Source organism: Hippocampus guttulatus, chromosome 20, assembly GCF_054856545.1.
Source record: "Hippocampus guttulatus isolate MCC_2025c chromosome 20, RoL_Hgut_1.0, whole genome shotgun sequence".
Taxonomy (NCBI): Eukaryota; Metazoa; Chordata; class Actinopteri; order Syngnathiformes; family Syngnathidae; genus Hippocampus; species Hippocampus guttulatus.
Window position 1 is genome coordinate 5,085,975 of NC_141280.1, and position 129,928 is coordinate 5,215,902.

General features: G+C 44.4%; 5 protein-coding genes across 14 annotated transcripts in view; 3 read left to right on the forward strand and 2 right to left on the reverse strand.

The window, feature by feature from the left end:
• Window positions 1-52,040: 52,040 nt before the first annotated feature.
• On the forward strand, window positions 52,041-90,729 carry LOC147187677 (runt-related transcription factor 2-like). Its single transcript, XM_086100687.1, has 8 exons — window positions 52,041-52,554; window positions 52,746-52,853; window positions 72,155-72,489; window positions 74,018-74,174; window positions 77,146-77,250; window positions 85,631-85,798; window positions 86,363-86,524; window positions 88,834-90,729. The coding sequence occupies exons 2-8, from the start codon at window positions 52,796-52,798 to the stop codon at window positions 89,322-89,324; spliced, it is 1,476 nt and encodes a 491-aa protein (XP_085956813.1). The 5' UTR covers window positions 52,041-52,554; window positions 52,746-52,795; the 3' UTR covers window positions 89,325-90,729.
• A 6,916-nt stretch (window positions 90,730-97,645) lies between these two features.
• Window positions 97,646-103,361, reverse strand: LOC147187678 (chloride intracellular channel protein 5-like). 2 transcript variants are annotated; one of them, XM_086100546.1, is made up of 6 exons: window positions 102,804-103,361; window positions 99,842-99,951; window positions 99,584-99,709; window positions 99,239-99,345; window positions 98,687-98,868; window positions 97,646-98,158 (listed from the first exon to the last, which is right to left on the reverse strand). In XM_086100546.1, the coding sequence occupies exons 1-6, from the start codon at window positions 103,260-103,262 to the stop codon at window positions 97,994-97,996; spliced, it is 1,149 nt and encodes a 382-aa protein (XP_085956672.1). In that variant the 5' UTR covers window positions 103,263-103,361; the 3' UTR covers window positions 97,646-97,993. The 2 variants fall into 2 exon arrangements, with proteins under 2 accessions (XP_085956672.1, XP_085956673.1); XM_086100547.1 differs by lacking the exon at window positions 102,804-103,361 and adding an exon at window positions 101,199-101,434.
• Window positions 103,362-103,837: 476 nt separating this feature from the next.
• Window positions 103,838-109,172, reverse strand: LOC147187679 (ectonucleotide pyrophosphatase/phosphodiesterase family member 5-like). Its single transcript, XM_086100545.1, has 4 exons — window positions 108,926-109,172; window positions 106,974-107,836; window positions 106,635-106,811; window positions 103,838-106,183 (listed from the first exon to the last, which is right to left on the reverse strand). Exons 2-4 carry the CDS (start codon window positions 107,824-107,826, stop codon window positions 105,777-105,779), a joined length of 1,437 nt encoding a protein of 478 aa, XP_085956671.1. The 5' UTR covers window positions 107,827-107,836; window positions 108,926-109,172; the 3' UTR covers window positions 103,838-105,776.
• A 1,973-nt stretch (window positions 109,173-111,145) lies between these two features.
• LOC147187680 (high mobility group nucleosome-binding domain-containing protein 3-like) lies at window positions 111,146-115,797 on the forward strand. Of its 7 annotated transcripts, XM_086100872.1 has the most exons (7): window positions 111,161-111,406; window positions 112,460-112,513; window positions 112,713-112,742; window positions 113,664-113,714; window positions 113,871-113,972; window positions 114,077-114,176; window positions 115,192-115,797. In XM_086100872.1, exons 1-7 carry the CDS (start codon window positions 111,392-111,394, stop codon window positions 115,197-115,199), a joined length of 360 nt encoding a protein of 119 aa, XP_085956998.1. In that variant the 5' UTR covers window positions 111,161-111,391; the 3' UTR covers window positions 115,200-115,797. The 7 variants fall into 7 exon arrangements, with proteins under 7 accessions (XP_085956996.1, XP_085956995.1, XP_085956994.1 ...); XM_086100868.1 differs by having other exon boundaries at window positions 111,151-111,406; window positions 113,874-113,972; window positions 114,077-115,797; XM_086100874.1 differs by lacking the exon at window positions 114,077-114,176 and having other exon boundaries at window positions 111,160-111,406; window positions 113,874-113,972.
• Window positions 115,798-118,986: 3,189 nt separating this feature from the next.
• The window catches only part of LOC147187681 (PH-interacting protein-like), a 20,690-nt gene continuing 9,748 nt past the window's right edge, over window positions 118,987-129,928 (forward strand). For 2 of the 3 annotated variants that reach the window (XM_086100306.1, XM_086100307.1), the window contains exons 1-18: window positions 118,987-119,187; window positions 119,319-119,377; window positions 119,465-119,494; window positions 119,627-119,686; window positions 122,313-122,463; window positions 123,278-123,376; window positions 123,899-124,059; window positions 125,285-125,506; window positions 125,753-125,853; window positions 126,366-126,436; window positions 126,556-126,656; window positions 126,877-126,917; window positions 127,086-127,184; window positions 127,452-127,608; window positions 128,043-128,177; window positions 128,934-129,062; window positions 129,135-129,360; window positions 129,826-129,928. The exon at window positions 129,826-129,928 is cut by the window's right edge and continues 68 nt beyond it. In XM_086100306.1, coding sequence (XP_085956432.1) covers window positions 119,148-119,187; window positions 119,319-119,377; window positions 119,465-119,494; window positions 119,627-119,686; window positions 122,313-122,463; window positions 123,278-123,376; window positions 123,899-124,059; window positions 125,285-125,506; window positions 125,753-125,853; window positions 126,366-126,436; window positions 126,556-126,656; window positions 126,877-126,917; window positions 127,086-127,184; window positions 127,452-127,608; window positions 128,043-128,177; window positions 128,934-129,062; window positions 129,135-129,360; window positions 129,826-129,928 — 1,985 coding nt within the window. In that variant the 5' untranslated portion in view covers window positions 118,987-119,147. The remainder of the gene's footprint in view (window positions 119,188-119,318; window positions 119,378-119,464; window positions 119,495-119,626; window positions 119,687-122,312; window positions 122,464-123,277; window positions 123,377-123,898; window positions 124,060-125,284; window positions 125,507-125,752; window positions 125,854-126,365; window positions 126,437-126,555; window positions 126,657-126,876; window positions 126,918-127,085; window positions 127,185-127,451; window positions 127,609-128,042; window positions 128,178-128,933; window positions 129,063-129,134; window positions 129,361-129,825) is intronic. The other variant, XM_086100310.1, reaches the window with a different exon arrangement.

Here is a 129,928-nt window from a genome sequence, read left to right on the forward strand (position 1 = left end):
ACACACGGCGGACATGACGGGTCGAATCTTGCCAGTATGATGTCGCCCCGTTTGAAATCATTGACATTCATTTGTGACCTGAAGCAAAAGATTAGCGCGAGAAAGAAAGGGGGGAAAAAAACCAATTTTCTTGGTATTGTGTATGGCCGACTGACATGCTATTACATTTAAAAGCCCCATCGCAGTTGATGAATGGAACAGCTTGGTTGAGTGTTCTCCTGAAAGTCAGACAAATCAAATGTCTCTTTGTAATTGCTGCGTGTTGCCTCTCGCCGAAAAGAAAGAAAGAAAAAGAGATGCCTTTTATTCAATCGCGTCTTTTACTTATGTCATGCCTGAAGACAAGCACTGTTACTTAGCCACCTCGTGATGCATCTTGGATGGTTTGCAGGTAACCACTTAAGCATGAGCAAGACTTGACTGGTGATGAACACATTTTGTGCAAAAACATGCCTGTGTCTGCATAACCGCAGAGGGACGCCAAAGTGGATGTGACGGGCGTTAGAGAGAGCGGCAGAAGTGCGAGTAGTAACGATTCAAGGGCCGCTCCGCGTGAAAGTGGAACAATTCGATTCAACTCGGCTCAAGTGGACACGAGTTGCTATGTTGAACACATAGTTGCCGCTCTGGCTGGAATAACACATAGTTGCAATGTAAATAAGGGATGCACCTATGCGGATGTTTATCTTATTGCTCAGAGTCAGTGTTTGGTGTTCTGAAGGAGTTTCTTGAGCGTTCTGCAGCGAAATGAAAAAATTGATGACCCGAAGTGGTGCATAAGTGTATAATCTCCGAGAAGCTGAATCGATGTAATAACTTGTAATCGATAATGAAAAAAGCCTTAAAATACACATTCTTTTACCTTTACAATATAAAACATTTTCATCCAAGATTTAAATTTTTTTAAATTTTTTTAAATCTTCCAGCTCTGTCCAACACCACAATGGATTTAAAATGAAACGCTCAACATATGCTTTAACTGCAGACTCTGGATTTTAATTTAACCGTATTAAGATTCCAAATCAAGTGAAGAGTGTGGAAATTCTAACACATGTTTATACTTTTATCGAGTGGCAAGCGCGATTGTGATTGTTGCGCCTCTTCTTGTGTTAAAGCAAAGCCCGAATGCATTTGGCTGCATGCACCGAGTCACCGCCACAACATGGCTGCCAATCAAGTGTACCTGACTGCATAGAGAAAAGGTAATAGAAATTTATTGCAGCATCCGCACAACTTTTAAAAGAGTATTGTCTTACAAGGATGCCGTGTTTGTGTCTCTCGGCAGGTTGAACAATGGCGTGCGTTTCAAGTGGCTTGACAGAAGTACCCGTGAGTCTTGTTTTTTATTGTTTATTCAGACGTCCATGAGTCATGCTGGTGAAAAAAAAAAGACTGTGTGTGGTTCGAATACAATCTTGTGAATTTGGCATCCTTGTCAATGTGGGAAATTGCAGAGCGCATTTGAATCCATATTTAGGCAAAAGGCACAGCACATTTCACTCACAAGGTAAGTCAATGTATTTGACTTTTTATTTACATTTAGAAGAGGTGCATTTCTCGTGGCAAGATGAATGAAATAAGCAAAATTATATAAAATTGGTCGGTCAAACGGTGCTTGTCAGAATGTCACCGCTAGAGGGCAATGTTGCTCATCTCTTGTTCTTTACTTGCCGTCAAACCAGTTGCGTCATTATTGATTTCTCCGGGAAAATATCCACTTCTGATTTAATATTAAACCAGTCGTGTAAGTGTTTGATTCTTTTGTGGTTAAAGAGGTAACGTAATTAAAACTTAGTTTTTTTTTTCCAAAAATCTTTCTGCAAAAAAAGCCCATTTCATGACACGTGAACCTCCCTGGAGGTGAAACGTATTGGAGTCAGCATTCTGCGACCATTCGCGCAGATAAGGTTTCAGTATTTATTTTTCACATAAATAATCACACTCGTTCCCCCCCAGGAGAGGCGGGGTGTATTTATTTTCCATGTGTGAGGTCAAAAAACAACTTTTAGGCCTCTTTTTCCTTTTTGTCTGTTCCGCATGCATTTCAATGCCGCAGAGCACAAAAGGCCTGTTTGTGTGATCCCTCGACACACTTGTCCCCATGCGGTTCCACCGAGTTATAATAATTATATAACTCGATAATTTGGCCGATGATGGCTATGTTTTAAGTTTTCTGTTCTTGTCAATGCATGTCACGCGCTCATGCTCTATATCGAAATGACTCGCGCCACACTGTTAGACTTGACCTTTATGGATTTGATGAGATGTGAGGTTAAAGTGATGGAGAATGGACGGCACAGAGTGGCGCATGAATTGGAGAGCAGACTGGATGGGTAGGGTGAATTTTAATGAACGCTCTGAAGAGTTTGTGACAACACAAAAAAATCTCATTTTGGGATGTGAACAAAAACTTTAGACGCAAGCGCTTGTGCGGTGGCAGTGAATGCAACACACCTTACTTCACAACAAGCCGCAGTTTAGCCGATAAAGCTCTTTTATGCCACCAGTTAGTGTCCTGTCAAACTCAACAGAAAACAAAGATCACAATGCACTGTGTATTTAAAACAACCTCATAAGTTTGCCTTTAAGTCTGCTAGTTTAATGTTAACTCAAAATGAGTGGATTGGTTCACATGTAGCCACCATGTCGCGATGCACCAACGGTGCAGCAGCTCAAGTAGAGAGACAATATGACATTCAACTAATTAAAAAAGTTTTTTGTTTGTTTTAGTTTTTGTCTGCATGACTGTATTATACTACTGCTCGATGGCCAAACCAGACACTCCAGAACAAGTCACAATGATTTCATATTGATGCACAAACGGTTTATTCCTTTTCATTCAGTTTGATTACGTTATCACAATACAAACAATTAAACTCTTATCTCAAGGCACCCCTTTATTACCTAAAAAAAAAAAAAAAGGCCAAAACACAATTTTCAAACTATTTTGTCAGGTTTACAAAGTATGAGAGAAAAAACACGAACATTTGAAAAGCACCAAAATTCTTCATGCAAATGTTGTCATCGAATGCATGCGGGATTGTCAAATTTGTGCTTGCTCCCTACTGCTCCACTTACTGCTGTCTCCGCTGGCAGCATAATAGCAGCTCATGTAAATGATTACAAAAAGTGTTGGGATGACAATTTTCCTGCTGGATGATTTTGGTGGGGGTGGTGGTGGTGGTGGCGGCGGGGGGTGTTGAAACTGTCAGGGGATAAAACCGCAAAGGAGCATTGGGCACTGTGTGAAAACATGAAGGCGCTCATTATGATAACTTAGCAGCCACCGACCTGCAAAAATTGCTGCCAAATTGGCGGCTCCCCCCATTGAGAAATGGAGCAAATAGGACTGTAATTGCATTGAACTGTTAATATCGCCTTCTCTCGTCTGTCCGCTTCAGCTGTCCCCCGCTAATAAAAGCCCATCCAGCGCCGGTGCTATAGGTTGCATGTCCGAAGCTACTATATATAGAGCTCTCCCTCTCACCGGCTTCTTCTTGTGCGTCCGCTTTGATTAGGAAAACGTGCAGATCGGATGCATGTCATCGCAAAGGAGTTGGCAGCACGCGATGACGCTGAGGTTTGAAAGCCCATTAAAAATTGTCACTTTATTTAAAGCAGCTGCCTCGCCAGCGACTACCACATCCTTCTGGAAAAGCAATCAAGCTCAGAAGCTTGATGATCGTGGGGGTGGGGGGTGGGGGGTGAGGCGGGGGGGGGGGGGTGGATTAGGACCGGGCCAAATGGCATTCAAGCTGAAATTGTCCCAGTTGTTCGTTTGCTTCCCCCAATGTGACGTGAGGGCAGTGAAAGCTTTTCATTTTCTTGTCATCTGAATTACAAGCGTCTGTCGTGCGTCTCCGGGAATATTATTGGTGAAGATGTAAAAGCTGACGAAACCATCATGTGCTCGTGTGTGGGCCTCGACCCTTCAAGCCAACCAAACCCAATTGGCAAAAATCGGAAACGGCCACAGACGCCAAAGCCTCTGCTGCGCTTCGACGCTCTGTGATGTCGTTTTGTGTCCCAGTGTCACCTTGTCCCGACGCTGTGTGCAATTTTAATCCAAACGACATTGCCTTATAGGTCACCATCATGCTAAAACAGAATCAATAGAATAAGCCTTAGGCCCTCTAATTTCTGTAGAAATTAGCTGGACAGAAATCTAGCGATGCTATTTTATTTGACAGAAGTGGCTACGAACAGCAACAAGAATAGTCAGCAGAGTTCTAAGTCAAGACAAAATACACGATTCAAGGATCTTAAACTGCACGATATGGACACGTAAATGATGAGCCGAAAGCGCCGATACTAGACTAGGCATGTATAACTTACTTTAAATTATTATTATTTTTTTGTCTGATTCGTTCAATGTCACCTTGTCGATGGAGTCCTTATAGCATGCAGATGGTTGGTGCCCTTCCAAGGTAAACCTCCCCTCCTCGGTGCCAGACGCAGAGTCCGGCATCGTGGTCTGCTTGCGTTCACCAACACCGCGACGCTCGGCGGTGGCGCGTCGCGTTTCCGTACGCATGCACCGTCCACTTCCTGTTGTGCTTCTTCTCCGCCAATGTCTAGAGATGAGTATAAACAAGCTCAGAAACACAGCGGTTTATTGTTCCAGGTAGATGCAGTCAAGAGCAGCGGCGAGGGGGAGGTGGGGAGGGGTTGTTTATTTTATTTTGGGCTCTGAAGTGTGCCCGAAGACTTGCTGAACAGGATGAATAACACATTTAGGAGGAAAGAAAAGGCAAAAAGTAAAATAATCAGCACACGAGCAGAAAGACGGGGACTTATGGGAGTGGATTTTTTTTTTTTTTTTGCTGAATTTTTGCAAGAGCAGCACAAAAGGGCGAGCCCCCCCCCCCCAAAAAAACATTGGATGTCGTCACGATGCTTGATTTCGGGTGAAAAAATATTTAGGAACTAGGCGAAATGAGGGAGAGGAAAGGCGAAAGCGTTTTGTTTTCGTCGATGAAAGTTAAAATGTTTGGCTTGGCCCGATGACGGCTTTGCACTGTGCACTTCTGGCGGGCCCGAGGCTGGGGTCAGCTAGCATCGCCGTCGTTACAGAAATGTCTGCCGCCGCAACTGTGAGTGAGTGCCCCCAAAGGTCCTGACGAGGTGATGTTATGTGAGCCAGCATTGATTCAGCAAAACCCCCTTTCACGCAGTTTTCGGAAAATCGGTGCGTCACAGCTCAAACAATGGACCGTGATTTCTTTGCATGTGCCTTCCTTGGAAAAGTGAGCAAGTCATGCTAAGTGAGCAAGACGGGAAGTTGAACACCCTTTTGGGTGTTCAACTTCCCGTCATGCTTCTCGCGAGTCCAAAAATTAGCAATGTAAAAATGAAAAATTCAATCCCTTGTCTATCAGGTAGACCAAAAAAAAAAAAAAACTATGACAGTTTTGGTAGAATATTTTCCCACAATATTCAGGTTCACAAATTCTTTTCATAAATGACCATTACTTGCAACACAATGACGGGAAATTTTAGTATTGGGTGCAAAAATTCACACGTTGGTCCTAGTTTCCTGCCGTTCCGCTACCGCCACACCACCAAATTCACCGGTCAACGTAAAGTTGGAAAAAACAACCAGTGACAGCACGAAAAGGGTTGGTGTGAAACCTTGTTGATGAAAATGATCATGAAGGAACGCAAAATAATATTCATTTTCGATATCCAACTCGAAAGCTAGCAAATTCGGGAGTCGCCTTCAACCCTCGATTCCCTAGCGGTACCTTTCACACGTTTAGGAAAAGCCGACATTGACATGCAGTGTGAAAGGGGGCCGAGGACTCTCTCTGGAGAAGGTGGACTCGCGAAGTCTGTCTGGAACAGAAGCCAGGTGCCTTATCCCATTGCCCTGCGTTCGCAAAAAGATCCGAACTAGCACAACCTTGGCGAGCGTCCTCAGTCTGGCGTTCCGAATGAGATCTTATATCATTTTACATGTTTGAAACCCTTCTGACGTCTCTGTCAAAATTTCGTCTGTTGCCATCAGACCTGATGACTAAAACAGATCAACTCGCACCGGTGTCTCGCCAGTAAAATTTCATTGTTCCAATATTGTGTAGAAAGAGCGACTCCGTACTTTCTGTCAACGTTGAAACCAAATATCCGATTTTGCTCAGATTCATAATTGGGTCACCTGACCCATGTAAGTGTATATCCATCCGAATGGACGCATTTTTTTCATCATGGAGTCCAAAAGTGCTCAATTGGGTTAAAAAAAAAAAAAATCCGTTCCGGCAGCTCCCGCATAATCAGCACAAGCCGCAGTTTTCAGATGCTATTTAGATATGCGATGCTAACAAATGAGGCTTTACCCCTTTATAGCAACAGACTCCGTAATGGTGTTTCGGCGGCCCAAGTGTGTTTCTTTTCTAGTGGTTAGAGGAGCTTAGGCCGTTTCCTGAGGCGCGTTCCGTAATGCACATTCTCCCCCTCGGCGTGTAATTGCGGTATTATTGCCGTGAAATACTGCAGTACACAGTCCGTGATTTCAGCGCCGGGCATGGCACCAGCTTGCGCCTTCAGTACATTTAAGGGCTGTTTCGTTTGGTCGGGAATCGGAGTCACATTTGGCTGGCGCGTCTGGATCCTCTTAAATAATACAAACACTGCTCCAGCGCCATATTGGACAAACATAGAAGGAACCTATTATGCTCATTGCTTTTTTTTTTTAAATGCGGAATTGAGCGTTGCATGATTTGTAGTGGAGGAAAAATCCATTTGATCTTTTTGTGCAAAAAATACTTTTTAGTTTGTCTCCTTAACCTCCCCACACCCCTCCCCCCATTCGCCATAAGAGCTAATTCGGTAAAGTTTATGCCACCCCACTATCCACTGAAGTGGAAGAAAAAGTGTGCCATCGTGTTTTGAATGTATTTATTCATTTTTAAGGGCTACAAAGCAAATTAATAATCCAGAGGTTCACACACACATATTGACAAAAGAAAAAAAATTGACTGTACACACAGCCGGAAACAGCGGAAGCCAGTGGGAGAACTTGGTAATCGTCAAGGGAAGCTAACGTGAAGCTAGCGTGACGTAACGCACGATAATGTCTGCTGTATGGAAAGGTTTTTAACCCATGTGTGTGCAAATTAAGCAGAGATCGGCGGTTTTTGGGAGAGGCACACCTCCATCTTGTATTTTCACTCTTTCTCGACCCTGTCTGTCCATCTCAGACAAATCAGCCTTCCGGGTCTTGAGGGAGTTTGGTTCTTAACCTTAATGTGTACAGGGCCTGGAGATAACATTTACTTTTGATAAAGAATACATTTATAATTGCCCCACAAGAGCTAGGAAACTGCCCCCCCCCCCTTTCTCTCCCCTTTTTTTTTTTTTTTTGTAAACCTCAAATTTTCTGCTAGGTAACTCGACCGCTTGGCCACTTCCTGTGAGATCAGGCTGTCAGGCAGGGGTTCGAAGTGAGGCAGCTTCGCTGGCGGCTCTGGCTCGCAAAGCAGCTGGCAACAATGTCGAAATTGCTGGAGGAATCAATCGGTCGGAGCTTCACCTTAAGGAGATGAACTTCCCACTTGAACTCCTGAATCAGTTCAGAAGGAGTTGTTAACGGTGATGTCCTGCAGATGGCGATGTTGCCCTTGTTAGAGATGATGCTGGCGCTCCAGTAGACTGCGTGAGGCCTGAGTGCCCATTGATGACTTTTCTGGCTCCTTCTCCCATTTCCATTGGTCTGACATCAAAGGCTGGATTTGCACTGATGGTATAAAAGCCTTTCCAGTTAGAGCCGACCTGTCCATTTACGGTTCTGTATCTACTTTTTTTTGCCAGTTAAGTGATGCATCTTGAACATTGCATACGTTTGCAAGCACCAAAAACAAAAACCCCGACATCCAAAACGTGAGTACAAATTAAAATTACAAATAGTTTGATTCAACAGGTGAGAGAAATGTAACAATCTATTTGTCACACTATTGCACTGTTTTTAAATGCAGTTAATTGCGTTGTGAGTCCTTCACAAAGTTCAGTAAAATGCTTTAGTTTCACATAAAGAATCACCCGTGAGTATTGTCATATTGTCTGTCGACCTGTGTTGCTTCACTGTTTGTATTCAGATGTCAAAATAGCACACAAAGGTTTTTCTTGCCAATTTTGCATCTCTGTCACCCTGCTGGACATTTAAAGATGCTTCAGGATGACTTTCTGCAGCTCTCGTGCGATTGTCGTCATATCAGTGCTACAGCAGTAGTGGACGGTAAACCGTATGGCTTAAGCGTGCGCGAAATGGAACTTTGCCTCTGTGACGGGCACGTCGATGACTTTTTAGGGCTGCCGCGGCGCACGCTGTCTCCGCCGGGCAATGATTTTTATTTTTATTATTTTTTAAAAATTCCTAAAACGGGACAAGAACGTCGCGGGCCAGATAGACGTACATAAAACGAGCGCAGGGAGAAAGGGATCCTCCTGAGGGCAGTGAAACTTTCCACAGGTTCTCCGTGTTTATGTGAGGTTGGCAGCTCCATCGAAGAAGTCTGACTCGAGCTTCCCTTCTGCTCTCGCTATCTCCCCCCCTGCCCCCAACTTTTCCTTGATTTTGCACTTTTTACCGACCCAAGAAAAGAAGGCCGAGGCGTTAAAAGGGCTCAAAGTGGGGTCTGGGAAGGAGCCATGTTCCCACTTTATAGGCCCTAGTCACCGTTGCTCTGTTAGCTTAGCCGTGACACCGCTCTTTTTTTTTTCCTCCCAATCGCCAGCCCAGATCAACAAAGCTTGAGTAATAAATCAAACATTCAACGTGTCCAAATACGGTACGGTCTGAATTGACGGATCTAATTTGATGCAATAAAAGTCATATTAAAGCATTTGTACAATGACACAAGGCAAACAAATACTGTTTGACATTAAAAAAAAAAAAAGAAAATCTTTTTTGGTGTTTTAGCACTTAAAAAAAAAAAGAAAAATAAATCTGGCCGAATCATGATTTATGCTTGATTTTTATATTTACATGGGATATTTGGTGGTTGTCCAGAAAAAAAGGATTCATCTCAAATCTATTTGTTTGCATTTAAAAAAAAAAAAAAAAAAAAAGGACACCAAATGGCTTTTTGATGGACAATATCTTACAACTCCGTCTATTGTCGGGAGCGCATGATCAAATGAACGTTTGCGGATCATTTCACAGATTCGTTGTGAAAACGTTGGTGCAGCTTTAATTAACACGATCATCTATATTTTTACATTTGAGTAGGATGACAATTTTTTTAAATTTAATTGGGCAACCACCCCTCGCCCCAATAACACAATGGCTGTAGTGTCACCACCATCTCCACCACCTCATCTCGATTTGCACACATATTTATGCTTCAGCTCTGAGCTGAGCCCCGTTTCTCGGGAAGGGCCACACTTGGGATGTTTTGTATCTGATAAACCAAGCGATATCTCACCCCGCCCGCCAACTTTGTATTCCTGGGCTCTTGGCTGGCTGCATGTAACTGAGGGTGTGAATAGCCCCCGTGGGGGGTGGCGAGCATGACGGGGGGGGGGGGGCTTGTTGATGCTGGTCAGAGTCTGAATGAAGAGTAACCGCAGCGTGTGTGCATTTTTTTTCTGTCGGAATGAACTCTCAGCCCGTAGGTCAACATGATGTCCAGTAGTTGTCAGATGAACAGATGCTAATACACACACGCACGCACATACTTCTGTTTTAAGCATTAAAGGGCCCATGCTGTCTTTAGACTGAGTTGTTAGTCATCGAGATTTCCCTCATCTGATAATAGGCTCGTCTAAATCAGTCATTTGCGGTTAAGTTTGAACCCTAAACTGACAGTCCGATGCGAGCGCAAATGTTTTCTTTTTCCTGCTGACCACTCCCAGAGAGAGTGGACGGCATATCGGACCTACTAAAATCCGTCGCTCAATTCAACTCAGTGACCACCAAATCCTGACCCGTATGAGAATTTTGATACCTTTCACTGATACCGTAAGGTAAATATTCTCCAGATTTCCCGATAATAACGTATGATCCAGTTCCTGTTTCTAGTGGGATTGTGCAATATTACGATAAGCGCAAGTAAGGCCAGTGCCGCCAAGGACAGGCGTGGCGCTGTAATGCAAACGGGACAGAGGTTGTTTTTTGACTTTCCACTGTGTCTCCCGTTTGCGACGCCGCGGCGTAGACGGCGCTGAGAGTGTCAACAGTGGAGTCGGAGGATACGATAACATCACGTCTCAAGTCTGCTTTTTATGCTCCGTGATTGTCATATCAAAAAACTCCACACCGGCGTGCCAAAATCAACCAATAATATGAGGCAGCAGATGTACGATGTGTCACTCTTGGCTCGGCTCTATTCAGCTGAGAGGATCAGTCAGCCATTTTCTGTCCAACGCTCCACAATGAAAGAGCATTTCCTCGCATATTTCCCGATCCGTATTCATCTTTTGCCATGATATATATCCGCCTGTAGGCCTACTGCAGTGTCCTCGAGTGTAGGTTATGAATATTTCCAAGACAATTTAAGGTCTTGGTCGACCTCAAGTATACATTTTCACTTAAGACAATTACCGTATTTTCCGCACGATAAGGTGCTTCGGAGTATAAGGCGCACCTTGAATGGGTGGCCTATTTTAATACTGGTTTCATATGTAGGGTGCACCGCATTATAAGGCGCTTAGAATAGAAGCTACAATAGTGGCTGCGGTTGCGTTATGCAGCCACTAGATGGGGTTACGCTAAAAGCAATACAATACAATACAGCTTTATTTAGCTCATGCTTTCGCAACCGCTGCAGCTGTAACAAAGCGCTTTACAGAGGATTTGAAATAAATCTGAATATTGATCCATATATAAAGCGCAACGGATTATAAGGCGAAACTGTCGGCTTTTGAGAACATGGAGTGCTTTCAGGTGCGCCTTACAGTGTGGGAAATACAGTAAGTCTTGAATAAACTATATCTGTTTTTGGAAAACATTTCACACGAATCCTTTACGTCGACTAACTTCACGTATGTGTTTTTGGAGACGTCACGGATCATCAAAGGCGATTTACAGTCTTCAACACGGCTAAAATACAAATTGACATGGACGTCAACCAAGCTCGTAGCGTTATTATTTGAGGCACGGCCAGGCCAGCGTTTAAAGGAATTACAGTATACAGTCACTTAATTTTATTCAGACATTCAATTAAGAAACTCCGACATGGATTGATGTGATTCATGATCGTGTTTCCCCACTGGGACCCACAAATAGGTCACCAAATATCAAAGGAGGGGGGACGCAAATTGAGACGCGCACTCCAAAGAGAACGTATGAACACAATAGTCGGTATAAATCTGGTTTATACCGCTGCCTCTCAGTTCTCTCTTCAAAATCAACGGCCGATGTGCGAATGTTGTCGATTATTGTTGGACACACAATGAGCAACATCTATCATGGAGAGGAGGCAGCGTCATATACCGCTGAGAAATGTATAATGGCTTTTCAACACTCGGCTGCCACTGACGCATTTTAGAGCGCCGTTGTTTTTATGCGTCGAAATCGAAACCATACGATCGCTCATATATCAACTCGGTAGCAGCTTGGCTTTACCTGCAACTTTTAAACCCAGCCGTCTTTCCTGTTCGCTTTTTGCAATGAGGGTAAGTTTGGGACATTTGCTTTGCTGTGATGGTTTTTTTTTTTTTTCCCTTCCATGTAGGAAAAGTGAGACACGGGTAGTGCCATATTTTTACATTTCATCTTGATTGATAGGCTATAGAGTTGCAGAGTAAGAATATTGCAATTTCACAGTTTAATCTCATTGAATATATTTGACTGTAAATCAGTTTCATGATTAAATAAAAAAAAAACTCCTAAATGGATTCCGAAAGATTTAGGGGATTTTTTTTCCCCTCCAGTAATCAATTCTCCTTATATTGTATCGTGAAATAGTTCTTTTCTCAGTCGTCATGTTATGTTTAACGGCGGACCAAATGTCAAATCGCTTAGTCGTGAACACAGAATACGATTGACCTAGCATAAATGTATAAATGTGCAACCTACTGTACAAGCTGACATGTTTTTGTAAACATTTAGATGTCAAATCTCGCGTTGTTGCATTCTTCAAACGAGTCACACACACACAACACCAAACACGATTGAGGGTCATCAACATTTTTGTGAAAATGCGATAAATACTGTTTGTGGAATGACTTTCTGACCTGGCTTGACCCAAGGTCATTGAGCCTCCCACCGCAGTTCCAAAGCGCACCAAAAGTCAGGCAATGGTTAAAAAAAATACAAATAAAAAATCTTGTCAGTGTCTAGCAGAGCTGGGGCGACATGGAAACAAAACAAAGGCTCCTCTCTTTTGAATGCAAACACATCCAAATAAAAGTTTCCATTCGTGCAAAGACACCTCGAGACCGCCTTGAGGGTTTTGAATTGCGCTGACCAATCGGATTGCGCTTCAGGGCGCAACAAGAAAGTGCCGAGCGAACGAGAGAAAACAAAACACGCGATTCACCCGAGGTTACGTGTGAAAACGGCCGACAGCGCGATGTCGTCTTTAATGGGTGTCGTTGGCGGCGGCGGCGGCCCACTGCTCCTTAAGGGATGACAAACTCCTAAATTCGGAGCGGCGCGTTCCAGCGAGCCGCTCAAAGTAATCTGGAAAGTGCATCAAGTGCTCGGGCAGTTAGAGCGCCATCAAAAGCATTGGATTGCAGTCCACCGCAGTAAATCTGCATGCTCACTTCCTCAGGCGAGGTCGGGGTCGATCTGATCAAAATGCACCATGGGGGTGACGGGCCAAGTCTCGACGTTCCGTTGTTTTGTTCGGTTGTCTATGCCAAAATCATCACTTGCTCTTGTAAAAACTTGGTGGTCAATCCAAATTTGCTGGAAGAACAACAACAACAAAACTGCCCAAGTCAAACCAAACTTGGGAGTTCAAATCATCCAATGTGACACGACGCATTACGTCGGCAAATCTCGAGCCAGACCAGAGCAATGCTCTGCGGCTTTATTTTTGTTTCATCGTATCGTGATGATCTCTTCGTTCAATCTTTTTTTAAAAAAATAAATAAATAATCACAATTCCTTGCAAAACTTGTTTAGTGCGACACTGTGCAAAACTGAGCATCTCCATTAAAAAAAAAATAATAATAAAAAAATAAAATCCTGGAAGGTTATCTCAAAAAATATGCCTTCAAAATTTGGGAGTCACGTGAGTTGTCAATAAATCTCATAATAACCCGAGATTTTCATATGGGTAATCTGGATATTGGATTGTTTCCATTTTTAGCTTTAGACTAGCTGTTAAGGCTGCAACAATTACTATGAGTAACTCGAAACATCCCATTTTAATAAGATTGAAGTGAAATCCGTGCCTCAAAGCTTTGCTACGTTCTAGAAAAGGGATGCGTGATTGGATGAAATCAGTGGCTACACTTTCATAAACATGCGGGTGTTCATTGTACCTATGATACATTATATTATTTTAATCATACAGTCATTAATTTAAACATGCATTTGTATGACAGGATAGTTTTTCTGGTATCAACAACCTGATGGATATCTTGTCCATTATTCAGCAATTTGCAGGTTGCATGAAGTGAGTCGGTGGGCCGGATCTGGCCCCCAGGCCTGGAGTTAGACACCATTGCCATAAAGGATGGCCATATGCACTTTAGACTCCCTTACAAGGAGATCATATTCCTGTGCCGAGCAGTTGTGTTGCTTGGCTAGCGTTGGCGCTAATTCAGAGTCCAGGCACCCCGGTGAGCGGAGCGTAAAAAGTCAGCCAAGCCCAGGAAAGTCGAGCCAATAAGGCAGGATAAAGGATGAAAAGTCTGTGAGAAGTTGTAACCATAAATCAGCTCGTTTCGGATCTGAGCAACGCTCGGAGGATGAGATTTATGACGTCAAGGGAGGTGGCATTAGGAGGCTGAGAGTTACTAATGGAGAGGCATTAACTTCTTGTACCTGGCTGTCATAGTGATACAGTTCCCCTTTGCGCTGGGAGGAAAAAACTAGCTTCTGAGCTTCAAGCAGTCAGCGGTGGAAAAAGACATCTATGTCATCACTCTGTGGGAGAAAGTGAACGCCGTACTTCTCCTTGGAAAAGAGGCTTAACTCTTTCGAGTCGGCCCGGTCCGACCGCTCGTGAAAAAGTGAAAAATCTCTGGAGTCAAAACGTCCCGCGCGATTTAAACGTGACGGCGCGCTGACGGCAACAAAAGTTCAAGTGATGAATTCGAAGGCGGCGCTGTGAAAAAACATCAAACACAAAATTCCCCTCTCCAAACATTCCGGGACCCGTTTGAACACCCTCCCATTCATTTGTTTTTAAAATTTCTTCTCATGCATTTTAATAACGACCTTTACCTATAAATATTCCGACATATCCTTAACACGGACCAAAAACAACAAGGCCGAAAAACAGGACACTCTGTGTTCATTCTGATATGCTGCGGCCAATCACCACGTTAATTAGGAAGCCCGCCGCCGCCATGGCAGGATGACGGACAGGCCTGGTCGCCGGCGGTCGCCCCGCCTGAAACTCAGCCAAGTTGCTTGAAAAACTGGGAGTTTTATACAAATGTCTTTAGTGGGAGCTTGTGCTATGTATATCAGCAGGGGGCTTTCCATATGGCCTTGTGGGTCACCCTTCGTCACTCATCGCCTACGTTAACATCCTCAACTTTCTCTGTAGAGAAAATAAAATCATAGTTAGTCGGAAAAGCAAATGACAATGACTTGTTTGCAGCGTAGTGACAAACCTCTGTAAGGTGGGCGTGGTGAAAAACGTTAAATTCGGGCATGGCGCCGCTATAACGATATTGATGCCGCATCTGATCGGAGAAGCGATGTAGGAGGGACTTCAGAGTGCCAACCGCGAGAGATTTTGATGGTGTTGTAACATAAATGGCATGGAGAAACGGGAGTTAAAAATAAATAACGGAGTGCCTCGTTGTCCTGAGATTTGCTCTGACTTGATAAAGAAGGCACAGCAATGGACTTGATGACTTGGTCGAATTGAACAAAATATTTGTGGCTATTTGCAAGGTGTAAACGGGCGTCATATCTTTGGGCCGTGTTTTGAGTGCAATTGACTCTGTGATGCCCGCCCCCCACGTTCTTGTCATGCACTGTGCACATGTTCAGGGGAGGCTCTCGCCGGGACCCTGTGGGACGCCATTCATCACTCATCGCTGCAATGTTGATAACATCCTCGGCTCTTCTGGTTCAAACACACACACGCGCGTCTGCACGCACACGTATATATACACAGACGACGGTCGGCTTCCAAAAACACACACTCGCTGATCCTTTTGTGATTCGCAGATGTCTAACAGGAAGTTGTTGAGGAGTGTATAAAGCCCGGTTTCCTTCCTACCCAGACGGCGTTGGACTCGGGCCAACGGCTCTTCAGCCCCCTCTGTTAGGCCAAATTGCATACTACCCTCGAGCCGAACCCCCCCCACCGACATCTCCGTCTTGACAGCTGTTCTGTGATGTATTCAGATCAGCGACCGCGCGTGTGCTAGAGAGCCTCATTTGCATATCAGGATGGTTGATTAGCAGGGCGGCATGCGCGAGCACAACCCCTCGGGGCCGCTGAGATGGAAGGGGGCACCGGTTAATAGCGGCATATCGCACAAAATCGGTCCTTGGCGGCAACATCAATAAGCATTCGGCAGCCCCCCCACCCCCCATTTACAGTAGAAAGAAAGAGAAGGAAAACAAATATATAATTGAATGAATTCAGGTCAAATGCAGCTGCTTTGGCTTTAGGGGTGCAGTCGGGATACTCCAGATGTCAGAATATTTTAGCGCCGTTATGCATCCGCTCACACGGATAGACGTGATGTATATTTCTTACGTGAGGATACAAGTGTAAAAAAAATATATTCGCATGTCGAAACACCCGCGGTGGGAATCCAAACAATTTTATCGATGAATACTTTGAATGTGCCACCTGTAGACCATGTTTGCCTTGGAACAACTGCTTTTAAACGGCCGCTATCCTCACGCAGCGTTCCTGTCGACATGGCGCGATAACTACAAACGGCGCACACATCGCTGCCGCGTCGAGGCCGAGACTGACACCAAAAAAAAAAAAAAAAAAAAAAAAGACTCACTCCTCACACGCTACCACATTCATCATTCGCGAAGCACCCCTGAGAGTCATCCGATCGCAACGTATAGCGAAAGCAGGATGTCGTGAGCATAGTGTCAGGCGATGGACGACTGACAGGAGGCTGGAAACCGGCGGGGGCGCGGTTTGCGGGGGCGGGACGCCAAATTTCTTTAGCCGCCACGCTAATCGGCAGATGAAGCATCCCGTTATGTCTGCCTGTTCTTCTCTCCCAGCGCTTAAGTTTGTTTGTTGCGCTCCAAGAGCTTATTCTATCTTCAAGTGAAGACGAGCTAGTTCGGGATGACTAATAATTGCTTTCATATGATCATCGTTGCACCAGTGTGCTATTAAATCAATCCGCCTGGAAAATTTATAAATGCCCCAATTTTGGCGCCGCGCAAACATGGAGCAGAATTATAATAATGTAATCTTTGCCTGGCCCAATTTAAATAAATCATACCGGAGTGATATCAGAAAAGAGCCAACGGCCTAACTCAAGCCAGCTTTGGTATTGACAAATCGGGGGGGGGGGGGGGGTGAAAAAAAGGAAACTGACTTTATTTCATTTGCCACTGGGATGGTGCCTCTTTAAGAATGAAAACCACAAATTGCTCCCCAAAATTCCTTTACCTCTGGAGCTGACCACTTTAAAATTGGCCCGGTCGGAGATTATAAATACGGCCATTTGATGGCTCTGTTATTACGCCCTGAGAAGGGGGCGAGGAGGGGGGGGTGGAGGTGAGGGGGGGGGGGATCGGTGAGGACTTTGTGGCCGCAAGGACGGATGGTTTCTCTTGATGTGGCCGAGAGCTTTGAGCTTCCATGCGGCGCGCGTTTGGTGCGCGGCAACAGGAGATGGCTTCCAAATGGAGACCAAACGTGCGCCGCCTCCGTGCGTGCACGCGTGCGCCGGTCGACGCTGTGAGGTGACGCGACGCAAAGCGCTAAACCAGACTGATTGTCACAAAAAAACTCGGCGGCAAGATAGGAGGGAAAGGAAACAACCCGTTGAATTTTGTTCGAATGGGTAGAAGTGGGCAAAAATATCGATAGCAGTATTTTGTGTCGTTATTTATCACGGCAGAGGAGATATGGCCGCTGGCCGAGATCCAATTAACCCCCCGATTCGATGCTTTTCTCGATTTTATGGACTCACATCTTTTTAATCAAAACGGATTTTCCAAGTCAAATTGTTGTTGTTGTTGTTTTTTGTTTGTTTTTAACCTCTGGTGGTGACTGTTGTCGAGCTGCAAATGATTTGGAATTTTGGGTGTTGCCCCCCACAACAGTATACGTTGGTATGAGCCTCGCATGCATCATATGTCACCATTTCACTCAATTTCCAGTAAACGGGGGTGATTAAGCGGCCTCCTGTGTTTCTTCCACTTACGAGGTCAACAAGCGGAGTCAAACGGTGACCGGCCGACAGAGTCACAGCAGGGAACTTTCTTTTACAATGCCCGACTTAACGGGAAGTGTTTTATTTTTTCGGTGCTTATTTTCTGTCTCTCTTTCTTCCTCCTCCTTCGCTGCGTATCTGGCCACCTCGCAATTTCTGCCTCGCTTCCTGCCGCTGCGGCTCGTTTCTACGAGGCTGACTCAGCCCTCGACGTATATTCTCGGACCCCGGGACGGCTGTTCCAACGCCATAACCCCTCCGTCTTTTGTTCGCGCCGCCTTTTACCACCCCCCCATCTCCCCTTCTGCAACCCACCTCGCCGCTTGACCTGCCAACCGATGAAGTGCAAGCACACCACTTGAGGTCAACAAAATGAGTTTATGTTTCTCTAAGTGCGTGGGCCACTCCGGGGGAACATGATAGGGCACAACTGCAGAGGCCTAACATAGAACTTAAGAAAACAAGATGACCACAGCTATGTTGATGTATTCCTGCGCCTTTGGGTCAAGACAAGATGTGCAGATGTTCTCTAGGGTGGTGGTGGTGATGATGCTGAACCACCTCATTACTAACCAGCCCGGATGTTTTCGAACTCCAGTGCTGTGATCCATGATTGCCAAGAGGTGGATTTGTGTGTGTGGGGGGGGGGGGGGGGGGGGCTGCGGGGAACTCTCAAGAGTGTATTTGGATTGTGTGGGACTATTATCTGAAAGCCGAGGACGAGGTCAAGGCCATTAAGGTCGTGATTCGCCTCAATTCAGATTTATATGTGTGTGTGTGGGGGGGGGGGGGGGCGGCACAGTCGTCGACTAGTTAGCACGTCCGCCTCACACAGTGCAGACGTGCAGGGTTCGAGTCCAGCTCTGACCTTTCGATGAGTAGTTTTCATGTTCTCCCCGTGTTTGTGTGGGTTTTCTCCGGGTACTCCGGTTTCCTCCCCACATTCCGAAAACATGCATGGCAGGGTAACAGAGCAATCGAAATCGTCCCTTGGTGTGATTCTGAGCGCCAATGGTTGTTTGGCTCTGTGTGCCCTGCGATTGAGTGGCAACCGGTTCAGGGTCACCCCCCCCAGATGGCGAACAACTTGGCCATCTGGCATGCAAGTTGTTTTATGTGCTCATCATATTGGATACATGTCCTTGAACTTTACATGGAAATGGTAAAAATAAATAAATAAATGGACCTAGACATGAGGTCACAATTGGACACTCGCACCTGCAATGTAAATCCAGCCGAAAAATCTAAATGCCGAGTCACCGTGCCCGTCGTAACATGATCAAATAATGCGTTTTGGGTGTGTGTAGCCATAATCGAGTAGATGTATTTGCGCTGCGGTGTTTTTCTTCTATTACGTCGTTCCATTTAGCTTTTAGCAGCTTTTTTGGTAGCGTGCTTCGCCTTCTCCTTGTACTTTGCGGTGGGCTCTCGGAACATCTGGCAGATGTTAGCGTCCCTGATTTTGCTGTAAAAAGATCCATTAAAGTCATTAGCTCCTGTTGCTCCTGTCCATTAGCTCGTAGTCCGCAATCGGTGTTGCTCCATCAGCGCCAGTCACGGAGTGCTGAGCGACTGGACTTTGACGGTTCTCAAAGTGCCGCGGAGGGGTCCACGATGGTACCGCGTTTTAGTCACACTCCTTCCCTCCGCTTCTTTCAAATAAATACGGCCGAGAAGAATCCTTTCTCCAGTTTGCAAACTGCCTGTCTGGGGTGCTGTCGTCCTCCTTTTTGAGACTCGAGATCAATTCAAAGCGGCTTTCATATTAGCGGCGGGTGGCAACGCGTAAACTGGAACCATCTGCCAGAGCGGGAAGGCTAAAAGGCGGAAGCGTTCGCTGTTGTCGCAGGCCCGCGCTGTTTATGACCGCTGTTGAGCGCAAATAACAAGACGGAGACAATAAGGTATTCTGGAAAATAACTCAAGGTATGATCTCATCCGGGAAGGATGCGACTTTAAAGCTTTCACGCGGCGCAGCGCCGAAGTGAGAAGGAAATTAGGAACTCCAACTGGGAACGATTGATGGCGATGCCTTAGGATAAGACGCGTTCGAAAGCGAGCGTGCGCGCTTTTTCGCAGAGTTTATGCTGACACAAAATGTTCATCTGGGTGTCAGCGCTTTGTGCTTTTTGATAGCCGACACGCTGGATGGATTCTGGGTTTGAAATCTTCGAGGCGTAATGCAATTGCTTATGTAAGACCGAACGCACGCCAGCCACTTAATTGAATGACGAATATCTGGGGGAGCGGAGGGGGGGGGGGGCGTCAAAGGGTTTTCTTTTTGTTTTGTTTTGTTTTGTTTTGTTTTCCGACTGAGGTGTTTTTGAAATTTGAGCAAGCTCTCAAGATAATATTACCCACTGAATTAAAGGCGATGGTGTTGTCAACGACAGATCACAAATCATTCTGCTGCAATGGAAACATAAGCGCCCACGGCTGGGCCGTGGCGGCACCAATGCGGCGATGCCAACCATCCTGATTTCATTGTTAGAGAAACAATCGCATGGAAGGTATGGGAAGTCGGAAAAAAAAAAGATTTGGATTGAGTGAAGCGTCGTGGGAGGTCAAGATGATGAAGAAAAGTGTCTTTTTTTCCCCCTCTCTTAGCAATTAAAACGTAGCCGTGGAAGCACGGAGCCTTTCGCGAGAGACACAGACCACCGCCGCCTATGCTTTAATTGAAACAGGGCCGGCAATCCAACAGCAACAGCCGCATTTTATTTATTTGAAAGACGCTTCACATGTCTAGGATCTTTATCTCGCGGCACTAATTGCGTCTTCCGATGGGAAGACCCCGAGTCCATGTTGAATCTCTCTACAAAGAGATTTGAATCTCTGATCCCCAGAGCAGGACTTTATGGAAAATATGGAAAGTATGAGCGTCTTTGACAACGCAGGATAATCCCCTGACTGTTTTCCTAAGGTCGGTAAATATTTAAAGCCTTTGCCCCGGCCGTAAACTGTTGGTAATTGCCCCTGGCGCAGCGCTCGCCGAGCGGTGTTGTTTGCCCACGTTTCTCCAGCGCATTACATCATGAGAGTATTTGTTTGGGAGTTTGATGAGGGGTCTCGGAAAACCCGCACGAATGCACAAAATTGCCATTCCTTTTTGGCCTGGCGTTGACTCGACAAGAGGCTGGGGGGGGGGGGGGGGGGAGCAGAAAGCTCCGGGTGAAAGTCATGTAATTACGGCGTGGTGGATGATCTTTCGATGACCCTTGGACTGACGATTCTCAGATCACGTCAGGAAAATGTCCCGTTTTTGAGCTTATTGTTCTTACTGTACGTTGCACTTGAGGTTGTACTAAACCAAGATGTCTGAAAATAAAGACAGAAAACCATCAGTGTCTTGTGATAGGACGTGACTGGGTGTAGTACCCGCACTGACCTTTGAGAGGCAGCGATGTGACATCATGACTGCTGGAATATCCAATGAAGAAGTTTTTTTTTTTCTTCGTGTCATTGTCTGAAAGAATTAGAGGACACGTTAGATAAAGCTTCATACTTCAGTAAACCCGCAGCCATTATTTGGTGTTCGTTTTTCTCTTTTTAGTGCTGTTTGTGTATCCTTAAAAATCTTTGGAAATCATAAAGTACTTGATATTTTTTGAATGTTTATGTTGAGAATTAACCATAACGATGATTGCATTTTTGTGCTGATCCAACCAATATTCGAGTTAGTTTAGCAAACTATGTTTCATACTCTATTTGTATGTGTTGTTGCTCCGTATGTGTTCAACAATGTGAAAGTTATAACTACCATAGCATCGATTCTAATTTCCATGGCCCCATTAGCTAGCTTACTTTCAAACAAAATCAAATGCCTTTGTTGGACATTTTGATTTGTAATAATTTTGGTTGTGAGTGTCAAATTTACCCAAAACTTCAACTGGAATCGGCAAAAAAAAATTCCCCGTCGTAAACCTGTACGGCTAGTGTTTTACGTCTGATTTATCGTCACGTTAATATTGTATCAATATGACTGAACCGTAGCAAAATGTTGAATATTTAGGTCATGCTAAGATTAAAAAAAAACCATAAAAGGTTTGGAAAACCCAGAACAGAACATTGAAACATTAGAAAATTTTAATGTAATCTAATAAATGTGCTCTAATACTGCCAGTGTAGCCTCAGGGAATGATACTTTTTTTTTTGTTTTGTTTTGTTTTTTTGGTCTTGAAATAACTCCCATGCAGACGCCAACAGTCTGCAGTGGGTCGATGGTGGGCTAGACCAGCCGATGGGGGCCACATGGATGAGTACGGCCTGGTGAGCCAGACAGTTACGGATCGCTTGCTTTTAATTAGCGGCTTCGCATGCAGCCCGTGTGGAGCTGTGCGCCCACCGCAAACGCACGGGAGATGTCACCCACCCTCCTCTCCCCTACCCGTAGCCCCCCCTCACCCTCCCGCTCTCTCTCTCAGGCTCCGGCATTACTGCAGCGTCTCGAATCAACACAATGCCCAATGTGCGCGCCAGACCCGCAGCAATTAGCTTCTAAGGTTCCCCCACCCCCTATTTTTTCCCCCCGCGCCGTCTCTCTTTTCTTTTTAATGTCAGAGCTTGGAAAGGCTCAATATAATCAAGTCAAGAAAAGTTGATGCTGTTTAGAATTCCATGTGTTTCCAGAGAGCGAGGCTGCGTAGTGAGGTTGCATGTACCATCCTGCTTACAGTGTTTGGGTGGGCGGGAGGTTGGTGGAATAGAGGGGGGGGGGGGCGGGAGGGGGCTTCGCCCTAGCAGACACCCCGGCTCCGAAGCAATAGACTGGCCGACTGGTGTTTCTAAACACTGCTTGAAGCCGTTCTCCCGTCACTCAGCGCACATGCCGTGTTCCAAATTCTTCCCCCCTTACACGCGTTCCTCAGCCTGACTTTTTTTTTTTTCCTTCCCCATCCAAGACTTTTCCCAAGTTTCGGCGGTTGATTGTCACCTCGTGTCTGAGGCCCGTTCCGAGACCGCGCTCTAAACCCTTGATGCCGTTTCTGCCGATTAGACACTTCAAATGACCCCCGTCCCACACCATGACAACTATCCACTCATTTTGGCGAGGCAGAAGAAAAAAAAATCATGATTGACACCTCAAACATGATTTTAATGGCTCAACTTATGACACACATGGGAAGTTTTAGAATCCTGTAAATAGGGTGAACTTAACTCTGGAACTCTGTCCATTCTGAGATGCTCAAAGTTTTTGGTACAGTATTGAACTCGCTTCACTCACATCCATCCATCCATCCATTTCACTCACATATCAAATAAATTGATCATTAGCATTACACTGGTTTGAAATGTGTCTCCTAAACGTTTCTTCCAAATTTGGCCGAAATTTTGAATTTCCACATGGAGTGGCTTTCGAAGTATGCTTGCGTAATGCTAACGCGCTATGGAAAAGACCATTGACAGGCTAATGGTTAGCAGTTACAGCGGCGTCGTTATTACCACCTAAACAATGGAACGAAACATATAGACGGCTGATTTAACAATACTCGTATGCATATGTTCTTTATCCTCTGCAAAAAAAACCACAACCGATTCGCAGGGCGGGTCTCGAAAGCTTCTCAGTGGACTGCATAAACTGTACCGAATATGGAAAACCATTCAGTTAATTTGAGCCAAAGCCATGTGTCCGCCGGGAGCGGAAATCAAAATGTCTTCTCGTCAGTTACTCGTAAGTCTTCATAAACTACCAATTAGCAGCCAGCATCAGGTCGAGGAGGGACTTAACTGAACGTACTGCCACGTTATTAGCGTTCATGAACAAGTCAACATCGAAAAAGAGTGACGTAGAAGAAAAGGAGAGCAAAAAGTGTGCGGCCTTTGCACATCGCCATGGAAACGAAGGCCAGATTTGACACGCGCGGAAGAGTCGTGCCGTAAATTACATCATGCGGCGGACGAATTTGGCCCTGGGAGGACCCGGCCTTGTGAATTTAGACACAGCTTGAGTGTGCTAATGTATTCGCACCTGCATGAGTTCAGGCAGGAAGTTTGGCTCTTTTATGTGATGGGGTAAGGAGAAAAAAAAAAGAACTGCATGGATGGATGCGGCCGCCTCATCCTTGTGGATGTAGCTGCAAGGGCGAATAGAGGCGGGCTTGTCTTCTGTCAGGCTTGCGTTGCTCCAGAAGGGGAAGACTTTTCACGCCTGGCTGAAGAAACCTCAGCGTGCAGCGTGCTAACCCTACGACCTGCACCGTGGGACCATGAGGGTCCCAACCGGTTAAGAATAACAACCCCTCATACACTAAGTACCCCTTTTGGTTCATAGTTTCTTAAAACAAACCCAAAAAAAAAAAAAGATATAGGCCACGAGTCGTCATGCTGCACTGTCATTTATCATTTTACCTTCTGTGTCAGGATGCGAATCCCCAAATGAACTTTAGCGGAACCTTTTTATGCTTTCATGAATTACATTTCGGGGGCATTTCTTGGATGAAAAAGTCCCCCCATTGAAGTGCCTGCCGGAATTAATGGCCTAATAATTGTGAGAGATGTTTCTCTTGGCCTGATAGGAGCAGTTGCTATGGCGATGGCTTTGCTGTTGTCAAGAGCTGCAAATAAAGATTTTATTTACTTAAAAAACAGCTGGGTCGTAGGGAGACAGATTATTTGCGTGCGCTTTGTGGTTATGTTCACAGTGGACTATTTTTTATTTTATTAATTTTTTAATATGATCTCTTTGCTTCATATTTTAAATTCGCTTGTGCTAAAGCTCGCTAAGTACAACCGTGTGGAGCCATCTGAGCGGAAAATAAGTCACTTTTCCATTTTTCTTCGAGCATCATTTCTTAACATGCGATGATGTCGAAGCCATACTAACCGTGAATGCATTTCACTTGTTCCTATCATTCGTCTTTGAAATAAATCCACCCCACTTAGGTGCGCGACGGACGGCCAGCAAACGCGACGCTCTGAATCCACGTCTGCAGTTTTAACAAATGAGGCCGCGCCATCGTATGGAAACAATCTGGCGCTTTCGCTCGCAGAGACAGAAAACAGAACCAAATGAAGGACATCCTTTCTCTTAAGGCCTGTAATTTGTTTTTATTACCTATTAGGTAAAACACCTCATTTATCACTGTCAGCGCCGCGCACAGAATGATAGCTGTCCGCATGTAAATCAGCTAATGCCATGTATGGCTCAGAATTAAGTGGGCCCTTTCGTATGAAATGCTCCACTCTGTGGGCTCAGTGACCCAGCGAAGCCACCCACGACCAGACGTTTTTCTTTCGCCGCGCAGGAAAAGCGAGCGGGCGAACACTTAAAACACAACTGATTAAGCAAGGAGGTGTGCGCGTGCGTGTGCTGTGAGCCGCAAACTGCTTGAAATGAAGAGAAAAGCAACAGAAGTAGAGTGTCGTCTAAATTTCTAATATCCTGACAGAGCCAGTGTAAGAAATGAAGACAAATGAGACAGTATGCAGAGATGGTGCAAGAAGTTCAGAAAAACGCACTCCTCATTTTTTTCTTTTTTCTTTCTGTGCCTCCAATTCTAACATCCAACCAGAGGTGGTGCACGAAATTCGGAACGACACAACTGCTTTGGCCTTTTGCAACATCGAAATCACCCCCCCCCCCCCGCATCTGAACGAAGCTGCAGCGAAAAAAATATATATAAATGCAAAGGAACGAGTCTAATAATTCAGTCTTTCCCATATTAGTCAAGCTATGCACCACGACAGAGTTGGCGCGACCCCAATTTGAGAGTCCCTGGTCACTAATTGACAATCACCCCCCCTTCCCCCCCCACTCCATTTTATTCATCACTTCTGAACCCACCGGTTTTAATCTCACGTCTATGCCGAGGTGCATTACAACCCACCACCCCCCCTGCCCCCCCGCTGCTCGACTCTACACTTCACATCATAAATAAGACCTTTCAGAGTATATTTAGGCCGTCTCCCGAATATAATTGGCAACTTTATTTCTCTCTGACAAGTCTAAATATTGTTTTGTCCGTGAACGCCTCATGTAGCGTTGCCTTTGCATACGTGGGGGGGCCCGGGGATTCAAAATCCCGCGTCCGGCGCACATCCGCCTGCCAGCTCGTTGACCGTGCGGCGCGCCATGCCATCACAAGCAACCTTGAACTCGCTACAGTACATTCAACGCGATGAATGACCCAGCCCGGTGCCAAGTAACACAAGTTGAAATTGACGATACGGAACCGTCCAGCACTTTTTGTTCGAGCATATCTGTCAGTCTGGCAGCCGACTTGCTCTCTCTTTTATAGCCGCCAGTAAAACGTCGAGAGGCCGTGGTTGCGCTCGCACGAACAATAGCAGGATTGTGCTGCCGCCGCCGCTGCTGCTGCTGCTCCTCTCTTTTTCTCTTATTTTTCAAGCGTTTGTTATTCTCACTCAAACGGGCAGGCTGGCTCCACAAGCACGGGCCGCCGCCGCGTCTCGGAACCCGGGGCCCGTTGCAGGCCAGGAAAAACCCGATGGAGCCAGACGGAAGAAAAAAAAAAAAAGTACAACGCGCCGACGCCATGCAACTCCCAATCTGGATCCTGTCAGGGGGACATCAAGGGAACACCCGCAACGCAATCTCCAAGCGTCTCCCCTTCCTTCACTTCTCTCGATACGTCTTACAGATGACTGAACCATCGCCAAGTGCTCCCAAACCCCCCCCCCCCCCGACTCTTGTGTCTGTGTGTAGCCTCCCGTTATGGATTGGGATCAATTTGGGATGAAATGATAATTACCCTGTCAGATTCAATTGACGTATGATGATGTAAGAAACAGGAAATGTAATAAACATAAGCAGAATCCTGGCCTATTCGCTCCGGATCAGAAATCAATCCGACCCCGTGAGCTCACCACCGTTTGCCGGTTCCGTGCCGTCCCCGCTGAGAGGCCTTCATGCCTCGCCTCATGCCCCCCGAATGCCGCTTGGAAGTGTAATGCCGCACGTAATAACCAAATTCCACATTCGGCTCGGAGACAACGCGGCTGGTACTGTTAAATTTGGAACGTCGCTGCATGAGAAATGATTCGTGTCACGTCTTTCCAGCGAGATGACTCCCTCGATGGGAAAAGGAAGGAAGGGAAAAGAAAAGCTGAAAATCCAGCTCCATTCAGCTTGTCCACATGCCTTAATCACGTTGAAACTTTCTAACATTCACTTTTTTAAAAGTAGTCCTTCGCGCCTGTTCTCACTTTCCCGCTGAAATGGGGGATTGTTGTATTCAACGATGAAACAAAAAGACTAGATCACACAGTGAGAGGCCAAGCATGCTTGTTTCAAGCTTTTTATCACAATTTACTGTCAAGCTGACACAAAACGGAATCAAATTGTGTCTATTTAAATATGTCATTGTCAAACCAAACCATCATATTTTGTCTGATTAAACTTTAAGTCCACCAACTTAGTCCACTAACTTAAGCTAGCATACGATAGGAAAGTTAGCATAGATGCTACAGCCGCTGCTTTGACAAACACGGATTAGCAACACGTACGGTACAAACGGAGTGTATCAAAAGAGTCGCAGGGATATTTTCTGTGGCAACAACCATTGTTGGTGTTACTGTTGGGCGGGGTGGGCCTACAGTGTTAGTCGGAGACCTTCTCTGCTTCTTCTTGCTGCTAATCACGCTATATCTGTTTTAGTAGGACCTCGGTGCTGCCCAAAAAGGAAAAGACAGCACAACGTTGTACTCCAGCGAAGATGCGCAACTCTAAATTCGGGTTTGCCCGTATACTCTATAAACCAAGAGAAAACAATGACCAAAAACCACGAGATAGCCGGCCGTCACTGTATTATTAATGCCAAAAATTGAAAAAAGACTTGGTTCGACATGGGTCAAGCTAACGATCATGGTACGTCCCCAAAACAAACTGGTCGGTGGATTGGCTGCAACGCCATCCCGTACCTCGGTTCTTATACGACAGGGGCCGATTCCTGGCGGACTGCGCTTCGTCGCCTGGATTTGTTTAACCCCGGGGATCAACCTTCAGACAGGAGCATGTGTGCAGGTAATGGCTGCCAGATGAGGGCCGGCCCAGCACTCTGAGGCCTTGCCGATGCTGCGAAGAGGAAGAATGAGCGCTCACATGTGCGAACAAATACAGGAACTGTTCTGGGAGACAACTGTGCAAATAGAACAAGTCGACTTAGGGTGACTTTTATTTTTATTTTTTTTGAAGAAATGTTGATACAAAACCCGACTAACGCGAGGCGCCGTTTGCTGATGTGATGTCACTGCGGCTTTAAAGCCGTCTGGCCGCGTGGCCGAGTGAGACGCGAACGGGCCAAAGGTGAGTTTGCTCCGGTGGCGTCTGGACATCGGGCTACCGCAGTCTCGCTGGATGAACGGTCACCCTGTAATGAGGAGACACTGGAACCGATCCTACTCTCCACCTTGCGTCCATCTTTGGCACTTGCCGCGACCACCCAGGAGGCCGCAGGGGCTCCCAAATTTAACACCATTCCCACATAGTAAATAAAAACAAGGCTAGCGTTGCCAGGGATGTGTATAATTAATTGAGAAATATCTTGTCAGGGCGAACAGTCTCAATTAAAGCCTCGTTCGAAACGCAGTTGTATCTGATTTGAATCTTTTTCACGCCGTGCGGCTAAAAGTAATTCCTTCCTTGAAATGTCATCGTGTTCTACGCCGGTCGCCATGGCTGTGAATTAATTTGCTCCCCTCGGCAGCCCGGGCGGTAAATATCCCAGTCGTGTGTAGCTTGGAGAGGATGATGAGTGCGGCGGATGATTGAATTAGATCCCGGCGTCGTGTTTTTAAAAAAAAAAAAAGGGCCTTGAACGGCTCAAAGACGTGCAACAGGGGAGGTCGGCAAGAACTGGCAGCTTCTTCTTACAAAGAGTGCGTTTGTCCGTTTTGATCCAACCCCTTCGTTAGACAAACATTCCAAACCGGTTTAAATGCGAATCTCCGTACGGTTCTGACCTAACTCCAGCTTGGTTCGCCTTTGGTGAGCGTTTGGGTCCGCCACACTGCCGCATATGAATGTATCAAGTTGACGAGCTGCAGCGAGTCGGGTTCGGTTAATTCTGCGCGTGCTTCTGTTCCACGGTCCTTGCGCATGCTCTCAGATTTGACCTTTGACTGTCGGTTAAAGTGCATCAGTTACTTGCGGTGGCATACCTGTCGCAGCGCACAATACCAAGCGGAGGCTACCCACGGGGGTCAAATTTGGCCCCTATAAATTCTGCTACTGAAATGCTCCCCTTAAATCCCAAAGGGTCAAATTTGGCCCTAATCCTAAATTAGGATTAAAGCATTAAATATTTGAAAAAACATATATTGTGGTGTTCAGTGAACATATAGCAATCATTTCATGTAAAATTCATCATTTTCCAAAGAAGAAAAGCGTTCTTGGGTTCTCCAGGGTTAAAAAAAAAAAAGAAAAATCTTTGGGGTGCTTTTGTTGACTTAACCTAAGCAGTCACTCGCGAACTGTGCAAAGCTTCTCCACATCAACCGTTGCTCAGGATAATTTACCGCTGCAATGCCCCCCCCCCCCCCCCCCCCCACACACACTCACCGTCAAACAGCAAGAACAGAACAAACAAGACTCAGGGGTTTGATAAAGACGCAGGGTGATGAAAAGGCAACCAGAAGTTAACCCCCTTCTCCCCTTTTTAAACCAAACATACGCACCTGGACTCGACACAGTCCACTTTGCTCTTCCTGTTTTATGTCTTTTTTTTTTTTTTTTTTTTTTTTACCCCCCTCTTTTCCCTCGTTGTTGGGATCAGGTAAAGGGGGGCATTCAAGTGTCTGAGCAACCTGGGGCAGCAGCAGCAGCAGGTTGAGAAAAATGCCGGTGAAGTCAGGCTCTGGAACATGTCTGCGGGCAAATTACTCTGCCGCTACTGATTAGTCGGGCCAGCTTCTCACCTGGCAAACTCAATATCGCCGCGTGACACCACCACAACAAGAGGTGTGAAACTTCAGCTTGTCAACGGTGACCCTTACTGGTGATTCTTCCTTTATAACACAACATGGTGGTGGAAAAAGTTACTGTAATTGCATGGATGCCGATACAGTGGACCCCAACTTCTGAGTCCCGGTAGTTTGAATTACTAGCCCAGTAATTATTTTGGTCTGTCTTGTGAGCCAAAAATAAATAAATAAATAAAAATCCATATGAGTGAGCTTCAGGCATTCATTCGACCTCTGGACAGCGGCGGCCAATTTCAACTCGACTCATCTTTATTTATACGGCGCTTTCACAACGGCAACAAAGGTGTGAGAGTGTTTATTGCTACTCCCCAGTTAAAGTTTACAGTAAAACTAGACAAAAATCCCAGCGTGCATTTCAGGAAACCACAAAACTTGATCAAAGTCCGGTTAAGCTAAATGCTAACACATCGTCGAGAACGCTAAAGGTAGACGGATCGCTGGCTTTTGAATTCATAGGCGCACAAGTAAATGGAGTTACAAGCCGAAATTGAACTGATGTTCGCACAAAAAAAATGTAATTGGTAAGGCGTAAATTGGTTTACGTCCAAAACGACAAAGTAAAACAATCGACTGACGCGTTAATTGCTAACCGCTAGTCTCCGTTTAGACAAGTATAGCTAGTTACGCCTGTACAAGTTTCTCAAGCTCCGCTTGACCTAAACATTGGCACGAAACAAAGTTGAAGTACGCAGCAACTGGGCGTCAGAAACATTTTGTGAGCAAGCAGCAGAAAAAGTCCCCGGCTGACGTTTCTGCTGCAGCATACATAATAATTAAGTCTGACCGCGCTTTTCCTCTTCGTTCTTCCTCGTCCTCCAGAAATAGAGGCTTAAACCCCCCCGCACCCCCCCCCCCCCCCCCATTCTGGCTGCTTCTGCCTTTTGTTCAGGGTCACGCACATCACCCCCGCGCTGACAAGAAGAGGCAGAGAAGCTCCCCAACTAAACTCCCCCAAAACTCTACCTTCTCACAGAGCGGCTAAGAATATAAGACCTGTGACGATGACCGCGTGCTCCGTTTGTACCGTCTTCGTGGCTCCTCCGCGGGTGTTGAAGTAGCGGCTGTTTGAAGTGGAACCTTTTTTTTTTTTCCTGTAAATGCGACTGTGTCAATTTCACGGGGTCACTGACTGAAAGCGGATCTTCAAATGCTGTCAACGCTTGTCCGACGTCGCGGTACTTCTTGCTCTTCTTGAAAGGGGGCTTGCTTATTATTGAATGGCGTCTCTGTGAGCTCAGCATAGGCGGGAGGACATCTTATTAGGAGGTTAACAAAACAATCATCAGCTAATACCGCTTGTAATTGCAGCAGTGGTGAGGAAACACAGCATGCTAACACCCCGGTATGGAAACAATCTGACAATGCAAACACTTCATGAAAGCCACAATGTGTGTGCGGCGTTGAACTGTGTGTGCAGATGGCGGGTGTGCGAAGCGTTAAATTGGAGAGGATGGGGTAGGGGTGGAGGGGGTGCGGGGGGGAGGCCCCCGGCGTGAGTGCACATCTGGAGGGAATTTATGGCGTAATTCCGTCTATTATTGCTGCGGTCGGCCCTTAAGGAGCGCGCGTACAATTAGCGTCCACTCGGCGAGGCTACAAGTGGCCCCTGGCCTGAACTAATAAACTGTGCTGGAGAGCGCAGGATTCATTTGAGGTTATCATCATCATCATCATCATCATCATCATCTTCATAACAGGGCTCTCTCCGTTGACACTCTCTGCCGTGTTGACGATTCAACAATGGGGGAACACCCTTCCGTTTGAGGACCGGTACATTATTCGGTTATTAAAAGCTTAATATCATATGGGCCACAAAGTAGAAGTACGGTTAACAAAGACATCTGGCTGGCGGAGGTCACGGCTACCAGTATTGTGCAGGAGCTACTTTGAACTCAACTTTTTTGAGGTGCCCTCGTGAATTTCAATGTTACAGTTGTACTTGTTCGCCTCACTGAGACAAACCATTGATGCTGCACTTACAAAAAAAAACCAACAAAAAAACCCCCCACACGTGATGTTAAAAAAAAAAAGTTACAGCCCTTGTAACCAGCATAAATAGTCTGCCATGACAAAATGATCAGTCACGATATTTATTTCGCGTTCAGTCCAAGCTAATAGCTTTCATTGCTTTTGAAGAAACTTACTGTTGTTGATTTTTTTTTTCTTTTCTTAAATGATTATTGATGAGGTGTTGGCGGGTTAAGATGTCAGCTGGGAAAAGTGAGCTCCGCATGTGATTTAGGAGCTTCTAACAGCTCTGGCTCGAGCAGCTCATAAACCACAACAATAAAGCGCTGCTTTCTGTGACCCACCCTCTCTTCTTCACTTTCAGGGTCAAGTAGCTACACGTGTCGGGTTCATGACCTCTAACCCCACCTGCTCAGGCATCCCCCCCCCCCCCGCCTCTTTATCACTGCTTTTTCACACGCGCCAACACACTTCCTTTAAAACACATTGTGCTTCTCTGTGGCCATCATAAAACTTTTTTTTTTTATTAACTGTACAAGCAACACGGCCTTCCTAAGCAGGCTGGGTGAAAAGCTGCCTCAGTGGGACTCACATTCACGATGAATGACTTTGTTTCCTTCTAGTCTCAAAAATAATGTGCAATTAATGTGCAATTAAAAAAAGTAAAACAATCTTTTTTTTTTTTGCTTGATAGACGTTTCAGTCGCTGACAGACTGGAAATAGTACATGGGTAGAAACCTTTTGAAGCCCCCATCTTGAACGTCTAATGTGATTTTCGGGAAACCACTGCACCCGATCATTAAAAAAAAAAAAGATAGAAGGCGCGTCACTAACGAGGTGTCAATCATTTGCCATGTACTCGTGGGCTTACTCATGGGGACACCCTCAAGCCTTCAGGAGCGTTGCTGAACCTGCGGTGGAATAACCACCTCCATATACAATTATTGCAAGACTCCATTACGAATAAATGATACTGCCACGGTCGCAGAATTGGCTAACGCTGGCTTTCTAAAATGCTAACTTAGTATTGCTAGCACTGCTATTTATACAGTATATATATATATATATATTTTTTTTTAAAGCAGACAATTTAAAATGGTGAAAAAAAAAACATCGGAAGTTTTTATCAGCCTTTATTGGTAGACAGTAAATTGTTTCGTGCTGTTTATTTCTGCGGGCGCTGCCCAGTGTTTATTATTGATCTAAATACGTTGGGATGGTTGGAATAAAGTGACTGATCGGATGAGTCATGCGCTTGTGGCAAATCTCCACCCTTGATAATAATGGAGGCTGTTTTATTCCCCCTCACCCTCCAAGTGCTTTTGCCCACTTGTTTTCCTCCCCCCCCCCTTCTGCTTTGTCACTCTTCCTGTAAATGTGTGCACGCTTGTTTTTATTCCGGGCTGTGCCTGTGTTTTTGTGTTTTTGGCTATTTTTACAAGGCTTGGAATGTCAAGCCAAATGACAAAAAACAAAAAAAGTGCTTCCGATGCACAAAGTATTTATTCTTTTTCTACTCATGTGAAAACGGTGGTTAAATGCTTCCAATGTGTACAACGCTTAAGGCTTCATGATACTCACACATACTTATACAATGCGCCGCACAACTTGCCTTTATACTCGCACACAACCCACATGTGCCGTTTTGGTATTTCAGTAACCCAAATATGGTCATTCATTTCAAACCGAGTTCCAGAGAATGTTGCTTTTTTTTTTCTTTTTTGCATGTTTGGCTCTCCAGGAATAAGCTCAGGTGGCAAAAATATTCACAGTATAAGTACAGATATGTGTGTGTGTGTGTGTGTGTGTGTGTGTGTGTGTAAAAAAAAACCCTCTTTGCTTGAGTACTGTAACAGACTATGTGTACTTTGTTGCTTCCCAACACTGGAAATAAATAGACTGTTAATTCCGCTAAGTGACATCACATGTTGAATTGCGCGTCACGCCATTTAGACGGCGGCAATATACGCGGCGTAGCGATGCGGTCGCAGTAAAGACCACACGACAAGGATGAAAGACCACAGAAAGAGAGAGAGAGGAAATAAGAAATGAAAGAAAGTCTCCTGCTAACTGCTCCCCCCCCCCCACCTTAAAAAAAAAAGTATCAAGCCATTTTAGTTGCATTTGAAGTTGCCTAAAGACTGCAACACAAGAGGTAGCGGATGCATGGCAATTACAAAGAAAGCTTAGGAGAAAACCGACATGAAACGGTCCCTGCATGTGTGGGAGCTCACACACACACACACACACACACATTTTCCAAAACGTTTTCACAAGGCAGAACAACACGCATGATCAAGTCAAAGTTTACAGCCGTGTTAGGATACCTGCAGGGCGGAGTGTGTTGATTGGTGGGATGAAAGCGGATTTTCATATTGCTGTCGATTGAGATAAGTTTCTGTCTTTTTTTTTTTTAAACACCTCCCTGAATATTACATGTTTAGCTGAGCAATGAAATTTCTGCACTGTGTTCCATCCTCTATGTGTTAGCAGGACCTGGAATGAATATAGTAAGAGCAGATGTAAGAGTCCAGCTCAAAGGCAGCCTGCTGCTCGTTTGACACCGTCATCCTCAATATTATCGCCCAGAGAAATTGTCAAGGAAAAAAAAAAAAAGCATAAATGCCTCAACCATCCAAGACAAGTCTGGGAGTGAAATTTTACAACTTCCACATTCAGTTGCTGTTCCTAACACGAAGGCATTTGTCATACCCAAAAAAAGCAAGCAACTTATACGGGCAAATGAGGAGGGGAGGGGGGGGGGGGGGAAATCTGTAATTTGCCTCAGTTGGGTAATTCATTCCATTTGTTTAGTCACAAAAGGTTTTGGTCCGGCTCAGGAAGCGACAGAGACAACTGTCTTTAAAAGCGAGCCGAATGGCCGCTGATCAGTCGGACACTTGGCAGTGCAAAAAAATGAGGGGAAAAAAGTTCCCGCCATAGTCTCGCCCAATGCTCGGCCTACACGGTCGTCCACACTCAAGAGGAAACGGTGTGTCGGGCCTCCCACTCTGCCCACTTAACCCTCCTTTTGATCTCTTGGAACAGGCCAGTAAAAGAGAGCAGAGCAAAGGAAACTCCTTAATACGCCATCGCGAAAAGTGGTAAAAATACTGACAGAGGGATTTGGTACCGTTCGAGATATATAATGCGAGCTAAAGAAAATTAGCATCAATAGTATGATAAGTCGTCCCATATTGACACGTAAAAAAATGAAATGACAAAAGTACGTTAGCTTAATGCTAACATAGAATGCGAAACAGCATAGTCGAGCTAAAGAAGATTAGCATCGATAGGATGATAATCATCAACCTGCAAACAACAGTTGCACATTTGGGGGGGCGGAGACCGTATTCTGCAGGGGACAAACTTAAGTGATGCACAACAGTGCGTGTATCATTAACTCATCTGAGAAAAAGTGAACAAGAAAGATCCATGGCCTGGCTCACGTCGCAGACATACTGTCCATCAAAATCGTCAACATATTACTAATCTTCGATGTCGTGATCCATAAAATTTTAAGAGAGCGTCATCAGCTGGACCGTCCGGCCTGCCGCTGTGTCTGTCTTTTATCATTTTCCTTCCCTTGACTGGCTCCTGTGTAAGTCACTTTTTACATCGCTTCCAAATCGCTATCTATTGAAACCATGTGTCTCATATTAAACCCTTCCACTTCCAATAAATCAGCCGTAGTTGACGTTCTAACTTTGTTGCAACCGCGTCCGCATCATCTCTTTGGCCTATTGCGGTGCTAATCTAACTTGTAGAATTTGTCAGTAATCAGTACCCAAGAAGTCGTTTTCAGCTTGTTGTCTGTGTGGCGGGCTTTATGAAAAATATATCAGAATTAAAAACTGACATTGAACCCGAAATTTGCACAAATCTGCTTACGAAATGTCTTTATTTCAGAAAAAGGGCTTTTTCTTTTTTTGGTTCAGGACACTGTATGATAGGCTGCTTTTCTGGTGGAAAAAATGTCGTAAAAAATTTGCTCAAATCCGCAAACAAAATCCACTTGCCTGAAATCTTTTGTCATTGAAATGAGCTTCTGAATTCGTGCCCGCTTTGATGATTCGATCCCACCGCTCTCATGCTTCCAAGCCTTATGGTGGAATAGTATCGGTAACTAGTATCAGTGAAAATGATGGTGTTTGGCTAAACCCAAGTCCGTTAGCCTCAAGCTCAATTTTAGACGCGGTCCCTGAGAAAAGCACTAGGCAGCCCAACCCCTCAGTGGAGTTCTTCTAGTGTCTAGGTTACAATCCGCCTGTACCACAGATCATATTTTGCGTCTATGCTTGAACCTACACGGAGCAGCCAGTGACAAATTTCAAGCAGACAACAAAAACGACGGCCAAAAAAATTCCCTTACGGAATTTTTATGGGCGAATATCAACACAAACTTGTGCGATGGTAGATAGCAGATCATTGTCGCGTTATTTGTAGCGAAAATTCAGCGGCGAGGAAGAATCTTTCAGGAACCGGGGAGTCTGTATTTGATGTCGGCGGACAGCTTTTGAGCATTCAGAAAGGCCCACAGTCGTCGACGAGGGAGGCTTTCCGATGCCGCCCCCTTCGCCCTCATGTTCACTTTGCTACGTCGGCCTTTCCGTAAATATTTTCAAGTCTGTCAGTTAATTCTGAGATTCCCCTGGACGAGGCCGTCTGGGAAAATAAACGCGGTGCCGCCGCGGCCGCGGCGTTGTTACATTTACGCGGCGAAACGCTGCTTATTTTTGCTGCGCTCTTTAGAGTGGCGCTTCTGACAGTTTTGCGGCGCAATTTCAACGACGGCGTCGGGCTCTGCAATTACTAGCGATGAACGACACAGAACAAGGACTCTTTGAACACAAGCTATGGAGGATAATATGCCCCCCCCCCTGAAAAAAAAGAATTCCCCCAAAAATCTTGGAAATCAGAGCTGTCGTTTGAAAGGAATTTTAAGAACTCATAGAGTTTAGCATTGTTTGACCGCCTAATCGATTTCAAATTTAAACTTGGGCATTCCCAACATAAAAATGTGTTCGCTCGAATTTTTGAAGGAAAACACAGCGGTGGATTCCGCTCGTTGCTCATAATTCTTTCTCCGCCTTGTCGAAATGTTGACACATTGGCCTCAAAAATGTCCCTCCCGGCGTTCGAGGCATCGCTCCCGAGCCAATCGTCAGCCTCCCTCGTGAGTGGGCCAGTGACCATCGTGGCCCACAACCCACCGAGCGGTCTCGCTCCGAAATAGAACGGTACATTCCAAACCAATATAACAGCGGCAGAGCGCTATCTTGCGACCGCAGTAAATGGCAAAATTGTTGTGCACGCTCTCTGAGGCACGCCTTAAGAGAGAAGGAGAAAAAAAAAAATCCCAGTGACGCTAACATCAGGTAGCATTTAAGTGTCCCTCTGCCTTAATGTATGACGAAACCTGCCCGACGTGCCATAAAGACACCACCCAGGCCTTCAAAAACAGGATACGGTCTGCAATTGTCGTTGAGCGCACACAAACACCCTTTAAAAAGAAAATGTTACTTCTGTTTGATTGAAAGAAAAAAAAAGAGGACAAATAGTCACCAGGCAGCTGCCGCCCATTTCTTGGGAAACGTTGCTGTGTCGCTCGAAACATTTTTCAGAGGGTGTACCCGCAGCTGTTTTCCCGCCCCTTGTGTTGTAAAAAGCAGGAATGTCCCCAAGTTGTATGGAGATGGCAGGATGGGGAAAATTACATTGCAATTGCTCTGCTGGATGCTTTTGTTGAGTTCATAACTTAGATGACCATCCCATTTTTTTCCCTCAGGACTCTTGAGTTAAGCTGTGTGGACAGGTAAACAAAATTGACGTAATTAAAATTTAAAATGTATTGAAAGCATTTTAAATACTTGACTGATGACGTAAAATTATTTCACTTGGGATTTTCTGTAATGACCTCACATTTGACCTTTAAATAGGCCAGGTTATTTCCCATTTGTGCAGTGACAGCACCCTCTGGTAGTTCATTTATTAGTGCAGTTTGAATTGGGCAGGTTTTGGCCACCTACATTTAAGAATAAGAGCAATTGACTTGCATCCTCCAGCTAAAAAAACAAACAAACACCAAAGCTGACTCAATAAAAGTCTCCCTGGTGGAGGTAACGAGCGAGACTACATTGATGCAAGATGCGATCTCGAAGAAGCCACGCTCAATGTTGCGCGAGCTGATTGGTGATCATCTATACCGGGCGGTTCTGGAACATATCCGTGCAAACAATTTATCTTTTCATCTTTTTCATGTCTTACATGATTTTGGCATCCTCGCGGGCCGACAAAGTAAGAATCTCATCGCGCATCGGGAAACGCGTTTCCCCGTTGTTCATATGACAATACACTTTGAATCTGAACTCGAAAAGGATCCCCTCCCGGATCTGCCTTCTCCTTGTCAGTTGTCAAAGAGCTTGTATGGCTCCTGCGAGTCATCTGCTGCGTATCAAAACGTTTGGCAGTTTCATCTGACAAACCAGCGTCGTTGACATCAATGCGTTCCAGATCTGGCAACCCGATAGTCTGCCTTTCTTCTGCTCCGTAAACAGATCATCCATTCAAAGCCCCTCCGCGTCTTGACTTTAAGACCGGGCCGAGCTGGCTGTCCGCTGACTGCTTCCACGTGTGTGTAGGCGGCGTTGAGGTGTGCGATGTACACTGGCGAGTATGTCGCTTCGAGGAAGGGTGATGGGGAGGGGGCTTCACAAGTCACTGGAGCGGGAACCTGATGGATATTCTTCGCGGGGTCTTACTCTAATTACCGCAGAGGTGTCTCCAGACGGCCCCGGTGACAATCCCGAGCCAAGGGGGGGCGGGGAGGCTGCCGTACGTGCGCCACGGTCGCCAGTGCCGCCAAGTTCACGGGCTGTAATTGCGCCTGCTTACTAAAGCGCAACATTAGTCAATCTGCAGACGCCCCGGCGCTGTGGATGTGCGTAGGTCGTCGCCTTGTCAAGTGGCGCCCTAATTGCCGCTGAGTAATATTTGAAATGTGTGTGTGTGTGTGTGGGGGGGGGGGGGGGGGAGTTGGAAACCCGGAGGCCATTTTGGGACGTCACCCAACAGGCCAGACGTTTCCTCGGCGGGGAGCATTGACGGAGTGTTCGAAGCAGTCCGTGCAAAAAGGGTGGCGTTACGCTTGCAGGTCAAAGTGCCTCTTTTAAAATTATTATTATTATTTTTTTAATGACCATTTAGAGCCTAGACCTGAAATATGTACAGCAAACGGCCCTGAGCACAATTTTCAAGTCATAATCTGTTGGCGAATTAGCCTCCTAATCATACTCAGTTTTATTTTTAGTTTCAAAAATCCCCCAAAAATAGTTTTGGTGAAAATGCACTGCTCCGTATTTTTATTATACACAGCAGTGTTTTGTGACATTTTATAGGTTGTAAAGAACTGAAAGTAGTCATTTGTTGAATTTGAAGCATGAGGAGGTTGTTGTACACACACACACACACACACACACACGCGCACACACACACACACACACACACACACACACACACACACACACACACACACACACACACACACACACAGAGGTTTCTCTCCTTTAATTAATGCCCATAGCAGCCCCATGATGCGGAGGAATATTTTTGTGGCCTAAGATGGTGGGTGCACTGTCATGCACAAGTATGACTTTGTTTTGCCAAGTTCTGTTCTTCATTTGGTACCATCGAGGAAAGTCATCAGGCAACCACAAGGAGTCTCTGAAGTGTCAAGTATCAATCAACTCTGAAGTCGACAACTCTCGCCGTCTGCACTGTCATTTTGTCAAGCGCTTAGATCGGGATTGTTGCTCTTCAAGACTTCATGAAATCAAGACGGTTTCAAGGCAGGGAGATTGAAAATTGGATTTTGGGCCGGCAGTGTTAACAAGCCCAAGTGGCAAAGAAGCTGCCAGCACAGAAGCCTGCGCTCCTTTCCCAGCGTCCGCAAAGACAATGGGTTTACACCGAGGCTTAAGCCCCCCCCGAGAACCAAAATGACTTCCAGAATTGAGGTCGCTCCGCATTTCGCCGAGGATGCGGAGAAATAAACCCATGCGAGGGTTTTCGTGTCAGATCAAAAGATGGTAATTCGCCTACAGTGTCCCTCCTCCATTACGACGAAATCCACACGCGGATGGTGACCATATGTCTGCCGCATTAATTCTCTTGCGGGAGAACACAAAACAGGAAGAGACGAACACAAGTGGGGCGAGGCGGAGAGGTACAAAACATCAAAATGCTGTATGAGCCGCGCAGCCGATAGGCAGCAAACCTGTGACACCTCGTCCAGGTCCTGTAGAAACACAAAAGATCCACCGATTTTTTTTTCATTTTTTATATGAGCCACACTGGACGCTGAACATTACAAGATTGGGATTTTATTACATGTGGTGAAATATATCAATGAAGGAGAGACCAAGGCAATGGTGGTTGGGTCATGTGAGACGGAAACGTGCGGCGTGTAATATTTGATGGTTATTGCGTTGCCAGAAAGCATTTCCTTTCAGGGCTACTTACAATAGGCCATACGCTACAACGGGCGCTCGTGGCATTTAGCTAGCTTGGCGAAAAAGAAAAAAAAAGGTATCACCATGCGACAACATTTTATTTTCTCCGTCATCTTGATCATGCGCCAAAACCTAGAAAAAAAAAAAGAGGAATTACAAACAATCTATGAGGCCGAGTGCCCTCTGTGGCTTTTAAGTGGCACTATTTGGGACTGGAACAAAGACCAGGACTCCGTCCGGCTACGGTACTCCCCCCCCCCCCCCCACCAACCCCCCCCCCTCAAAAAATCTGAACCCTGGTAAAGAAGATATGCAGGTTTAAAATAGAATAAAAGTTTTGAGCTCTCGGGTTGCGTTTCCCTTTAAGTGGCAGAAAGACTGGGGGGAAAAAAATATGCGGATCGGCGCATATTTCAGCAAATAGTTTGACAGTAGTTATGCGATACAGAAAAGGGCAAATAATGAAATTACACACTGTACTTACGATTTGCAGCTGTTGTTTTTGAGTTTAGTTGTAGCTTATCAGAAGCTACCAAATAAATGCCGCATGTGCGTCCCCCCCCCCCCCCCCATGAATGTTCCCCTTTCACGGGCGTTTTGATAATGGTGTTTTTGGCCACAGCCCAGCCGCCCTGCACCTACAGTATGCATAAGTCAAATATTTGTCTTAGTTCAAAAATACACGGCTATATTGAGATGGGAGCGGGGCGAGATGATTTAATGGACGCGGCGGCGAGGGAGCAAGAGAGCGGGGCTGGGGGCGCCAAAAAAACTTGCGCAAGTTTGGTGGTCTTCTCGCCAGAGATCAAGGCCAGCCGACGCGACGTTGCGGAGACGACCAGATGCCGCCATTCACGACGGGGACATGAAAGTGTTAAAAGAGGATGGCGGAAGCTTCCGGAGAGCAATTAGCGCACATAAAGGAACATTTCAAACGCTTGGAGGATTTGCAAAGGACCCTGTGGGGAGTTGACTGAAATTTTAAATCCATAAATACAGTTTCGAGTAGAGTTATGACTGTTTCCCAATACATTCATTTTCATTCATCAAAACCAGTGCGCAGAAACATTGAATATTTAAAAAAATCGGTTTCCTTCCTGGGATTCTCTGCCGCATTTTGAGAGGCATTTATTAAAGCATATACGTCGCAGGTCATACATCACCGTTAACGTCAAAGCATCACAGAGCCAGAAATAATATTTGCCTTGGTTTATTTTTCTTGTGTGTCTCCACCTTTAATGAAATGGTCCTGGAGTAAGCGTTGTCCTTTTGGAGACTGCAGATGTTTCCAGAGGGCTCTTCTTAAGTTACGCCCGGAAGCAAATGATGGTTACATCGGTCTCCGCTCATTTGCTGACTGAAAATAAAAGCACAACAGAATGTCCGCTTTGAGAAGGCGAGCGTCACATTTGCAACGCCAAGTACATTTACTCCTCCGTCCGAGACAGAATAACGAAATAACGAATGTACCTCGTATTTGGTGTGCAACTGGAATATACAACAAGACAGTTTTTGCTAAGCTGAAGAATTTTGCTACTTTGTTGCAATTTAAGCAATACAAATTTAAGCCACCAAGGTCTTAAAGTCCAAATGACTACAAGTATTTGAATGAAAAACACCTAGAGACCGTAAAAATGTGAAATCAAGGACAATAATGCTGTAGTCAGAACCAATGTGAGCTGAGCGTTTTGCTTCCTCGCTCATTTTTTTATGGCGTCGTAAACAGCCAATTAACATCGAGAATATAATTACGATGTCACATGAAGTGGCAGCACAAAAACAGAAACACGTCTAAGTTTAAAAAAAATTAAAAAATACTGTCACAGCGGGGTTAAATAAAAACAATACGGGACAATATCATTGCGGTCTGTGGGACTGAGGAATCTATAACCTGGCCAGCTTTCAAAACGGGCAGCGATTGATCTTAAAAAGGAGCGTGCTCGTAGAACGGTGAGTGAGGAAGGTGGCGTATTTGGTGAGGATACTGACTAGTTTACAGCTGTTCAACTGTCAACGAAGGTAGCATTTAGCAGCTAATGGAATAATACAACCACCAGATTTGCGAGCAATGTTCAAACTTTTTTGTTTTGTTCTTTTTCGGGGGATTAGCAGCCTCTCTCTAGCTCTCTCCTCATCTTCATTCTCCGTATCACGCTTTCCACTCCTGCTGCCTCATATTTTAATAAGCTATGCTAAATCTCCATCGGCACCTATTCGGATTGAATAGCGGGCCGCCAGAAATGCCGCTTTCAACCAAAGTCCCACCTCCGACTTTCTCAGAGAAGCTCCACCCCCCCCCCCCCCCCCCACAGTCTGTAAAGTCGCCGTTAATTACTGTCAGACGCTCTGACAGGTTTGACTTTACAGCGTGGCGCTAATAGCAACAATTTGACAAAAGGCAAACAGCTCCTGGGGAAATCCACAAGATGTTTCCTCTCGGCCGGAGGGAAAAGAAAGACGGATGATCACAGATTGCTGGCGCTTGGCAATCATGACTCACGACTTTCTGCCAAACGCCTTCATTTCTCAATGCAGTTTACCGTCACAACAGCTGCGACGTAAACTATCGCTAATCCCGAGATGCGCAACGATTGATGCCCGCCTCCTCGAATGCTGGTGTGCTGCCAAGGTGTGTGGGGGAGGGGGGGAGGGGCGAGGCCCCGCTAAGAACAACGTGCTATCACTTCAGCAGCTCGTGTGATGACTTTGCTGGCCGATGAAAGAGACGCGAGGGCCACGAAAGCAGAGACTCATCGGCACGTCTGACTAATCAGGAACAGGCGCACAGCCGCCAGGGTTGTCCATGTCCGTCAGCACCATCCAAGAGTTTTTCAGGCTCACTTGGCGCCTGATTCACGGAAGGCTTGTGCGTACAAAAACTTGATTGTGCGTGCAATGTTTTTAATCTGGTGATCTTCATGCTGACATTCACAAACTGTTCAGTTTTGGATAGAGACGTGGCAAACCGAGATGCGGGAGCGTGTCTGATCGAGGTGCCCAGAACGGCGCTGTACAATGTTAGGGTGATTCATCACTGCCACCGAGACCAAAGGGACGTGCTAAGACACCCCTCGGGTTTTTGAAAAATTGAGATGAGATGATGGTGCCAGCCAAATGGCCAGAAAAGTCATGAATTGCATAAAACAAAAAACAACAACAAAAAATGCAATGTGACTGATCAAATTGCGGTGGCTGATTTTGCATCTTGAAGCCAACGCAGGAAGCCTGGTTGGTCCAGAATAACTGTTTTCGTGATGGGCACATGCCCAACACCAGCAGTGTGCAATCTGTGAGCGGGAACATGCAGTCTAACGCCTGTTTTGTGGGATCTCAGTAAATCAGGTACTGGGTGTTCACACGTCGTCTTTGGCTTGCTCTGAAACTCTATATCACACCCAACCTAAACCGGCAGACCGGCACAATTTGAAAAGGTGACCGCGGGGGCGCTCTCAAGTCAACTCGAGTGTGCGGTTTACTGCCGGGGCCATCGCAGACCCCTTCGGCTTTTGAGAATGTGTGCTGTCCCGGTGAAGTGCCCTGCGCCGTACCTTTTCAAAGCCCGCCCCCTCCGTACGTGCGGGACCTCGCCGAACCGGCTTCCTTCCTCTCCACTTCGCTCCCGCTGCCTCTCACACTGTCAGTTTGCGTTCGCGCGCGTTCATCAGAGGCAATTGTATTATTTTTGCACGGTCAGACCTTTTTTTTTTTTTCGAAGTATTTTTTCGCAGCCCGCTGTTTGCACACCTGGCGGAATTGTGAAAGTTTGTCTTGGGTCATGGGTGTGTTTATGCAGCCCGGGCCCCAGAGGTAACCCCGTCACACTGACAACTGGAAAGCCGGCCGGCCGCTTGTGTGTGTTTGTGTGTGTGTGTGTGTGTGTTTGTGTGTGTGTGTGTTTGTGTGTGTGTGTGTGTGTGTGTGTGTGTGTGTGCATGTGTGTGTGTGTGTGTGTGTGCGTGTGTGTGTGGAGTGACTCCAAAAGAGCCACTCTCCCTTTCGGCAATCAAGCATCGGCTTCCCGCTCTCACACTGCACTGTGTGTGTGTGTGTGTGTGTGTTTGCGCACGTTGCTTGTGTGCAATGCGCTAGCATGTTTTGAAAAGCACGGCCCAATACGGTGCGCCGGCCACTAATGAAAGCCATCTTTTATTGCTCCCATTTGGACATTGAGGCGTCGAGCATTATGTAACAGAGCGAGTGTAAACATTGCAAAATTGTCTCGCTAAGTTGTAGACGTTTGTTTTTGTTGTGGACCGCTGTTGGAAGCTGCTGTTCCTGTGACTTGACCCTGGAGAAATAGAAGAAAATGGACGGATGTTTTGGTTCTATTTAGTAGTTTTGTCATTGGCTTGAATGGCATGATAAGGAAACGCTTGGTACTAGACTTACAGTAATACTTATTATTTTGTTTTATTTGAAGGGAATGTAATAGGGCGGCCCGGTAGTCCAGTGGTTAGCACGTCGACTTCACAGTGCAGAGGTACCGGGTTCAATTCCAGCTCCGGCCTCCCTGTGTGGAGTTTGCATGTTCTCCCCAGGCCTGCGTGGGTTTTTCCGGGTACTCCGGTTTCCTCCCACATTCCAAAAACATGCATGGCAGGCTGATTGAACGCTCTAAATTGTCCCTAGGTGTGAATGTGAGCGTGGATGGTTGTTCGTCTCTGTGTGCCCTGCGATTGGCTGGCAACCGATTCAGGGTGTCCCCCGCCTACTGCCCGAAGACAGCTGGGATAGGCTCCGGCACCCCCCGCGACCCTAGTGAGGATCAAGCGGTTCGGAAAATGGATGGATGGATGGAATGTAATAGGACAAGTATGGACAACTTATTTTTTCATCAGTGGTGCATTTCCTAAACAGGTGTAGGACATAAATTGTATCTTAAAATCTGGACAAAATACATACATACCTGTAAAATACGTGCTCTAATCTATGTGGTATATATTTTTTTGATATTATAAATTTGTTTTCCCCTCCCAGTGCAGAGGGCTCGCTTGCCTAAAAATGACCATTCAAAGATGGCACAAAAACTGCCGAACAGGAAACCAAGATGAAACCAAAATGTTGTATTTGTCCTGCATATAAAGATTTTTAATTGATTGATTCGTAAAAAAAAAAGAAAGAAAATAAAAACATTTCTTTCAGACCGCCAGTTGCCCATCCCTGTTTTCGTATCTTCGTCCATTAATCAGTCAGTTTCTCGACTAGTTTCTAAGGGGAGGCGTCAATTTGCACACGGTTTTTCGCTCTTCGCCACAGGTTATAGTCTGTATAAATCTATTTTGGAAGCAAAAAAAAAAAAGTGCTGGCCCAACACATGCATCTTAATTCCCGTCTGATTTGGTGGCTCATGAATAATGGATCCATCCCGAGGCCGAGACTCCTAAACAGATAAACAGTTAATGACTTTTAACCACACAGCCAGTCTCTGTCTTAACAACTTGAAATTGGAGCCGCGGCCACTTCTAATGATATCAGCGTTGCAGTTTACCTCCGCTCACCCCGTAACCGCGAGACGGTGAGTAAGCACGTAGCCGCCTGCTGCTTATGCTATTAGCTTCGCTGATGAGAGACGTCTGAACGTCTGTAAAGTCAACCCGTAATTATCGTGGCTGCGTGTCCGCGGGGCAGAGAAACACAGTCAGATTTATAGATTTATTCCGTCTTCAAATTAGCATCGTGCCTCACATTCCGACATTTCATCCGGACTGGAATGTGTGGAGAGCGCTCGCAGTTCACAAAACGCGCATCCAGTAAAACCGCGAGCTGTACGATAATGGCGCGGCATCCGGGGTATGCGAGGCATCGCGTGGATCAGACGACCTCGCTTCTCGACAGGTTATCTGTCGTTCTTTCGTGCCATCTTCTATTGGCAACTAAAAGTTTTTAAAAAAAAAATGAAAAAGTGCCAATTTAACCGAACCAAAAAATAAAATTTAAAAAATGAAGATTTTTCGTGAATAAATTTTAGGGTCAGAACAAAAATACAAAATTGACCCTAAGATAGAGTTTGACATTAGATTATTCAAGTTTGGAAAATGAACATTAGTTGAGCTACGTTAGCTTTTTAGCCACCACAGTCATCCTTTTTCTTTCGTCTGTGTTTTTAAATGGCAACCGCACCAAATCTGGTTGAAAAAGTCAACCTGGCAATTTTCCCCGCGTGGTAGCGTTATAAATGCCGCCACCCCGAACCCATCCTAACACGAACCGTAACAAACGCGGTTGTTTTTATTTAGCGAAAATGTGCGACAGATTTGGAATGCTCATCTTGGTCACCTCATCCTGTTGAAATGGCTCGGATTCTCCATCCCTGGTGACAAAAAAAATAAAAATAAAAAGCCCCGACACGGCAGTTTTCCATCTTCGGGAAGTTGTCTCGCAGGCAGGATTGTGTCTGTGTGTCACGTTTTTGTTTTGTTTTTTGCCTTTTTCCCGTGTGGCCAGCCCGTCTTGACGTAAAAAAAGAAGGGTGCTTTGAATGCATCTGGCAACACAAAGTTTTGATGGATGAATGATTTTTTGTTTTGAATGCGTTGCCACCACAAGCAGCAAACATCCTTGTTTTATTTCTCTGCGGTGACTCACACTTTCCACATTTAGGACCGGTCTGAATGGATCGGCGCTCGTCAATTAGCGTTCGTGGATAGCGAAAAGTCATAAAGCATTTTGATTGATGGGCTTTGGATCTCTATGGCTGGTAATTCGATTAGGATATCACTGGAGACGCATTTTGTCGCTTATAATTAAATTAACACCACTTAATTACATTTATAGGCCGTCGCTACTGTGCTTCGTCGTACTCCACCGTGGGACTGGGTAATGTAACGGGAATACGAGAGCGATGCTTCATGTCATTTTTATTCCATTTTTGTTTCAGGAATTTGAAAATGAACATTTTGTAGAGGGTTGGTGTAACTTTTGAAAGGGTTGGTGTAACTTTTGGATCGCATTTTCAACAAAACATTAAAGATGGAAGGCAAGCTTTTTATTTTTTAGCTTTAAATGATAAGCAAAGGACAACGTAGGCCATAATTTGCTCGCTGGCAAACTATCCTTCTTTCACTCTCTGCATTTTGTCATCCATCACTGCTTGTATCTTCCCCCTTTTTTTTTCAACCACATTGAAGAAGAAAAGCAGCCTCTTGTCCACAATGTCCTAAATTCAGCTTTAGAAGGGCCGGGCATCGAGTCACGGCATTGTGAAATCATGTGAGGCGGACAATTATCCGTCACAAAAAGAAGACAGCGGAGGCTTTTGTTTGCGCCATTGTCGCTGCCACACGGGCCACCCTCGTATTGGCTCGCTTCTCCAACGAGAGACGCTTGCTGCCATCAGGCCGGCTTTATTCTCTGTGGCAAATAAACAGACGGCAACATAATGGGTCGCTTATGTGTAAGATCACGGCGGTTGCCTGTGCGTGCCCTACGCTGAATGAGTCACGGTCCTTCTGCGTTGTCCTCACACTTTCCCGGTGACACATTTCTGTTTATGACGCTGGCCGTCATGTGACTTGCACTGGCCTTGCATCATCGCGACGAGGACGTGTTATTATGTGTGCTGACTTTGCACTTAAGGGATGCTTAAACTGGACCAACCCATCTGTGAAGCGCTTCATCGCACAATAACAGAGTTACCAGAGGATACAGTGGACAGTTTTCTCACGGTGCATCACGATGCATCATTTGCACCTTGCACGTGTTTGTCTTTTGCAAATATCCTGCACGATATGACAGAATTTTTTGATGGCTTTTATGGCAGTCTGGGCAGAATTGGAGTTACGTGATCCCTGCTATGAGCTTCAGTTGAGGAATAGAGCTGACTGACATCCGCATAGCAGTGAAAGGAAAGAACTTGCTTTCTTAAGATGGAACCCAGGGGCAGAAAATACAATGAAAACTGCAGGAGCCCCAAAATTGAGCCCTGTGGAACACCATACCATAGTGGGGTAGGGCGGTGCTCAAAAGCAACCAAGGCTGACACAAAAAAAAGTTTTTTCTCGCAAATAGGATCCGAACCACTCTAAATCACTTCCACTAATGTCCACCTGGTGCTGCAAATGAGCCAACAGAATACTGTGGTCCACCCTATCGGATGCTGCAGATCCAACAATACGACATATATAGTCTCTCGTTTCCTCCTGTTACTCATTGTGTATGTTTGGAATGCTTCTGGATCGGTTTCGACGATGGCGCCTACCAGTTTTTGTCAATATCCAGCAACTTTGCGCACCTAATAAATTCCAGGTGAAGTAGATGTGTTGGGTTACACGAGGTGATAAACGAGTAGCTTTTTATTATGTGCAGCCAGAGGCACGTCTGTGCAATTATCATGCTGTCTAATCGGTATCTCAATATGCTACTCCTATGAGGTGGATAGATTATTTAGGCAAAGGAGAAGTGTGCACTAAAAGAGATTTGTAAACAACAGAAATAGCCCATTTGTGGACATAGGCAAAGTCTTTGACCGTGTCTATCCATTCTGTGTACCGGTTATTCTCACTGGAGTCCCAGTTGTAGACGATATACGTTCTATATCAATCCGCTTAAAGCAACTTGTCAGCAAACACATAGAATGTGCCGCTTGTGTGTCAGCATGCGCCTTTGAACTGCCACTGAGTGTTTATGGTGATTAAAATGAGCGATGAAGGGTCGAACAAGAATTCAGCGGTCGGCCGTCTTTGCCAATGATCTGATGATCTGACCCCCACCCTCTTTTTTTTTTTCTTCTTCATAGAAACTTTAATTTCATATGCGTGTTTAGGTTGCGCTTGCGCCATTCGATACGAAACTTTTCCCTCTTCTTTATTTTCCTTGCGACTCCAAAAACAGTTCTCCAGACACCACAAAAAAAAGACCACTAGGAGAGAAAAAAAACACAAAAATGTCAAAATTTCCCATGGCATATCCGAACCCAGCAAAAAAATCTACTTTGGTCCCTGCAAATTAAATTTCTTCATCTGCTTGATTTTTTTTCTAATGAACTTTTCCATACCTTGCTTGCTTCCAATGAAATTAGCTTGAGTTTGTGACCGTGTCAACGAGCAAGTGAATCAGTAAACCATTGGCACTAAACGCCACCGGACCAGGTTATTAATAACCGTGAGTCCAGTTGTCATAATTCCAAGGTGGAGAATCATTCCTGCATGTGCTTTAAATCTGCGAAGTTAAAAAAAATATATATATATATACAGTATATCACAAGGCATCACCGTATATGTTTAAAAAAAAAAGGTATAACTAAAAGCAGAACCGGTTGAGAAATGTGTCAAAGGGAAACATCGATGAAATCAGGACATCAGATCGTTGTGAAAAAGATGGCCGATTTTGTTTTGAGGTCGTATCGCCCAGCCCTCGCTCCCACGTTGGCTGTCATTATCCACTCACACTTTTTCCCCAAAAATGAAAACAACCTCTTTCCAAGCTGAAGGAAGGAAGGAAACCGTAGCGAGCGCGTGTAATTTTCAGCAACACGTGAAACCTCTATTATGTTTCTGTGAGGGCTTGAGATAACATTGAAGGTGCGCGCATGTGTGGTCCTGAGTGGCAGAGGGGCAGGGCGGGCCTTTCAGAACCCTGACCAGAGCTCACGGCGCGTCCAAGCTCTTCATCTTCAACTGGAGTCGTTGGCGTATTCGGCCACCGGAGGAGAAAATCTTATGAATTAAATATTATATTCCGTATCGTATTCCAGCCTTTCACGTGAACACAGCTGTCAGGAATTGTCTCGACACAGCACGACTCCCATGCCGCCCCCCCCCTTCCCGGCCCCCCACCCATCCCCTTCAATAGCATGCCCTGTTTACATCCAGCAACAGTGCGCTTTCGAGATGTTAAATCCGCGAAAACACCGGGTCTCACATGGACTCCAGACGTCGTCGCAAATGCGCTCTTGCGTGACTCGCTCGGCTCCTCTTACGAAGTAATTGTTCCAAATCCCCTCCAATCAAGGACGTTCGTCTTCATGTTTTTTTGCCTCGGCAGCCCAAAAAACAAAAGCAGAAGCCTGATTATTGCATGCATACCCCGCCTCGGATCAGATCTGGCAGAATGGAGGTCAGTGAGCCCCAAATCCAAACAAGGCTGTGGCAAAGTATATAAATATATATATTTTTTCAAATATATTGTATGGTATATGTCGATGAAACCACCTATCATGTGCTTTATAGTTTGGGCACACCTTTTAAACGCATTCAAACTTATTAAAGCACAATCATATGAAAATAATCTGTTTAAAGAATTCCTGAGTGCCTATTCTCACTCTCCGGCTTTTAAGAAATGGGGATTCTCCAAATAAGAGGTCAAGCATGCTCGCTTCGAGCTGTTTATTGTTTGTTGAGGTTTACTGTCAGACAAAACTATACAAAGAAAATTCCACCGTTTAAAACAAAAACACATAGCTTGACGCTAACGCTAAATAGCATCTATGTTGCAGTATTTTATTTGTGGCAACAAATGCAACACACAAAGTGCAGCAACATGTGTAGACAGACAATATCACAGTACTCAGTCATATTCTTCATCCTCAGCGTAGCATTTTATATTAGTGCCGTACTGAGGAGCTGAGAGGAGTTGAGACAACTTGGTGAACGATATATTCGTCTGACTTATTTTGCCCCCCCAGGTGCCCAAGATGGGCACACCAGAAGGAGAGATTGTTTGCTGAATTATTTTTTGTTTATTGTGTGTCTTTTGTGTATGTTTTGCTAAATTTCAATGTTATGGAGTGCTATTTTGCCTTGTGTACATTACATCAATTGACATTTCAAGCGTGGTCAGGGAACAAATTAAAACTTCTATCTCAAGGCACCGCTGCATCTGCAATGAAACCAGCTCAATACGAACAGCTTTGTGTGTGCCACTCAGGATGTTTCCTGCCACACCGGTCGGCTTTTTTGATTTATTTTTCATTCGGTCTTTTAGGGTGGGTCGTGACGTCCAAATTACACCGCCGTCAGATTGCCGGTAATATGCCGCCGCTCGTCCGTCTCGCGCCTTTAACGCTTCTGACAGCGGGGCATCCGATCCCGTTGGCGCGCGGCGCTAAAAGTTGTTATTCGAAAGGCTAACGTTTCCAAATATCCAGAAAATACAGCGGAGATATTTTTAGCGGGAAAGGTAAACGCCACGGCTGACACCACGCATTAAATCTCAGAGTGGAAATAGCCGGCGCGCGTCTCGCCGATGCCCGAGGCGTGTTTGCCTGCCGCCAACAGCCGCATGGCGACGGCCAATCCCGAGCCGGCGCTGTGACCCGGGAGGCATGTTCTTGTTTTAGACGGCAAATATTTACCGAGCGCCCAGCGCCAAAGTAAATTCTTCACTGCGCAGAATAACGGTAAGTGGCGAAGACGTGAGGAACCGCCGGGGCGTCTCAGATTTAACGTCATTATTCTTTATTGTCCTAAAACACACACACGGAGGCTATTAAAACGTGTTTAATCATGACTAATTGGGCCCCACCGACATCAATTATACAAATAACCATATAAGGTTTCATAGCTCATAAATACGGACTTTATTGATTTAAGCAGGGGATTTAAATACTTGACAATGGAGCAAACCTCATCATAAAACCCGATACCTGCAGCGGATCGGTGTAAAATAGGATCAGTGTGTACATTCGCTCGCGAAAAGTATTGGGCCAGCGAGGCGAATTCATTTTCGCCGAAATCATTTGGGGTTTGCCATCGCATCATGTCTGCGAGATGAGTTTTTACATGTGGAACAAGAGAATTGGCGTCTGTTTGAGTTCAAACGACTTATGTAATATCTTGCAGCGGCTCAGAAAATGGATGGATGGATGGATATTGATGTGAGGGGAGCATATCGCACAGCCCAAACTAACATTGTAGTTAGTGTACTTTTTGTACATCATTTCAAAACTTGTTTTTTATTTTTTTTATTAAGATTTTTATGCCAAGTTACTGTCTATATTGCCGCTGGGATTAAATCCCTCCCCCCTTTGGCTTCTTCTGCGGAGTCACCGCCAAGTCGGTGACGAAGCGACTTTCTCATCTTCATTCCACGCATTCCCTCCGCGCCTTCTGCGCGCACCTGACGCGGCGGCTCAAAAGGCACATGGCGGCCGGTGGAACCTTTGCGGTCACCGACGCAACAGAGCGGCGGCTTCACCCCCTCGGATGGGAAGCCGCTCCTCACGTCGGACACGCCCCTCTGCAAACAAGTTTTTTTTTTTACGCCACCTCTCGCTGCTTCTGTATGCAGTCTCCTCGGATGTCAGAGAGCAGCTTTGGAGGGGGGAGAAAGCGGGAGTGGAGCCTCCTGACACATGGGGGAGATGCTTGCGCTGGAGACCGGAGCCTGGAAGCGCAGCTGAGGAGGTGGAGGAGGAGGAACAAGGAGTGAAGGGCGGAGAGAAGGGAAACCACAATGAGGGTCCGGCCCACCGCCGTGGTGACGTCGCGGGGGCACGTGAGCGAGGCTCTCCAGTGACGGCGTGTGGAGGGCAGGAAAAGCAGTTTTTAAAGCCGCTGGTGCCGTTTTGGGGTTTTTTGCGCGAGGTGCTCCTCCAAAACAACCACAGAACCACAGACGCGCGGCTCGGGGCTTGACGTGGCCGGAACGTCAATGGTTAATGGTCGCGGGCCAGCAGCACCAGTCACAAGGACGGGCGCTAAAGGAGTAAGTACGCCGCACCATCTGATCTATATATTTTTTTTAATTTCCCCCCTCCATTAAAAAAAAAAAACAACGCCGGCTTCATTCTTGTGGTCATCGGAATAGTTGATACGTAAACGCAATGTCTCGCGGCTTCCCAAATTTATTTTTTCACCCACCTCCTCCTCCTCCCCCCCACCGGTGACACGGTTTAGGACGTGTCAAGGTTCACAGAAACCGCCGAGGAGCGAGAGCCGGTCCCGGCATGGCGTCCAACAGCCTCTTCAGCACCGTCACACCATGCCAGCAGAACTTCTTCTGGGGTGAGTAGCGCTTTGATTCCTTACGCGCTTGGGTGGGGGGTGGGGGGGGGTCAGGTGTTGCGGATGCGAGGGAGTCAAGCATCCTGGATGATCATGGACAGGAACCTCGTTCAACCGCATTCAACCCATCTTTCGTTTGCACACATCCAAAAAAAAAATGTCAAGCTTCAGATGTGGGGTGGAGGGGAAGCGACAAATTTCAGGTAACAAATTTGAGCCACCGTGACGACTGCAGTGAGTTTATCGCTTGTTTTTTATTTTGGCGCGTCATGTAAACGCAAAAGCGTAAAATAATTGCCACCTTCTGATTTAGCTGCATTTAATTTGCTCTAAATGCGGTCAGCCCACCTTTTTGATCTTCCTCTTGGGAGTCTTCATTTCATCGCAGAGGAGGGATCCTTTTTCAGCGACAAAAGCCGGAGTTTCAGGAACCACATTTTGGCATGAGAAAAAGAATACCATATTCCTATTTTAACACCTTTTTTTCTGGTTTGTTTTGTTTTCTGCTGTATATCAAATTGAACACAGCCGAAGGATTTTTTTTTACACTTTGCCAAAAAAATAAAATAAAATCACTGTGAGATATGCAAATGAGCCCAATGACAACCATTCGCTTTTATCCCTGTGCAATCCCCAAGCAAAGCTTCTCACTTTTAAGGATGATCTGAATTTCGGGGCAGCAAAGTTGAAATTTCAGGTGCCTCATTGTGGCAACTGCAACCACTGCAGTAAATTTTAAAAAAACGCATTCGAACATTATGCAACACCCGATGCGGACAAAGTGATTATATTATCTGAGGTGGACAGATTGAACGGTCGACCTGCGTTAGAAGTTTCTACCTTGAAAGAATTTCACTTTTTACATTTTTTTTTCTTTTAATTTTTTTTTTGCAAGACATAGCTGGAGTTTTGGGAACCACATTTTGTCAACATGCATTGCGAAGGAAACTTTATTTGTCCGTTATACAGCATCCTATTTAAAAGTCTTTAGTTTGCTCTAATGTGCATCTTTAATCTAACACAAACCTTTGTGTTTAAAAATAATAATAATAATAAAATAACAATAATTGACACACATGGAACTTTTTGTGATAATTCTCGCAGATGCAACGCTAAACCTTAAAACTGTGCCGTGAAGATTGCAATAATGCTGCGAAAAATAGAATGATTTAAAAACAAAGACAAAAGTTAGTTCATGTTGTAAATAAAGTACAAGGTAGATACACATAAGAAACCCAAAGGTGCTAATTATATATGTGTAGGAAATAGCGCTCGCGTGCTTAATGTTGTTGTTGTTGTGCCGGTCTTTTTGCATCGCGGTGGTTTGTTATATAACATAAAATGTTGTGGAAATACATCAGAAGACGACGAGCTTCAGTTCAAAAGATCGCTCTCTTCGCGTCGCGTCGTGATTTTTAGTCGTCTCTGTAATTCATGCTCCCTTTTTTTTTTTCTTGTTGTGGTCTTTCCGCGTGGTGGCGACGAGCTCAACGTGAAACTTCAACATAGTGGAAATTCATGGAAAGTCCCGGGCTTCAATTTGGAAAGAATCAGTGCGAGCTTTAAACAGTAGCTGAATGATTTTCAGACCTGCGTGCACTGTAACGTATTGATGGAGTTTTAATTTAATGTATTTTTTTTTTCTGTGATGTCCTTTTTGCATTTTTGGTGGCGACGTGAGACAAGCCTTGCATAAAGCAAAGATGTTGTAGACGGCACGGAAAGTCTACAAGATTACAAGTTTGGGACGTACTGCAAACAACAATTTTGTCGTCGTTCGGGCCTTTTTCGCATCATGACGGCGTCGTGTATCGCGTACAAAAGCATTGTTATGAAAATAGTTGGCTCGTCTTCTCATTTCAAAGTGAATTTGGAAAGATATCTGAATGGTATCTTCAGAATTTTCAGTTCTCTTGTGTTGTTTGTTGTTGTTGTTGTTGTTCTGGCCTCTTCGCATTGCGCCCGCTGTCTCGGGACGACCGGCTCAATCGGGCAAATAAATAGTACATGAGCGCTCAAATTTTAAACAAACATTTACGAGCCGGCGTCTCTCCAGCCCGCTCCGTATCCCGAGCGGTGGAGTCCAAATCAAATATCTCCAAGATGTTTTGTCAGAAGTCTCACATCTGCTTGCGGGGGCCTCTCCACAGAAGCAGCGTCGGCTTCTTAATGCGCTCCAGCGTCTTCCACCAATCACCGCCGCCTATTACCGCGTTAACCTCTCACCCGCTGGGGGGGAGCGAGTGCGGCAGGAAATTGAAAGCAGGATGATGCTCAGGTGCGAAGGGGGGGCGGGGGTGGGGGGGGGGTGGAGGCAGCGAGGAGTGCGATTCAGGCAATCGCCTATCGATTCTCACGACGTCCCGTTGATTGATGTCGCCTCCGGCGCCGTTTTACGATCATCTGGCTCGTAAATCTGTCAGCGGCGCCGCGAAATGTCCCCGGGACCACCGGAGTATCGGACTGTGTTTGTAATTTCAAAATCAAAACAAGTATTATGTATCACGGGGGTGGGGGGGACTGGGATTGGTGTTCCAAACCCAAAAAGATCAGATAATAATCCGAATACCAGTTTAAACAGAACTACTGCGTACCCCGTACATGCCGGTGGATTTGAAAAGTTTTCGAGAAAAATCGTAATGTCACGAAAACAATGACGAGGCTACGTTCGGCGGAGGGTACAGTTATATTTTTTCACCCATCCACCCTTTCAGCGACAGCGGTTGCCACAGTGGACAGTTTATTCGGTTATCAGGTTGCAGCTTACCATTATTGGTGCATGAAGGGGTTAAAATATTCACGCCAAAATTTAACGAGGAGAAGTAGTCATATTTTCGCAACTTTTCATTGGTCCACAGTTCGGCAGGGAGGAGTTAAGTGCTTTAAGTACAGTATGTTTGTTTTATTGTCCGGCAAGTGGCCATATTTACATATGATGAATAATTTTGCGGGTCTCAAGGAATGGCTCGCGAACCCCAGTTTGAGAAACCCGGATTTTGCTCACGTTTGACATGTAAATTGCTATGTATATTTTGAGAGCACTAAGGATTAATCATCTTTTCCATCATCAGTCAACTTAAATCCCGTGTGTGAGATCCGAGACGTCCGCGATGTTTTCTCAACTTGTTCCTGCTGGACTCGTTTTTTGGGGGGGGGAGAAGTTTTGTACGTGTGTGTGTGTGTGTGGTGGCGTCAGTTTCTTCTTCTTTTTTTTTTTGCCCAGAACGCAAGTTGCAAAAATCTTTGTTTTGTTTGCCCTAGCGCCACATTGCTGCCGTCACGGACACTTTTAATTTGGACCGCCGCCGCATTCCCGCTAGAAAGACGACGCTAGCGAAATATTCCCATCACCATGAAGATTTGTCTTGGCGTTGCGTTTGTATTTAATTGCCCAAAATACATTTTTTGGCTTGGCGGAGGCGACAGAAAAGTCTTCGACTCGTGTGGCAGCCCCTCGAGCGCCAGCCCCTGTCTGGTGAGCACATAAAGGCCCTGTTAAAAATGTAATTGCAAATAGATCATTAAAAGTCGTGGGGCAGTGATCATCGCATGGACGCTGCTCGGTCGACAGGATCAAAAAAGAAAAGCTTTGCAAATACATAAAGGTGGAAAACTCAAATGAGACGGTGTCTGTTGCTGAAATGCCGCCGTAGAACTCATGTATGAAAATCCTTTTTGATGTTTAATTTTTATTTTATTTTATTTTATTTTATTTTTTGCTTGGCCTTAGCTAGAATGAGGCCCACCGATGCACTTGGGCTCATAAGAACTTGATGGCCTACATACAGGTTAGCTGCGAAATGGCGTATTTGTAACCTGCAAATCCTGCCTTCGGTTAGTCTGCTGGCGTGGATGCTGTTAGAGCGCTTTGTTGTTCGCTTTGTGTATGTGTTTGTAACTGAGAGAAAGGCAGGAGAGTGAGGTATAATTTTTTTTTTTATTTAAAGTCAACACGACATGAGCTTGGTGCTGGCGTGGCCACCTTAGAGCGCCTCGTTGTCACAGCGTGGAAAAGCCCCTCGCTGACCGGGTGGTATACAGTATGGTGAAGGTACCAGAGGCTTTCAGCCGATCTATTTTTGTCGTTCAAGCATGATGCTGAACAAAGTAGCATCGTTTTTCCAGGTCGTACAACTGTTATTTGATTGACAGTTGAGAAATTCAACAAGGCGTGGCTTCGGTGAATTCAGCAGACACGCCCACAGCGTTTGAGAACGATGATTTTTGGAGGCTCATTTTATGTACTTGGCCATTTTTATTAGTCATTCGAATTTAGCAGAGTTGTGAAGACGCGTCTCCACGGTTTGACATTTATTTTCATTTTACGGGGTCTTTAAGATGGATATCGGTGAAATCAAATAAATGCTCAAATGATTTTCCAAAGGTTAGATCAAGGATAGCATTTGATATCCAGCTTAAGGGCCACGTACTAGTTTACAATCTTTGTCCTCATTCGTAAGGCAACTGAGCACACAACTTGAACGAAAAGAAAAACATTTAACTTGAGTCATAAATATTGACGTCTGTGTTCAGTTTTTCTCCGAGTGCTCGTGTTACAAATGGTCTTGGTAGTGAGGGGGGCAAAGACTTCACGGACCTGAAGATGCATCTGAAGGATATTGACAAAGCGCTCCAGCGACGCTTCACGCGAACCGCAAGCCTGTCACATCTTAAAGCGCCAGCAGAGACGCATTCATTGAGCGGTAATTTGGAACACAGCAGAGCTTCAGTGGCAGCTACTGTGCTCTGACTCGTCCTCAATGGAGGCCCTCTTGGGCCCCGCCAACGTGTTATTTAAGTCCCCAAAATAGCTCACGTGTGTTTGTGAGTCCCATGAGCTATTAGCGCCTCTTAGCCACGCACATTATGATTCCCCCGTGTAATTCCCGCGGGCTAATCGGGGGCATGTCTGCGTGATACTGTTTTCGGCTGCGGGGACAAATAACGGCTTTGTGTGATGTTGTTTTAATTGGTGATTGTCAAGGTGCGGTAATTAGCGGCCTGGTGTCATTTTCATGCTTGAATATAAACACGTGATTCCAGTAAGAGCCGCAGTTTAGGTCCTAGATGGTTCTATGTCAGCTGCTTTTGAAGAGACAAGGAAGTCTTTTAAAGAAGCTTTTTCACTCAAATCACTCCGACTCCACAGCCGTGTTTCCAGATCTTGTCACAAAATGCAAGTGGTCATTCAAGACCAAAGAGTCGGAGATGAGTTGCTAAATAAATGTTGTGTTTTTTTTGAACAGGGAACTTACAAAGACGGAGAATTATGTAGTATTTAATTGAGGCGATATAGCGTGAATCTGTTTTCCTGATTGCCAGGGAATGCCTCAAATGATGTTGTTCCTTATCCAGCTACACGCAGTTAGCTAACTAGCAATGCGTGCACCCCAAAAACGCACCTTCCCTTCGGATAGAGTGTTTCGTTGTCAGCCTTAAGTGCATGCATGTGTGAAAGGTAAAAGCGCCAAGAGGGCAAAAATAACAGGGAAAGTCTGACTTGACAAGCCGACATGTGGACCAGGGTTTTAGAGCGCCTCGTTGTCAATGAGAAAGGAGCCTCATTTTACTTTGCGACCTTTTCATTCAAATTTTGGGGGTTTGTTGGAGAGATGCAAGGAGCCATGATACAGATCACAACTGTACCTCTGAGCAGCAAAAAAAAAAAATTCTGAATAATCCAGCTTTATTGCTTATTGTTATTTCAAAATGTCAACACAGCCAACAAAGGCGTGATCATTCCTGACCTCCTTTCTAATCAAGTTCATAAATCAAAGACGCATCCGGTGCTTTCCTGTCATCTGGACTTGCCTCATTTAGCACCAGGTGTGTCAACCGGGGGTGGGGGGGTTCCCTCCAGTTTAGTTATTGTAAATGGTGCCCGCTGGATTGTGAGTAATACGTAAGTAACCACTTTACATTGGATTTGCACTTTTGGGAGTGGAGAGTCCATCCGGGTGTTCTAAACATGACGAAACATTTCGTAGTTGACGGGCCATTTTTGGGTCACTGATTTTTAAGTGACTGTGTTTGATCTATTTTTCTTTTTAGATCACCCAGTCGAGTCCGAATTTAGAGTTGCGTGCCCTCAGTGTCGTTTTGACACGTTTGACAGTAAACTTTGCTTGCAAGTGACACGCAGCATGAAGCTAGAACTTATGCAAAAAAAAGTACGTAAGTGGTCCAAAATCATTTATATAAGTAGAACCAAGCTGTGAAGCATCAAGAGTCCCAACACTGAATTGTTTGAAAACCGTCTTACACTTTTACACAAGTTCCAAGACTCCCTACGCGCCCCCTCCACCCCTTTCGACGAAGGCATATAAAAGTGCGCGCGGCCTCGTGGATGTTTGTTTTCGGGCCGTAATGATGTGAACGAGAGCGGTGACGCACAAGGCCTTACCTGTTTCACGCCGCGAGGGATGGAAGAGGTCAGCCTTCCACCGTGTTGGTTTAGTCTGGCAGGAATGCGGCATCCCCTCCGATGTAAACTTACTTAGCGGCGGGTCATGAAAGGAGCGACATAGGTGGGATGTTAACCGTGTTTGGAGGTAATTTCCACTCTTTAGCTGAGGAAACGCAGGAGGTGTCGGAGCCGAAAACATGGATTGCAGTCTTTGAAATCCACTCACGAATATGCCGAGTCGTCGCTAACGCGGGGGTTGCCCTTGCCTCGTTCAAACAAAAGTCCTGACTTGGGATGGCTTTCCTCTTGGATTGTCTTCAGTACAAACTGAACTTGCACTTCTGGTGACCAGCGGAGCAACTTGTTCAGAACGTGATGTCAAAGTATTTTGGGGTTTCTTCTGCATTTGAACTTGTCCTGTTACGAAAAAGAGGAAGTATGTGTTTCCCGGCCAGTTCTGATGACTCGCGCCAAGACGACAAGTTGTTCGCGAGCTTGTCAAGCCTTGGCTGGTTCACCAAAGTAATGACCTCAGTCGTGTTTTGCCTTCGGGGTCTTTGCTTGTCTGTGATTCAAAAGAGAGCTTGCAAAATTAATCAACAGTAGAAATGATCAAATGGGAATGTTGGATACCACTTTTCTCCAGACCCATACCGGTGCAACTGTGCACTCTTTGAGTGCTCACCGATATCGGTGGTATCGGTGGCTGGTATCAGCAGCAGCCACATATCCGATACCTTAAACTTAGGTTAATATCGGCCTGATTCTAATACTGGTATCGTTACATGTCTGTCCTTTGTAAAAAAAATTCACATCATAAAGCCCTTTTTTTGAAGCATTCCGCTCACATCCAAGAGCGTCAATGCTCGCTTCATTCAAACAAAGTAACACCTTTGATTGGCTTCCGTCTTACAGCGTTTTCGTTTGTCCTCAAGCAAGTGCAACTCCAAATTTGGATGTTTTGTGGATATTTTAAAATCTCGTACAAAAGTGACCCCTTGAACCGCGATAGAGCAGGGGGTGGGGGCCGGCTCGCTGTACGAAAACACATGCTTGCCAAGGCCGGCAGTCGGTGCGCAGGTGTCGTAGTCGTAGTAGTAAACATGCATGTGCGCTTAATGTGTCTATGACAGGAAGATCTGTGCGCTTGATTAATGCTCTCACTCAAACTGCCACCTGGAAGCAATCCACCCCCCCACGCTCCTCTTTTCTTTTTCTTTTTTAAACCGCCTCCGTCTCTGCGCCTTTGCATGTGCATACCATGAGGGCCGGCTAGTGTTGAGCAGATGCCACTGGGTGGGATGGGGAGGGGTTGTGGGGATAACTCAGAAGAGAAAGAAAAGAAGAGAAAGGTGTGTGTGTGTGTGCATGCGTGCGTGCGTGTGTGTGTGTATGTGAACAATTGCGGACGTGCAGCCGAGGGCATCGGGTGTCTTTAATAACACATTTTGCTCAAATTACCCACCCGGCCCGCAACGCACGCTAACGGATCAAACGCACCCCCTATGGCGACGCCCACTCCTTTTCCTTTTTAGGGCTGTGTGGCCACTTTGCCCTTCCGCCTGCAGTTAAACTCCAGATTCAAGCATATACATTGTTCTTACGGCCACCATGATTGTTTTATCGGGTTTATTGTTACGAATAAGCGTTTTGTTGTTGTTTTTTTAACGTAAGAATATAACGTTTTTTACACGGTTCGGAATGCCAGTTGCAGTTGTTGGCGCACTCCGACGAGAGGACTGCAACGTCGCAATACGCGAGGTTTTATCGTCTTTGCTGTGTTGCGGCTGAGGTTGAAAAATTTGTATTTACTTCAATCGATGAATAGCAGCTGACAAGTTTTTACACCTGTTTGGCCGTTAAGAATGGCTTTGTTTGGTACGCGGCAGTAAAACTGCAGAGTCACCATGTGCACGGTTTTATTGTTCGAAATAGCGACGGCAATTAAAGCAATTAAAGCAAGATGTCAGCATTGTCCAAAGTCTTATCGCTTAACCATCAAAATTTCAGTTTTATGGCGCATATTGTCTTAACAGCACTTGACTTTTTTTGACATGAGAAGGATCTCAAAACGTGAGCCTCATCTGCGGCGCGACCCACACAGGCTTCGGATTACTTAAAAATGTGCATGCATTTGTCCTAAAACCCACTTATCTTATTTTTACACTTAAAACGAGGCCCGTGCAACAAATACAAGTGCATGACTGCAACGGGTGGTGCCCGATATGGATTATTTCCAATTTCCGCGCAACGGTTTTTCGTTGCGTAAGTGAGAACAACCACATGCAGACTTTTTTTTTATTTTTAAACACCTCCCATCTGGCGACGTGGGGGCGAGCGTTTGGCCCCGCTGCCCCTTTTCCTCCCTCCACCCTCCTCCTCAACCCACGCCATCGTGTGGGGTGGGGTGGGGGGGGGGGGGCGATGACAAACGGAGCCGGGCGGCGTACCACCTGTGGCACACGCTCACGTGCGTAATTAACTCGAATGTGGACCGCAGAGCCAAAAGGGAGTGCGCGCTTGTGCGCGCAGGTGGAAGTGAAGCCTTTGTAGTGAGAACAGAACATGCGGCTCATATTGACTGGTGGGCGGTGTGGCGGTTTTGCAAACGCACTCCGATTGTTATCGACTTCCCTCCCGGAGGAGAAAGAAAATCCAAAACGTGATGGCTACTCGGCTCTCCGATAAGATTTCAGGATGAATCTAAAATGCTCTTCAACCTTTTATGAGCCTAATCCTTCCATTTGATGATAATTCAGTTTCGGGGAAAAAAAAAACGTTTACACAAAACTACATCAGCAACATGTTTTTCGGATCATCTTTTTATAAAAAATTATCTCATAAATTCGCACACGATGACAGCTGGCGGTGAAACATTTTCAAACATTTCACAAATTACAAATCATGTTCACACCCTGCAGGAGGTTGGACCGTTTCAATATTTGGATGCCGTGACATTCTTCCAAGTATCCCAAATCGCTATTAAATGTTCACATCGAGAAGATCGTTAGCGGGCTGATTATCGCATTTGGTCCTGCGGTCTTACCAAGAAATGTTCCAAGTATTTTTGTCAACCGCGGATCATGAGAGGGGGGAAAAAAAAAAGATTGTTGGCATTTATGAGGACATTTTATGTTTTTTAATTACCCCTAATAAACTTTTCTGTGATTGCGTCATCATCCTCGGCGCGCCGCTCGGCATCGGACGCACTCGCGGGATGCGCTCTCGTCGCCCGTGTGGATTTCATCGGAAGTTGGAGCTCAACTTTACTAGCATAAGAAGGCGGAAACCGACGTTACGTTTGAAAGCTGTATCTTCTGCGTTCGCTGCAAAATTGTTTTCGTATTTAACAAATCCACAATATCAGCACATTTCTAAAAACCAGCAGGCACGATTACATCGTACATTTGAATCAATCCGTCTGGTGTTTAAATGCTGTCAAATGTTGTCAAAGTTTGCGTGAGTAAAATGTTGAAGTTTTTGGCGTTTTTTTTACTGCTTGCGGGGCAACTCGGCAAACATCAGGCATACTTTCTTGCCGCTTTGCCGTATTTCCGCCTTTCGCTTTTTCTGACATCGTCGCTGTTCGCCGTCGCTACAGTCGTCTGAAGTCGGCTTTGTCTGTCTGGTCTTATTATTCGCTCCCTCAAACTGTTGCGCCGCTCTTGACAGGAAGTAGGTCTGTCCCCCCCCCCCCCCCCCCCTCCCCTCCCCTCCCCTTCCCTTCCACTCCTGATGCTGAACGTGCAAAAGGTGGAGGAGGCGGGAATAGTTGATCAGAGTGACAGACGCTTTTGATGGAATTTGAAGATGCCACGTCGAGCGACTCCACCGATTCAAAGTTAAACGAGGTGCCTCCTCCGCCCCCGTCCTGCTTTTCTGTCACATTTGTTGTCTGCGGCGCTTTCTGTCTCGTTACAAACAAAAAAGAAAAGCCATTTTTTACTTTTTATTTTTTTGCTGACACATGTGATGCAAATAGAGATTCTTGCTTATTTCTGACCTTTTTCCATCAGAAAAAAACAAACAGGCAGGGCTGATGTGGATGTTGAAAAAAAATCTTAAAATGCAACACAGGCGTTCCTCCCTCATTGGTCATGTTCACCGAATGAGAGGTTTTGAATTTTATGAACGTGGCATTTGAAAAGATTCATTTTGCCTCATTAAATTTGCTCGCTCTCCAAAATGCTGAATTTCATACGGTACTCAAAATAATGACCCACATATTTCGCGTTCAAATTTACAGAAGGGGGGGGGCAGGTCTTCAATGTTATTGAAATGGCATTTAAAATCGTGTCTGCTGTACATCAAAAAATATTCCTGAACATTTGAATACAACACTAAGATAAATAACCACTCCTTAAGGTCCCTGTACGAAAGGAGAGGTCTTCATTTTGAAAGATTTGGCCTTGATAATAATAACAATAATTATAATAATGCTTCAGGTTCATGAGATCTTAAATTCAGCTTTCTGCTTTATATCTCAAATTCCTGTCAGTGTGTCATATTCACCATTTCCCACCTCCCACCTACAGAGGGAGAGGTCTTCAATTTTCTTTATTATGAAAAAAAAAACTCCAAAGCACCCCTCCCAAAAATAAAATAAAACATCGAAGTCAAGCGGTGACAGGATTTTTTCGAAAAACGTATTATTCGAAAAATGAATGTCAAATGCTTTTTTTTTTCCATAAAAGAAGAATTTTATAATCGTGCCATATACCTAATGTTGTTTTCAGTGGGTGCATAGCGAGAGGAAAGAGCTGACTGTGGGTTTCATTTTTTTACATTTTTTTTTTTAAAGACAGCTTCTGGCAGCGATAAGCTGTAATTTTCTGTGATTGTTTTTTGGGAGAAAAGAACATCCTCTGGCTTACAGAATGATGGATACCTTCTTCCTTCTGACCACATTTCCACTACAAAATAGCCGTCAGAAGATCTCTGTCAAATAGACAAATGTACGCTCGTCCGTGGTTGCGGTTCATCGGAAATGTATGCATTACGTCATGTTTTAATAATAAAAGTATCAATAACGGTGCTAATGCTGTAAAAGGATGTTTGAATGTCAATTGGAAAAAAAAAATGAAAAAATATATTTTATTATTTTATTTATATTTGGGAGTGAAAAGTTTTAAAAAATCCATATGAATAATAAACAAATAAAATGTATATTAAATACAACAAAAAAGCCGCAACCCTCATGAGGATTAGTGGATTAGAAAATGGATGGATGGATACAATACAACAATTAGAAAAATATAAATGCATGTTAAAAAATTAAAAGTAAATGTTGAAATTAATCAATCCCCAAAAATCTAAAATATATATATTTTCAAAAATAACTACATAAAAAAGTCACAGAATTACAAAAGAAAATGTTTTTTTAAAAGAAATTAAGCAAATGTCAAGCAGCAATTACAAAATCTGAAATTATTTTAAAAGTAAACAAAAGAATCACAAAATGTTAAACATGTAAAAAAATAAATAAAACATGACAAAATAAGTATGCATTGCATTGTGAAAAATATTTGAAATCTTTTTTTTTGTAATGGCAAAAATGAATCTCCTGTACATGTAGAAGTCGGAATACATAAAAAGGGTTCAAAAGAATAAGTTAAGTGAGCAAAATCTGCAAAGAAAGAGTTTAAAAAAAAGAAAAGAACAGAAGAGGTCCAATAAAACACTTCACAAAAAGGAAAAATGTCAACATTTCAATCTTCATTCGGCATTGACTGTACGCTGACTGCTCCTTTTCTTTTGTTTGCTTGTCGCCTGAAAGTCTCTTTGGCAGCAAGTCAAGCATTTGACTGGCATTGTTCAAAAGACAAAATGGATGCTTTAATTGTCTGTCCGTGAGTCCCTTTTTTTTATTTTTTATCCCCGTTCTCCTGAGATTTTACGCGTGATCTACGAGGCTAAAAAGAAATCCAACTCGGGGAGATTTAAAGTCGGTCGTATTTCACGCGCGCAATTTTAGTGTCAGTTCGCGACCGCATCCCGCCGAAGCCGCTGCCATCATACAACAGCGTGAAATGTTTGAGAGGCGCAAAGTTTGACGATAATGTTCCCGCTGGGACTCGCTGGCGTCGGAGCACAGCCGACGGGAATGTTATGAGAAAAGACACCAGCGCCGTAGCGCTACTTTTTCGCCGCCTGATGTGATTAACTCGCTCACTCCCAGACGTTTTCCAAGAATTTCATGCGGCACGGCCCCGTGTCATGTTTAACTTCTTTGTTACTCCTCAATCTTGCTTCACTGTTGTCACGATGTATAAGGAGATAACGCTAAAGCTGCTATTCGCCGCCCTGCAGTGCAAATGTAATCCAGGATCGGGTTCAGGATTTACCCAAGTGAACCTTGGCAAACCGAACTGGACCGCTTGGTGGAAAACGTGGCTTTGGGGGCCATTTTCACACTTGGTCCAGACCGAAATTCTTCATGTAGTCGAGCGGTAGCGTGAAAACCGTCGGGAGTCTGCCGGTCCGGGTTGCAAGAGTTCAGCATTGCGGAATGGCGCTCGGCCGGAATGTCATCGGAAGATCCAAAGCCTCAAAAATCTCTTCTTACTATTTCCTGTTTATCTGATTTTGATTGTGATGCTTCTTGACAGGCCTTCTCTCTCTGCCGGTGAAATTAAAAAATAAAAAAAAAGTGATTGCCGTTCAAATGAAGACAAACATTGAAATATTCTGCAATGGCTCGGGCCATTTCTCATCCCGCTTCGAAGTACTGGAGCCTCGAAAACTCTCAAATCTTTTTTGGTGAAAAATTCAGATTCGCAAAATTTCTTTAAAAAAATTTTATGTAGCGTTGAAGCTCGTGTTGCGTCAACCCTCGAGGATCCGATTTGCAGTAGCACGTCCCAGTCTGTCTTTATCGAAAAAAAGAAGACCTCAATGGGGATGTATTCCCGCTTTTATGGCCTCCTTCTCAAAGTCACGCGAGAACCCTTGAATAAAAACCTCGACTGCTAATATTTTACCACGAATAATATTAATGATGAATGTATTGATTCTTTCTATTCTGGCCTTCGCTAGGTTCTCTCGACCTGGAAGCGGATGCGCTAACCGTTAGCTACCCGGCGAGCGGCGCTCATCGTCCCCCACGGTCACCATATCCCCCCCGCCCCGGGTCTCATTAATCACCCGCCGTCGCATCAATCATCCCCGCCGGTGACAGAATGGCGCCGGGATGGACAGAGGAGAAACGCCGGCCGATAAATCCACTGTTAGTTTTACCTCGCCCAATGAAACATTGGTTCGGATAACATGAGAACAGCGTGTCTTTTGGTGATGTACTCCAAATATTTGGATACTCGCGCGTGAAGCGGAAGCGGAGCCGGTCGAAATGCACAGAGGAGCGAAGGGTGTGGGGGAGGGGGGGTGTCAAGCAGAATGTTGGCCCGGAACGAGCGTCTGTATTGTCTTTAGTACCTTTGGAAGCTCGCCGTCCAAGAACAACGCTTCTTACCAGGGTTCCCGTTGCGCTCCTCGATACGGCGCATTTCCCCTTCGAGGAGGGGGAAGGCGGGCTCAGCGTTTGATTAATGCGGCACGTTGAAACCCCACTACATCATGCTAAATCGTTCGTGCCCCCCACACCCCCTCTGCGACATCGCAGATTTTTTAGCAATCGTTCTTTCTGGATTCAAGTCTAGTACAAAATTGCGCCGCATATTCAGTTTTTATGCTTAAGACAAACCAATTAATGTACAGCATGCAGCATCTTTTGGCATCTCGGTTCCTTGAAACGGCCTTGAATGACTTCAGGAGATTGAGACAAAAGTAGTGCTTTACAGCCATCTTGTGGCCATCTATAGGCAATCGTAGCCATTTTTTTTGGTGGTTGTGGTGGTGGTGGTGGGGGGGGGGGGGGGTTCAACTACTCGCTGTTGGTGGCGTGGCTCGATCGATGTCCTGCGCCCATAAGATAGCCGATTCATGCTCTTGAGAGCGAACCGCAGCTTGAAGCAAACATGCTGTGCCTCTTATTTGAAGAACTGTGCATGCAACATGGTCTTTTCATTTCCTCAAAAATGATGTTATATGATAGCCTCCCCAAAAATGGTGTTTATATAGTGACTTTCAATCTCTCTTTTGCAATCATTCACAAATCTAATGGGTCTTGAATGTACGCCCCGCAATAAATGGGGCTTCGCCGTAGCACGATCAGTTCTGATTGAGTGATGGAAGGGAAAAGCAGACAACCTTGGAGACACTCTGGCCCAGCAGTGTGGCGGCTCCGGGCAGAGTTTGATGGCTGGCGTGGCTGAACTAAAGTGAAGGGCTAATAATAGTATCGCAAGTGACACAAAGGCTGCATAGAGAGCCGCACGAGCCAAAACGCCTCAAGCCTGTTAAGATATTTGGTTGCATGTAAAAGCGGAAAACTTGAAATCCCGTCTTTTTTTTTTTTTTCCTGGCATGTTTTTGGCCGCCAACCCAGACAATGGCACCCCATCAATAAACCCGACCCGAACAGAAACACTCAAAACGTATTAGTGGCTGTTCCCATTGTGAACAGACCTCAAGATCAAAACTGGCCTGTCCCATGTTTCAGCATGCTTTTGTTAGAGGTCTGCTGCAGCCCACGAGTTTTGATCACGAGGGCCACATTTGAGTGGTTTTAAAACAAAAACATGGGCCAGTTGTAAATGTGGATGGAACATACTGTATATACTCGTTAGGGTTGGTCGAAAAAATAAAAGCGCAGGTAAAGTAAAAATACTGAAAGTCTACACAAGTACTGTAACCAAGACATTTTGTGACCTTGGTTGGTTCCCACTTTGTTGTACGTGTCGGCGGAAACGTGTCGCCCCCTCACTTGTGTCCTTGGGAGCGTATTAACCGTCTCGGGTCTCGACGCTTTATTTTCTCTGCCGGCCCACAGAAGTTCCTCACGAGTGCCTATTTTTTTTTTTTGCAGACAAGTGATGTCAATTAGGGACCTCCGTGAAGGCGCTAGGCGGCAGACAGTCAGAGCGGTAGGAGCCCAGAGGAAATTGTCCTCATACGCCCATCGCCTCCTCGACAACCTCCCTTGCCACCTTTTGCGTCCTTCGCTTCCTCGCTGCGACCTGCGAGAAGCCGCCCACTCGGCATTGCCGTCTCCGTCCTTTTACCCCTGTTCAGAAATAATAACGGTAATAATGCCACAGAGCGGAGAGACAACATGTCTACTGTATGCTCTGTTTGTAAATGTTGCTGCTCCATGGATGTGAAACTGCCATTTGGTTGAAGATTTATAATTCACGTTATATGTTAGCATTAAGCTACCAGAGTTTCCTTTGATGGTGATATTAATAGCCCCCAAAAAAGTTTGTAATTGTTTATATAGGCCACAAGATGGCAGCAAAGCACAGCTTGTCTCTTAACTCATCTGCTCAACTCACTTTAACATAGTTCCCTGACAACAAGATACCTCAAGATGGCGCCAAAGCAATACTGTTTGTCATTCCTCAGCGTAAAGTGGAGAATCAGGCATATATATATATATATTTTTTTTTTTTTAATTTTGGCATGTCAAATCAGAGTCTACCCTGAGTAGAACCGAATCGACTCGTTGCTCTTTCAAATGTACCATCCTTAAATCAAATTACACCCTATGCATTGAGTATTGACTCACTTTTTACTGGGCAGATGCACAACCCTACGTAAACCAATTTTGAAAAAAATAAATAGATAAAAAAAATGTAAAAATCTTGATGTTCTCGATAGATCAGCTTTTCATCTGTAAACGGGGTGTTTGCTGTACTCTCTGAAGAGATTGAGTGGAATTTTAGAGACCCTTAGTCTGATGTCACGGATTAGGTGACAAACATTAATTATGGCCTTAGCTGTGAAGCGCACCGCTATGAGGTCACCCAGGGTCAGATTACCTGCCCTCATCATTTGTTGTCCTCGAGCAGGTCAAGCCATCTCCAGTGCCAGCCTTGCTCCGGCGGCGGCCTTCGCTTTTTTATCCCGCTTTGGTCGCATCCTGGACCTGGCGGGCCTGGCAGGCATCTTGTCCAACGTGTAAACATCTCCCTACTAGCCGAAAGCCTGTTGGGCGGGCTTCTCCAAGAAGCTGTAATTAAGGGTTTTGAAAAATGCACCACTGATGACGCCGGAATTTAAAAAAACAAACAAACAAAAAAAAAACAGTCCAGGCTTCTGTTTTGCAGTCATGTTTTCAGCATTTGTACCATAATACAGTGGTACCTTAAAATGCTAACTTCATAATTATGGGTTTGCTATCAAGCATGTACGTCTATACAGTATTCCAATTGCATGCTGTTATCTCTAAATCCCAGTTAGCTGTCGATGCTACTGACTTAGGCGTATGGACATGGTTGTGGTTTGAATCTACTCCAAGTTGGAATCAGGGCAGAAACGTTTATGGGAGAGGAGTGATATCACAACAGTACGCAGACCTCACTGAAAGCTCGGTGGCGGAATTCCAATATTCCCAGAGATTATAAAACCGTGCAGAGGGGCTCACTTCTTTGCTGCTACCAAGCAACTGTTTGGCACGAGAAAGGCGAGTGCTCGGAACGCCATTGAGAAATTGCACTTTGCCAGATATAAGGACGAGAGCTTGAAGCAAGCACGCTGTGCCTCTTATTTGGAGTATTATGCCGTCTCGTCTTGTTTTTGTTTCCCTGAAAATGTTTTATGTCACAATGAGAGATGAATACTTTTCAAAGTCTGTCTTAATAGGCATGGGAGCAGTGAAATTATTTTGCAAAATAGTTTTATATGTCTCCGATTATTGGCGGTGGGTTACGTGCCCGCATAGAAAACGGAGTTCGCTGTATGAAATACTCTATGGATGGATATCCCCCTCACACACACAGTGTCTCTTGTACGTGTTTTAAATAACGAGCAATGAAAGGCTTTCAAATCTTATTCCACCTTGAAGATGCCTGATGTGCAGCTCTCATTTTGAAAGGAATCAAAGCGCTAGCATGCAATAAAAGTTTCTTGAGTGCAGTGGAAAAGCAGCAGTGGCATAACGCACACAGACACAGGCACACACATTCGTTTGGGTGTGTGATGTGGCGGCCAGGAGACTGACTGGAGACTGATGCCTAATCAGGGGGTTGGGCAAATTGGGGAGAATGAATAAGAGCCTCACAGAGGGTCAATGATGCCCTCTACAGTAGACACCCACCCACACACAATGTATTACACTGTGTAATATATAGATTACATTTGAGGACTGACTGCACTTTTTTTAATAGTTTTTTTAAAACATAGTTTTTATGGCTATCATAATAATCATAATAAAAAAACTTGAGTACAAGAATAATCTTATTCTACATATTTTTGGATTTATCTATTTTTTGTTCAGAACCATGTAGCTTAAATTCATTGTGGGTGGCACGGTCAAATGGTGAGCACGTTGGCCTCACAGCGCAGAAGTGCAGGGTTTCCTGTGTGGAGTTTGTATCTTCTCCCCGTGCCTGCGTGGGTTTTCTCTGGGTACTCCGGTTTCTTCCCACGTTCCAAAAGCATGCATGACAGGTTGATTGGGCACTCCAAATTGTCCCGAGGTGTGATTGTGAGCGCGAATGGTCGTTTGTCTGTGTTCCCTGTAATTGGCTGGCAACCGGTTCAGGGTTTGCCTCGCATACTGCCTGAATTAAAAGAGCTGGGAGAGGCTCCAGCACACCCGCGACCCTTGTGAGGATAAACGGATTAGAAAATGGATGGATTTATTTTTTGTTGGTTTTTTTCCTTTTGGTGATTTTATTACAAGAGCATCTACGTTTTTCGGGATTTTTTTTAAAATTAAATATTTTTCTCACCTGTTAAAATAACCTCCTATGAAAATACCTCCTTAAATGTTACTTTTTTAAATTAGTAAAACCGTGCTTGAATCGTTTATTGTAACTGGGATATTTTTTATGTGTTTTGTACACGAAATGAATAAAGATATGTTCAGGGTTAATAGACCAGTTACGCACTTTGAACGCGCCACACGCGATCAGCTAGTCATTGAACGCAACACGCACACTCGAGTTGCTCCGTGAACGCCACACACTCGTGTACACTGGAGACTCTTCCGGATACACACACACACACACACACACACACACACACACACACACACACACACTCACTGAGGACGCTCGGTGAACGCAACAGGCTCGAATCGCTCAGTCTAAGCAAAACACACGTTCGGGTGCGCTCCCTGAACGCAACACGCGCACTGTCGTCGCGTTGTGAACGTGCTCAGAGGACGCTCTCCGTGAACGCAACACTTGCACGCTTTTATGATTTTATTGCGGTCGTCGTCACCGTGGATCATGCGGGTACGTACGCGCGTGACGCCCCTTCAAGTTATGTACCAGATATTGAATCACTTGGAGGAAAGAAAAGCCGCAGACGGCAAAGAAAAAACCTCGCGCAGTTTAAAGAACAAATTAATTTTCAAATTATTTGCAACCTTTTTTCTTGTTTTGCAATATTTTGAATGAAGAATTTCATTTTAAGTTGTTTTACTGCATGAATCACACCCGGCAATTCATTCAAGTTGGTTTGTGACGCACCTGGAAAGCTGCCCCGACATATTTTTTTAAGCCCCCCACGCGTGGACTTCCATTTGAAGTTATTTATAGCCGCACATGCGTGGTGGCGCGCCGACTTTTTAAGAAGCCACAGAGACCACCACCCTCACCACCACGATCACCACCACCACCACCCTCCTCCTCCTCCTTTTTCTCACACTCCCTACGCGTGGTTTTCCTCCTCCTGCCCGGCTGAAAGGAGGTTTTCCTACTCGCGGTGCTACCGAGGAAGGATCGCGACCTTTTTTTTTTTTTCCTCAACTTTTCTTTTTGATTTCCCTTCGGAGGCGATTGAATTGCTTCATTTAAATCCACCCCGTTATTTGTGATGCGCATCCCCGTAGACCCGAGCGCCAGCCGGAGGTTCAGCCCGCCGTCCAGCAGCCTGCAGCCGCTCGCGGGCAAGATGACGGACGTGAGCTCACCGGGTGCCGGCGGTGGTGGTGGCGGCGGCGGAGGAGGAGGCGGAGGAGGAGGAGGAGGTGGCCCCGGTGGGCAGGCGGACGCGGCTTCGGCGGCTGCGGTGGTGCCCAGACTGCGCGCCCACGAGAACCGCAGCATGGCCGAGATCATTGCCGACCATCCGGCCGAGTTGGTGCGCACCGACAGCCCCAACTTTTTGTGTTCCGTACTGCCGTCGCACTGGCGATGTAACAAGACTCTGCCGGTCGCTTTCAAGGTAAGAGGAAGTTAACATAATTTGAATTGAATATTGTGTATAGTCATTGTACCTGATTGAACACATTTCAAACCACCCAAGGACACATACTTGTTTTGTTACTTTAATACAGTAGTATTCCTCGATTTGGGGGGGGGGGCTCAGTAAACTGTCACTCGTGTAATATTACTGCAGATTTATAAATGATAACAGTAATTCTTCTTGTCAACTTGGCACAATGCTGTAGACCACGCCAAAAATGTTATTTCAAGCATTACTTACGTGGGTGGGACGTTAAGAAAATAACTGCTGTGTTATTTTTAATTAGAAATACATTTAAAACTTTGTGCTGCTGTGATTTTTTATATGCAAAACCCTTTTCGGGTATATGGCAGATGGATCAAACGCTCTCAGTGTGTTGAAATGTGTTGCTTGGCTGCAAAACAAACACCGTTTTTCATAATTTTTTTTTTCTTACTTTTTCTTTTTTTTTTTGAACAAGCACCTCTTGCTGTCTGGGTAGTAAAAGAAGCTGCTGAATCCTTTTGTTGTTGTTGTTATCGCCTTCCAGGAATCTTAACGAGAATCTGAGTGAGGCTTTTTCTTGCTGTTACGAAATTAAAAGACACTTTGAAGGTGTTTTGATGTGCGTTCTGAGATGGGCTCTATAATTACTTTTGACACGGATTTGGCAAGTTGCCATATTTTGTGTCCTTCAAGCACGTGGCATTTGTTGCGGATGTGGATCAAAAGATTAAAAGCCATGTTTCAGTTTTAATAATTCAGTTGAATTCATTTGTCAGCAAATATTCCAGGGAGGGTTGCGGGGGGATTAGCGTTGCTTTGGTGGAGGTCTGCACTCAAGGTAAATTCATAGGGTGAAATGTTTTTACGCCGGTTCCACTGATATTTTATTTGCTTAATTGATTGCATGGAAAAAAAATGTACAAAAATGAAAAGTTAATGGCTTTGTTTTATTTATTTTTTAACTGGGGCTACATTGATTGTCAGGATGCTGAAAGGACTGCGTTTCAGCCTTACTGATGAAGCGAAAGGGGAAGGAGGACTTAAAAAGATGACCTCATTGTTACGTTCGTAAAATAAATAAATACATAAAAAGAAGAATGAAGTAGTTTGTAAACTACATATTAAAAAAATGTTAAAAGCTTTTCAGAATTGTTTTTTTTTTACCATTTTCAGATAACCTATCCGTTTTGGGGGGGGGGGGGTGAGCCCACAATTATCATAGTGAGAGACTACATAAAAACTTCTTATCGTTTCACTTCCGCCACATGCTTTATAGACAACAAAAAAAAAACCCACAACAGAATATATTTTGATTTAGTAAAAGAGAGCGCTGGTTCTCAATTTCTTGCTAACAAAGTTTTCCCGATAAGAGGCAACACATGCTTGCTTTGCACTTTGTCACTCCGACTTCAAGTTTACTGTAAAACAGACTATGTTCTTTTTCTATGATTGGACTTAAGTTGGGGGCGTTCTCTGCCTCTTGTTCTTATAAATTTGAGTCAGCTTGTGCCTTCACCCTCAGGTGGTGGCGCTTGGGGACATAACGGACGGCACGGTGGTGACAGTGATGGCAGGCAACGACGAGAACTACTCGGCCGAACTGCGCAACGCCTCGGGCGTGATGAAGAACCAGGTGGCGCGTTTCAACGACCTGCGCTTCGTTGGCCGAAGTGGACGAGGTGAAGACACATGCACACTCACACACACACACACACACACACACACACACACTTACAATGTGAACACACACACGCTCTTAGGTGGTGAGGATTAGTGGTCTCCTTCGCTTACGTGGCAACCACATAACGATCTCTCCCATTCCCAGTGCATGTCTGACTCAAAGCCACTGCTTGCACACAATCCTAATTGGAATCGACGTACGCCCCTTCTGTATGTATCCGAATGTTTTTCAGAATACACAAAGAAGAAGAAACAGGAAGTAGTTAAAAAAAAAATAATAATAATAATATGAATCGACACATGTAGACAGACAATATAAAACACAGCCCGGCATATATTCTTTATCCTCTGTGAGAAATGATAGCATTTAAGCAGCTTGTAGTCATTTAGAGTCGATGTGAAAGTGTTTCAAGTTGCAAGTATGGTCATGAAATGAATGACTTGTACCTCAAGGCACAACTGTCTGCGTGAAGAAATGTGGTCTCAATTGCACGCATGTGCTTAAAAGACATTTGCCAACACTGTAAAAAAAAAACATGTATTTTCGGGGCTAAAACAGCGATTAAAGTTGGAAGATCTTGATCATATAAATCACTGACATCGATGGCAACCATGTTCGTTGGCGCAGCAAAGCGTGCAAGTTGTTTCTGCTTTTATCTTTCAGTTTGGGTTCTTCTTTCTTTGTTGTGAAATGCAAGGAAGCCAATTTTCACAACAGCAAAACGATAAACATTTAATTGAACTGCCTGCCCAGCTTCAAATGTCATTGGAGTTTGTCGACTTGTTTTTGAATGGACATACTTCTTCCAGACGCGACATAATAAATGTTTTCATTGGTTGTTATGTAACAAACAAACCACAATCAAACCAAGAAAATGCAACTTCCTTGTTGGTGGTAATGAGCATGCCCATAAACACGATTCACTCCCCCCACCAAAGGACCTTTTCTTTCAAAATATCAAGAGGTGAGATTTCAAGAGGCGGCCCAGTTATTAAAGTGTTTGGCCCGTTGCCGCGGAAACCCATGTCACAGAATCTGTCGATAGGAAGTGACATAGGAGCCCGAGGGCGAGAGATCAGACTACGAGGTGTCTGAAATGAATACCCGGCCGCCGGTGACGAGGCAGGATGTCGATGGCACATCGGGGCCGCGACAGCCACGATTGATAGTGCAGGTAGCGTAGTGTAAGTGGATACCGTTGATCGTGGCAGTGGAAGCTCGAAAGGCAGACGCAGTTGGTTCCACAATACTGTTTCGATTCCTCGAGTTTCGATTTCGTATTAGTGCCCCCACTGGCCATAAAAAATAGGGTTGGTTGCTGTTGAGTGAATTAGTTCTGCGCTCAATTTAACAGTCGTGCAAGTGTAAAAATAAGTTAACTGCTGTAATGTTGGCGCTCCAGTTATATCGCAGATTTTGCGTTGAAAAAGTAGCAGTTTGTTGAAGCTTGATCATTCCCGAAACATCTATGCTAATTTACGCTAGCCCGTCTATGCAGTAAAGTGGCTTTGTCCACTTCACCATTCCAACGCAGCGCACACCTGTCGCATGTGGACTCACGTTTACAGTCGGCGCGGCAGACACCCACGCGTGGACAGCTGCCTCGATGAGTCGCCACATTTAACCCCCTCGGCCCGCCTCCGTTTCCTGTCCCATACCCGGCGCTGCTTGTCGCCATGGTTACATGACGCATACCTTTTCAAGTCTTCATAGCGCTGCTGACCCGATGCCTGTGATTCACAGCATTCCTGGTGCTGACGCACACACTACCACGCATAAAGTTGGGATTAAAGTGAACCCCCTCGCACACTCCAAAAAAGAAGCCAAGCATGCTCGCTTCAACCTGTTCATTTGTCATTTCAGGAGAAAGTTTACTGAAATACTGGAATATAAAACAAGAGAGTTTGTGTGCTTGGACACTAAATTGTTCAATCAAACTATCAAGTTTTGCCTAACGAAAGACTGCTAGCTAAATGTTAACTTAACATGCAAAATGCCACTGACAGGAAAATTAGCAAAGATGTCAGGGTTTTTCCTGGCTCAAATTGAGAAAGAGGTGGCACCACCCTAATCATGCCCCATGACGTGCATGTATTCTGTAAATTCAACTGACTCACTTTCTTTAACAGGAAACATACTTTAATTGAAATGTTCCATCCATAAAGTGGAGTAAATTGTGAAAATGGCTCCTTCAGTTGCACTTTGGAGATGTATCATCAAGCAAAAACTAATATGAAATTATTGCTTTTGAATGCATGATGTCACTCTCGGGGCCGACATATGTTGTGGGATGGGACCGAGGGGCATCCAACCCCGCCAGCTTTCTTAACCGGCTGGATTTAATTGTTGACAGCTGCTCGAGTGTCAACCACGATAGCATTTAGCTGTCAACGCAACCACCGTCGTCCACCAGACTGACTGGCGATGTGTTAACGTTTTTAGGATGGAGGATGAGTGCTCCTCCTCGTTTTCTGCTTGAAGCAAAGTGAAATCACTCCCTCCTGCATACGGTGAACACACACGAGACGTGCGGCACGTCGTGATATTTAACATTCGGTCGAGCGGTAACAATTGGCTTTGGGGGCGGCCGCCACGCAATTTTGTTTCTTATTTGGTAGTTGCTTCAGGTCTTTCCTGTTCACGGCTGTTGATGTAGCGCCTCCATTGTTGCGCAACGCTGCAACCGCAGTTAAAAGTGAAATGCAAAACTGCGAAATAGAGGGTGTTCACTGTTTAGGGAGAGGAAGTGCCAATTAAAAGAGCCCACTCTTTCTCGGAAAGCGCACACATAACGCCGTAATGTCTCTTCGAGTCGAGAGCCTCTCACACAAGCCGCCGTTGTCCACCATGATACCTCGCCAAAGCCTCCCCACTCCCTGTTTGTGTTGAATGTGGCGCGTTGTCCCTGAAGTGCATGGCGCGTCAACTTTGGGAATCATGATGATGACGTCAGTTTGATGTCACCGCAGGCAAAAGCTTCACGCTGACCATCACTGTGTTCACCAACCCGCCGCAAGTCGCCACTTACCACCGAGCCATCAAAGTTACAGTGGACGGACCACGAGAACCCAGGAGTGAGTACATGCAATACACACGCCCCAACATCCCAACATCAGGGATTTTAAAAAAAAGTCTCGCACTTTTACTCACGTCTCCTCATAGACTCATTTGGTCACTGTTGCTAACGCACGTCCGTTCACAAACTCGACCGTTCATTGAGGAGTGAAGTTGTTTTGTCCTCTACCACACACTTCAAACGTGTTGAAATGACACTTAAGCTTATTAAAACACACTTCTTAGTGAGTATTCAATAGTTTTCATTCTTTTGTTTGCACAGTTCTCCAAATAAGAGACCAAGCATGTTTGCTTCAAGTTGTTTTTTGTCACTCACAGGTAAACTTGACTGTAAAACCGACGCAGAAAACACACCAAAAATATGTACAGTATATTCCAACGTTGAATTGTTCAAGTTGACTTAACCATGACCTAAACAATGAATGAACCACGATAAAGAGGCGTTTTTCCCACACTAGGCACCAAGACAATGAGGTGGGATATTCCCAAGAGGCTAGTCCGGGTAGCAAGAGTGCTAGCATCAGCTCCTTTTAATAGGCTGTATAAAAAGAACTGAGCAGGAAGTTGGGCGGGGGGGACACTTTACTATCGTTGAGCCGTCAGTGCCAGCTGGTCTGGCACGCAGCTGTTTGCCTCCTCCTTGAGGAATTCATGAAAAATGACGAAAAAAATTATTAGTGATGTGACAAACAAGGCTCACATGTGGCACCGGGACACAGCGGAGCCGGCAGACGCTCGCTTTAGCAAGCGACGTCGTTCCTGCCGCTAGGAACGGTGCTGGCTCTGCCAAGAACACAGTCACTCACACACGGTCACACGCACGCTCGCTCGCTGTTTGATCAAAAGCATTTCCTGTGCATCTGCTGCTGCGTGTCACATGACTTTTTTTTAGGCCGTTCTTTGGTGGCCAACAGATGAGACTCATCAGCAACTAATTCATGTTAACAAAGCTTTGTAGTATATAAAAGTGATGAAAGGTATTAAAATAAGGCACCCAATCAGTATTTCAACGAGACAGTAGGGGTTGAGTTTAGTTCAGGTTGCAGAGTCCCAGTGGATTCTTAAAAAGGCTTAAAAGGCTTTGAATCCATTAATCTAAACACAAGGCCTTAACAGGCAATAAAATCATCCAGATATTTTGAAATAATGTACATTACTGCAAAGGATTCCCTTTTGATGATTTTTTTTAAAATTTACAGTTCGACACCGAAACAGTATCGATGATGTCATTCCCGACGAGTCGGCAGACTTTCATCACAAAAACACTCTTAACGCCTGAAGTCCTGTCGTCCCTAGTGTGTGTGAGTGAGCGCACGAGTGCGGTTGTGTGTGGCTCAGGACACATGTCGGACTGTGTGATTGTATGTTAATGGTGTCATTAGCAGAGTGCTGGCACAGTGCAACTAATAGGCCTCATTACATATCATTTGCAGCTAATAGGTGGCGGGGAGTGGTCGAGCGCAGGCCCAGGTGTGCTAGTGTGTGTTTGTGTCTCAGAAACACAACAGTAGCAAAAAGCACACACTTCCTCTTGGCAGATATTCAGTTAGTCAATCAAATTGATGGTAGACTCACACGAGAGGTGACACAAAACATTGTGGTGTCACATAAAGTTAGCTTTGTGGCTAAGCGTGCGTGTGCCTTGTGTTTTGTGGGGGTCAGAGTGTTAACAACTCTGGTGAGGAGGCAGCGGTTCCTGCAGACCATATTAGTGGTTACAAACTAACCTCACACATAGACACACACACACAGTACGCACACACAGCCAGGCATTAAAATCCACTCGTCTGTATAACGTGTCATAATGACTCGTTGACAATTTTATGACCCCAAAAAAGCTGTGTTTTCTTGAGTAGTGCTCCCCAAAATTGACACAATTATTACATAATTATTTCCCTGATCTGTATTTGATTCGGTAGAAAAAAAATCCCCTCTAAATTAATTTTCAAAGGGTAAAACCTGGATCAGATAATGGTAAGGCCTGGAAAAGTAGAAAACACATCATATTGTCGATTATTTGATATGCGAGGGGGGAAAACAGGGTTTCACAATATTCATGACTCAAAATCTTCATGTGGAAATTCCCTTTTTTGACAAAGCCAAATGTTTAGTAATTGTTGCTAGCTGCATTGTACTTGAATGTCATTTATGCTGCACATATTGATCAAAATAAACATAATTAAAAGAAATGAAATCGTTTAATCTAACATAAAAAGCAGATAATTTAAAACAGAGCCCTGCGGGACGCTAAATCCAATTGGCTGTTGATAGACATTCCCAAAGATTGGTCGTGATTGTTTTGGGGAATCATCAATAATATAAACAGTAGACAAGAGTTTAACAAGCAGATTTTACGATACCAATATTTTGATGCTGAGCAATGGGTCAAAACATTATGGACGGCTCTCATCATGAGCTCAATAATCGGATCGATCACCGTTATTATTAATATCATTGTCTTACCTGATTTTGTTGACATTTTATCTGGTAAACAACACTAGCTACTGACACTGTACACTAGACAATCGTGGGACGCATTTTGAATTTCTATTGTAAAGTTTTTGTCTTGGATATCATGAGATGAATGAATGTAATTCCATGGAAAGTTTTAGCTTCATCTAAAATGAGTAATTATTATACTTATTTTTTAAATTGACTGATGGGCCAAGGCATTTTTAGTGTGTGTAAATGTGGAAAACAACTTATTTTGAAGAATAAATGCATCTATTTTTTGTGTATTATTGATTTCTTTACAATAAATGCATGAATGATTTTTAATCAAAATAAATAAATAGACATTTTCAATTCAACAATATTATAGGTATAATGCAACAAATATTTTCAAGACTCTTGCTTTGTGGTTCGCTGCCATCATACATTTCCTGTTGTTTTGCGTGTGTGTGTCATCAAACAACAAATCAGTGATAGTTGGGAGTCACACATCAACAATAAATCAATAGCAACGGAGTGAGGAAGTAGACTGAGAAGAAAGAAAGTAAAAAGCTTTTTCGAGACAGCCAGTCAGTTGTGTGAAGTTTTTTCAAGATGTGCCAAGTGCGTGCATATGAGTGAATGAGTGAGTGAGTGAGTGACTGAGTGTGTGTGTGTGTGTGTGTGTATGTGTGTGAATGAGTGAGTGAGTGAGTGCATGTGAGTGTCTGCGGGCGCATGATTGTGCATGTGTCACACTAAACACAAAATCATTCAGCGGGCGTCAGAAAAAGTGAGGAAAAGAAATAGAAAGCTGTTCTCCCGTTCTGAATCATCTCTAATGTGTTTTTGCATGAAATCATAGTATCGCCTGGGGGAGCTGTCCTGGACGTCTATATACATAAGTGTATAATGTACGTGTGTGTACGTGTGTGTGTGTGTGTGTGTGTGTGTGTGTGTGTGTGTGTGTGTGTGTGTGTGTGTGTGTGTGTGTGTGTGTGTGTGTGTGTGTGTGTGTGTGCGCGTGCGCGAGCACGTTTTCCCTTCCCTGGCCGGACCACACAGACGCCTGGCAGCGTTCCACCGCAGTCAGCACGGCTCCTTTTCACTCGTTTTTTTCCTCTTCCTCTTCCCCCCTCCTCTTTTTTCCCCCTTTCTCCTCCCTCCATCTCTGGTTTTATCATCTGCCCTCATTTCTTCCAATCCGTCTCCCCCTGATACCAGACCCCCACGGCGGACGGGCGCCTGGCTGTCACCCTGCGTTCAGCCCAGCCGAACTCCACACTTTTTTCCTCTGGAAGTCATCCACTGGAATTATTCATGACGTCAAAAAAATAAAAATGGTGGTTGTGAGGCCTCAGAATTTAAAATAGAACTGGATTCATGGATGATTGGCATCCACGTAGACGTGTAGTGAGACTTTAGTGCGCCACAAGCTTTAAACTGACTCAAAAACAATACAGCAAAAGGCAATGGTGAAATGTGATGATAACCATAGAACTGAAATGGTTGTGAGGAAAAAGGTAGGATTGATGGCCACAGTCAGCCAAAGGAATGAAAAGTACCAAGAATTAAAAGTTCCACTAAACTCACAGAATTGTGGGGACAAAAACAGGCAAAAATATGATGACCAAAAATGGCTTTGCATCATGGGACAATGAAGCACAATCTTGAAAGTGACTTAAAGGTTATGAAGATAAATTTGGGGATTTTTTTTTCTTGCCCATGACAATATGCATATTTAATAATTTGACGTCATTTCAATCTGTCAAACGGTAGCGCCACAATTTAGTACCTTGTTTAGTGCCACAGTGTCTTTGCTTCTTCTTTAATCCATTTATCACACCAGCGAGGCGTGTTTCAACCAGCACATCTTGAGTCTCACTTCAAATGTATTTTGCTTGATTCCTGACAAAGCCGGGCTTGTTTTTCTAACTGTCAAGGCTCAGCAAAGCTAAGCTAAGATAGCATTTGGAGTTTTATGTTTCCATAACGTGACGTTAGCCCCCATAAATCAAGTGCAAACCCACAAGTCTTACCACTTGACATTATTTTGCTCGATTATGGACAAAGCTACGCTTGTTTTTGCAGCTCCTAAATGCTAAGCTAAGCTAGCTTTGGCATTTTGTGTTCTCAAATGCCTTCAAGCAGAGTGTAAAACTAGACCAGCTGTCTACATGCATAAAAGAATTCCAGTGAAAGAGATCACTCCAGTGTTTGTCTTTCTCACAGTTTTCCCATTAATTCAGCAGACTGTAGTCATGTGTGAAGAGGAGGTATTTTGGACTTGAAATAAATCATAACTCACTATTAAGTGATGTTGAGAAGACGTTAGCTTGTCTTAGCATAAATAAAGGTAAAATCCACAAGTCTCTATTTAAAATGTATTGTGCTTGATTCCACACAAATGCATTTTTTTTATCCAACTCGGATTAAATGAAGTAGTACAACCCGTATTGTTTTGTGTTTTTTGTTATTGTAAAGTGTCCTTGGGTGTCTTCAAAGGCGCTTATAAATAAAATGTATTATTATTATTATTATTATGTATCTAAGCTATACTAAGATAGCTTTTGCAGTTTGTGTTTTATTAAGTTTCTCGATTTATTTTCCTTGCGTCTGGACAAAGCCGGCCTTGTTTTTCCAACTCCCAAGTCTGAGATAAGCTAAGACAAGAGCTTTAAACGGAAGTGACAGGGTGACATAATGTTAGCCTAGCTTAGCATAAATTTAGAGGAAACCCACAAGTCTGTTTGACATTTTGCTCAATTCTGGATAAAGTCATGTTGATTTCCCAACTGTCAGGACTGAGCAAAGCTAAGCTAGCGCCGGCAGCGGAGCGTAACTCGCCTGGCTGTCACCACATATCCCAGACACGAATGGTCACCTTGTCCGTGAAAGAAAAACCACCTCCATTAATTTTAATCACGCCACTTCTTTATTCTCCTTGCATGCTTTTCTTTTGATCAGATTAGAGCGGCGCGCCACAGAGCTTCAGTTAGAATAATAACTCCTTTTGGATCTAATTTCTTCCGACGACTTGTGAGCGAGCGTTGGCACGCGGCCGCCGAGTGGTCGCACATCTGGTGCGAATCTGTCCTAACTTCCGGCCGCCGGCTGGGCCGGGGAAGGAAGTGGCAGGGACGGTGCTATCGCTAATCTGCAAGTACAGGCACTTATTTCCTGTGCATAAGTAGATTTTAAATACAATTTATTATTTCATTGAAAATAGCATGAAAGACACGGCAAACATTTTGGGAGCATAAGTTGAGCCAATGCGAGCGAGCTCTTTGTAAAAATAAATAATAAAATGCAACGTTTAATATTTTTCTTTCCTTTACCTCAGGATGAGTGCTCTGGAGCGGTGGCAAATGTAAAGCTCACCCTGAATGCAAATTTTTGCCAGGCAACACAAAGCAAAGAATTGAACGTGCGACAACTGGAAAAACACGTAAGATGAGGTGCCTATAAATCCAGGCATCGCTGTACTTGCACTTTTCAATAATTGGCCATTTAGCACTTTGCCAAGAAAATAACTGAAGTTAGTTTAGCTAGTTACCCGTCTGAGGTCTGTCTTCACATTTTTCTCTTACAGCGCTCTCATGCATATTCCTTTGCCGCCATTTTGTGAAAGCTATAGACATTCGCAGTACAATGTTAACCCTTTTCACGATTCGTGGCAGGGCTTGGTCCCTGTTTCCACGAATCGGGGTTCACTGGACTACTTTTCCCAGAGTCATTTCTCCCCCCCCCCCCCCCCCCCCCCCGTACCTTTACTCGTAGCCATGTACAGTGTGGCTACTTTTGCCATCTTTGTTGCTGCTGCTGCTGCTGATGGTGATGATGGGAATGTCGGGGACTTTCCCCAAAATCGTCCAGCCCCCTATTTTTTCCTAGTTCTTTTGAAACACCCCGGGCTCATTGCTCAGCTGCCTGGCTAAAGTTTCAATAAAACAGCTGAAACATGAGCTTGGCTCTGGCATTGAAAAAGGAATAATTAAGCCCCGCAGAAGCCATGATAAGCATGAAGTTGTGCTCAAGGAGGTGCAAGTCCACCCGACAAGTAGAGGTGGCTCAGTACTGACACTCAATCCTGAACCCAGCGGTTATAGACACTCTGAATGAAAAACCGTAAGAACCGTAAGAGCCAACGATATCGCTTGGAGGGTGGGGGGGGGGGGGGGGGGGGTGCAGCAACGGACGATGATAGAGCGGGTAAAACACTGTCATGAAAGCTGACGCTGCAATAGCAAAGCAGTCTTCTCGTGTTTGCGATTTAAAAGTCCAAACAGAATAAATCAATTTGTTGTTAGTCAGTCACATGGCAATGAGTTTGTTATTAAAAGACAACTTCTTATCATTCATGGGAACTCTTTGCGGGGAAGACAAGAAGCCCTGCGGCAACAATGTGAGACATGTGATGGGGGTATGACGGGACGTGGTCGGGGGATGTTTGAATTATGCAATGTCTTATGCCTTAGCTTCTGGGACTTTTCTTCCCAAATGAAAGGCCTTAATTATCTGTGCAAATTTCATAAACACAGCGAGCAACATGGATTTGCTTGGAAATACAGAAATTTTTATTTATTTATTTATTTATTTTCCAGTGGATGCGGGAACCATCCGTTCATTTAGGCATCTATTACAGCAGAAGCTACTGTTTGAGGAATCGCACAAGATAAATTACAAACCCAACAAACAATGTGGCTTTATTTGACTTAGTGTCAATAATTGGACCAATTTGTACATATATGATATTTTAACTTTGGTGGGGGCGACGGGGCGCTTATCTTTTTTTTCTGGGGATGACATAAACAGCAATTTTTCTGAGTACCTATTCAAGCAGGCTACTATTTGAGGAAATATGTTTTTAAAAGAACCTTATCGCAGACCTGTCCCCGTGATAAAGGGTGATTACACTGTAAACTAGCCTAGCTTAGCCGAGCTTTGCCACGGTGGTGTTTGAGCAACGTCCGAGAACACAAGGAGTAAGAAAAAGCCGGTGCGACCTTTGGGAAGGTTTTTTTTTACTCCATGTTGCCTTCCAACAAACTCGACCTGGTTAGGTGTCGTCCCCTTCGTAAGCAGGTTTATCTGGATTGTGAGTGATCCTGCCGATTGTTAGCGAGCCAGCTGGAGTTGTGCCAAAGCGCGGCGGGAATTCCGCCGCTGTCTGAAAGCTGCGCAGCATCAAAAGACAACAAAATCAATGTACTTGCAAGTGCGTCCACACCTGAGTCTAGAAATAAACGCCAGACGAGTGAGCACGTGGCCCATTATGGGAACGAATGCGTGTGCTAGGTACAGTAAGTCACACCTCTGAGGAGTGCAAGTGTGACAAAGGGGTGTCAAAATTTTGCCAGAGGAATGCAGGAAGACAGCGAGGCGAGAATATTTTTGGCAGCGCGCGCGACTCCTGTAGGGATAATGGCGGCGTGGCGTGAGAAACTCTGTTTACCTGACGAACAGACCTCAGCTTAATGAGCGTACGGCTTCCTCTCTCAGTCGGAGGATCCAGATTCACTCGCAACTGAAACTGACTCTTCCGGGAATTTCGGGGGCGGGGGGAAATAACTTTCTCTGTCAAGCTTAAAGACAAGTTCATGTTTATCTGACATTTGAAACATTTAAAAAAAATTTAAACTCTGGTTAGGGTTTCAAAGTAGGGTTTTAAACGGCAGTTTGGGTTTCAAACTTCGGTTAAGGTATAAACTAGGGTAAACGTTTCAAAATACCATTTTAAATGAGGATTAGAGTTTCAAAGTAGGATTTTAGACTTGTGTTAGAGTTTCAAAGTAGGGTTTTAAACTAGGGTTAGTGTCACAAAGTATGGTTTCAGACTCGGGTTGAAACTTGCATTACCTTCACTATTAGCTCATATTAAGTCTCGACATCGAAGTCTTACATGGCATATTTTCAAAATGTAACCGAAGCACTGCGCTGCGTCCTCAGGGCATCGGCAGAAGCTGGAGGACCCTCCAAAGTCGGGCCTGTTTTCGGACCGCCTGAGCGAGCTGGAGAGGATGAGGGTCCGCGTGGCGGTGCCCGCCCAGGCCCAGCGACCGGCGCTTAACACGGCGCCCAACTCGTTCACGGCGCAGGGACAGACGCAGATCACCGGTAATACTTGGAAAAATACATTTTTTTTCCATCACTGTTTCATTCAATTCATCATGTAGAATATAATTTTTAAAAATAGGGCTAAAGAAATAATTGAATTCAAGCCGACGTAGCACTGCAGTAGAACGCAATTTTCAAATCGCAGTAAGCTCAAGCAATAATCATTGAATTACCAAGTAGGAATTGAGAAAATAATCGCACACTAAATCGCAATCGTGATATCGGGGAGGGGGTGGGATGGCAATTACAACTAGCTCTCAAAATCGTTCAACCCAAAATAATAATTAAAAAAGAAAACCTGAGAGTGGTTTATTTTATTATGAAAATGTACATCGTTTACAGGCACATTTTAATGACTTGGCCCATGTGTCCGCTTTAAAACATCAAATGTGGCCCTTGAGTGCCTACGTTTTCCCACCCCTGCTTTTGCTGCTTATTGACATGCCGCTGCGACAGACAGGAAGTTGTTTTCCGGCAAAGTAAACACTCTGAAGGACTCAGACCGAGTCCGTCAGACGCGCCGTTCACGCGTCACTGACTGTTTCCTCCTCTCCACTCCATCAGACCCGCGTCAGTCGCAGTCGTCGCCGCCGTGGTCGTACGAGCAGACGTACCCGTCGTACCTGAGTCCCATGGCGTCCCCCTCGGTGCACTCCACCACCCCGCTCTCCTCCAGCAGAGGCACGGGCCTGCCCTCCATCAGCGACGTGCCCAGACGCTTGCCAGGTTGTTCAATGAACCGCCAGTATTTAAAAGCCCGCATGTTCAAGCAAATGAAACTGCCCTAGTTTTTTGCAAACACAATTTAGACCAGCTAGCAGAAGTAAGCAAAGGTGTTCAAAGTTATGTTAACAGCGCGACCGTCATCCTTTGATCCCAGAGGGCCTATCTGGCAAAATAAAAACACCAATAAAGTGTCTTTCTCGGCGATTTGCTGCTCCTCTGCACTCCGTCACGCGGCATCGTGCCAAATTGCATGAGTTGGCTTGTGTGTATCCGGCTTACATTTTATACACCCAAAAATAAATAAAAGTGAAGCGCCCCTTTTGAAGTCCCAGCATGCCGCCAGACAAGTTTTCTGTCTGAACACCTGTTGACTCACTGCCATCATTCAGATGCAGTCAACTTGCCTTGTCGGCCTAGATGACTTTGGAGTTTCCCCTGGTCGGCTTTCATTTTGTCACGCTTTGTTCCCGTTCATATGAGGTGCCATGTAGACTCAAAAGAACATTAACCTCTTGCAGTCACAAAAAAAAACAAAAACAAACACGGAGTCATACACACCCAAACCCTCTCACACCCAACAAAATCTTGTCACATTTACCCCCCCCCCCAAAAAAAACAAACACATAAATGAAAAAAAATACTACATTAAAAAAAAAAACACTCATCACAACATAACTTATAGACGCCAAAGCAACTCTCACCCACAACACAAAAAAAACCCCTCACACTCAGCAAAAAACAAACCAGAAAAAAAACTGTTACACTCACACAACCAACTCTCACAGCCACACACTCATTCATGACCTCACACACACCCCAAATGACATGTGGACACCTTGAAATACTACAACCTGACCGCACAAATGTGCTACAGACACACAGCTGACAACATTCGTGTCATGTGCTTCAAATAAATGCTTTAAAGGTATAGATTAGAAGATATGAAATGTGGTGCAAATATGTTGCGTTAGCTATATGGAACCTGGAACATGAATAACACATTTCAGTCTTGATATATTACATATCATCTAATTATATGTAATGTATGAGAGGCATCCATACGTTAAATCTCATACTGTAAATATACTACATCAGAGCTGCTATCGAGAAACGAATGTGACCCGAAGATGTTACACAAGGGGTCTTTTAATTAGCATCATATGCTACGTGACGCTAACTTGCACGTCAACACGCCGAGCCCCTCCGTTTCTCTCTGCGAGGCCTCCACCCCCTCGTTCTCATCCTCTTTGCCCCCTTTTTCGCAGCAGACGTGGGGACAGGGAAGACGCCTCGTGATTTATGATATGAATTGCTGTAGCTGAACTAAACCACTGAGGGGGACAAATGGGGGGGGGCGGGGAATAAGGTATGGGGAGGGCTAAGTATGGCATGGGGGTACGGAGTAGACCTCCCATTCTCCATAAACTCTACACCCAGCGTCGTGCTCACCACAGCCAGTTAGTGGTTTAGGGAGGGTGGGGGGGGGGGAGTTTTTATTTTGGGGGATGTAGCACACACACTTACACACACACTCGCTGGAGCCGACGGGAGGCGAACGTCGGAGCCACATCAGAGCCGGGGTCCGCCTCATTATGGATCTCATGGAAACTGTTTCTTGCACAAAGTGTTTCCACATGTGCTGCTCCACATTCAACACACAGACACGCACACACACACACTTTTCTGGGTGTAGATGCAGCACACACACAGGCACTCACACACGTAAATATGCGTAAACATGCAAACGCTTTGTCAGCGTCGGCCGGCGAGACAGAAGATGATGAATAAAACAATACAGGCATTTTTAGTCACATTTTTATTCCACCCAAAGGAAATCATGGTAAGAGAAAAAAAAAAGGGGGGGTCTGAATTTTCTGCAGTCTTTGCAGCATTTAAACGCTTTTAACAGTCTTGTAAGTGCAATAAGAAGTTAAGCCTTGTTTATTAAGAGAAGAAATGAGATCCCCACTCCTCGAGGACCTGACTCCAGCTCCTGATTCGACTCATTTTGGATGGATTTTAAACATTATTTTTTTGCTTTGTTTAAAAAAAAAAGAGTTGTTTATTTGTTAATTTTTTTAAATTGCCAATATCTGCCAAGTAATCGGCACCCAATTTTTATCCAAAATTGCTATTTTCCTCAATTAAAAACACTGAAAAATGCACTGGAACGGATTAATGGCATTTAATTTCAATTGAAAAAAAGTTTTTGATAAAGTCATCTATTTATTTACAAGCTTGGTGAATTTAACTGGTAGCCCCTCGTCTCAAGGCGCTAACATTTGTTGTTGTTGTCGTCTTTCCTTCAGGTTCTTCGGACCTGAGCCCCTTCCCGGGCCAGTTTGAGCGCCAGTTCCCGGGATTGTCATCCTTGGCGGAGAGTCGTTTCAGCAGTCCTCGCATGCACTACCCGGCCACCTTCACCTACACGCCGCCCGTCACCTCGGCCATGTCGCTGGGGGGCCCCCACTACCACACCTACCTTCCTCCGCCCTACCCGGGCTCCACACAGAACCAGAGCGGACCCTTCCAGACCAGCAGCACCCCTTACCTGTACTACGGCGCCTCGTCCGGGTCCTACCAGATCTCCATGGTGTCGGGCGGAGGCGGCGAGCGCTCACCCTCGCGAGTGGCCCCCCCGCCCTGCACCAGCGCCTCCACAGGGACCTCGCTGGTCAACCCCAACCTTCCCAGCCAGGGGGACGGCGGCGTGGACGCGGGAGATGGGAGCCACAGCAACTCCCCCACCGTACTCAACACGGGGGGACGCATGGATGAGGCCGTGTGGAGGCCCTACTGAATGCCTGACTGAAAAAGGGATTTTTATTTTGTTGAAAGCAGCTCGTCTCGACTTGTGCAAACTTGTCTTCCTGGAATGTTTGGACCAAAGCGCTCGGAGCGGCAATAAGCAGCACATCCTTCCGAATAGACTTTTTTTCAAAATATTTTTCATACCAACGTGGAGGAGGCACAAACTCCAAAGAGCAAAATAATATGAATTACACTACCATATTGAAGTCGGATTTAAATGACATTTAAAAATATAAATGCGAGAAGAAAAGTCAGCAGCAACTTTTTTATCTTGAAATAATAAAACATTTCTTGAAAATAGGACATTGCATCAGCGGGGGGAAAAAATCTCAACTATGACTTTTTGACTTGAAGTATGCCATTTTTTTTGCATTGTATATTTTGATATATACGAATGTTTTCTTTTTCGCACATCTGTGATTTTTTCCCCTCAATTTTATAACTATTTTTCCTGAAAAATGTCTTCTCTAAGATGAAACATTTCTTCTTGAAAATGTGCAACTTTTTTCTTAAATATACACTTTTTTAACAAGTGAACTTTTTTTTAAAAAGTACAACTTTTCTACATGTACCTTCTAAAATTATGAAAAAAAATCTCAAATATGACTTGAGAAAACTGTTTTTCCAAGTCTACAATGTATTTCTAAAAAGCACAACGTTTCTCAACAATATATTTTTTCTCTCAAAAATACAATTCACCCCCCCCCCCTTGAATTACATTTTCAAAAATATCTTGAAATATTTTAACTTTTCCTAAAACATGCAATTGTTGTCTTGCAAGATTCCGATGTTAATGTGGTAGTGTAATTGTTTTCCTTTTCCTTTACGTGTCCTTCCTCCTGATTCGTCCTTCAAGGCTTTTTATTTTCCGCATTAGGCATGAATTTTCTTTGTTTTTTCTATACGACAATACAGAGACGCACTGAGCAGCGAGACTTATTTAAACATGTATATTACAGGGCGTTCCGCTTCCTGTTTAACTTATGAAGCCATAACTTATGTAATATTGTATTTTTGAAACTTGACTCCTCCCAATACGTTTGCTGCGTCTTTATGACTACATTTTTCAAAACGGCAACAACAAAAAACTGGTAATTTAAGAAATAGAGAAACTACGGCGGTACCCAAAGATGCGAGTGCTACGCCGACAGCCAAGATTCAGACAATCAGCGTAGTTCCAATAAAAGAGCTCAGGACCCGAAGATTTGTTGTTGTTGTTGTTGTTGTTGTTTGATACGTGACGGCTTTGAGAAAGTTGGTCAGAGTGTTTGACACTCATGTTGTTTCCTTAAATAATCTTGTTTTTCTTTGTCATGTTGATGCCATCTTGAATCAGTAAAAGCACTTATTGATGGATACAAAAGTCATGTGATGTCATCCTGTTGCCTGATTGGCTGATCAGAGTCGGCAATTATCTTACTTACAACACACACTTGATCTTCCAAAGTCTCCTGTCACTCAATTTTTGTAGGATTTTGTACAAAAAGCAAAAGGGGGTAGTAAGTAGAAAACGTGCACATTTTTCTTTTCAGCAATATTTGAATTCTACCCTTTGGCATTAAATTCCCAAGGTTCGACACTTTTGCAAACTTTTGTACAAAACTAAAAACAAAATGTAGTGCAGTTTATTACAAATCACACCCCACTTTTTTTAAAAATAAGATCATGAATGTGATGGATGCTTCCAGCGTGATCTCACTTCCTGTGCTGCATTCCATATGCCAAAGGTGACATTTTTTTGTACAATTTTGTACAGAAACAATTGATCGAAATAGTAAAGAGCCCACATTTTTGTTAGCCTGTTTGGAATCTCACTTCCTGACTGTTTGCCATTCCAAAGGAACTGCTTGTTACAAAAATGTAGGAGAATTTTGGTCCAACAATGAATGGTAATTAGTAGCAAACACAATTTTTAGGGTGACAACTTTTTTAATGTTTTGATTTTGGCCAGTGGGACTTCACTTCCAGCACATTTCTTTTCACAAAGAACCTTTTAGTATTCTAAATTTACTATTTAATTATTTTTAAATATATTTAAAATGCACTTTTTAAAACTTTTTTTAAAATTAAGAAATTAGTCGGCTTCAGCTTTTTTTCTGACTTCCTACTAAATTATGAGAAATGAGAAGTTAACTTGCTTTAATTTTTTAAAAATTAGTCACAGCATTTTAAGAAGGATTTTTTTTTCTATTCATCAATTATGGACAGTGTTTTACACTACTCGCGCTACAATAAACTTTCGTGTCCCATACAATTGGCACAAAATGAGATGCAGACATCAACGTTGCACAGTCGTCATCAGATCTGTTGGGCTCTATTATTAGAAGTCATTTGGGAGTGCTTTATTATTGAAGGTTGGCATGCAGAGGGAATGAACCATTACACACAATCACACACCTGCTATTTCAGCCTGAAAAGTCAAAAGTATTTTTGTTGTAACTGGAGAAAGTAAATAAAAAGCTTTTAGATGATTTGATAGATTTTAATGACATTATTTTTCCCCCTCCCAGATAACTAACATCTGGCCTGATCTCCTCCAAGTTCTTTTTTTTTTTTTTTTGGGTGCTTCTTGATCTGTCTCTTTTCATCTGATGTGTTTTGTTTTCCCATGCTTGTTGATGTGTGACACTTTAGGATTTGCAGGAATTTAATCCTGGGAATTAATTTCATAGATTTCATTTGTCAGGACCAATACGCCCCCATTTTGCCTGAATAAGGTCATCAAGAAGTGATCCATCCAGCTACCCCTCAAGGGACGACACAAGTGAGTGAAATGACTTTTAGTGAACGCACATTTACTTGTCTTCAGAGACGCTGACATGGTGTGGAAAAACTCACCTACAATATATTTGCACTTTTGTGCTTTTAGTAGAACGCAACGACATGCAGTAAGTTAGCACTGACTAATTATGAAAACTAGTGCAATACGTTTTGCAAAGCTAATATGCTGAAGTGATGCGTTTTAACTGAGAGACTGACTTTGGGTTTCAGAGAGGAGCTAAATTTAGCCGGGGTTATTAGCGGAAAGAATAGCGTTTTCATGTACATGCGCACGCATCTCATCACCATCATTTCAAGGTTGTTGTGTCGTGTTCCTTTAAGAGAGCTATGTAGAGAGTGCGCATGCGTCGTATGGTGGCGAGCGGGTCCGTCAAACGATGAACCCGGAAGTGGGTTCCTTTGGTCATTAGTGGTTCGTTGGCCAGCTAACTAACTTCAAGCTACGTGTTTAGCACTCCGGTTTGAATGAAACCCATCTCTTCTGTCTATCAAACCGCCGTCACGCTTGTCAAAAATGTTGCACCAAAGAGAACATCTCCTCAGCTAGTTAACTTTAGCCTTAGGATGCTGTTGATTGCCACAGGTATAGAGGATTTTATTTTCTACACCTGTAGACGGAATGACTTGGAATCTTGGAACCATGACGCGGAGCTTCCAGATGAAGGCAAGCCATCATTTTAAACTTTAAAGTCAAACTTTTTGGTGTTTAAGGAGTGATCGTGGCTGACTACTGCTGAAGTTAGTCTTTTTGTGGCTATCAGTTGGTGTGTTGAGAGCACAAATTAGCAACTAATTCGTATCACAAACTTTTAGTTCGTTTTTTTATATTCATGCTATCCCTAATTCGGGCCACAAATTAATTAGCATTTTGTGCTCAGGTCGTATCTGTGTTTTTTTCCACCATTAATATACGAAGGGTGGCCCTTTTTTGGGGAATAAATGAGAAATATTTTCACTATTTCATCATCTGTCTGTCAAAGTACTGTCGTTACTCCGACTTTTCCGCGTGGTGTCACCATGGAATCGTTGCTTTGTCTGAGCGCGAGTTGTCTTTGGAAGATGGCGATGGCGGCAAATTTTTGGGACGGGGGGGCGTGCAGTGGCTTAGTTAGGCGTCGCTCATCCAGACTCCAGCCGCCGTCAAAGTGGCGTTCCAGAGACGGGAGCAGAGACACGGACACGCTGGGAAGCTGTTTTACATTATTCCCAGACATAATAGAGCCAATCTGAGTGTTCACATGAGTCGGAAAAAAAGAAGAAAGGGGGGGGGGGTTATGAGGGGTTGAAGCTTCACCATCCATGTGTGTTTTCTGATGTCAAGAACATTCTTGGGATTTCCCTGAATTTAAATTATTGTGGAAGGGGAAAAAAATCCCGCTGGTTATAGTTTGACATTCCCGGCGTTGTGCAATTACATTGATTAAGTTAAAACAAGCCAGACGCCCAAAGACATTTGCATCAGTTCACTCGTGAGAGGTACACAAGGAGCTTACTGAAGGTCTTGTGCTGTTTTCAGTCCACAAGTGCCTGCATCGTAAAAATAAATCTGTCCTGTAAACTTGACACGCCACAGAGAATAGTGTTGCTCACAACCCTGCCAAATTTGAATGATTAAAAAAAAAAAATCAGAGTTTATGATGAAGCTTCAAAATCCAGCCATTCTGTCTTCTCTCTAAAGCTCCGGTCGCTGCAACCGCACCCCTCTCAAATGTCAATGAACAAACGCAAATCTTTCTTGTGCCTACACATCTCTATACACTTTAGCCACAAAAAATATATCCTTAAAGCCTTCAGTGGCAGTAATATATCACAGTGGGCGCCTCATGCCATGATGCGATGCGCTCAACACCAGTTAGCTCATGAGCTAACAGGCTTCCTCATTCCTAGATGTTGTGGCACATGGTCAGGATGGTACCACCTCTGTCTCAATTTGAGCCAGGAAAAACCATGTCAGAGGCATCTTAAATTGACCCCACTCCGTCAAAAGCAAGTGTGTACTTTGGCGCCCCCTAGTGGCTGTTGAAGAGCCTGGCCTGGGTGAGGTGGGCTGCCCACCCATGGCGCCTTCCCTGGAGCCAAAAGGCAGGCTAGGTTGTGCTTATTAAGTTAGCGCCGCTCCAACACATTTTTGCCTCTGCTAGCTAAATGAATGCCAGATCTCAGTCGGTCCCCGATTCCCGGCCCGATTCCCGGCCCCGCCCGGCATGCAGACACCCCCCACCCCCTTCAACCTCGCAGCCCCACCCCAATACTAACCCCGGCCACCAAACCCAACCGATCAACTCGACCTCTCTTTGCTGACCCAATGCGAGAATTGATCAGCTGTCAGGAATAGTCCATCCAGGCAGTCGCCCAAATCCTTGCAGAAGCCAGAAATGAAAGGTTTGAATCAGTCAAGCAATGTGGGAGGAGGAAATAAACTCAGCGATGCCTTGAGATGCAAGTAACGCAATTTAGAAAATTTTCGAGATCCAATCAGCCAGAACAGATTTACTGTCCAACTGCACAAATAGAATTACGCATATTGACAACAACCACAAAACGTTGGCTTTGAAAAATATGTTCACCTTAATGCTCGTGAACAATGCAAAGCACAATTGACTGATGGTAACGGTTAGATCGATCGCCGCGATTTTTAACAGCAATAGCTATTTGAACACGATGGAATAACATATATAGACAGATCAAATAACATTACTCGGGCAAACAAGTACATTCTTTATTCTCTATATGAAAACTGTCAGAGTTTATTGTGTCACTTACAGTAGAAGTTATACTTTTTGGTTTGTGTCTCCATAACTGTAATATAGTGCTTCCTGGTGTTAATTATTTTTGTTTTGTTTTTTTATAGTACAATATTATAGCGTGTGCCCCCCCCATCTCAAACTGCTTTTTTGAGGTCTGGGAAAACAAAGAAAAGCGTGCTTATTGAATCAACTTCACACATGTAATAACATCTGCCAGATCTGATCAGGCAGTCAATCGTGAAAGCGATGGCGTCAAATTTCAAAGTGTCAGGACCATGGACAGCGACCAAGTGTGCGAACAAAGGACCCCTTTGTCGGCGCCCCCGCGTTCACGTCACTGTTTGGAATTAGACATCATCCCAACTGTCAGGCCCAGGCGGGTACGCAACACGAGGCGGACTGAAGCTGCGTGCCAGGACTTCATGCGGAACAGGCCTCGCACACACGCAGCCAGGGGACACAAAGGGAGCACCCTAAGCCGCCCCCCCCCTCACCCCCAAACCACCCTTTGTGCGTTAGTGAATAATGGACTGATAAATGTGATTGTTGCTGCCCACACATGGAGATGCACTGCACTTCAATGTGACTCGAAAGAAGAAAAAAAACCCCCCAAACATGGAGAGTCAAACCCCACCATTTGAAAATTCATGTAATTCTTCATTGTTGATGTTTTTTCTTCTTCTTTTTTTTACAGAATAAATTGCAAGTCCAAATTTAGACATGCATGCTTTCAGTGTACCACCAGAGTGTTCCGCAACATGCCAAGCAGCACTGAGCGCGACTGGAAAAGATGCTGCAGTAAGAAGAGGAGGCAGAGGTCATCAACAAAGCTTTGCTTGTGGTCAAGAATGTATGCCTGTGAGTATTATTGTATGCGCTATTTGTGTACGCACACATACACACCCCATTGTTGCTCAATATATGTTTAGTTGCCCATGCTAATTTCCATGAGTCTGCCAATTGGTTTTGCGTTATTCGGTAACATTAAGCAAACTTTCGCGAGGCTAAATGACATATTTTGGTTTAAATGTACAGTGTCGGATTCTATTTGGTGTCATGTTTCTCCGTACAGCGTGAGAACAGGCACTGGGGAATTATTTTTAGAAGTGTGGAGTGTGGTTTATCAAGTTGAAAGCATCTAGGAGGGTTAAAAATGCACGTGGGTCGGGACAAGTTCCCCATAACTGAGGTTTTCCTTTAGGGTCAATTGTGTGTTTTGGTTTTTTTCAGTGACTGAAACTGGTCAACAATGACTAGGGGGGGGACATTTTTTTTAGATTAGAGGGAGAATTTTAAGGCCAGCAGCCCTTTTCTTTCTTTCTTTCTTTCTTTCTTTTGGCAGAAGACGCAACACTTTGAATCACTAATCATTCTTGACAACAAACTCTTCTCTTAAACAAGGCCATGGAAGGGGGATATCTTGCTTCTCTGAATCTTTTGGCTGATCATTGTCATAGTTCCTTGGTTCACGTTCCTTTCCGCTGCTGTGCCTTTTTTTTCCTGGCCAAAAAAACCCCAATCTCAAATAATCAAGACCTCCACTGCTGTGCTTTTTTTTTTTTTAAACGAAGATTGAAAAAAACTTAAAGCCTATTTTGACAAACTAATGACGAGCAAGTACGTCCTTGTTTTCAAATGTATGAAGGGCAAATAAAAAGTCCCAAAAATAAATACTCAAGTACTGACACCTGAAAAATCTACTTACTTGAAATATTGTGTGTATTTGTTTCATCCCATACAGCGAATTAGCAAGCACCGAGTCTCGCGAGGTACTTTTTACGCTGTGGAAACGCCAGGCAAAAGTGGGCTGCCTGCGTTTGTTTTCTCTGGCATCAAGTTAGCAGCGCGGAACCACCGCGCAGAATTGGGTGAGCGCTTCTTCAAGTGAGGGAAAACTGGAGACGGCTCGCGTGGCGGCGCTCCTCGGCTTTTCAGAGACAGGAAGGCATTCGAGCTCTGGCATGAAAGCCTCCTTCATTTGTAGCCGTCAGCCGGGATCCCAAAGGATGGGATTTTATTTGCAAAGTCAGCATTAAAATGCTGGACCTTCACATTAAATGTTCCAAACCACAGCACGGGCTAGAAGCTTGTTCGAGGCCCAGAAGATCTTCAACCTTTTAGGCTCGAGTTGTAAATAGAACTTTGGTCATTTGTCTCCCACCTTGCTTCCTTTTTTAATGACGCTGTAATTGTGTTAAGGCGATTTTTTTTCAACCTCAGCACTTTAATTGCAGTGAAATCTGATTACCGGTAATCCATTTCAGAAAATTTGACTGGAACAGAATCGCCCGAAATCCAAGGCAATATATCCCATAGGAAATTATGTAAATCCAATTGATCCGTTTCAGGCATCTAAAAATATTAACAAACAATACATTTTGTAGAAAATAACTACAGCTTTACATGCAAAAACTAAACGACTAATGAATTGGATAAATGAATATTTAACAACACTTTGACCTTGAAGGTTCTTGATGGCTTTTACAGCAAAAAGGGGAGAAAGGGCAGCCATTTTCCAAGGTCACTCTTGAATTCCTTCGTGTTTCTTGCCTTTATAAAATGGTGAGCACTTGGCACAGTCGATTCAAAACTGACATGTGGTAAAAGACGTGTCAGGCTGACAAATGGCATCATGTCCAGAACACTGCCAGCCTTTATCATTACAGAAATGGAAGGTCCCAAAATGTTGACATGAAGCCTGTCTATTTCCCAGGCCACGGATGAGTCTGGAACGTATTCGTCAGTGCATTTCAAGATTTCGTGTCAGAATGAAGAGAAAGCGTGAGGAGGCAAAACAAGTGGAGTTTAATGACGACCAAGAGGAACATTGACATTGACGGCTCGTAGGCGCGCCATCCCGAGGGAAGACGAGGCGCAGCGGGAGCTCAATAATAAACATCGGCGTCAGGCGAGACGTCCACGGGCGTGGGGATAAATAAATCTAACCGCCTCGACGCGCCTGTGAGTCAAAGCTTTGCAGCACATGTGAAAGGGAGCTTTGTGTCATGAGGAATAAATACAGACAGCAGGATCGGGACCATCCGTCACATCAGAGTGCGTTTGAGCATCCTTAAACTAATAAATCTGTGGAGGGCTAAGAATAAAAAGGAAGGTTTTGGGAGCTAAGAAGCTACTTGGCCAGCCTCTTGGCCACGTCCTTGTAGGCCATCTCGATTTCGGACTCGGCAGCGCACGTGTTGTTGAACTCGTCGCGGGCGGCGGCGTTCTTCAAGTAGCGCCAGATTCCCGTCATGTCCGAGGGGATGTCGTAGTTACGGTACTTCTTGGCCACCACCTGAAAGACACAAATGGACAAGTTTTCAATTTCACCCAACTTGTCTCCGATGTTCCCTCTAATTTGGACCACGGTGAGCAACATCAGACACGCACGCGACAGCCAAACCAATATCACACCTGCCCAAAATGCAGAATCATAAGTTGCATGATGTGTGTACGATATAAAAAAATCAAACCACCTCTACATCAAAATAGAACATGTTGAATAGAGATTTGTGACATGACCAAAATCAGCCCTGATTTATTTATTTATTTATTTTTTAAATGAAGGCAATACAAACTGCATGAATACGGGCCGACATTGTCCATTCATAAATAATGGAAAAGATGTCATTTAATAAAACAAAAATTTGGAGTCACTTGACCTCTGAAAGGGCTTCATTTAAGGGGCTCGGAAACTATGTTTGGATTTCCTGTATGGAGTGGTCACGTGTTGCCCGCAGTGTCCCGTCAGTGCTGAGTGTGAGTCTATATGTCAAACTATGGTTAATTTTTCCTCTGTCTTGGTCTCTCCCAGGTCTTCTACCTTGACGATGTGCAGTTTGGGCAGGAGGTTGCAATCGGCCAGCGTCAGCTCATTTCCGTCCAGAAAACTTCTCCTGGACACCTTTTCTTCCTCCATACTGTTGGCGTCGATCTCGTCAGGCAGCGGGCTATTCAGGTATTCGTCCAGCTTCTGCATAGCCCGCGTCAGACCTTTCTCCAGGGCTGAAGCATGCAAAACAATGCGTCAGAGGGGGGTGATGTCCACTAGGTGGCAGCAAAGTATTGAGTAAAGAGCAAACAGTGGAGTCTGCTGCCCTCTAGTGAGGAATATTATCATTCCACCCAATTAGATGTTTTTGTATGATTTTTTTTCACATATTCAATGAAGAGAATTGTTAACACTTGAATGAAAAAGAACCTCTTTAAAATTAAATAACTACCTTCAATTATTTAAATGAGCACTTTTCAAAAAAAAATTTTAAATTAATTTTTCACTCCTGCATTTGTTTGAAAGGCATTAATACAAATTCCTTTGAAAAATATTTTTTAAACATATTTCACACATTAAAGAAAATGTGCAAAGCTGCGTCACCATCGTTGGCGTCGATTTTGGTGTTCTTAATGAATGCTGAGAACTTAGCGAAGATGTCGTTGCCCGCCGTGTTGGACTCTCTCTGCTTGGCTGCCAGTTTGGGATACCTTAGTGACAAGCAGAAGAACAAGAAGTAGTATTATACTTGTATACAGGACAGGCCAAAATTCGGTCTGCACTTTTAAAAAGTAATGCATATAAATGAAGGTAGGAAGGAAGCAAGGATAATTGAAAGAAGGGATTCATCGCCACTGTTAGCAGTCACATAAACCCTCTGATAAACTGGAATCCCTAAAACTGTACAACTACTTTTGACCTAAAATGCATATTATGTCTGTGGCTTACTTGGGTGGCGCCAGCATTGCCTCGAGGAACTCCTCGATCTTGTTGATGTCCGTCTTGACATCTCCATTGTAGGTGAGGAATGGCGGGTGGGTGCCGGGCGCCAGATTGTTAAGGTCTGCCGGCTTCCTAAGCGAGGCCAACAAACAAACGGTAAATTTCTCTCATGCTAACCTTGCGATATAGGACACAATATATTGGATAAGGAGTGATTTGCGACATAGCGAAGCATTGGCGGCAGCTCCGACATCAATCGCTAACCTCTTGAGGTCCACGGTGGTGACGTTGAAGACGACACCTTTGAGCCACAAGATCATGAAGAGACGCTGCGAGAAAGGACAGTTGCCAATACTCTCGCCATCGCTGCCCGCCTGAGAACAATTAGTCGTCATTATTATGGAGAAAGAATGCTATACATTTTTTTATGACATTGAAGCCCCATTTATTGGGGGAGGTGCATACCAGACCCATCGGTAATAAGGGAAAAAAAATCTATGTAAACTATTACCTAATGCTTGTTCTCATGGTGTCAGTAAAATGCAATTAAATAGGTTGCTTAAAAAAATGGTGCCGCAGAAGGGGCGCAAACTATGAACTGTGACATAGCGGGCGGGGAACACGGTTGATCAACTTTTGAGTCATACAATTTAAACCTTTTTGCTTGCTTTGAACAAAAATACCTACGCAGCAAGCTGCCTATCGATTTTAAATGAGCTCATGTTTCAGCGCACATTTGAGAGCTTCCACCTGAATTATGCATGTCTCCACACACGTACGTACACACAGACATACAGAGGCAAACACCAGAACACAGCAGATGTCTGTCTAAAAAGTTGCCGAGTCTGCTTGAATGCAGCGCCAGCATGTGTCATTGTCACGACACAAAAACAACACAACAAATACAATGTACAATAATGACAGCCAGTCAACATGGGCAACACACACACACACACACGCGCACACACACACACACGCGCACACAAAGGCTGCTGACCTGCTGGTCGATACACAACACGCGACAGACCAGTTCAGACTAACCGGAGCATTTAGCAGTCATAAACATAACCAACAGGATTACGGCTTAAAAGCAATATTTTATGAGAGAAAATGTGCATGCATTCATATCATAGTTGCATATTTGTAAAAATGTATTTGATTATGAAAAGAATAGTTTCTTCATTTGTTTCTTTATTTTCATGATCATCATTTTTATTATTAATTTATATCCAGCATCCAAAATGGGATGTGTTTTGTCATCAGGCCCGTGTCCGACTTGGCCACATCTGCAATGGAAACGTTTATATTTGACATGATGTACACTTGTAAAATTATTATTTTTTTAATTAACCAGCCTTCCCGTGAGGATGTTTTATTTTTGTTTCCTAATTTTATGCCACCTGCCGCAGGTGCGCGCACACCCACCCGTCGAGTCCCAGGGGGCGCCGAGCAGCACAACAAACACCGGTGAGGACAACGGAAGTAGAAGCTGCACATCACTGAGCATCCCTGGTAACGTTACCTCTGATATTGTGTTACTCGTCCACACACACACACACACACACGCAGACCTATTTTAGACACAAAAATCAACTTTTTTTTTGTTTTGGTTAAGTCTTACCTTGACAAAAAGTTCAATCTGAGGCTCCCTATCAGGATCTGTCATGCTTCCTCTTCAATACCAAACACCGGAATGTACCACACCACTACATGCTACCTTCAAACTCCTCTCATAGTCCCCAATGTCAAAGTCCAGTTATGCAACAACGTGGTCCTAAAGTGGTCCTAAAGTCAGCTGATGTGTTGGGGGGATGCAGACTGAGGTCAGATTTGTCTCGTAAAGCAGCTGGAATGCAAGCAGCAAAGCGTTCAATGACACCGAGTGCAAACAGGTGTCGGGCTCTGCTGCAGAGAGACGACGGGGTGGGAGGGTTGCGGGAGTCGGAAGGGGGCAGAGCCTGAGCTGCATTTTTAATTTAACGTTAGCAGCAGGTGGAGAAAGTGAGCATGAAACCATGGGAAACTACAAGGTTTGACAATTGTTTATAAAATTTAAAAAAACATCCAAATTACATAATCAGTAGAATAGCATCAATTTACATGAATATGTGATTCTAAAAGTGTGAGAGGCTTTTTTTCCCCCTTGGTGAATGTGATGTTTTTGTATGTGTGAGTTTGGGTGTCAGACAAGTGTTTTGATATGTCTGAATGTTTTGGTGGGCGTGAGTTTTGAATGCAAGAGGGTTTGGGTAGATGTGAGCTTTTTTGTGGAAGGTAATTCAAATGTGTTTTGTCCTGGTATTTCTTGTCCCCCTAACCCTCCTAAAAGCGATCAAATAAAATAGTGAGGAAATATTCGTAATTTCCAAAGGTTTAGCAATTGAATGATGTCTTTAAAGATGATGGTTGAAATCAGTGACTTGTCAGGCTAATCATTCACTGGCCTGTCAAACAGTAACATAACTCCAACACTTCTTCTGACCCATAAAGGAAGTCATTTGAGCTAAATAAATAAATAAATAATGGAAATGTAAAATAATTATTACACTTAATTTTTAAAAAATTCTATTCATATATATTTTTAAAAAGTAGCTCTGGAAAGGGCACAATAGCAATGCCAATGTTTTTCTCACATTTTAATGAGTTTAACAATCTCAATAAAATGTAAAATGGCAACACTTTAACCTTGAATAAGGTTTTTTTTTTAACGTATTATACCGTTTTTTTCCATATTTTAACATAGCTGCTTTTATGGAAGTATGGAGAAATATGTAAAAAATTGGGCGTGGTGCTTTGCGCGGTGATCTCTGCCCGACGTTTATCTAAAGTGTCAGCTATAGATAAGACAAAAGGTACACATTCCACCATGTTGGAAGTGTGAGGACACGCCCTGAAGCATCACTGCAAACGCCATAGCTCATGTCATCACGAAACTGATGCCGTATGCAAAATAATATGATGCTGTATGCAAAATACAAGCTGAAAAAATGAATATTTTACGACCTGAATAACTTTTGGACAGCGTGACTCAAAATGAGCCCTACCAAGTTTTAAAAATGTCGACTTTTTAAAAGCAACTCTGGTATTGGCTGACTCGGGAATCGAAGTTTTCCAATTTACAAGCTGAATGAAGACGACCGTCCAAGTTGGACTATTTGGAGGATCAAGAAGTGGAAGGACACATAACCTCACTTTGTGAACTTGGGAGCTGCAGACATTGTCCTACCTTGACAAAGAGCGAGATCTCAGGATGCGCGGGCTCGACTGGAGCGAGGGCGCTCTGGTCCAGGGTGAGGTTTTCCAGCGTTTTGATGCTGTAGTCCACCGCCTGTTCCTCCTTGGCCAACTTGGAGTCGGACTCGTGGTGCTTGTAGGCCATCAGCATCCCGTCCTCAGCGTTGTCCTCCTCCGGCGAAGATGAGGAGGATGAAGAGCGTCGGGATCCATCGCTCACCATCTCTGCTTTGGTCTCCTGGACGACAGTCTTCATCTCCGTCACCTCTTTTGTCTTCTCCTCCACTTTCACTTGGGCTTTATCCTCTTCATCATGAGAGGAAGAGGACGATGACGACGACGACGAGGAGCGGCTGCGTTTGTCTCCATCCCTGGTGTCCATGTAGTCGGGAGAGGTGTGCTCGTCCTTGTCCAAGACGTGCACCATGACGTCATCCGCGGTCACTTCCATGCTGGTTGCTGGATGTTCTGGGCTTTTGAGGAGTGGAGAAAAGAGAAGCGACGCTGGCGGCGGCTGGCTCCTGGAAGACTGAATCTCAGCCGATGCCTGATCGAGCAAATTCCAGCGGCGACTCCCTGTGCAGGACCTTTGAACCTGGCAGCTCACTGATCATTTACAAAGTGTGCTCCCCCCACCAAAGCCTTCAGGCTTCACTTCAACTCCTCACACCTAAATGGCTCCAAGTTTTACTCGCTAAACTCTAAATTCACATCTTGTATCTTGTTAAACACTTGCAGTCCTTAATGTTCAGTATGTTGTACCTGCGTGTGCTAAGTGAAACCAGAACCAAGTTTTGTCATTCTGATTTTTCATTGTATTTTAGTGTTCTAAATTGTATTTTATTTTGTTTATATTTGCCTTGTATTTTTATACCTGCATTTTTAAACATATTTTATCCTTTCATTGTTTCATCAATTTTTTTCCTTGCATTTTCCTTTAATGCATTTGAACTCATTTAATGAAGAAATTATCTCAGTCATTGTCATCAACATGGAAAAGAAAATTCAAGACAACTTGCTTTAAAGTCCTTTTAACTCAGAAGATGTTTTAATTCCGTCAACATAGCAAATATGGTACATGTCTTGACACAATTTGTTACATTTTACAAATGCAACTCAAGCCATCGTTCTTTGAGCAAATCATTCAAATTTGTGCGTGTGTGCACGTTTCATTCATCTGTCAGCGAGACATTTTTTTCCTCTTTCGTTTTCAAAATGTATCATAGAAATTGAAAAACAATACATCACAGTGTCATTTTTGGGGGGACTTCGGTACCTTGTTAATCTGAAAGCCATAGACACAGAGAAATACTAAATAATTTGATAACACCTTTCTGTCCACACTGACTTAAAAGCTTTTTGGCAAGAGGCACCTAACTTTTTATTTACTTATTTTTTTCACAGCAACATGAATCGAAAAGTATACATAACCTACTGACTACTGCCCCCTATCGGTCATGTAGTGCAAATCGCAGGAACAGTTCTGGCCCAAAGCGACGAGGTGGAAAAAAAATAAAACCTCCAAAGAGAGGAAAATACTCACAATGGCAAAACTGCACTTCACATTGCACCAACATGGAAATACATCCAAAAGAACAGACCACACGCAAAGGCTCTAGGACACAAAAGCGATTCGGAATTGGATGATTGGCAAGTCTGAGTGGTTGCCAGTTGACATTCAAACACAGGAGGATACGGATAGCCGTTTCCGCATTTATTCAATATCCTTGACATCCAGGTTAAGGTGACGAGTGTCATTTAGCTTCAGTAGTAACATGTACTTGTCCTAATATCTGTTCTCCAGTGTGCAGAAATGTCATACATTCATGGAAGGCAGGAGTAGGAGGGAAAAGGTGCTACTAGTAAGTCCCTCACACACAGTCCCTCTACTAGTGTATGGACCTTAAAATAGATATCAAGGAAATTAAATGCTAAAACAGCTTTCCGTATGAGGGGTAACGTCTTTCCAGGGCACGTTGCCATCCCTCACGCCATTTTGATGAGAGATTGTCTCAAAGTCTTTGTTTCAGAATCCCAGCCTCATTTAATTATGGCGGTATTTTCCATATTACCCAGAAGGGCGTTGAACATGGAAATAAGAGCTGCAAGACCTCAGTTGTTTTTTTTTTTTTTGTCCTTTTGCATAAAAGCAGAAACTTTTTTCGGCTTCAAAATACTTGTCGATATCACACAACGATCCCACAAAATAGCCTCATCAGAACTGTAACAGAAGACCTCCGATTTATCCGTGCAAAACACGGCAAAAGCAGGCCAATGAAGCGACTGTGTGTGTTTTCACAAAGCACCATGGTAATTAGATAATGCCAAAGGTCTCATCTGCTGATGTAAAAATCTGCTTTCCATGCAAAAGGGCAGGAAAACTGAGGGTCGGGTGTCAAACTTGACAACCCTGTCACAGGATCGCAGAAGTATATTACCCTTTAAAAGTACCTCACAAGGCAGAACATTTTTAAGTCGACTTCATCCACCTGTTGGGTGCTGTTTATACAGAAAAAAAAATTAGGGCTGACTGATTGCAACTGAGATAACAGCCGGCGAACCAGTAATCTACCAAATTGAAGGGTTGGTTGGGAATTCAAATATAGTTGGGGGAAATGTATTTTTGAATCTATTCAGCTTAAATTTTTTTGCTGATGTCAATTTGTGATGATATAATTGCATTTCATTAGCCTCATGGAAAGTTTCCAATTAAGAATACAGTATCTCTAAAAGTCCCCAGTTTAAAGTTCCAATGGATATTGACTGGAAACTTTAGAGAAACCAGACATTTTCCAGCCCTTTGAAACCAGGTTCACAATCAAAGAAAAGCCACTAAAAGCTTCGCACAAAGGTTTTAAAGTCCTACCACCAAAAAGCATCCACACTGGACCAGAATCCCCACCTGCACATAATTGGATCTCTTCCAGGACGGGGATACGAGTCCAGCGTTTCCGCTTGCGTTCAGCTACAGGTGCAAGTCCTCTTGCAGTAAAGGCTGCGACATCTCCCTGCTGGCATGTTTGAGCGAGGGCAGCTGCTTGAGCGTCACCTGCTGCACAAACACCATCAGGAAGCCCACGACCAGCATCAAGCCCAGGAGGGAACCCACCACCACGGGGAAATACGAAGGCCGCACCGGGGGGGTGGGGACGCTGGGCGGGGAGACTGTTGGCTCTGGGTGCAGCAGGTCCCGAACGTTCGAGAAGGAGCCGTTGTTCGGCAAAGGCGGGATGGCCAGGATGTGGCACATGAGGGGGTACAGGTCCACGGAGCACATGGTGGGCTTCACGTAGTTCTGGCGGAACGCCGGACCACGGGCCAAGAAGATGGGCTGCATGCTGCGCAGAGTGTTGTCGTAGCCGTGATTTCCCACTGGGGAGAGACCGCAACTAAATAAACACAAAACCGATCTTGATACTGGATTACCCTCTACTTGGCTGGAGCAAGGTTATGAAAAATCAAAACTCATAAGAACCAATGCGTTCAATGCGGTATGGTTTTTTACAGTTTCACGCAGTGCTATTTTAAAGTAGGCCCGTTTCCATTTGCAGGTACTGTGGTGTACTATTTTTAGTGCCTGGGCAGGACCAAAAACTGTCAAAGGGATGAGAGGAATTCTGCTCGACAACCAACCTGATGCAAAATGTCCAATTTTTGGAAACAAAGAGGAAGCTTACGCCCACACATCCTCCTACATTAATTACATCAAGAGGGATTCGGTTGATTGTTTCAAAAACAAAAAAAACTCCAGCAGAGCTAATAATAGAACAAAGGGAGAAAAGCTGTGCAAACAAAAGAATTTGTAGGAGGTGCCGAGACGTACGCATGAGCGGTGTGCTCCTGTTCTGCACGATGGTCCATCCCTCCCGAGCCTCCAACAGGATGGGCATGATCCTGACGTTGTGGCGGTAGTGAAGGCGTTCGGGGATGGTGTCCTTAAGGTGGACCGCCATGTAGGGGTTGGCATCAGCCAACTTCTCATATACCTCATCGAGCTTCCCTGCAAAAAAAATAAAAAATGCCACTGCTAAGTTTCACAAGAGTTAGTCGGGAATAGCAATGGCTTACATGTCCAAACGATAACTGGAACCTTTCAGGATCACAAAGAACCAGAAGCATGAGGTGGAAATGTGACTTTTAATGTAAATGTGTCATGCGTTACCTTCTTTGGGCAGTATTCCCACCACGGGACTCTTGTCTACCCAGGTGTACAGGTCTCTGCTCACATACTGGTCCAGTTCAATGATCTTATCGGCGAACAGCTGCGTCATGCCGTGGTCGCTGGTCACCACCAAGTTGACCCTCTCGTACAGGCCCGCCTTCTTCAGCTCGTTGCGCAGGAAGCCGAGTTTCTCATCCACGTCGGCGATGACGGCGTCCATTAGGGAACTCTCGGGCCCGAAATCATGTCCACTGTCATCCGGTTCCTCCCAGTACAGGACCCCGAAATCCACAGCCTCCTGCTCAGGAGCAGAGAACCATTTGACTATGTGCTCCACCCGGGTCTCAAAACCGACTGAGGCATTGTACGGGAGGTAGCGAGTCGGGAACGTTCCATGGATCTTAACGTCGGAACCGGGCCACATAGCGGCGGCGCTTCGCCCTCCAGAGTTCTGGATGGTAACCCACAGGGGTACCGCTTGCTCCCACCATTGGGACTCGTAGAGGCTGTCTGTGTCCATCGAGAAGGAGCGGTTGAGGATCGGGTCAAACATGTCGTTAGCGACAATGCCGTGCGTCTCGGCATAGAGGCCCGTCACCAGGCTGTAGTGGTTGGGTAAGGTCTTGGTGATGTACACGTTCTCCACCCGCTCCACTGTCACGCCTTCCTCCATCAGGATGTGGAAGTTAGGTGTGGGAACGCGGTTCACGTAGTCCCAGCGGAAGCCGTCAAAGGATACCAGGAGCAGCTTGGGGCGCTCTGCCAAGTCCCGGAGAGAAACTAACGGCGGTATGAAGGACCACAAGAGGACCAGAAGGCCCAGACCGCCACGCAGGAGAAGACCCAGCATCATGTGTAGAAACCTGCGAACACAGAAGACAAGGTAAGCCTTGACTAGCTGTCTGATTCTGTATCGATGCGTTTTAACAGTACAACTCAGAATGTTTCAGTGTTTTATTTTTGACAGTGAATGACTTTTTTTTGCATGCCAGCTAATACTGCCAAAATGTTAACACTGGACCACCATCTTTTGGTATTTTTAGCATCGATGACGGCTATATAACTATTAGTAACATTTATACTCAACTTAATTAATGGAATTTGCTTTTCCCACCAGCACTGAGGTCGTGTGGAGGAGATGCGGCGTAATTAAGAGCAAGAAGAGGCGGAGAAGGTGCCCGGCTACTGTAAGTGTCAATAATAGTCCTTCCCACAGAGGAGAGAATACATGTCTGAATATTTTTGTATGTTCTGCCTGTGTGCTGCTCCACGTGTGTGTAATAAATGTTTACAGGTTATTGATTCCCATAATATACACATTTTTATTAGACCTAGGTCGTTTCACATTGTTAGCTGTTAGCGTCAAGCTAGTAGCCTTTCGTTGAAATAAATTAAATGGTTTGATCGAACATGTTGACGTTTAAATAGACAATGTGTTTATTTCGCTTTAGTTTCATGTGTTAGCTTTACAGTAAAACTTCAAATGACAAAAAAAATATTTAAGCAAGCATGCTTTGCCACTTATTTGGAGAACACTGCAAGTAGTATGTGCAGTTTTTAATCTTCTCTGTGATGGGTAAACCGATCAAGCCAATTATTTTCCATGTATGTTATCGCTACACCTGGTGGGCCTGATACGCATTTCTGCGATAAATGGGGGTTCACCGGTATTAGTAAAATACGGTACAGTAGATGTGATTATAAATAAAACGTGCAGATATGATATTAGAGGTAGGAGTCTGGCGTGCAGACGCGAGCGGACAATAACTCGGTGACGAACATGAGTGCATCAAAGCAAAAAAGACAACACAGGGATTTAGTCGCCGCCGGGTTAAATTTGCTCCAGACATTTTGGACCTTTCGCACCGTTTTCACGGTGCAACAGCAACTGCACATCGTCAAAAAGCACATCATGTTAATGACATAAAAAGCAGGGTCACCAAAAGGCTTACCTCGCTATCTGATCGTTGCACTGCGTGCGCACTGAGATAAAACAGCCTAACTCTGCTGACGGCCGGAAAGGAAGTCCCGCCTATTTGGCAGCCTTCACGTATTTGTTGAGTATATTTGTATTCGAACGCGGCTCAGACGGTGACATGACAAAGCAATCCTTCAATCGAATGCACGATTTTCCTGCACGCATGCATGGATCGGCGGATGGATGGATGTAAATGAATGCCGCGTTCTCTCTGTGCGCGGTGACGGACAAGTGCGCCGCGTCTATGACGTCATAAGGTCTCCGCGACGGGAGGGGCGGGGGTGCAGAAGGTTCAAACATTATGCGGACAAAAAAACTCAAGGCAGCTTTATTTATGTCGTGCATTTCGAAACCATTCATACAACATTAAGTGGCATTGACAAACAAAAGAAGACATTTAAAAGCAAAATAAAGACAAAAATACAGAGGGCATACAATGCAAGAACAATATTTTGAAAATGTGTTTATAGAAATGCATTTTATTTAACTTTCTCAAAGGTATGGAGGGGAAAGTGCAGTTCTTTTTTATACTTGGTAAATTTTATCCTAGGAAGAATTGCACAATGGCAAAACTTTAGCCCGCAGTGCTGTGAGTATCCACCTGATGGCAGTCAAAGCCTGTCTCGGTGTGTCAAGTCGAGGCTTATTGCACTCAATGGCGTGTTTAGTTGAGTTTTTATCTCATAGACCAACACTAAGTTGCACATAACTGTGAAGGGAAAGGGTGACAGATATTATGCACGGTTTTAAAAATTGTGTGTGTGCATATACGTGTATAGAGAGAGAGAGAGATGTACTGTATAGTTCAAGTTGCATACTCGTTTCCTGTGGTTAAGTTCTCTTTATGCATGGTAAAAAAAAGATTCATCCCAACTCCACATAACGCTGATGTAATAACAGTTAAGTGTGTGTAATTGTTTTTATGCACATTACGAACAGTGGTTCAAACAAATGTTTCTTCAAACATCGCCTGTGGGGTTCAATGTTTTATGAAATGTACAATTTGACTCTGGAATTATTTGAGTGTTGAGTGATGAACACAGGCATGTATTGAAAGTAGTGTGCTTCTTTACTGATGTGACTGGAGCATGGCATCTGTTTGACCGGAAGCCATGATTTGGCATCTGTTTGACCAGAGGCCATGATTTGAGGAAATATATTTACCAATCTCTCTTGATATTGATTGATGTAGCTTTGCCAGCATTCCTGTTGAATTAAGAGAGTTTAACGATCTTTTTGTCATCATGGCTGCCGTCAATGCTCAGGTCATGTCCAAAATGTTCCACAAAGATATGTTATACAAAAGGCAAACATTGTCTGGTAATAACATGAGATGCAGTGTTCTATACGTGCAAATTCTACACATTTCTACACAAGCTTGATGCATTACACGTGTGCTCCTCATTGTTTCATTCAGCTGACAGTGTGCTTTTCAACACGCGCACGCTTCATGACAAGGATTTTTTCGGTTTGTTTTGTTTGCAGGAAAAAAAGGTCCTTTGTCATTTTGTGGCACTCACTACACACTTCTGCTTGTGTGACGTTGCACACAAAGGTAGAGCGTTTAGGTCCAAAGGTTCTGGATGTTGTCAGGATGAAATTTGACTCAGACATTACATGCGCTACACATGTATATGTGGAATATTACACCTTACCAAGTAATATCATTATCAAGGCCTCTGAGATCCCAAAATTTCTGAAGAGAATGCAGCGGTCTAATGGTCATTGTAAACTATGAAAAAATGTGGGTTGCATATGATAGGCTTTTTATTTACATCTTTATTTTGTCGGCCACATAAATTGATGTGATACAAACAAACTTGCCTTACTTAACTGAAAAACAACGGCACTTATTTTTAAAAAGCACGATGAATTGTCGTGTGTTTTAGTGGAATTATGCCATGAGGATTGCTAACTTCCACAGCACACAAACTTCCACATCACCCAATGGACGTGGAACGCGCGTAGCATTGCGTCAGTTTTCCTGGTCCTTTTTGTTGTTGTTGTTGTTGATGATGTTTTTCAGGCCAATCAACAATACGCTCCGACAGGATCCAGAGCCGCCGAGAGTCGGCCAGGCATGGCTGTCATAGCTCGCCTTGAGGGAGCAGTGGGCGGGGTCCGATCCAGGCCGCCAAGCCAATCGTATGCGGTCAGTGCCAGCTGTCAATCAAAACATCCTCGACGCTCTTATTTACATGGAGACAGTGACGACCAATGGGGAGTCGGCATGGGAAAGGATTTGGCGCGTGCTGGCCAATGGCGTCGCGAGGCACAGAGTTTTAGGGGAGTGCATAATAATCAACATATTAGCCAAGGTGCTTTTTATATATCGATCCTCTTTTGCGCGCTAGTTGTAATTATCCCACGGTGTGGACTTTTCAAGCGTTGACCTTTTAGCTTAGCGTCGTTCTTTGGTGCTTTTCCGTTCACGAGCAACATGCCGAAAAGGAAGGTGAGTGTCGCTGTTGCTATTGAGGTCCCGTCCGCTTCGCAATTTTCGCTGTATAAACAGCGCCATGCGTCCGAACAAGTGCAGTGCGAGTTAGAAGACGTGTGTGTGTGTGGAATTTCTTTCGCCGTTATTTTGTTGTTGTCGTTTTTTATAGCCTCCGCTTCCGTGTTTTCCGTGCACAATGTCACGAGGACGCGCCAAGTGGAAAATGGCCAAAATAGATAACGGGGGACTGCCAGCCTGAAGGATGTCATGTGTCGAAAAATTCCAAATAACACGAGAGAAATGTACTCGGAACGTTCAGGGCTATTTTGCCATCATTGTACATGCTCGTGTACCACCTGGATGCTACCATTGTGTGTATGTGTGTGAGGGGGCGGGGGGGGGGGTTCCTTTGGGCCCATCCTAAACCAACACTATGTGGATCGTCGTCCTCGCTCTTTGTGTGCGATGTCACGCATGCGCGTAGAGCAGCCCGCCTGAGTAAATCGGTGATGTTCGAGGCAGCTCATTTCTGGCAATGTAAATACCATCTTGCAACTGAGGGAAAATGTGCACTATTTATTGATAATGTGATGGGCTTTGTGGATGCATGTTGTTTTACTTTGCTAAAGTTTGAGGCAGTGGCGTGCAAGTTGGAGGGGGGGGGGGGCGGGTATCCACCTCAGGGGCATCCACAGCACTCCTCCACCTCAAAACATCTTCAACTGGGAGAACAATAAAATGCTAACATTCCTTGCAAGTGTTTTAATATTGTGTTTGACACCTTAATTTTCACTTAGTTGCAGAGGATGAGAAGCTGGTTTGTAATGAAAATTTGGACTCACAACGCAAAGCAAAAAAAAAAAAAAATTTTACCAAGCGCTGCCTCATAACCTGAAAAGGTTGTAAGTTAGGCCCCTTGTAAATCAGGTTACTGCTGTACTTTTTCCTTGCTTAGTGCTCGCAAGGCTGTAATGCAGATTTGTTTTAATTCACTGTGTGTGCGTGTGTGTGTCATCGGAATAAAAGATGTAATTTTCTGACCCGATGTGCTCACTGTGCTCTCTCCAGCAGTCTCCTGAAAACCTCGAGCGCAAGGACAGCTCCAAGGTCACCAAACAAGAGGTAAACTTGTGTGTGTGTCTGTGTGTGTGCGTGTGTGTGTGTGCGCGCGCACATGCGCTTTCGTTTGATTTTTCGCTCATCATGAGAGGCGGTCTCAAAGTGAGCAGATCAGGTAAAGACACAGGCTGCAGAAGTTCAACTGATTTGTCTTTCTCTCTCTTTCTGTCACTGTCTCTTGCTCTCTTAATGATCATCTTAGCCCACCAGGAAGTCCGAGAGGTTATTAGCGGTAAGTTTGGTTCTCTCCTCCTCACTGTCTTCACCACTATTCTTTTTCAGTCTCCCAAGTTTTGCACGTGTTTGTTTTGTCTTTTCTATGTTTTTCTTTTTTTTTTTGGCCAGTGTGGTGCAATAGAAATTAATCAATAATGGGTAAAACTAGAACCACAAAAAAATGTTAATTCACCAAATTTTGGCCTATTGTATCCTTCCAAATTTGTGGGAACTGTTTTATTTTGTATAAACGATTTCCAGATAGCTGCTTCACCACACAGCCTGTTTTTCTATGTTCATACACTCCCTGGTATCCGGCAGAATTCCTGTACCTCCAAAAATCAACACTTTCACTAGAGCAAGCCATTTTCAAATGAATGATTGGTCAATCATTTGTAAAAATAACACCCACATGTAGACTGACCTATACCATTGAATTGTGGAAAAAATGTTTGATATTTACCAAATTGCGACAAGGTTTCGGCCCGACGCCAGTGAATACTGTCGACCTCTGAATGGTGTACATGTAAGTGTTCAATGTGATGTACATGTAAACTGTTTCACTGTTGGAGCCCTTTCAAATCTACTTTTCCCACCCTTAAGAGCACACACCACACAACTTGACTAATTGTGAATATGTACCAAATCTGTAAGATTTAAATGACCTTTCTTTCTAATGACCTTTCATCATGAATTGTGAATTTTAAAAGGCTTGTTGATCACGAGTACAGTAAGTCGACTAGACAAAAGAATCTCAGGAAGTCATGCTTGAAAAGAAATGGCGGTTTCCTGTCCTTTAAAGACGAACACGTCCTCCCAAGTTTTGTTCAATTGCTACCAAATTTAAAGCAGCATTACAAGACAGACGGGTGGCTCTCCATATCAAGAAAGCTCCAACAGGCCGATTCAGTCTAACCACCTTCTGTTGGTCTTACAGAAGCCTCATCTGCCAAAGCCTGAGGCCAAAGCCAAGAAGGTCGTCATCAAGGTAAATAAAACACGCTCGCACACTTTTCTTAAAACAAAATATGACATGTCCAATCTTAATAGGCTTCTCTGAAGCCGACTCTTCCCTTATCATTTGACCCATATTACTGATCAATGAATGGATAACTAATAGTGTATCTTTGAATGACTTCTTCAGCAGAAGGCAGCAGATGAAAAGGGGGCGAAGACACGGAAGGGCACCACCAAAGGGAAGAAGGAAGATGGCCCTGCCCAGAACGGAGACGCCAAGGCTAACGAGGTTTGAAATAAGCCAAAAAAACACAAAACAAAAAAAATGGAGTAATTACTGACTGTGTGTTTGTGTTTCAACACATCATACATACCATATGCATGCACACGCAGATCCTTGTGTGTCGTCCATCTGTTAGTGTGTCTTCCATCAGAAACTCGGCTCCCTCTACCGTGTCAGTGCGAGGGCAGACCGAGACGGTCAGAGTGAAGGGTATGCCAGAGTGTCACGCTAACCCAACTTTGCATGTGCCCTACTAACTCATAGCTTCATCTTTACAATAAAAAGCCTTTTCACCCTGCACTTAGTACAACATAGAACCCATTCATTGTGTATGGACTGCTGCGGGCGCAATGGCGCTGCCCGGGGCGGACCATGAAGTTGTTTCGGAGTATACAATAGGGGAGATGGCGGCAGAGTGATTTCAGAGTGGCAATAGTCTCTTACATCCTATATAGATGTAGTCAAATTCGAAATGCTACGACTGAAGAGGTTGGACTGCCGTGTGAATTTCCTATCTTGTGATTGTTTGCAGTGTGTTGCAGCAGTGGTCCCCGACACAGGTGAAAGAAAATAAACTGACATTCCTTCCGGTTTATTTATTATCAGGGGATGAAAAATATTTTATTTGGAAAGCTGACTGGATTTTCATCAAGATCCTGATTTGTCCCAGTCATATAACAATAATATTCAACCCAAAAGCTTGCAGAAGGAGATGGAGGGAAAAAAATGATATCGGAAAGTTTATTTGCAATGGGGGAGGGGAAGGCCCAGTTGAGAATTCAACACAATAGCCGATGCCCAAGAAGAATATGAAAGGTGCATTTCACAGCCAATCCCAGGACACCTACTTGAAATATGGATTGATTGCGAGAGGTGATTCCCACCCACCAAGCCCGCCTCTTCACAATACGTGGTGGCAAGTCGATGAAGCCTTCAAAAATGATTCGCCAACAAATGTAAGTGCTTTTGAGAGCGTTATACTTGGTGGCTACGCACATTTCTAAAAGGTCATTCAATATTGGTGGGTGGGGGTGTAATAGTACATTGGTGTTGATTGTTGTACCATTGAACCCCGCCGCCCCTCTCTCGGCCGATGAATGGTTGCCGGTCGGGACTTATTTGAACCGATCCGCGGTGGAGGAAAGGTTGGGGACCACTGTGTTACAATACATTTTTAACATTAAAAAAAAAAAAACTTCATTCTTGCCGTTTTTCTTCCCTGCAGGCAACTGAGGCTGTTGAAGAAGGCCCCGAGGAGAAAGTGTGAAAACAACAGGCGCCATTTCTTTCCCCCTTTTTTCCTATAGACACATTTTTTTGTAACATGCTGAATTTTTGTAGACTTGTGATAAATGCTAGAGATGAACAACCAGCGTTTCCTGAAATCCACATTTTATGTCCACATTACTTAACTTCCGACACTACCTTTACAACTCTTTTTTTAAAATTATGATTGGACAGCTGCTTATGTTCTTCATCCTGATCTCTCCTTCTGTAATCATATTTCAGTAGTAGTAGGAGTATTTTTAGAGAAAGCGGCGGTCACCTTGGAGAACGCCTGCAGCATTTTTACAGCTCTTCCTTTACAGAATGGCCCATTGCTCCTTTTTATATGTGTGTGCTAGGCTGGACGCGATGCTGGGTCTGTTGTGTTTGACTTCCCAACCTTTTTCTCTCTCCTATAGTCAACCCCCAACCCCACACCACCCTCTCCCTAACTCCCCGGTCCTGCAGCAGAGTGACAAAGCAATAAGCAGCAGTGCGGTGCTCAATTGGCTTCATTCTGTTGGGAGAGTATTTTCAAATTAAAAAAAAGAAAGAAAAAAGTTGACCACTTGGTTTTTCTTCTGCAAGACTCCATTTGTTAAGCTACGTGCACAATGCAGCACGTTACCCAATTTGGATTTTTTGTTAAATCCAAACTTTTTATTTGCTCGATCACATTACGAAAACAAATGAGATTTGTAATGCAAACTGAACTGTAAACTGAACGTCTGTGATGTGGTGCCTTGATTTATGTGAATGTGCTCGCAACTCCAATCATTTGTATCTCAAATCAAGGTTCCTTATTGACATGAAAAGAAAGGTCATTAATCCGTTCCAGCGCCTCAAATCACCGACAGAGTACACCAGAAAGGGAGCTGCAATTTGTCTCACTTCCCAAGAAACTTAAAACTTATGTAACACTTGTTCCTTAGAACTTCACACCGGCAAACAGTTAATTATTGATTTGATCTAATGGATTCTCTATTCATTGAATTCAATATCTTCCACTGAAACATTTTGATTGTAAATGTACTGGGAGACGCCAGTGTGCCATTGACCGTGAGCAAAAGGAGAGACTGCCTCCCTGTGGCTCCGAGGGTCACCACTGTTTGCAACACACAGCATAGGTTTCATAATATTCACATACATTTAATTTCTAAAACAGACCTAGGGACCAAGTTATTCATATCAGAGAATATTTTAAAAACGGTATCAGTAAAAAAAAAAAAATTGTATGCACACTATATTGTATTTTGGCCCGATCTCCTAACTGCTATTGTGTTCATTTATACATAATTTTCAAGGTGTCTGATCTTAGCAATTCCATGAGGTCACTGCAGTGAAAATGACAAATCAGTCACCCGGGAAATCCCCTCTTCCCCAAAACCTAGAAGAAAATCATGTCACTGAAACTAAAATCAGAGTCATGCTAACTAAAGCCCAAGAAACTGGTGATGTAACTGAACAGTTGAGCAAAATACCAGTCAAAAAAGTAAAGAGGACTTGAAATTACGTGTTTGCAGTCAACCAGTCACATTCAAATTCATGATAAACCGGAGTCAGACCAGACCTGTCAACATTTGAATTTCTTATGCTCACACTTCAGTTCCAGTTGAATCTTGGTTTCATCAGACCCTCACACATTTGAATTGATTCTGAAAATAGCCCCAGTTATAAGAGGGTGGCCAATATTATCTCAGTTGTTCATTTTTTACTTCCTCCAAGAAAATGCTTTCTTTTTTTTTCTTTTTTTTTTTGAGTTGTTTCAACATACACATGGAGACAGAAGACTAACAGTGTTTTTAGTGTTTTTATTGAACTGCATATTGTTAAAAAAAAACAGTGGCGTGCCCATCCACAGTTTTTTTTAAACAATATTTTCTGCAAAAAATCCCTTTTCTCGTCTTTTTGCTCATAGAAGTTTCTGGGATAGCTAATTTGTTTGACTGATCATTTTGATCAACTGTTACTTGCAATTTAGGATGTTTCTGATTTCAATGTCTCGAGCAGAGTTCACCGAGGTGGCCAGGTAAGCCCCAAAGACCACTTAAGTAGCCTGTGAGTCTGTTCTAAAAAGATCGAATGAGTAATGGGCCATTGTGATTTCTGAGGAATGTCATCGAAGTGATCATTTGAACATGTAAACATTGGCTGAGATTTGTAAAGATGAAGTGTTACATATTGATATTCATCAATTTCCTAACGACTGAGAATTAACATGATCAGTGTCTCTGCATCAATGAATTCATTATTAATATAACAGTAAGGCTATTAAAGGCAATTTGGGCAAATTTGTTATTTCATAAGTGTGTATTGAACCCCTAGCCCTTTGCATTAATCAGTACCCAGGAAGTCGCTCTCAGCTTCAAAAAGGTTGGTGACCTCTGTGCTCGAGGTTGCCGGGATGACTGAGTCATCATTTTCACTGTAACTGCGCCGGCCAAATGCAAAGTCTCTGCATTTTCATAAAGGTGCTTCACTTTATTTGCAGGCTGGTATTTTCAGACAACGTGTTCATTTGTCAAACACTGAAAATGAATTTAGGTGGGTGCTCCCCTGTTTCTTTTCACACAAATAAATGTGACTCTTGAACCTACATGTATTTAAACTGAAACTTGTCATCTAATCGGAGAAGGGGGTTCCCTGATTTGGAGACAAATTGAAAGAATCAAGTAGAACGTTGAGAAATATTGAACTCGTGTCGTTTTTAACACTTAAGTCGATTTTCAAAATTCTTTCTGCCTTGTACTCGGGTTCAAGTGGCTTTTCCAACCAAACTTTGCGTTTTGATGGCTTTTCATTTTCCTGTCAAATGTTCTTGGCCTTAGTTTGGGGATCTTCCAGGGTCAAGACCTACAACGCATGGAACATGATGGGGGGATGCTGACGTGCCCTTGAGCAAGGCCGTCGGTGAATCTTACTGTGATTATGTACACTGAATGGTAGCTATGAGACATACTGGCAACTGTTAATTTGTGTATTGAGTCACTTAATGAATTGAAGCTGCTTTAGGAAAACCAGGAGTTAAGTGTCCCTCCGGTGGATTCGTGATGATTACCATAATGTTACTCCAATGTTTCCGTGCTGTTCCACTAACTCACGAGATTTTCCTTCATCAGGCTACGTTGTTGCCCCCTCTGCCGCCAACAACAACCCTTCCCCCATTTTAGTGTCAGGCGGCGATAAAGAGATGGACTTCTTCCGCGCCGAGCAGGCTTTCAGGGGAGGGCGAGTGTGTGTGAGGGAAACATTTTGCTCGAGTAACACCAAAACGAAACGAACACTTAAGCAAACAAACGTCGACGTCAAGTTGGCTTTTAGGGATTAGCTAGCCTTCTCGCGCAGATTCGGCAGCCATGTTTTACGTCTAAAAATTTTAAGTGTCCATCCGCAGCTCGATTAATACTCAAGCGTTACTTATTAACGAGTCAAACGTCGTCTCGATGTTAGGTATCGACCACTTTCAAGTAACGAACAAATTCTCTCTTCCTCAAGTAGGTTGCCATTACAAGCTCCCCTCCACAGTAGCCTGTGCGTGAAACACACCTCTGATATCCCTCCGCCGAGGGCTCGCATTTTCCCCTTTGAAGGGGGGAGGGGGATCTGGATAAAAACACCTACGTAAGATTAAAACTCGACCACTAAAATCAATATTTTCCCCTCATACAAACACATGTCTGCTCATGGTTTGCGTCCCAGGTATTTACGACGGTGTTTGGCGACCAAAGCCACCGCGGGGCACTAGAATCGTCACCGCGCGGAGGAGCACTGTGAGCTGAGCCGAGCCGGGCCTGTTTTCGAGCGCCTGAATGGAGGCAGCCTCTTCCTGGTGGATAAACAGTGACAGCTACAGGGCAGCCACCGACACCCAGCGGCCCGTCTCCGGCGCTGCCCTCGCCGAAGCACGCCGAAAACATGGCTTCAGACAGGCCACACATCGCGCAGTTGACTTCTGGTGAGTAGCGGAGCTCGTGGAGCGGGCCGAGGTTGTCGTATATGTCCCCCCTTCTCCCTCCCCGCGATCGGTAGCCCTCTTGTAACGCAGCTCCCCCGTGCTTCTTCTCTCTTCCCTCCGACCCACACCAGAGCTCTACTTCCTAATCGCCCGCTTTCTCGAAGCCGGACCGTGCCAAGAAGCAGCCGAGGTTGGTGTTTGAGAATTTAGGGACTCGTTTGAAACACATCAAGGCGGCCATGAGGCGTCATGTTGTCCCTTTTTAATCCATTTTCAGACGCTGATCAAGGAGGTGGAGGATAAGGAGGTATGTGGAGTGGAGAGATGCGCGGGCGCTGCAATGTCGCCTCTTTTTGCTTCACTTCTCTTAGACATGTTTTAAAAACAACACTTTTAATGATAACACTTAACGATGTTTCGTGTGTTGCTTCGTGTGTAGCTGCTGCCCAGGAGGTTGGACTGGACCGGGCAGGAACACCCCGGGACGTATGACAATTTGGTAAGGGAGCTTCTCTCTTTTGCAGAGAGAAAGTTTCAACACGGCAACTTTACGAATTGAATTTCCCGCATTTTTCCCCATGCGAACAGCAAAACACTTTAAAACCTTTTTTTTTGTTTCATTTTTTTTTTAAATAAAAATAATCAGGGTAAGATGAGGCTTTTCAGGTCAGTCAGGACTTGGCATCCTCACCCAAGTGGTGTCCCACGCAAGGGAAAAGGGGAAAGTGCAGTTTGAACGCGTGTGGAATTGTTGCTACGTCACGAGTGTTGTGGGTGCAGGCGGGCAGGCAGGCTGGATTGGACTTGACTGGAGCACCGTCTCTCACTCTCGCTCAGTTCTAGCCTGCTCCATACACTGAAACAAAACTCCTCTTCGGCTCCAAACTGGACTATTTGACTCTTTTTTTTTTTAAACAAATAATTTCATATTTGCATTGAATACGGATTAGCAGCTGCCACTCGGAAGGAAGGAAGAAACACACAGAGGTGTTGTTGGATACACTTTTTTTCCACTGGAGGCTTTACTTTGGACATGGAGATGAGAGGTAACGTTGACCTCTTATTTTTTTAATGTATTAATTCTCATTAGAATCCCTCTAGGGGTGAATTGGACTCTCACCGCTGTTGCACACCACACGGCGGAGTCGGATCACATGCAGGCAGGCAAGGAGAGATGTCAGAGGGAAACCGCAACCTTTCACTCTGACGTCACCTATTGGTGGTATTAGTGCCTTGCTCAAGGGTACCTCGACAGTAGTTTAAAAGCAGACGAATGTCTCCTCGTCCTCTTTTAATTTGTTCACACAGCAGACCCTCAGGTCCCCAAATCCTCATAGATAAATTAGTGTCATCCATCTGCATGTGTTCAAATATTGCACTTAATTAATGCTCATATTATGCAAATTAAAAAGCGCATAAGTAAGCCTTTATCGCGTTTTATAAAATGGAGAGAATACTCTAAACCCCATATGGTTGACAACAGCAATGGGCTATACATGTGCAATGTACATAGTTTGCTATTAATCGGATTATCTGACTTAATCGGTTATTGTAAACCATTAATATGCATTTGGGGTGATTTTTCTGACTTGAATATTTGCATTCCACTCACTTATGTGGATGTTATATATTTATAAATGGGGATTAGAGTACGTGAAATTCTCATGTTTATGGAATTACAAAATATATTTCAGCGTGAGTACACAGTCTCTCTCGCTCTCTCCTTCTCCCCCCTTCCCTCACTTTCGCTGTCTCTGCATGCCCCTCCCACCGCTTGTCAATCAAAGACTGCCTCTAATTTTTCTCTTAAATCTTGCAAATGCTATTAATTTTTAAGAAAAAAAATATTTCCGTGATGTCACCTTTGTATTATTAATTAGCTTAATACTATTTTGTTGTTGCTGTGCTTCCCAAGTGTGTTGTGCGTTTTACACTGCAAGGATGGAGATAGGAATTAATTAGCATTATTAATTAGGGGTAATGATTTAAGATGCATTAAATTAAATCAAAGGCCGATATTTTTGCATTATTACATGAGAAGGGGTTGTACAGCTGCACGTGTTGATGTCAATTTTTTTCAGTGAATGACGAGCCATCTTGAGAATGTTTGGTTTTTCGGTGCTTGTGCTTTCATGTGACTTGCGGACAATGACAGTTATGAAGACTGCTTCTTTTGCAGTTATGTACAGGGAGCCATTATGTGCAGAGAACATGGTTAATATCTGTGTGTGTGTATGTGTGGATTGTGGTATGCTAATCACGTTTCTTGTACCAGCAGTAATGTTGGATGTAATTATGGGTGGCCATTAATTGTGTGTGTGTGTGTGTGTGTGTGTGTGTGTGTGTGTGTGTGTGTGTGTGTGTGTGTGTGTGTGTGTTTCTCAGGCTGCTCATGCACTGATAAGAGAATGGATAGTGTGTGTGTCCGTGTGTGTGTTGCATGTCAGTATTTGAATATGTGAACATGTCATGTGTGTTCATTGACAGTCCCTGTAATACAGATTTGGGTGTGAATTTCAAAATAAAATGTACCGAATCCTTGCGAAACACATACGATGCCACCCTATTGCATGAGCAGTGCAAATACTGTGTGAGGTTTCGGAAAAATACATTTTTTGAAGTAATGTAAATGTAACTCACATTACTTCATTTATTCATTACACACAAGTGTCACTAATGAAATGTAATCCCCTTTTGATTTATGGCTAATTCTAGTTTTGGATGCAATACAAGTTACACATTTGATGAATTATTGTTTTTGATACAGAATGACTTTGTTCCATGTAATATGATCTTATGTTCCTTATTTCTTCCCTTTTGAAGAATTGTCAGGTTCCCACACATCCCTGAAATGTTTGGACTATGTTTCATTTTCCTATTGATGACATTTTTTTTAAATCTCACTGGCACTGAATAGTTTGTTTTAGATAAAATGTGAATCAAGAAGCTTGAACCTTAATTTCTTCTCCTTTGGCTATCATGTTACTTTTTATTTATTGCTCCATCCCATATCTCTATCTTCAGAAATGTTTTTTTGAATCATTTTATGTGCAAATGATTGATGAATGTTGCCAGGTGTTTTGATGAACTTACCCATCTGACGGTGTATCTGTATGACCATATAGGTGAAGCTGTACCGCCACATCAGTCCTGAGCACCTGCTGCACGTGTGCTCCAGGGTGTGTCCTCTACTGGAGCGCGATGTCCCAGCCAGTGTGCCGGGACTCACTAGCCTGCTGGGGGCCGGCCGACAGAATCTCCTTCGGACCAGCAAAAGTGAGCCAATACAATACATGCAGATTTATATAGCGCTTTCACAACAGCGACAGCTGTAACAAAGCGCTTTACAAAACAGTTAACATAAAGTAAAATAATAAACACAACACATAACATAAAACACGGACAGTCGTGCAGTCCTAACCACTTTTCCGTCACACGCTTTGTTGTTTGAAGCCGTTTCAGATGAAAGAGGAGAGAATCAAAGTGTCCTTTAACCAGTGGATCAGAGACGTCATGCTCAAAATGTGCACACGTCGGCTACAAGCTAAGTTTCAAAGTCAACAAGAAGCTGTAGCATCCATTGACGAAAAAAGAGATTGGTTCACTTCTCCTGTCCCATGGAAATCCATTTCAATTCCAAGCGGCGACTCACGGTTCCAAATACGCATCCTCTCTCCTCATCCTCAACTTCAGCAGCCATCCATCCAGCCGCACCAACGCCGACTGTCCAACAGCGCCGACATAGCCACTGAACAAAACGGGGTTGTGAAAAATGCTGCCCATTACAGGCGCAAAAAACACAAGCACCCCAGGTCTGTCCAGCACCGACAGTCAATGGCGGCGACATTCCTCCAAATCAACATCTGTGCTGGTACAGGCGTGCTGCTGAGAAGGCGCAACCACCAAGCACAGATACTTCTCCTTTGACGAATGTCGTGGCCAAAAAGCGCTGATGCACATATCTCAGACCAAGCACACTTATGGGAAGCTTGTTTGAGTGTTGATTTGATATTTAGCGTAAGGATATGTATGGAAATGGATTTCTATACGCAAGGGCACATGAGGTCTGATCAGTTTTTGTGTCGCCCAGGTTGTAAGCATGTGGTGTGGAAGGGTTCGGCGCTGGCGGCGCTCCACTGCGGACGACCACCAGAGCCTCCTATCATCTATGGGAGCCCAGCTAACATCGGTAAATAACACTTGGGATTTTGTTCCATTCAAAACAAGAACGTTTTAGTAGTCTAAACCTGGCATTTTGATTAATATTACTTTTGTGGAATATGAATTACAAAGCAAAAAATGGGTTTATACATGTCGCTAGGGCTGTTTTGCCACTTGCTGTTGACTAAAAATGACATCACAGTGCAAACATCACATGAGCAAACCTAAAAAAACAGGTGAGCCGCGGTGGTCGTTGCCTGAGGCCGTTGGCACTTGTGATGTCAGTTTCAGTCGACAGCAAGTGGCAAAATAGCCGCCGGCTTAGATTGTAAAAACAGATGGATACGTATTATTTGAAACTGTAAATACACATAAATTATGACTAAATGGGCTAAACTGTGCCTCTTGAGTAAACTAGCACTCATATGTTTGCCACCGTGTTTTGAGTGTAAACAATTTGCTTAAGCAGGCTTTGGAAGCTGCTATGGGTGGGACTTTTTTTTGTTTAGTTTCTGCATTCTCACATTGTGCATCTTTTTACTCATGTCAGTGGAGACCAGCCACGGCCGGCGCCTGAACGGTTCTTACCGCCTGCGCCAGCTGGTGCCCACCGCAGTGTATCAGCACATGAAGATGCATAAGAGAATTTTGGGACACCTTTCCTCAGTCTACTGCGTTACCTTCGACAGGACTGGACGACGCATATTCACCGTAAGTGTGAGCTTATGTAGCCTTGAGTATTTACGGTCCCATTGTTAAAATTGTTTAGGATTTTTTTTTTAGGACATTAGTACTTTAAAAATGAGAGGTGTCTCTCTTCTGGTAGGTTGAGTCCATCATCAAAAGATGCAACTTGTGTGTGTGTGTGCATGTGTGTCAATGTCATTGTGCACACCCCCGCCCCTTGTGGTTTTCGTATTTCAGCATTGTTGTCTTCTGATTGTCTTACTTTATTTGAGCTTTATTTAATGCTAACTGCTTTCATGCCATAAAATGTCTAAAAATGGCTGCGGAGGAGGAAGGGGGGGTGGTCAGGGGTGCATGCACGGGTACTACATTGACTCCTCCGTTATGTCTCTGCGTTTGTACATTTCCTGGGCTCGCATCGCCGTCTTTTTCTTCTCCCGTTGCGGCCCCTCCTTTGTTCAGTTTCTCAAGGCGCCCCCCCTCCCCCTTTCTTTTTTTTCCCCGCTTTTCCTCCTCACAACTGGAGAGTGAGAGTGTTTCCTCTAAGGCACTTGCTGGATAAATGCCAGAATTAACATTCATCCTCCGTCTCCTTCACCACACCCCCCCTCCCCAGTTTGCAGTCTCTTTTCATAATCATATTTACCTTGTGACGGACATGTTGATTATTTTTTCCTTGTTGAGCATTCGATTAAGGCAGCTGTAAGCTGTTGTTGCGCTCTAATGATAAGCTTAATGCAGTGGTGCCTTGAGGTACAAGTGAACAATTTTGAGATAGGTGACATCATTTGGGCAATTCCAAAAGATCCTCACTCGGGCTAAGCAGTTAATCGAATTCAAATCAAGATCGCAATATAATAGAACGCAAATTTAAAAAAAAAAAAATCATAATCTACCTTCCATTTAAATAGTACCAAAGTACCATATCTGTTTTGTACCACTTTTTGCCACCTCCAATTTTGTGATTGCAGTTTCAAAAGCTGTCGAGGGCACTAAATAAACAGATCTTTACTGTTCCAATATTTGGCACCCTGGTGGTGTTGTGGTTCTTTTTGTTTCTCTGCTGCTATTGTTTGGGGGGGGGGGCAAAATAATAGATACTCGCTTGATGACCTTTTGCCACCCTTGTATTTTGAATGGTATTTTTCCTCTGGATAATGGTGACTTCTTTGAAATGCACGTCATATCAACCAGCCCTACATTAAAGTCATTCTGATGCGCGGACTCCTTTCTCCGGCTTCGACTTCAGGGTTCCGATGACTGCTTGGTGAAGATATGGAGCACGGACAACGGGTGTCTCCTGGCAACGTTGCGTGGGCACGCTGCCGAGATCTCCGACATGGCGGTGAGCTACGAGAACACCATGATCGCCGCCGGCTCCTGCGACAAGGCCATCCGCGTGTGGTGCTTGCAGACGTGTGCCCCGCTAGCTGTGCTGGAGGGCCACGCCGCCTCCATCACTTCTCTTCAGGTGAAAAGTCTCCTTCTACTGTATGAGAATACAGCGTCCATAACAGGAATAGCTATGCAAATTTTTGTTAGCCCGTCTCTGACGTTTCACATTATATGTTGCTAGTAAGCGAGTGGACTTTTGTCTCTGTCGCAGACTTTCGCCTATTGTGAGTGGGTCTTGAACTTATTCCCCTAGATAAACGGGAGTTCACGGTTATGCTGGAAGTTATTATTTCAACTTATTATAAACCGCTTGTGTTTGCAGTTTTCTCCTCTGTGTTGCGGCTCCAAGCGCTACCTGTCCTCCACGGGTGCTGACGGCACCATCTGTTTCTGGCAGTGGGACGCACGCACACTCAAGTTCGGGTGAGACACAGCTGCCACTGTAATGAGCGCACTTAGATTTTCTTTATTGTTCGGAAATAACATTATTATGAACATATGGACTGGACACTACAGCGGAATCTCCAAACTTGGGCGCCATTTGACATTATGATTAAAATGAATTCATCTGTTCCTGGACCAGCTTTTTTTTAAAGCACTCTTATGTTGCAGGTTAAATTGACCCCTTATCAAGTTTAAAAACGCAAGAAAAGAAATGTCCAAAAAAATATATCAAACATCTTCCCACCTTTTTCTTTTCTTATTTTTAGTGAATATATATTTATTTTAATTTACATGGGTATATGTATAAAGAAAGTAAATTGTGTTTATGTTGCACTTCTCACAGAGTAGAATCCCTTATTAAACTGTTAAAATAAAGAAAAGTACACAGAGTCCTAGACAAAACGACAACAACAACAAAAAAAAATCCAAGCATGGCACTTTTCCCTCCTTTGTCATTGCTGGTACTGACATCATTTTTTTCCTTGCATCAGTCAGAGGCCAAGTAAGTTCACTGAGCGTTCCAGACCCGGTGTCCAGATGATGTGCTCCTCCTTCAGCGCAGGTGAATACAACTGTTTATTCTCAAACTATTGTTTACAGATGACCCCGTCTCAACATTTAACATCATGAGGTGACTTCAAAATATCCACTCATACAGAAAAAGGATTTGTTTGCACACAGGTGGGATGTTTCTGGCTACGGGAAGCACGGATCACATCATCAGAGTGTATTACTTTGGCTCAGGACAACCGGAGAAGATCTCAGAACTGGAGTCGCATACAGTCAGTCAAACCATTGAACGTTTCAAGTTTTGCAAGTGTATCAGTTCCCGTCGATGTAAATTTATAAATATAAGAAGTGCTCATTATGTGTTGATGTAGTAAAAAAAAAGAATCGTAACACAGAGAGCAGAGCCCACTATGTGAGCAACTACCATGATTTGGGAAGCTGTACTACACAAACTAGGTCTATTTTTTTTAAATATTTTTCTTTGTCAACTAGGACAAAGTTGACAGCATCCAGTTCTCACACTGCAGCGATCGGTAAGTTTGTGTGTCTCCTTGTGTAGCAAGTGAGTTATACTGAAGATGAACTGGATAAACATTAATCGTTAAACGTGAGGAGCTGTTTTTGTGTTAGTTTGGCTGCTGAATTATTGTGTGTGTGTGTCTGGGATTATTCTTGTGTTTGGGGTTTTTTTTTTTTTTTAGATTTGTGAGTGGCAGCAGGGACGGCACGGCGCGCATCTGGCAGCTGCAGCCTCAAGGCTGGAGGAGCATCCTGCTGGACATGCAGACTAAATTACCAGGGTATATGTATTTTTTTGTTTTTTTTTGCCCCTCAAAGCATCATTCAGCCGAAACTCCGTAGATGAGCTAACAGAAATTGGCAGAGATTTCACGGTAATTTCAAACCGTTAAAACCCTGCAATGGAACAGCAGCACAAAACAAACGGAATTCTGTTCATTTGGTTACCTATTTTTATTTATTTATTTATTGCTTTCAAGCAAATTTCCTCCGAGCTTCGCCTGATGAATAATTGATTTTCAATATCTCCACTGGGACCTTTCTTGTAGGAAGTACAACCCACCACCACTAGAAGACAAGGTGACCAAGCTAAAGGTCACCATGGTGGCGTGGGATCGCCACGACAGCACGGTGATAACAGCAGCCAACAACCTGACTCTGAAGGTCTGGAATTCCATCACTGGGAACCTGGTTCATGTCCTGATGGTACGTATGTCTATTTTAAGTACATTAACACAAGCTATCCATTTTCTAATTCGCTTAACCTCACAAGGGCCACGGGGCATGCTGGATCCCATCCCAGCCGTCTTTGGGCAGTAGGCGGGGTACACCCTGAATTGGTTGCCCGCCAATGGCAGGGCACACTTAGACGAACAACCATCCGCACTCACACTCACACCTAGGAACAAAATAGCGTGTTCCATTAACCTGCCTTGCATGTTTTTGGAATGTGGGCGGAAACCGGAGTACCCGGGCCCTAACAACTCTCTGTACACAGTCAACCCTGTTCATTTACATAAAGTGCTGTCAAATTGTAACTGACATAAATTTTAAAAAATGCTCCACGGCGAACAACGCCTTTATGGACGCGGTGCGTCGTTGAAATGTTTAACCTTAATCCAGGCAGTTCATTTGGACAGGGTCACGAGGACGAGGTGTTTGTACTGGAGCCGCACCCCTTCGATCCCCGAATCCTATTCTCGGCGGGGCACGATGGCAATTGTATCGTGTGGGACCTGGCCAGAGGCGTCAAGATCCGATCCTACTTCAACATGGTGAGCTGGCGCTGGAAAAAGATCTGCATTTCTTTTTGTTTGTCCTCCACACATGTGATGCAGATGTTTCACTTTGAGTCGGGCGTCTGGACTGCATGAATAAATGGATACACAACAAAGAGTCGCTGCAGCAACTATTCTCCTCCACATTTTGGGCGGAAATTGATGCAAAGATCAGTAAAATATTGAAAGAAAGTGTCTAAAAATCGACTCAAGTAAAAGTAAACGAATATAAGATGTACAGCGGTGTCTTCAGATGAGTTTATTTCATTTACATGACCAAGCTTGTAACTCAAAACACTTTGCATATGAATGGCAATGTGATTAATATTTTCCAGCTTCCTCCAAAAAACAAGAAAAAATGTTTCTAACTTGTTTTCAACAATTGACGATGGTCCCGTTGCTTTGAAAGCTGCGTTATTAGTCATTCCTTGCAGGGATAATGAGTGCCGTTGTTATTACCTGCCTGCATGAGTTCAAATATTAGTTGCTGAGTGTTATAAAACCTCCACACGTTAGTTCACTGCTACCAGAGTGCTCCTGTCTCGAATATTTACTCTCAAAGTCAAGGCAAAAAACCCCCCTGCCAAATAACAGTTCGTACCTCTGGCATCTAGATGTGAGCTGGAGCCTAGTCTATACAGTATGTGCCCGGCAATTGGCGGTCTCCCTTGCCTCTTGCCCAAAGTCACCTGCGATAGGCTCTAGGATAAAAGAAAATGAATGGTCGTATTTGTGTCACCTCCTTGGTCCTAGATCGAAGGTCAAGGGCACGGGGCGTTGTTTGACTGCAAGTGTAGTCCGGATGGGCAACATTTTGCCGCCACCGACTCCCATGGTCACCTGCTGATCTTTGGCTTCGGCTCCAGCGGGAAGTATGACATGGTGAGGTCACGCATACACACACATACATATGACGACGTCATCACCTGACTCCATTGATCTGCCATATCGAAGATCGCCGACCAGATGTTCTTCCACACCGACTACCGGCCGCTAATCCGCGACGCCAACAACTACGTGCTGGACGAGCAGACCCAGCAGGCGCCTCACCTCATGCCACCCCCCTTCCTGGTGGACGTGGACGGCAACCCCCATCCGCCCCGATACCAGCGGCTGGTGCCCGGCCGGGAGGGCTGCCGGGACGAGCAGCTCATCCCGCAGATGGGTGTCACCTCCTCGGGTACGAGTGCAACGTCGTTGACACGCTTTTTGTGTTGGTTTGTTGTCATAGCAGCAATGTCAAAGGTCTACTGCAGGGGCTGGACAAAGCATGGCCCACTTTGTTTTTTAATCCAGCCCGCTGACCATTTTCATATTTCAGGGCTAATATGTCAATTTTTCAGGTGTTGTCTGGTAGTATGTTTGTCACGGTTGTCAACGACTACGCCTGTCCAGTTAGACTGAAAGATATGATGGAGTCATTCGCCAAGACAAGAACATTATCCCCCTTTTTATGTGCTTAACGAGATGCATTTAGAGGAACAACCGCACTTGAATGTCAGTTAACAAGCCACTTGAAGCAACTTACTGACTGCACATAATTAAGAGATCATCAAAAGGTACAGGGCGAATGAAACAAACTCCACTGTTTGATTCCGTGTATTCATTCTTGTTTCTTTTTTTTTTTTGTTTGTTTGTTTACCAGGCTTAAACCAAGTGGTCAGCGAGCAGGCGGTGGATGGCTCCAGTCCTCTGGATACCATGATCCAGAGATTACAACAGGAACAGGACCAGAGGCTGGGCTCCAA

Bases quoted from the DNA above. Each gene is read 5' to 3' on its own strand.
- LOC147187677 (XM_086100687.1), top strand. From the start codon at position 52,796: ATGGCGTCCAACAGCCTCTTCAGCACCGTCACACCATGCCAGCAGAAC. The intron at 72,490-74,017 runs GTAAGAGGAAGT...CTTCACCCTCAG, and splicing joins CTCTGCCGGTCGCTTTCAAG to GTGGTGGCGCTTGGGGACAT. The intron at 85,799-86,362 runs GTAATACTTGGA...CCACTCCATCAG, and splicing joins GGGACAGACGCAGATCACCG to ACCCGCGTCAGTCGCAGTCG.
- LOC147187678 (XM_086100546.1), bottom strand. From the start codon at position 103,262: ATGGAAGTGACCGCGGATGACGTCATGGTGCACGTCTTGGACAAGGAC. The intron at 99,952-102,803 runs GTAGGACAATGT...AATTGTTCTCAG, and splicing joins AGATCTCGCTCTTTGTCAAG to GCGGGCAGCGATGGCGAGAG. The intron at 99,346-99,583 runs GTAAGCCACAGA...CTTGTCACTAAG, and splicing joins GCAATGCTGGCGCCACCCAA to GTATCCCAAACTGGCAGCCA.
- LOC147187679 (XM_086100545.1), bottom strand. From the start codon at position 107,826: ATGATGCTGGGTCTTCTCCTGCGTGGCGGTCTGGGCCTTCTGGTCCTC. The intron at 106,812-106,973 runs GTAACGCATGAC...TTTTTTTTGCAG, and splicing joins GGGAATACTGCCCAAAGAAG to GGAAGCTCGATGAGGTATAT. The intron at 106,184-106,634 runs GTACGTCTCGGC...GTCTCTCCCCAG, and splicing joins CAGGAGCACACCGCTCATGC to TGGGAAATCACGGCTACGAC.
- LOC147187680 (XM_086100867.1), top strand. The intron at 112,514-112,712 runs GTAAACTTGTGT...TGATCATCTTAG, and splicing joins CCAAGGTCACCAAACAAGAG to CCCACCAGGAAGTCCGAGAG. The intron at 113,715-113,870 runs GTAAATAAAACA...TGACTTCTTCAG, and splicing joins CCAAGAAGGTCGTCATCAAG to CAGAAGGCAGCAGATGAAAA.